This window comes from Zootoca vivipara, chromosome 6, assembly GCF_965207765.1.
Source record: "Zootoca vivipara chromosome 6, rZooViv2.hap1.1, whole genome shotgun sequence".
NCBI lineage: Eukaryota > Metazoa > Chordata > Lepidosauria > Squamata > Lacertidae > Zootoca > Zootoca vivipara.
The window spans coordinates 70207311-70350695 of record NC_142589.1 but is presented as its reverse complement, the minus strand read 5'-3'; the positions used below and the strand labels follow the sequence as shown (position 1 = coordinate 70350695).

Sequence of the window (143385 nt, the reverse complement as noted above, 5' to 3'; positions counted from 1 at the left end):
TATGAGGGTGTCGGGCGGAAGTGAAGTAAACTTCAACTTGCAGGAGTTCCATTAGCTTCCTCCAGAAACGGGATGTAAACTGGCTGCCTCAATCAATCAAGACCCTCGAAGGCATCCCATGCAGTCTGAAAATATGGTCTATAAACAGCCTGGCTGTTTCTTCTGCTGGTGGCACCTTGGCACACGCCACGAAGTGGGCCATTTAGGTCAGCAAGTCTACGATCACTAACACCACTGTCTTTCTGTTTGACACGGGTAGATCCGTGATGAAGTCTAGGGAGACGGCCTCCCATGGCTTGCTGGGGGTGGGCAAAGGCTCCAACAACCCAGCAGGTGCTGCTCTTTGCCATTTTGCCCTTTGGCACACTCCACACCCTTTCACATACTGTTCCACATCTTCTCTAATCTTGGGCCACCAAAACTCCTTGGTTACTAGGTACATGGTCTTATTCCTTCCAAAATGCCTGGCGGTGGGGTTGTCATGGTGCTGCTTAAGGATCTTGGCCTGCGATTCTTCCCCCGGCACATATAACGCCCCCTTATGGTACAGCAACCCTTCCTTATCTTCAACCCCCTTTTCCTTTTCCCCACCCCTGTGTATGCTCAGTTTCTTTCTGTCGAATTCATCTGCCCCTGGCAATGTTCACAGTTCCCGGTCTCTTACCAGAGTGGCAGCGCATCCCCATTGTTCTGTTATAAACACTTCCCTGGCAGCCGGTGGTCCCTGCTCACCCATGTACTCTGGTTTCCTAGACAGCACATCTGCCCTCACGTTTTGCACTCCAGGGATGTACTCTAGCTTGAAATTGAAATCCGCAAAGAACTCTGCCCACCTGATCTGCCTCTGGTTCAAATGCCTAGCTGTTCGCCAATATTCCAGATTCTTGTGGTCGGTACAAACCAAGATCTGCTTTTTGGCCCCTACTAAAAAGTGCTGCTGTTTTTTAAACACAGAAAAAAATGCCAAGAGTTTGCGATCCCATATCGTGTAGTTTTGCTCGGACTTATTGAGCTTCCTGGAAAAGAAAGTGCCAGGTCTCTAATTTCCCGCCTTATCCTGCTGCAATAAAACAGCTCGAATCGCCCTATCTGAAGCATCCCTCTCAATCCTCAGAGGCTTTCGTGGGTCTATGTGTATCAGCTGCTCTTCTGAGGCAAAGGCCCTCTTCAACCTTTCAAAAGCTACTTATGCCTCTGAGGTCCAACAAAAAAACCCCTTTCCCCTTAAACAATCTGTTATGGGTGCGGTTAATTGGGAATAATTCTTGATAAACTTCCTTTAAAAATTACTGAAACCAATGAATCTCTGAACATCCCTCTTGTTTTTCAGTTGCTGCCAATCCAGCACGCTTTGGACCTTCCCTTTGTCCATGGGAGATCCCTTGTCCGGAAAGGCAGTAACCCAAAAACTCCACCTCTCTGACATGAAACTGACATTTTTCTAACTTCACATACAATTGGTGCTCCCTCAGCCTCTCTAGCACCTCCTTGACGTGCCTAACATGTTCCGTTTCTGTCCCTGAAAAAATAAGGATATCATCAAGGAAACACACACAGTTCTTGTACAACAATCCCCACAGCACGTGATGCATAAAGGCTTATTGAGCACACCCCGCTTGTAAACCGAATGGCATCACCGGAAATTCAAAGGAACTCAAGAGGGTATACATGGTTGTCTTCCATTCATCCCCCTCCCTGATCCTGATCAAATTGTAAGCCCCCCCCCCCATAAATCCAGTTTGGTGAATATCTCCCCCACCCTCACCCTCTCCAACAAGTCATCAATTCTGGGTAAGGGGTATGCTACCGGTACAGTAAGGGAATTTAAGAACCTATAGTCCACCACCAGGCGGCGCTGGTCAGCTTGTTTCTTATCCCTGAAGCATTTCGGGGATTCCCCCCCCACACCTTGGATTCACGGATGAAGCCCCTTCGCAGGTTTCTCTCTATGAACTCCTTAGAGCCTGCATCTCCACCTCAGACATTGAGTACAGCTTTCCCGGGGGCAATTTAGCCCCAGGGAGTAGGTCTATCTTGCAGTCATAAGGCCGATGGGGGGTAACTTTTTGGCTTCCTTTTCACTGAACATGTCCCCGGTAGGCGGCATATTGGCGTGGGACCTCTGCCAGTCCCTGGGTCGCCTTTGTCTCTACTGCCTCTGCCCCCTAACCCCACCCCCTTGGCCCTCCCCCCCCCCCAGACAATGCTCCATGCAATGTGCTGAAGCGAAAGTGAGCGATCTTTGGTGCCAGTCTATGGATGGGTCATATTTGCCCAACCAGCTCATGCCAAGTACTACGGGGTGCCCTGCCAACTTAGTCACATGGAACGCCAGTGTCTTGACATGCCGTGATACTCTCATCCTCATAGGCGGGGTCTGGTGCGATACCTCCCCTCCCACTAGAGGCCAAGCTCTGTCGTTTTCCTGTGGCTGTCCTTCGCCTTCTCTGGGTTCCCTCACTGCAGCTCCAGCCAGAGACTCCAACTTTTTCCTCCGTGGGCATTCCTTCACGAAGTGGTCCAGATTATTGCAGAGGAAACACTTCCTGGCCTCCTTCCGGCCATTATCGCCTCCCTTCTTCTGCGCATCAACATTTGAAATCCTTTTCACACTCAGCCTGTTGATCTGCATTGGCTCCTCACCCTCCTCCCTGGGCATTCTGTCAAAACGGGTTTCTGGAATGTCAAGAATACAGCTTTCCTGCCCTCCTCTTCCCAGTGCTTCCTGGTCTACGATCGTTGTATTCGCCAAGCGCAACCCGATTTCAATCAGTGCGTCAAAAGAACTGGGTTCCGGTTCTCTAGCTAATTGATCCTGCACCCCAGCATTCAATCCTTGATGAAATAGGGCCTCCACAGGGGGTGAGTTCATCTCCCACCCAAGCTTGTGCACTAACATCGAAAATTGTGTCCAGAAATCTCTTACTGTCTTGCCCCCTTGCCTTAAGCTCAAAAGCTCTTGGGACGTCACCTTTTCATGCACTGAGCTCTGAAAGAAGCCATCCATAAGATCCAGGAATTGTTGCAAATGTCTCAAAGCAGTATGTTCCTTAGCCATCAGGGGAAGCACCAACTCTCTGCCCTCCCCCTCCAGATGTGCAATGATAAAAGACACTTTCTCTTCATCTGACTTAAATTCACTCTGCTGTACTCTCAAGGCCTGTTATCTCAGTCCGGAAACCATGGTATTCCTGGTTATTCCCGGAAAATTTTCTGAGGGGCATGGGCATCCTTGGTCCACCCCTCCTCCCATTGTCTGCTTCCATCTGAAGCCTCTGTTCTGCTAGTCGCCCCGTCAGCTCGCTCACCTGTCCTTGCAAAGCCATATTTTCCTGCCACAGCTGTTTCACGGACCATCCCCCAGCTGCTCCTGCTGGGGATTCCCCCATGGCTCCCTGCTGCTCCCCAGCCTTTGCTTTCATGGTGGCTCCTGCTTCTTGCATGACTGGATTTAATTCTCCGTCACGAAAAGTGTTTGGAGACTGCTGGAATGCTGTGAAGGTCTTTGGAAGCTTTCCGCAAAGAAATACCTCTGCTCACAGGGAGGTATCTTTCAAAGGTCTTTATTATATACATATGTACAGATTGCAGTCATTCATCATGTGTCTGATCCATCGCTCATGGATTCTGGCAGTGCTGGCTTCCTGCTCCTATGCCAGCAGAGTAGTTTGGGCAGCCCCACCCTCCTCCTTTGCTCACGCCTTTTCAGACCCCATCATTCCTGAGCAGAGGGAATGGGTGCCCCGCCCTTCAGCCCCAGAACTACTGACATTCTCTACTTGCATGAGAGACGCCTTCCACCTCCGAGCCTACTTCCTTTAACCATTGCTTCCTGACTCTCCCCTTTCTTCCTTGTCACTGACTGGGGCCTCATCCTCCCCTAGGTCTGACCCTTCCCTCTTCCCCAGACTGCTCTCTGGCAGCTCCTCTGGCAGCTCCATGACACCTAGTTAGCGAGTCCTGCGTCTAAAAAAGGTTGAAGATACCTGATGTAGGCTATGAATGCCAATGCAGCACTTTCTCTGTTATGGCCTTTCATGGCAAAAACTACACTAATACTTCCGAGAAAGAGATGTTTATGCCAGAAGTGTGCCTGATTTCTATATTCCCACAAAGGTATTATAGGGCATTAAGGGAAACATTGTTTTTAAAATATGTTGATTGTCTAAAAATTGATTTCCTCCTTTTTATTTCAGGGTGGTAGTTTACTAGACGTGAGTATAGCATATTACTTTTAAATGGAACATCATTAATTATCATTGTGGGTCAACAGGGGAGGAGAGGCATAGCCATTCTCTGCATACCATGATCAGACTTTTTGTTGTTTTTAAAGAGAGTCCGGTTTATACATCAAATGTAATCTGCCTGTATGGTCACAGATGGAAGTTTGACATTGGTTTCAAAGTTTTGCATGCAGTTACAGTGATGCCTAGGTTTACACCAGATGAAGTATAAAAAGGGCCACAAAGAATTGCATCATCCGTGGCTTCTGTAGTAGTCTCCCCAGCAACAGGCCACCATTTGAAGAGTTGGACGTCCAGGCAATGATGCTGTCTAAATAGTGAAGAGATTCAATGCAGCCGAGACATATGTAGAACAGACAGTAAAACCCTATTGCTTTGCATAAAAATAAAAAAGTATTATGTATGTATTTTTTGGTCACGTAGTTAAGAAGAGTCCCTCGGCTCCTAGATGCTTTTTAATGTGACTGAAGAGATATACCGAGGCATACTAGGGTTCAATTCAAGTAGAGGGTAATTAATTGCAGTGTGAATAGTAGAAATATAGCCTCTCCAGACAGACTTTGATGTGTTCAACTATTCATAAGTTGTGTCAGAGACCAGCACCTTAAACCTGACCCTGTACTCCAGTGCAGCTGGTAAAGCACTGGATGAATGTGATCTCGCAGTGAGGACCCCATAAGGAGTCTCACCGCAGCATTCTGCACCCACTGGAGTTTCTGGGTCAGTTTCAAGGGCAGCCCCGCATAGAGCGAGTTACAATAATCAAGCCTAGAGGTGACCATCACATGGATCACTGTGGCCAGGTCAGGCTGAGAAAGGTAGGGGACCAACTGCTTAATGCGGCAGAGATGGAAAAATGCCACCTTGGCTGTGGTTGCAACCTGCGCCTCCATGGAAAGGGAGGCATCCAAGGTTACACCCAAGCTCTTGACAGAAGGGGCTGACACTAATTGAGTTTTCTTTAAGAGCGGATGCACCACTGCTTCCTTCAGCTCCTCTGGGAAAGTAGCTGAACTGAGGGACAAGTTGATAATCTCAACCAGGGTGCCCCGTACCTCGTCTGGACACGCTCTAATCAGCCAGGACGGGCACGGGTCAAGGGAGCAAGTGGTGGGCCTCCCAGCCTGGAGGAATCTGTCTACATCAGCGGGGAGTATTCAGTCAAAGTGGTCGAAGACAGCCAAGGGGCCTCCAGTTCCGCTATTGTATCCAAATTGGCAGAAAGGTCACGGCGGAGTATCAAGACTTTCTCCGCAAAAAAGCTCGCAAATGCTTCACAGCTATGGGTGGAATTTGTACTTAAATTTGACTGATCCTGTAGGGTTGTTAGAGACCTGATTATTCTAAAAAGTTGTGCCGGGCGAGAGCTAGCGGATGCGATGGAAGCTGAGAAGTAAGACTTCTTTACGGCTTTCACCGCCATCTCGTAGGTTTTCATAAGTGACATATAAGATGTTCTTGAGGCTCCATTGCAAGTATGCCGCCATACTCGCTCGAGCCGTCTGAGGTCCCACTTCATTTTCCAAAGTTCCTCGGTGAACCACAGGGCCCGGTTTTGGCAGGGTTGCAGAGGGTGCTTAGGTACGATCTCAACAATGGCTGCCAAGCGCCGGTTATTCCAGTTCTCGACCAGCTCATTTAACGAGCCGCCGGGGGGAGCAGGGTCCCGTAAGGCTTGACGGAATCTATAAGGATCCATCAGCCTTCATGGGTGGGTCCAAATCGGCTCACCACCCAAGCACCCAAGCGGGACAGGGGCGGTAGGTGTAGTTTGTCCTGGAGCAGCAACATAACAGGTGAAGGGTGAGTAGCAATGGCTGCAAATTGCAAAGCAGTCCCAATGGCTGCAATCCTTAAAGGCAATTAAAACACACTCACCAAACACAAACACACAAAGATAGATGAAATGTGCCTGTTGATTTAACATAAGGAGTAGGTTGCCCTGGACTAGCATCCTCATGGGAAAGATCAATAGCAATCACTGCATCATCTGGGGCTTCTGTTGAAGAGTTTCACATCCAGGCAATGATGCTGTCTAAATAGTGAAGAGATTCAATGTAGGCGAGACATATGTAGAACAGGCAGAAAAGCCCTTTGCATAAAACAAAAACTTTGCATAAAGACAAGAAACTATTATGTATGTTATATTTGGTCACTTTCTTAAGAAGTGTCCTTCAGTTCCTAGATGATTTTTAATGTAACTGAAGTGATCCGCTGAGCCATACTAGGGTTCCATTCAGGTCGAGGGTAATTTATTGCAGTGTGAGTTGTAGAAATCTAGCCTCTCCAGACAGACTTTGATGTGTTCAACTATTCATAAGTTGCATCAGAGACCTTATTTAGGGCCTTCTTGGCGGAAATGTGAGTGGCTTTAACGTAAGGAGTAGGTTGATCTGGACTTGCATCTTAAGAGGGGAAAGATCAATTGCAATGGGTGCAAAATTCAAACCAGTCAAAACAGTAGAAGTTGCCAGGTCAGTAGGACATCCAGTCAATCATGCCTTCTAAACATTGAAGAAATTTGACATGAGCGAAACCTATATACAACAGGCAGCAAGTCCACATCTGCCAGTGTGAAATAATCAAAATGTTCACTATATTTTACATGTTCCTAAAACATGATGGGCTAACTTATTTCTTTATCTTCTTTAGCGCCTACTTGGTGGAAATGTGAGTATTGGAAATCCTCTATGTAATGCCTTAACGACCCACAACATCCTTCACTGGGGGAGTTGGCCTTGTCGTTCCTGCAAGATTTTGCCAGTCAGGTCACTGAAGTGTCCCTTAGTGGAAATATGGATTTCCTGCTTTCTATCTCATAGTAATGGTTTACTAAGTGAGAGTATTTTATATTACTTTAAATTAGAGAAAGGGAAATACCTTCAATCTTTGAAGGTATTTAACACACACGAACAGAGAAAGATTAAATATGACTGTGGCTTTAACATAAGGAGTAGTTTGTCCTGGAGCAGCAACATAACAGGTGAAGGGTGAGTAGCAATGGCTGCCAAATCCAAAGCAGTCCCAATGGTAGAAGTTGCGAAGTTGCTTTGAGAAATTCTGTTCTAATGAAACAGCAAGACTCCTTGGCTGCAAAGCTCTGTCATCAGGGCCAACAAGATTCAACAGCTCTAGGATATTAGGCTTCAACATTCTGCATGGTGTTACGGTGATGCCTAGGTTTACACTAGATAAAAGGACCTTGTATAGAGCCTATTTTCTCCCCTGCATACTCATAGCAGTACCATGGCTGCAATCCTTAAGGGCGGTTAAAACTTGCCTGCCCGCCCCCAAACACAGAGAGGTAGATGAAATGTACCTGTGGATTTAACATAAGGAGTAGGTTGGCCTGGGTTAGCATCCTAAGAGGGGGAAGATCAATAGCAATGGGTGCAAAATTCAAACCAGTCAAAACTGTAGAAGTTGCCAGGTCAGTAGGACATCCAGTGAATGATGCCTTCTAAACATTGAAGAAATTTGACATGGGCGAGACCTATATAGAACAGGCAGCAAGTCCACATCTGCCAGTGTGAAATAATCAAAATGTTCACTATATTTAACATGTTCCTAAAACATGATGGGCTAATTTATTTCTTTATCTTCTTTAGGGCCTTACTGGTGGAACTGTGAGTATCGGAAATCCTCTTAGTGGAAATATGGATTTCCTGCTTTCTATCTCATAGTAATGGTTTACCAAGGTTGGAGTATTTTATATTACTTTTAATTAGAGAGAGGGAAATACCTTTAATCTTTGAAGGTATTTAACACATATAAACAGAGAGAGTGAGAGAGATTAAATGTGCCTGTGGCTTTAGCATGAGGAGTAGGTTGCTCTGGACTAGCATCCTAGGAGGGGAAAGATCAATAGCAATGGCTGCAAAATTCAAACCAGTCAAAACTGTGGAAGTTGCTAGATCAGTAGGACGCCCAGTCAATGATGCCTTCTAAGCACTGAAGAAATCTGAAATAAGCGAGACCTATATAGAACAGGCAGCAAGTCCACATTTGCCAGTTAAAAAGAACCGAAATATTCACTATATTTATCATATTCATGTTCCTAAAACACGATTGATTGATGGACTAACTTGTTTCTTTATCTTCTTTAGGGCCTTCTTGGCGGAGATGTGAGTATTGGAAATCCTCTATGTCATGCCTTAATGATCCACAACATCCTTCACTGGGGGAGGGGCTTCTGTTTCCTGCAAGATTTTGCTGATTAGTTCATTGAAGTGTCCCTCAATATTGGCTGAGCTGGTCCCTGCCACAATACTGCTGTGTGATTTGAATGGCTAAGGCATCCTGGCTGCATGACATGGCCCTCATCCTTGTAAAAACAAATACATAAACAAAAGAATTGTGTGAAGGCATATTACATTATACAAAAAAACAAAAAAAACAAAAACAAAAACCTGTCAGGTATCTTACTTTTGATAACCTAGTTAGTGAGTCCTGGGTCTAAAAAAAAGGTTGAAGATACCCGATGTAGGTTATGAATGCCAATGCAGCACTTTAAAAGAGGTGTTGATTGTCTAAAAATTGATTTCCTCCTTTCTATTTCAGCGTGGTGCTTTAGCAGATGTGAGTATTGCATATTACTTTTAAATGGAACATTATTAATTATCATTGGGGGTCAACATATGTAGAACCTCCCCCCCTTCCCTGTCCTGACATGCACAATACTGCTGCCATTTGGAGGAAGCCTCTTCTCTGCCTTCCCCTCATTCACATCTGCTGGGTTTGGAGAAGGGACATGGGGAATGGGGACCACTTTCACTGGGCCTACAGTGTGTGGGGAAGAACAGCTCTTCTTCCCCGCAATCCCTGAATGTAGCTGAAACACATGCACACAGACATATAAACAGAGATATATTAAATGTTTCTTTGGCTTTAACAAAAGGAGAAATTTTGGCCTGCAGTTGCATCTGTTGGTCTCAGGAGCTTCGTTCCCCTAGATACAGTCGTGTTGGGAAGCTCTTCATTTTAGAAGCATGAAAATGCGGTTCAGGACTCTAATCTTTGCAACTACTCTAATAAAGGAAATATATAATATTTTATATATTAATTGTGGTTGTACAGTCATAAAGTATGCTTGTGGAGGTATGGAGATATGGAGGTCTCGTACACCCCAGGTAGTGTGGTTGCTGACCTTGAGCCAGACATCTTGGAGAGTGAAGTCAAATGGGCCTCAGAAAGCACTGCTAATAACAAGGCCAGTGGAAGTGATGATATTCCAGCTGAACTATTTAAAATTTTAAAAGATGATGCTGTTAAGGTGCTACACCCAATATGCCAGCAAGTTTGGAAAACTCAGCAATGGCCAGAGGATTGGAGAAGATCAGTCTACATCCCAATCCCAAAGAAGGGCAGCGCCAAAGAATGCTCCAACTACTGCACAATTGCCCTCATTTCACACGCTAGCAAGGTTATGCTTAAAATTCTACAAGGCAGGCTTAGGCAGTATGTGGACCGAGAACTCCCAGAAGTGCAAGCTGGATTTCGAAAGGGCAGAGGAACCAGAGACCAAATAGCAAACATGTGCTGGATTATGGAGAAAGCTAGAGAGTTCCAGAAAGACATATACTTCTGCTTCATCAACTATGCAAAAGCCTTTGACTGTGTCAACCACAGCAAACTATGGCAAGTTCTTAAAGAAATGGGAGTGCCTGATCACCTCATCTGTCTCCTGAGAAATCTCTATGTGGGACAAGAAGCTACAGTTAGAACTGGATATGGAACAACTGATTGGTTCAAAATTGGGAAAGGAGTACGACAAGGTTGTATATTGTCTCCCTGCTTATTTAACTTATATGCAGAATTCATCATACGAAAGGCTGGACTAGATGAATCCCAAGCCGGAATTAAGATTGCCGGAAGAAATATCAGCAACCTCAGATATGCAGATGACACAACCTTGATGGCAGAAAGTGAGGAGGAATGGTTTGAAGCTCAACATCAAAAAAACCAAGATCATGGCCACTGGTCCCATCACCTCCTGGCAAATAGAAGGGGAAGAAATGGAGGCAGTGAGAGATTTTACTTTCTTGGGCTCCTTGATCACTGCAGATGGTGACAGCAGTCACGAAATTAAAAGACGCCTGCTTTTTGCGGAAAAAGCAATGACAAACCTAGACAGCATCTTAAAAAGCAGAGACATCACCTTGCGGACAAAGGTCCGTATAGTTAACGCTATGGTTTTCCCAGTACTGTTGTATGGAAGTGAGAGCTGGACCATAAAGAAGGCTGATCGCCGAAGAATTGATGCTTTTGAATTATGGTGCTGGAGGAGACTCTTGAGAGTCCCATGGACTGCAAAATGATCAAACTTATCCATTCTTAAGGAAATCAGCCCTGAGTGCTCACTGGAAGGACAGATCGTGAAGCTGAGGCTCCAATACTTTGGCCACCTCATGAGAAGAGAAGACTCCCTGGAAAAGACCCTGATGTTGGGAAAGATTGAGGGCACTAGGAGAAGGGGACGACAGAGGACGAGACAGTGTTCTCGAAGCTACCAACATGAGTTTGACCAAACTGTGGAAGGCAGCGGAAGACAGGAGTGCCTGGCGTGCTATGGTCCATGGGTCACGAAGAGTTGGACATGACTAAATGACTAAACAACAACAATTTCCTAGAGGTGTCCCACACAAGTGGCTATTGTGCACAACTATTCACAAATGCTCCCAGGAGCTATGTTCCCCTTAATTCTGGCGAGCCATAGATTTGCGTGCGGAGACCTTTTAACAAGCCCCAGAAATAAATTCAGACAAGACTCAAATTTTTGGTTTGGTTTTTGGCAGAATTTAGGCCACAACTTTATTGATTACAAATCAAGTGAGTGGTTGCATAGGCTCTGGTTCGACTAGCTACCTGCAGCCCTGCAGGCAGAGCTGACTCTGGGCACCAACCATAAGTTAGCCTTGGGTGAACACCTAGGACCGTGGCAAGCAGGAGCCCTGCTCGACCTCCACCCAGATGAGCACTGGACTCAGGATCAGGGCACAGGGAGACCAACTATGAGTCCGTGGATTCCTTATTAAAGGAATACCACACATAGGAATGTCAAGGCATCCTGCCACCCCTATCAACCGGAACCAGAGCCTATCCTCCACATGAGCACACACGTTCTCTGCCAACAACTCACTCTTGTAACCAATCCCTTAACCCCACTGACATGGAAGTCATCCATAAATCATTCCCAGCTACAGACAGATGAACCCCATCATGCCTGTACAGGGATGCATTGTGTGCGGTACTGCCTGGATGACAGATAATCCTCCCGCCCAAGGACAAAACCTTCTTGGCCAGTGCGCTCTGGATGCGCCTTCTGGCCCGCTCAGTGGCAGCTGGGCAATGACTTCCTCTCCATTTGTGTTGTGGCAGAAGTTGCGGCCATAATAGTTTCAGTCCAGGAAAAGCTGCATGCAACTCATCCAAGTCCTCATGCACAAGCACAAGTCGGAAGCTTCCGGCAGGTTGTTCTCACCCAGCTGGAGCACCATTGCCATAGGCGTGCCCTTCTCGGACACCTTCACCCACAACGTTGGGATAAGCTCCTCCCAAACTATTCCTCGTCTGGATATCCAGGACAGCCACACATGACCAGGAAGCCCAAGCCTCCGTCTGAATCCAGACTCTGCCGTCCTCTTGCTGGCCCAGTGGACAATGCTGTGCCCAACAATCCAGATTTGCATGGGAGGCGGACCTAGGAATGAACAGAAAACAATTAGGAACCACACCTCAGCGCTGTTTCCGGACGTAACCCTTGTACGCTTCAGATTTCCAACGGCCCAAGTCCTTAATCCTGTCCAGAGACAGACCCAAATGTGCAGTGGTAGTAGCTGCCCCAATGCAAAAGGAATGACGGATTGAAATTGATTCCATGCAACTCAACCAGACAGAGCTCCAGGACTCTCATGCCCCAGCCCTGCTCCCACGGTGGTGTCGACCTCCTTCCGAATCTGAGCGACTTGCAAAAAACTTTGCAAAATTGTTGCCGGAGATCTTGGAGTCTTTACAAGGCTCCTATGGTAAAGGTGTTTCCGTTAAATTGCAAACCACCTGAAAGAGTCTCCTGCTACTATTTTCTGCAGATGCAATAGAGGCGGTGAAGAAAGTCTTCTTCGCCATCACCACTTGTAGGCTCGACACTGAGCTCTAGCCCGTTTCTGGTCCGATTCAGAGTGAGTTTTCCGCCACCGGCGCTCTAGCCATTTCAGCAATTGTTTCATCACCCTCAGCTCTGGGGGAAACCATGGGGCTGTCCAGGCTCCATGCAATTGGAGAGGGTGCTTTGGAGCCAGACAGTCAATAGCCCTGGTTAACTCCATATTTCAACAGGTCACCAGGGAATCAGCTGAAAGGCATCAACATGGGATGAAGCATCCCCTACTACTCTCTGGAAACCATTTGGATCCATTAAGTGGCAGGGGCGGACCATAATTGGTCCCAGCTCCATGCAGAGGGGAAGGGTCGCGGAGAGGTCCAGTTGCACCAGGAAGTGATCTGACCATGGCACTTCTTTTGTTTCACTTTTACTTAGTGTCAGATCACCCACGTCACTAGAGGTGAACACCAGGTCCAAGGCATGTCTGTGACTATGAGTTGGGCCAAACCTATTCAGGGACAGCCCCATGGAGACCATGCTTTCCACAAAGTCCTGAGCAGCCTCTTGTAAGGTCGTGTCAGCATGGATGTAGGACAACCAAACTAGGTGTCTCCAGGAGAACATCTGCCCCATCCTGAAGCAGCTCGGGCAGGGAATCCTTGGTGCACTGGGGAGGTCAGTACACCAAAAGGAATCCTGTACTGCCCCTATTGACCAACTTCCAGAACATGCACTCAGAGAACTGGGTCTTCCCAATAGGATGCCTGGTGCAAACAAATGACTTCCTAAAAATCACTGCAACCCCCCCTTGCCGCCCACGTGCCCTGGGTTGCTGTGCGTAAGAGAAACCTGGTGGACAAGCAGCGGCAAGGACAGGCCCATCTGCTTCATCCAACCAAATCTCTGTCACACATGCCAGGTCAAGTCCTCCATCCATGATCAAGTCATGGATAGCAGTGGTCTTATTGATCATTGACCTGGCATTGCACAGCAGCAGCTTCATGTCGTATGGGTATCCCTTGCTGATTCCAGTATCCATCCGGTCAAGACTAGACTCGGAGGCAGGGATAGTCCTCAAACAACAATTAAGCATGCCTCCTCGGTAATGCCTGTGTTACAGTCCTTGAGAATGCAAAATCTGAGTTTTCTTACCCTTTATCTTTGAATGGTGTTGACACAGTCCAGGCTTTGAGTTGTGTTTTTTTTAGAAAGCTATATAGCTTAATATGAACCCCCCCTTTTTTGCCCGCGTCTTAGGCTTTGAATATGCAAAATTGCTGTTTCCTTACTTTTTATTTTTGAATGATGTTTACTTAAAATACAGTTACTTTCAATTTCCTTCTGAGGAAACTGTTAATTGCAGTGAAACAAGGTTGTAGCCAGCATCCCATTAAGGCTTTGATTATTTTCGTTAATTAATTCTATATCAGTCGTTACTATTAGTTTTCTAATACCCTTAGCTCCTTAAATATTTTTATTTTATCCGATTACCTCTCGTTTCAGGGAATTTCACGGTATATTTGTTTCTGTTATATTTGGTTTCTATTGCAGCCATTTTGTTGTCTGGGACCCACTCCCAGGCAGCCCTGACCCCTCCCCTTAAAATCAAAATAAAACCTATACAAACAAACAAACAAACAAACAAAACAATAAAAACCGAAAACAGTAAAAATTACAAACACACCAAAAATAAACAACTTCTCACACCCAACTAAACATCCACCCCACATACCCCACACACCTGAGGCCTCCTTGAAGCCTTATAAGCTGTGGTGGTGAGTATGGGGCCCCAGGCCCAAGATGGAAAATGGGCTTCAGGGGGAGCGGTCCTCCCCAATACTCATAGGCAGAGCAGCAACAGCAATGTCCTGAGGCCTCCTTGGAGCCTTATAAGCTGTTGTGGAGTATGGGGCCCACCCCAGGGCCAAGATGGAAAATGGGCTTCAAAGGAGAGTGTACTTTCCTCTTGAATAGAATGCTTTTTTCAGGGCCACAAGGTTGTGTGTCACCTCCAAAATGTGTGGTTTGTTGGTGCCATACCAAAAGAAAGAATTTTGGGGTGGGGGTGGGGAACCAAGACCTCCAAAATGGCTGCCATACTCTCCCAATAAAAACAGGAAGATGGAGTCTTGAAATATAGTGTCCTGGATTTTGGCTCCAAGTTTGGAGGTTATGGGGTCTTGGCTGTCCCAGGGTGAGAGATGTGCTAGTTTATCTCCAGCTGAGCTGAGGCTGGGGAATTACGTTGGGCCATCAGTGCTCAGCCATGACCTTTCCAGCTCAGCTGGAGATCTCCTGGATCTTAACCTTTCTCATACCAGTGGATCTTTCCATAGGATTACTAATAATGGTTAATAGATATGGAGTATTCATTTTATACTCTGCACGTGTCTCAGAAAATCTGGGACATCTCGTTCTTTGGTGTGAGATAACTGCGGCCATATTGGGTGCTCTTCTCCTCTGAGAATTCACAACGTAAACTCCCCGTCCCTGACTATACACTCTATTCAGATCAGCGATCTTATGTGGTGCTCCTAAATATGTGTTTTGGGCACTGTGCCCCCCAAAAGACCTTTTAAGGGGCGAACCACAATGTGAAATAGCACCAACTCATAGAAACCAAAATGGCTGCCATGCTCTTGTTATAAAAAACAGGAAAATGGCACCCAGAAAGATAGCATCCCTGATTTTATCTTCAATGTGTTTGATGGTGTGCTGTTCTGGCTGGGCTGACCTGAGGAGATATGGAACAGATTTCCAGCTGACCTGAGGACTGGGAGTTATGTTGGCACTGCATTGCTCAGCCATGAACTTTCTGGCTCAGCGAGAAATCTGCTTGACCCTAAGCTTCCTCAAAACGGTGGATCTTACTGTAAGAATGGTCTCTTCGTCTTGCTACTAATGGCCAATAGATATAGATTGTTCATTTTATACTAATGAAGTAAGAAACCCAGAAATAATTGTATACTTTGACATATTAGGATGATCAACTCCTTGGTCGTGGTTTCCTGGTGAGTATTCACATGGTTTCATTTATATATTACCCAATATGTCTAACTGGTTATTTTGTAGTGGCTGGCAAAATGCATATTCTGCCTTGCTTTGTATTCAGCCAGTAGGGTCTTGTATGCTGCAATTATCCCACAAAAACAAGGACATCAAGATGTCTATTGTGAGAGAAAGATAGTGAAAGATAGTGTCCTGGATTTTGGCTCCAAGTTTGGAGGTTATGGGGTCTTGGCTGTCCCAGGATGAGGGAGGAATGAGCTGAGCTGAGGATGGGGAGTTACATTGGCACAGCAGCACTGCTCAGCCATGAACTTTCTGGCTCAACTGAAGATCTGCTGGAGTCTAACCATTCTCATACTGGTGGATCTTACTATAAGATTGCTCTCTGGGTCTGGCTAATAATGGCCAATAGATACTGAGCACCCATTTTTAGTAATGAAGTAAGACACCCAGAAATAATTGTGTACTTTGACATATTAGGGTGGAAGCATTGTGTTGGCCAGGCCATGACCTTTCTGGCTCAGTTGGAGATCTGCTGGATCCTAACCTTTCACATCCCAGTGGACCTTGCAATAAGAGTGCTTTGGTTGTCTTGCAAACAGTGGGCAAATTCTCCCTATTTTATTGAGAATCCATTTGATACTATACTTAGTAAAAACAACAACAAGCAAACAAGAAATAACTGTGCACTTTGACATTTGAGCCTGGAGGTGTTATTCCTCCTTTGCCGGTGAGTATTCTCATTGTGCTGTTTATTTCTTTCCCAAAGACTTTAAGTAATTATTTTGTATTGGCAAAATACATCTTCTGCCCTGCCATGTATTCAGCCAGCAGTGCCCTGGCTGAGCTGGGAGGAGGGAGATATGGCAGCATATCTTCAGCTGAACTGAGGAAGAAGTGTGCATGCACACGAAAGCTCATACCAAAATAAAAACTTAGTTGGTCTTTAAGGTGCTACTGAAGGAATTTTTTTATTTTACTTCGATCCAGACCAACACGGCTACCTACCTGTAATGAGGACAAGGAGTGACACTGAAATAGCCATGAACTTTTTGGCTCAGCTGGAGATTTTCTGAATCCACACTTTTCTCATACTGGTGGATCTTACTGTAAGATTGCTCTGTTTGTCTTGCTAATCATGGACAATTTCCCCCTTTTATATTGAGAATTCATTTTATACAACCTGAAATAAAAAACCAAGAAATTATTGTTCTGTTTGACATTTCAGGGTGCAAACGTTCTTCATTCTGTGCCAGTGAATATTCACATTTTTTTAAAATGATCTGTCTGTCCAAGTGTTTCAGTGTTCATAGTATCTTTGTCGACTGAAAAAACTAACCACGGTGGCCTTCTGCTTGCCATTGTATTAACTTGTCATGTTGCTTTGTTTTCCATCTGAAGGGAATTCTAAAAAAGAGATCTGTAAGTATATTATTTTTTCATTCATTTCTGCATTTTCTTTTTCTTTGCAATGTACACAGTGCCAGAGATGCTGTAGGACTCCAGATCCCATCAGCCCTGCCAGCATGGCCAGGGATGATGGGAGTTGTAATCCCACACCACCTGGAGAGCCGCTGATTCCCCATCCCTCCAGTAGTGGACCTTCACCCATCAGTCAAAGACAAAGTATTTAAGGTCGCAGGGACGTGGTCCACTAAATTTCATTCACGTACAACAGGCATAGGCAATCTTGGCTCTCCAGATGTTTTGGAACTACAACTCCCATGATCCCTAGCTAACAGGGGCAGTGGTCAGGGATAATGGGAGTTGTAGTTCCAAAACATCTGGAGAGCCAAGGTTGCCTATGCCTGACCTACAGAGCCCTTTTCACTTGGCAGTGTTCTGTCAGAAGCTGGGATAGAATCAATTCAGGAATCTAGCTTTGTGTCTTTTTATTTGTTATGAAGATGCTTTCCTTGGATCATTTGCAATGCCAGTGTATAGATTGGTTCATCTGCCACCATGGGCAGCATGTTCTGCAACAGCATCCTTAAATTAAGTAATTTTCACTCTTCAGTATTAGTTGACCTGGCTTATTTCTCATCCATGCCTCCTAGATGGTCCTTTGACCCTTACTATACTGTCAATTCACTCCTGCAGCATTCTGGGATGGGGGAACCTCTTGAAAATTCACCAGCATTTAAGCATGAATATCTTTTGAATTAACACATTTTTGTACACTTCTGACTAATGCAAACACTTTTGCAAAGAATTTCCACTAAAAGAATACATTTTTTGCATGTTGTTTTCCATAATATATGGTTCCCCCCCCCTTGCACACTTTTGTAGACATTTTTGGTTGGAGATTGGTATTACACAATTAAGGCCTCATGCAAAATTGAAAGGATAGCTGTGTAAACGATTTTGCATTGGTTCAAGAAGTGCAAATTAGGAACTTTCTTGTTGCAATGCAAACAATAGGGAAGTTCTCCTCCATGCCTGGTCCTGAATTACTTTGTATTCTTAACTACTGGTTTGCCCCACAGATCCTAATTCCATGTTCCTGGATCGCTTCAGTCTGATGCCCACAGTCCAGTCCTCATATTTTCCCACTTCATTATCCCCCACTTCCCTGATGTATGGCCTGTCTCCCTGGTGTTGCCTTCCTCTCCTATACATTCAAATTGCTCCTCAAAGTACACATTGTCTGTGGAGCCTTTGACACAGCCTCATGGCCTTAATCCTCCAATGAAACCGTCTTAAGAACATGCAGATGAACAGTATGCACCTATTTGCCCTACATCACCACTCCAATTACTAATCCCTCTATCTTCCTCTGTTGCCTCCCCTCTTGTGAAATTTCATACCTGTAAGCTCATTGGTTCAGAGACTTTCTTCTTCTTATGCGGAATTGTCCTGAGAACCATGATGATATGGATAATGACAGTTAATAGTAATGGTTGTTCAGTGTGTGCCCCTACTGGCGAATCTGAGCTCTTAATACAGGACGGCAAATTACTTAAACCTGGTGGGATGAGACTCATGAATAGACTTTAGAAATTGAGGGGTATAGCCTATTCAAGAATTTGTGTTATATACTTTAATACTAGCTGGCCCGGCCACACGTTGCTGTGGGTTATCCCTGTGATTCCCCCCACCCTGTCCCGATCCATGACATATCCCACCCCGCCTCCCTCCAACCCCCTGGCTCATGTGTTTCGGTAGGACACCCTTCCCTCTGTTTTCCCTGGGGAGTGTTGTCCCCTCACCCCTGCATTGCCATACTTTGGCCCCTGCGCACGCATCGTGAACATTTTTATATATTTAGATTAAAAATTTCTGAAATAAGAACATGAGAAGCAGAAGTTATTATTGTTTAATTTTATATTTGGGGTTGTCATTTATTTTGGTGGGTATTATATGATTTGGGCGTTGTTGTGTGTTTTGGTGTGTGTGTGTGTGTTTTGTTATTTGGATTTTCTAATTTTGGAGTAGGTGACCCAGAGAAGCTAGAGAACTACTCTAATAATCCCGAGCGGGGGGGGGGGGGTCAAATAACGAAGACCCACAGCCCGTAGCAACAGAAGGCGAGTTCTGAAGCACCTGAGCTGTTCGGTTGCAAAAAAAACCCAGGAAGTGGCAAGGGGAAGGTAGGAGATTGTAAATTGGGGGGGGGGGTTGGCCACTGCAAATATCTGAGGGCTTAAACTGGGGATAGAAAGAGCATGGTTGTTTTTTAAAGACGCAGAGGCTAGTAATCAGTCATAGTATAAAGCAGGCATTCCCAAACTGCGGCCCTCCAGATGTTTTGGCCTACAACTCCCATGATCCCTAGCTAACAGGCCCAGTGGTCAGGGATGATGGGAATTGTAGTCCAAAACATCTGGAGTAACAATAATACAAAAATATGTTTATTAGGGGTAATTCACTCTAAAATGCCAAAGGATTTTCATGGGCATATTTTTTTCTTTAAAAAATGCAGATTGCTGCAATAATGGGTGTTCTACCAAGAGCAATTGTTCTTTCAGATTCAGAGGTGGCACACTTTGGAGTAAAGATTATGAGCTTTGTTGTTTTTAGAACAAGCACTGGACACAAAAACACATACACACCCTACACATAGTTTTAGGGCAAATCACTAAGCATTTAAGTACAAAACTCTTCTCATGGTTATTTATCTTGCATCGCTTGGAAAACCCTTTAGAAAAGACAGCAGATGAAACCCATCTCTGCCCTTGGGTGGAGTTCTATGTGGAACACATTCCTGTCTCCTACTTGTATATTGTTTTACACTTGGGAATGTAGCAATCAGCCATGTTTCTGTCAGAGGTGGTTTTAGGGTGCAGTCGCACTGGGTGCTGAACATCAGGGGACACCAAAGCAAGGCTGCAGAATGGAGCAAGAGAGGCATGGGTGCTGCCAAATTTTAACATTGCATAGGATGCCGCTGAAATTTGAGTTCAGTTTCTGAGGTCCGCCAAGAGAAGTACCAATGGCATCATCCCAAACCATTTCAAGGTACACTAAAGGATTGGTAAGCTGCCCTTTTCCAGTAACAGTGTAGGACTTCCATCACAGCTTAGTCATTCTTATTTCCATGGCCCTGAAACTGCAAAACTATGAGCTAACCAAAGAGAAGTGGCAGTCATCCAAGAAAGCCCTGCTGACCTCATGGGCTTATGATGCAAGGCTGCTTTGTAGCCTTGACATAGAGCCTACATGCCATCTTATGACATGGAACATTCCCATATAAAATTAATTCCTTAAAGGATGTACTAAAAAGGGACCAAAATATTGCAATGGCTAACCAAGCAGATTCAGGCCCCTACACAGACACCCAATAAGCCATTAAATAGATAATTATTGGAGGTCACGTATTTCCTCATGATCACAATCACAAGAACTGAATTTAAGATTGGAAAGATGAAAATGCTGAATGATTTTCTTGAGGGTTTTTTTGGGGGGGGAGGGGGAGGTGGAAGGTGATGAGAAACCAAGACCAATTCATTCCTACCAAGTAGTAAGCCCCAATGAACTCATGTGGCCCCCATTCCTGGCCATTGCCCATGTAACATGAGGCTGATGACAGTTGGAATTTGACAACTTCTCCAGGGCCATAGAATCTTTATCCTTAATGTATAGGATTGTACTTATGGAATTTGAGGACTCGTAAAAGTTTTTAGCTTTAGATCAGAGAACATATGGCCCTTCAGGTGTTGTTAAACTCCAACTTCTATCAGCTCCACCCATCATAGCCAATGACCAGGGTTCCCTAGTCCTTATGCAGCCTTACCTCACTGGGGATGTTTATGTGACTAATTATTTACGTTCTTCTTTCCAGGCGCCTTAATAATATGGTACACTGAAGATCTCTGCCACATTGACAAAGGCTCCCTACTCTCCTGTATCCTACACTGCCTGTCCTAAGCCAATCAGACAAAAACAGAATCACAAAACCAGGCTAATTCAATCAGGATAATCATGATAACATGAATTGATTTTCTTGTCTTTGTAACAGACAATATGAACTGCCCTAATTAATACCCTGATGCATGGCAAAAACTTTTAAAAAATAAAAATAAATCTCAAATATGCAAAAGTTGTTTTTTTTTGTTTTTTTTTAATGACTAGTCTAAGCTAGTCATCACTACTGGTGCAAGGTCAGTAGCATCTGCAAATTTATTGCATCTGTTCAATTTAGAAAGATGTTGAACAACAATGGGCCCAGGACCGAACCCTGCAGCACCCCACTTATCACTTTTTTCCAGGTCAAATAAATGACAATTTCACCTAACAGTTACCTCGTCAAGCCCACATTTTACCAGCTTCTCTGCTAGAATATCATAGGGGATTTGTCAAAAGCCTTACTGAAATCAAGATACACTACTTTCACAGCATTCCCCTGATCCACCAAGCTTGTTATCCAGGTCCTCCACAAGCAATCTGCATCTCTGTTGCAGTGCCTGGGTTTGCTTGGCCTTCTCCATACCTCTTCTAGTTCTGGGAGAGAGCAGGAAGTCACAGCAGGAGGAGGAGACACCCTGGCTTATTCAGCAGCCTGTCTGATCTCTGCCACTTGGCCCTCTCTTCTTCAGCCTCTGCTTCTAACTCTGATTCTGTACTGCTCTCTGCCACAAACTCTTCTTGCTCACCAAACCTATTACCAGCTAAACCCTATGTACCAGCTTCTGATACATCCTCATTGCATTCTGCTTCCTCTCCTCCCTCTGACCACTCAGACCCCTGGCGCTAAACTGTTTTCCCCTAGGGCACGGGTGTCAAACACAAGGCCCGGGGGCCAAATCCGGCCCGCCAGACCTCGTCATGTGGCCCGCCGAGTGCCCCAGCCAGCGGGACCCAGCAGTGGGACCTTGCTGCTGAAGCGCCGCGCCAACAAAGCGCCAACAAACAGCTGGGGCCGGGGAAATGCTTTTTGCCCCTGGGTCCCTTCGCGCTCTTTTCTGGCGCTGAATCAAGGCGGCGACCCCCCCTTCCCTTTCTTTCTTCCCCTCTCTCGTTCTTATTCTTTCTTTCCCTCTCCTTCCTTCTTTATCTCTGTCTTCTCTCCCTCTTTCTTTTTCTTTCCTTCTTTATTCCTTCTTTTCTACTCTTCTTTCTCTCACCTCTTTCCTTCCTCTCTCCCTCCTGCTCCCTCTTTTCTTCCTTCCTTCCTTCCTTCCTTCCTTCCGTCCTTCCCAACTTTCTTCCTCTCCCTCATTCTTATTCTTTCTTTCCCTCTACTTCCTTCCTTCTTTCTCCCTTTCCGTCTTCTCTCCCTCTTTCTTTTTCTTTCCTTCTTTATTCCCTTCCTTATTTCCTACTCTTCTTTCTCTCCCCTCTTTCCTTCCTTCCTTCCTCTCTCCCTCCCACTCCCTCTTTTCTTCCTTCCTTCCTTCCTTCCTTCCTTCCTTCCTTCCTTCCTTCCTTCCTTCCTTCCTCCTCTCCCTCTCCCTCTCCCTCTCCCTCTCCCTCTCCTCAGAAACATAGGATGCTGCTTTATACTTCTGGCCCTTAAACCCTGGAACCAGGAGAGCAGCTTCAGTGAGTCAACCTCAGCCAGTCCCTTTGGTGAAGGGTGGTGGCTCACTGGCAGAACATCTGTCCTGCATGCAGAAGGGCCCCTAGCATCTCCAGGTACTAGTAGTTCTGCAAAGGTCCTGCATGAAACCCTAGCGAGCCTCCACCACCCAGTGCAGTTACCAAAAATCATTTTTCAATAAATTGTACAATAATTGTACATTTGAATATCTACTTGCCATTATTCTGACTATGTTTCTGCTTTCAGAGCTAGTTATTACTTACATTATTACAAAAAACAGTAATAATTGAATGCAGTGACAATAATTTATGAGAATAAAGAGTGGACACATAGTCCTACAGATACAACCGGCCCTTTGAGGGTGATCAAACTGCTGATGCGGCCCCCGATGAATTTGAGTTTGACACCCCTGCCCTAGGGCTTCCTCAGCTGATGCCTCCCAGCAGTCCTCTGCATCCAGCCTATTCATGACAATGAACTACTATGTGGGTTTTTTCACATATCAAGAAACATAACAGTTTTTATGAAATAAAATAAATATGAAGTATCAGGATTGGTGGTCTAAACTACGGATCACCAATCTCTTGCAGCACATTTGAAAACTAGAGAAACTGTTGTGAGCACCTCCCACACCACACTACCTATTATATTAGCTACAATAGAACGCTTCTTTCATGCCTAAGTTTTGTGCAGGAACTTACTTAATTCACATTTTCTGAAACAAGACATCCTTTGAAATACACACCTCTCAGAATTTTGCAACGCAGCTTTTCAGCCAAGCTGTGTGTACAAAAATGCATATAATGTGGGCAAAGTATGCATTAGACTGCAGATATTAGAAGAAGAAACCATGCCAAACTGCATTAGATTATGGGAAATTACTATGCAAAGAATGTATATATTAAACAACATTGCATACAGAGATGTGCATATTAGGAGAAATGTGCACTCAGATGCTGGTGGATTTTCATGAGGACTTAAAAAGAAAAAAGGAAAACTGAGAGAAAGAAACCACAATTGACAGATTCACCTAATAATTTGATTGCACTCACCAGGCCTGCCAAGACAACTCCATTGGTCACTTGTGTCACCTGACACTGTCTGTGCTGGGAATGTTATAATTTTCTTATAATTTTGTAAGTTTTGTATTTTTGTGCCTCAATTTGATCCTTGTACAGTGGTACCTCGAGTTACGAATGACTCTACTTACGAAATATTCTACTTACGAAGGAAAAAAAATGGCCGCGCTCTAACAATTTTTTTCGACATCCGAAGGGAGCAGGGAGCGCAGTGGCGGAGCTCTTCCGGCTTCGCCGAGGGAGACCGCTTTAAAGCTGCAGAACAGCTGATCAGCAGTCACATCTCAGCGCTCCGCTTTTCGCCCCCTGCCGCCGCCGCACCACCACATTTCCTGCTTCTTCGAGGGAGCCTTTCATCTGGCCCTCTTCACCACCGCTGCCCTGACGGCCTCCTGCCGGATCATTGCCCTCGCCGCCACTGCGCTCCCTGCGCCGTGTTGCGAGACCACTATGGCCGTTTTTTCCGTGGCTTTGGGGCTTTTTTCTAGGCTCCGGAATGAATTAATCCATTTCCAATGCCTTCCTATGAGAAAGCGCAATTCTACTTACAAATTTTTCTGCATACGAATGTGCATTCAGAATGGATAAAATTCGTAAGTCGAGGTACCACTGTACATGGTTTTGTGTGTAGTGCGATATTTTCTCCATCGTGACTTGCAGTTGCTTTTATTGATCATGGTTTATTAATTATTTGTTGTAATGGTTAAGAGTGGATTTATTCTTTTTTTTTAACATAATTTTTATTGATTTTACAAATTACAAAAAACGGTACATACATGAACACCTTTTCCACCTTCTTCCCACCCCCCTCCATGGGTCCTCCCCTGCCACAGAAGTATCCCACGCAGGTGAACAGTCAGAGATGGTCCATTTTATGGTTGGATTTTTATTGTGTACTATTGTATTCTGATACATCACTGGATATTACTTTATTTGATAAAAGTCATTCCATTTTAAAGTTATATTTTATTATGACTTTCTGTATCAGATCAGATTATTATAATGTGTGTGTTCTTTGTTGTTTATTTTGTTGCTGTAAACCGCCCTGGGCATAGTAATATAAAAAGGTGGTATACAAATTAAAAGTGAAAAGAAAAGAAAAGGTAAGTACAATACTGTCTCCTGCCTATTGGTGGCACTAAAGCTCAGCAGAAGAGGAGTGAGCAGCTCTCTTTTCTAGCAATGGTACAGCTGTAGCAGAGAGAATAAGACAACCTTCATGAACATCAAGATTTAGGAGTACAATCAAGGCTCATGTCAGCATCGTTTACTCAATAAAACAAATTAAGAACCATTTCTGTGCAATTGGGGTTTCAGCTTTATTTGCATGAAATGTTTTCCAGGGCCAAAGGACAGCGGAATAGTTGATTAAAGACACCAAAGTAAAATGACCCCTAGCCCAAGATTTGTTTAGGTCGAATGTTCTGTTTTCCTTGATGGAACAGACTGTTAATTTTGCAGACACGTACATAGGTTTCTTGTCTTTCTGAATGAAAGGAGAAAGTTGTGCCAGTTGGTATCCCAATTAGCTCCTTCAGTTTCTGATCTGTTAGTTCTTGCTCTGGGGAATTTCAGACATCCTGGAAAAAGAAGAGAGGGGAAGAAGTTATAAAAGAAAATGACTGCAAAATATGTAGACCTGGAGCAGGGGCACCAACTTGGGCCCTAGGTTATGGGTGCCCATTGGCACCCATGATGTAACATGATGAAGCATCACATTAATCAGCACACCACAGAGGTGCTTCTGAGGCCTGGCAGGGCCTCGGACGTGATCTCCGAGGCCTCACGTGGCCTTGGCGATCACGTCCGAGACCTCCAATGTGACTTTGGTTTGTACCGGAAATTGTGTCAGAAGCCTGGCAGACCCTCCAATGTTGCCTTGGAGGTCAGGTTGGCCTTCCAGCATGACTTTCAGTAGAAACCGGAAGTCTTGTCAGAACTTGCGCTGTCAGAACCCACACCGAAGTCCCCCCAATAGTTGGCACCTATGACCTGGAGTGAACAAATCATGAGGTCAAACCTCATCCTCCAAGAGGGAGCTTTTGGGGCCCTTCAGTTGCCATCTTACAGGCCAATGAATGCACAGAAACAGCACTGCATCTCCACTCCAGACTGTTCAGGGCTGTCAATGAAGAAGGGCCACAGCTCTGCAGAAGGTCCAAGCTGGGAGATAACCCCATCTGAAATCCTGGACAGCTGCTGTCAGTTGGCTAATAATAATAATAATAATAATAATAATAATAATAATACCTCGCCCATCTGGCTGGGTTTCCCCAGCCATTCTGGTTGTCTTCCAGCAAAATATAAAAAACATAATAAAATGTCAAAAAAACAAACAAACTTCTCGATACACGTCTTCTAAAAGTTGTGTAGTTCTTTATCTCCTCGACATCTGGTGGGAGGGCGTCCCACAGGGAAGGTGCCCCTGCCGAGAAGACCCTCTGCCTTCTTGAATGATACTGAGAGCTACATAGACCAATGACCTGACTCAGTATAAGGTAGCTTCTCACTCAATGGAGCTTACTCCTGAGTAGACATGCATGGGAGTGCAATGTTAGTTTGTTAAAACCTTGGCCGTAAAATAAAATTAAAAATTATAAACAAGTAGGCATGAAATGTATCAAAATATAGATAAAATCAGCAGTTTTCAAAGAACAAACCTAATTGAAACGAATAGTTGCCCACTTCTCACTGAGCAAATTTTCACTGGAAGTTCTTAAACAGAGGTTGGAGGGCTATCCATCTGGGCTTATGTAGCTGTACTTCCTGATTTGTAGGGCATTGGACTAGGTGGCCCCCTTTGAATTCTATGATACACCACAAGGAGAAAGGAAGAGGCAATGCCATTATAGGCATACTTGATACTCACATGACTTTACTGCTGCTGCTCCTGCGGCTGCGGCTTTTTCCACTTCTGGAATGCAAAGTCAGAAATTCAAACAACCGAAAGATACTATTACCCATCTGTTCAATGCAGGCATCTGCAAAGGGGTGACTCAGTATGAGCAGTCACACGTGTGCAGAATATGCCCCAGAATAGACATAGGGGTCCCAGCCACATAGATCAGCTTCATCTGAGCAGCTCTATGCATCAAAGGGGCGGGGCCAGTGGAAAGTGTGACATTGTGGGTGGGGCCTGTGACACAAGCTTTGCTCCCTGGCATTGTGCACGGAAATCCTGCACAAAGCATGTGAAAAGGCCTAAGCACGCTCCCAGGAGCACTTCTGGAAGAATTGGTGCTATTCGCCATGATATGTATTCACCTTTCTCCTTTGTTGTCTTTTCTCACCGGCACCCTAAGAAGAAGAAGAAAATAAGCCATTATTATTCCCAGCCCCCCCCCAGTGGAGGAAGAGGGGGGGTGGGGAGCGCACTGCCCCCCCCCACCACGATCCCGGTGGGGTGCCATCGTGGCTGCTCCCCCACGCTGGGCGCCACGCCCCTGTAGGTGGCATGCCACACCCCCAGGATGTGCCCCACGCCGCCTGGACGCGTGCCAGCCACACCCCCGCCTGCACTCCACCCTTGGTGCCGGAGCATGAACCTCCACCACTGCCCCCTCCACCTCTCTATCTGTCCTTCCGAATTCTCCCCAGGCCACACCCCTCACCGCCTCTAATTTCCACCTCAAATCTTTTTGCCTGGCTGCCATTTTGTCCTTTAACTCTGGTGATGCATTTTGTGTACCTGGATGAAGGACAGGGAGGAGTATATGCATGTAGAAACCAGCTTCCTACACAAAGGCAAAATTAAAACTGGTTGCTCTGCCCACCTTTATCTCTGGCACTGTGCACTACTGCATGTGGCCCCTGGAAAGTCGCCTAGGACTGAAAAGGTTTTCCCATCCTTGAACTAGGAAAAGTGAGGCTGCTCAACATCCTTTCTCCTTTCCTGTTCTCTTCTGCAAGCCAACATGATCTGCAATTTGGGATGGGCAACCCTGTCCATTTCAGTTCCTCATTTTTGCACAGGAAGTTCAATTTTCCACATGCCCACATTGGTTTGCAACTATTGAAAGTGCTCATGAAAATGCACCACCAGCAATTTACAGCTAATTCCTCCTAATATAGGCAGTTTCGTATGCAATTTTCCCTGTTCATATTTTTGGAAACCATTTTTCTCCAATTTTGTATGCTACTTTCAGTAGTAGGTACATTCTTAGGCACACTTCCACCTAGAATATGCATGCTGGAGAACTGCATTGCAAAATGTGACGTCCGAATTTTGGGGGATTGCTGTGTTTTGGTTTGCGTCTCACTTCAGAAAGTGTGAGCCGGGGAGGTTGAAAATGAGAATGGAATCAGATTTCTCACCTCCTCTATCCCTCTATTGTGGAGGGAGAGGTTCATTCGGTTCACATTTTCAGGCAAACGTATCTAATTCATATTTCATGGAGCAATAAACAACTACCCTTCAAAATCTGCACTTCTCTGAATTATGTAATGCAATTCTTCTACCAAGGGATGTGCTTGTTTGCTTTGTAAAAAGTGCAAATGAAATGAACGCACACATGTGCATATTAGAGCAACTAATGTACACAAAGGCATATGGGGGTAACTGCATGCAAAGGAAGTGTGTATATTTCATTAAAAAGTGAGTAGTTTCTTGGATAAATGCATATGGATGTGTGTATGAATCTCCACTCCATGTCAAGTCCATTACGATGGCCCTGAAAGTAAGGGAGATGACTTTTGAGAGTGTCTTACCTTTCCTCTTGCCTTTGGTTTCGGCTTTGGTTTCGGCTGCAATGAAAAGAGATAGGGAACATATTAGCCAAGACTGTTTTCTTCCTCTCGAGAACAATTATGCCAGTAGAATGGGGTCAGATGGGGCACAAAAAGAATATAAGGGATATAAAATATGGCCCTTTGCTTGTTCAGAAGGCACATCTGTTTCTTGAGCCATTTGGATAGGAAAGAAAGGGCCAACCCCAAAACTGGAATGGAGAGTCAGGAGAGACTAGAGCTAGGAATCCAATGAAATACATGAAATAACAATAAAGGATCAGAGCTGACCAGGCCACCAGGCTGAAGTACCTGCTTCAGCTGTCAAATTCTGGGTTCCTCTAGAGGCCAAACAATTATTGGAACCAGGGGTGGTGACTTCAGTCTTCCTATACCACTCAGCATGAGCAACTTGAGGAAAGGTAGGGTGTAAATGTTAGGCGTGTGCGCTACCTAGAAGAGGCAACTTGTATCTGTAGATTTTGGGAAGAAGCCTGATGTGTTTCAGAGCCATTCTGTGTCTTTCCTATATGATTAGGCTCTCAAGAATGAAATAAGGTTTGTTAAAAACAAGTCTGTTTTCTCCTCATTCACTATAATGGGGGATCTAACAATAGCTTATTTTTCTTTTTCACATAAGTGAATGAAATTTGCATCCAGTGGTTTTCCCTGCAGGGCATCTTTAAAGTTTGATTTAAAAACAAAGGCAAAACAAAACATTTTCATTTTCTGCCAAAACTGGATGCAATTTGCAAGTGTGGCCACTTCTTTTGCAGAATGATAGCTGCAGTGCTTCTCACAGAAGAAAAATCATTACTATTTTGGACTGGGTACAATAGGAACAATAGGGGAAGGGGTGGTTGTGGGAAAAGGAGCATGGTTACCCAAGAAATACCGAGGGTGGGGAGGAACAGCAGAGCCAAAAAGAGTATACTTAAGGTGCTACGTGCATGGACGTAAGTAGTTCGTAGGCTGCCAGGCCCCAAACTGTCATTACTGTCTGTAAGGATTCATAGAAACATGGATTCATAGAATTGTAGAATTGGAAGCCCAACCCTGTGCGATGCAGAAATCTCAACTGAAGGGCATGTTTTGCAGTGATGCAACATACCTCACCATACAGACTTCAGTTCCATTTTAGGATTAATTCTGACTGCTCCTCCTCCCACCACCCAAAAAATGGGGGGGGGAAATGGGAGAAGATAATGGAAAATGTCTTACCGCACTGCCGCCATTTCCAAACATTGACATTAGACTCTACGAAAGGAAGAAAAGGCATTAATCTTTCTCTGGCTGCTGGACATATAACACTCCACCCTGTAAATCAGGCACGTCCAACTCCCAAGAGACTGTGATCTACTCCAATTATATATATAAAACAACTGGCAGTGATCTATCCATTGGATTGACCAGAGGTGTTGAGCTTTTTGGGGGGAGGATGACAGGTAGATCTCAATTGACCGGTTGGACATGCCTGCTGTAAATGTGTCTATCTCCAGTTTGCTGAATTCTCAGGACTATACACATAGCTTGAAGGGGCATAAGCCAGCTTCCTACATAGGTGGCTCCCCATTTCTGTGGGGGTTATATTCTGGACCCCCCAACACATACGCAAAATAGAATAAAACGGGAAGTTGCTTAGCTGATGACCGGAGAAGAACCTTGCATTCTACTTTTCAGGATTTGTTGTTGTTGTTGTTTTGTTAATTTATTCAATTTGTTATTCATTGGATTTTTTCAATTTGTTAGTCACTTAATACATTTAGCAAAGACAACCTAAGTGCCTTCTGAAACTTACAGTGGTACCTCGGGTTACAGACACTTCATGTTACAGACTCCGCTAACCCAGACAACAGAAATTGTGCGGAGGCAGCGGGAGGCCCCATTAGCTAAAGTGGTACCTCAGGTTAAGAAGAAGACAGGAGTGCCTGGCGTGCTCTGGTCCATGGGGTCACAAAGAGTCGGACACGACTAAACAACTAAACAACAACAACAGGTTAAGAACTGTTTGAGGTTAAGAACGGACCTCCGGAATGAATTAAGTTCTTAACCCGAGGTACCACTGTACTTACAAATGTTACAATTGTCTTCATAGTCCATGTAATGGAAGGCATCTTACCGATAAGTCAGATCCTCCTCCTGCTCCTCCAAGCAAAGCCATTATGTTCTAAAGAAAAGGAAAACACAGAATTCTTCTCTAACACTGATTTTGGTGCCTCCATCTTGGGCATGCCCTATATGATTTTATATTTTCTCAGAGTTGATGACTTGTGCCCCAGATTGTGGGTGTCCATCGGCACACTACCCTGGGCTCCATGCTCACCATCCACCTGCCACCACCCGCTGCCTTGTCTCCACTGGCCCTCTGCTGCCACTGCAGTGACTGGACATCTGCCATGGGGGCCCCCATTGAGGCCTACTGTGGCTGCAGGTGTGCTTCCAGGGCTGTGTCTGTGGTGGGACTCAGTGGAGGCCTTGCGCTGGTGGCCTTGGCCTGGTTGCTGTGTCAGCGGGGATAGGGTGGGTGGCCAGCCCCCCTCACCATTGCAGGGGCTCGGTCCCCCTGCTACAAATATTGAGGGACCTGAGGCATTCATGGCTCCATAGAGATAGTGCCTATGTAGATTATTGGGGGTGCCGAAGACCCACCACAGCCACCTGGAGTTAGCACCAATGTATTTTGTTGTCAGGCAAAGAAATCTGCTCTCTGCACCCATGAAGGAGTTTCATTTGTATCAGTAACTGCAGCTGCGTTGTCAGACCTTGTAGGGTCAGATCCAGGTTTCCGTGACCCCTTAGGCAATAGGGTTTCAGTGGGTCCCTTGCTTCATCCCTTCCTATGCAAACCACACTCCTCATATATGGCTCTCTCTTTGCATCCATCCCATGCTAGCCTTTGTGTCTTCATTGCAGAAGGAGTTGGTGCCCCATAAGGACTTAGTAGGCTTTTTAATTTGCAGTGTCTTGGTTAAAAGGCATTCCTTCCTGGAATACGTTTGAGAAACTCAGTAGCACTGAACAAGTAAATGTCCACTCAGAAGTAAGCCCTATTGAATTCAGTGGAGCTTACTCCCAGGTGAGTGGGGTAAGGGTTACAGCCTTAGAATGTGCTTGGGGAGAAGCAACAAGTATCTGAATAATGATGTCCCAACAAATGTTTAATAAGAACTTCTGACTCCATAACAGTTAGTCCCTTACCGGGCCACCATTTTCCTCTTCATCACCACCGCCACCTGCAGGCAACATGCTCTACAACAGGGAGAAAAACATAATTTTCTGTAGTGCACATGTCCACATCTCCCTCTTGGATGTGCCCTGGTTCATTATTGGGTGAAGAAACCTGCCTTTTGCAGTTGACCCTAGCTGAGGGGCACAGTGTGCTGTCCCTTCTAGAGTGGATTGCTGCCAGTGGTGGCTCCTGAAAGGACTTACGGACGTATGACACCCTCCCTGTTTTCTCCTCGCACCATGTTTCTCGCACACATATCAACAAGGGGGGAGTAGGATCTGTGCTGCTGGCCCTGCCCCCAACAATGCAGACTGCATTGGCTCAACCAATTCATGTACAATGGGACCTTGGTTGTCGAATGGCTTGGCTCCCAAACAAATCAGCTCCTGAGTGCCGCAAAGTGAGTGTTCCGGTTTGTGAACTTTTTTTGGAAGCCAAATGTCTGATGCGGCTTCCGTGGCTTCCGATTCAGTTCAGGAAACTCCTGCAGCCAATTGGAAGCCACACCTTGGTTTTCGAACAGCTCCAGGAGTCAAATGGACTCCTGGAATGGATTAAGTTTGAAAACCAAGGTACCGCTGTACATGCCTTTAGTACAGATGTTTACCACCAGCTACCAACAAACGTACAAGAAATTTGCAATGTTAACAGCACAGAATACTTTCCCCTTTCTATGCAGTAGCCATACACGCAGCATGTGAATGGGGTTCTTAATAGTAACATATGCATAGCAGAAACACAAATAGGGCTAATGTAAGATAGTTTCATCATGATCTGCTGTCCTCATCCCCAAGTAAATCTCTTGAGACCCACAAGAACTTTGCAACAGTACAAGGACTAGAATGGATGGTTTCTTACCGCAAGACCTTTGAACTTCTCCATAAGTCCCTAGAAAAGAAGGAAAATAGGTTCAGCCTTCTTGTCCAACTTTTAGAATTTTGAGCCTTTTTCACGTTTTGTTAAAAATCTGCTTCGATGGGATACTTTAGGCTTTGCATCTTCTTCTTCTTCTTCCTACATTTAGATACCACTTTTTTCTTCCAAGGAACTCGAGATGGTATACATGGTTCTCCTCCTCCCTGGTTCATCCTCACAACAACCCTGTGAGGTAGGTTAGGCTCAGAGGCAGTGACTGGCCCAAAGTCACCCAGAGAGCTTCATGGCTGAGTGGGGATTTGAACTCTGGTCTCCCAGGTCCTAGTCCAACACTCTAACCATTGCACCATCACTGCATTGGGTATAACTTCTGCAGCAGAGAGCCTTTCTTTAGATAGAGGATCTTGCACAATTTAGAAGCTGGCATGACAATGGTTCTAAACCACATGGACATGATACATTTCTGAAGACATGGCTAATCATGCACTCTCTTACTTCTTTCACTGCATCGGCCCTACCTGTGAGTCATGTGCAACGAGACTTTCTAAAATCTTAGCACTTTTTTGAGAAAGGACATAGCTGCCAAGTCTCCTGTTTTTCATGGGAAACCCCCGTTTTCAAAGTCATTTCCCGCTGTTATCCCGAATGGCAAAATATCCCGTAATTCCCCTGGATTTTCAAAGCAGCTCCTGCCAGCCAGGGAGGCTCCTTCTGCGCATGTCTGGACAATGCACAGAACCAATTTCGGGTGCCGCTCTGCCCATGTCTGGGCACCGGAAATTGGGCAGCGCCAGCACCGGAAGTCGCTTCTACGCATGTCTGAACATGCGTAGAAGCGACTTCCGGTGCCGCGCTGCTGCTGATTCCGGATTTTTCAATCCGGGAGTTGACGGGTATGAAAGGATGTTGAAAACATTTCAGGATGACTCCTGGCTTAATGAACAAGAATTGCCCTGATATTAAAAGGGAGAATTTCTTACCATAACACCACCACCACCTTCCCCATCATCACCACCTCCGGAAAGCATAGACAATAAGGCCTACAAGGGGAATAGGAAAATTATCTCTGTTAATGCACATATTCATAGCTCCACCCCGTTAGTTTTGGTCTCTCGTTGCGTGAAGAAACCAGCATTCTCCACTTGGCAAAGTTTAATCTGATTTTTTTTGGGGGGGGGGGTTGCGCTGGTAGAGAGACAAAGGACAAACTGAGTTATCTGATTGCTGCTGCTCCCTGATATGTCTTATTCATTTTATTTATTTATTGAATTTATATACCGCCCTATACCTGAAGGTCTCAGGTCTTATTTATACCCCGTCCTCCCCAGTCAAGACCGGGCTCAGGGCGGCTGACACCAATAAAATTACTATAAAATGTAAAAGAAAGAAAAATAATTAATTAAAATACGAGTTAAAATACAGTTTAAAATTTAAAAAGCAGCATCGTTTTAAAATGGCCCACAAATTGAAACCATAAGGGGGGGGGGGAACATAGGGGTCAGACTGAGTCCAACCCAAAGGCCAGGCAGAACAGCTCCATCTTGCAGGCCCTGCGGAAAGATGTCAAATCCCGCAGGGCCCTGGTCTCCTGTGACAGAGCATTCCACCAAATCAGGGCTAGTACTGAAAAGGCCCTGGCCCTAGTTGAGACCAAACCAAGCATCTTATGGCTCGGGATCTCCAAAGTGTTATTATTTGTGGAACTTAAGGTCCTCCTTCATACCAGGAGAGGCGGTCCCGTAAGTACGTACGTTTGCATACGTAAGTTTCCCATAAGTTTGCAGAACAAAATCAAAATATAAAACCAAAAAAGACACAATCAAAATAAAACCAATAACCCTGTGCTCTGATTTGTCTGATCTTTCTCTCCCATCCCTCTCTCCATGGTTTCTGCCTGCAAATGCCTACCAACCAGCAAAGCAAAAACAAGTGGGCAAATTCTGGCTGTTCAGATATCTGAATCAGACAGCTAAGATAGCTGCGAGATTTCGGCATAATTCCTTGCGTTAGGATACATTATTTTTATTTATTTATTTATTGCATAAGAAGAGGGCCAATAGCAGAAACTCTGAGCATAGAAAACCCTCACTACTGTTCTGGGATGGACCACTGCCCATGACAGGAATTGCCCTGAAACAAAACAGGATTGTATCCCTTACCATAGGATTAGCACCATCGCCTTCATCACCACCAGCAGCTCCGCCAAGCATAGGTGCAAGTGCCTACAAAGGAGAGAAAAACATAATCCTCTATAACGTGCGTGTTCAAATCTTACACTCCTTACATGACTCTATTTGTTATCAGCTGAAGAAACCTGCTTCCTGCAGGACACAATCAGTATGTCTGGTGGTCATGCCCCCTGTGCTGAAAGTAGCAGACCCTCCAAGTGTCCCTATTTTCCAAGGGGGTCCCTGATTTAAATAAGCCACCCCGGTTTCTGATTTTATCCCAGAATGTCCCACTTTTTGTTAGGATGTCCCTCTATTTTCATTGAAGAAATGCTGGAGGATATGAAGGAGTGAGATCCCGCCAGCATATTACAGCTATCTTCAAAGAACTGCGCCAGGCTGCCAATTTGTTTTGGAGTCATGTTCAAGGTTTAGCCATTTTTAGAAGTGGCACATAAAGTTTACTTCACATTTTTATGGAGTCAGCCTTCAAAGTATTATTATTATTATTATTATTATTATTATTATTATTATTATTATTATACTGCCCTTCAGTCATCATGCCCAGGGTGGCTTGCAAAGCCATGAATTAATTAAATTGGGAAAGGTGAACAGAGACCTAAACAACAGCAGTTGAAAGAGCCTCAGTGGGATGGAAAATGTATGCTGAAAAGCACAGGGTGTCTCTCGTCATACTCTCTATGCCAGGGGTGCCCAAACTTTTTTCAAAGAGGGCCAGATTTGATGAAGCGAACATGCTTTTTAAGAATTTTACCCCAAAGTTTCAGAGCACAGTTCAAAGTGTTGGTGCTGACCTTTAAAGCCCTAAATGGCCTCAGTCTAGTATACCTGAAGGAGCGTCTCCACCCCCATTGTTCTGCCCGGACACTGGGGTCCAGTACTGAGGGCCTTCTGGCGGTTCCCTTGTTGCGAGAAGCCAAGTTGCAGGGAACCAGGCAGAGGGCCTTCTCGGTGGTGGCGCCCGCCCTGTGGAATGCCCTCCCAAGAGATGTCAAAGAGGAAAACAACTACCAGACTTTTAGAAGACATCTGAAGGCAGCCCTGTTCAGGGAGGCTTTTAATGTTTAATAGATTATTTTATTTCATTTTTCTGTTGGAAGCCGCCCAGAGTGGCTGGGGTATAAAATAATAATAATAATAATAATAATAATAATAATAATAATAATAATAATAAGTTGTTGAGCTTCTTTTGGGATTTAGGCCCCCAAAACGGACTTTGGACAGGCCTGCTCTGTGCAGCTGCACTGTGATAATATCAGATAAATAGCACCCATATAAGGTAGTTTCTTCTACTGTCCTGATTCCCAGGAAAACCAACTGCAGGAACTAACAGCACAGGGGCTACAATGTATGGTTTCTTACCGAAAGCTTCTCAAGCATTCCCTACAAAGGAAAGAAAACGTGTCAATCCTTCTGTACATGGAAGACAGGAAATGGCATTTAGCTCTTCTTTAACAACACATTGTAGAATTTGAATCAACTTATGAGCCTTCTTTAGATGTTTTTGTTTAAAATTCAGCCTTGATGGGATACTTTAGGCCTCCTCACAGCCTCACAGCCTACTTGTGTGTGTAGAGGAAATATGGTGATTGGGGCCACATGCTTAACCCTGCCCTCAGAATTGCTCTGAAATTAAAAGGGAGAGTTTCTTACCGCAGCACCACCACCACCTTCCCCATCATCACCACCTCCGGAAAGCATAGACAATAAGGCCTACAAGGGGAATAGGAAAATCATCTCTGTTAATGCACATATTCATAGCTCCACCCTGTTAGTTTTGGTCTCTCATTGTGCGAAGAAACCAGCATTCTCCACTTGGCAAAGTTTAAACTTTTTTGAGGGGGGGTTGTGGTGGTAGAGAGACAAAGGACAAACTGAGTTGTTTGATTGCTGCTGCTCCCTGATATGTCTTATTCATTTTATTTTATTTATTGAATTTATATACTGCCCTATACCCATAGACAACATGGCCTACAAGGGGAACAGGAAGATTATCTCTGTTAATGCACATGTTCAAAGGTACACCCCCAATTGTTTTGATTTCTCACTGCATGAAGAAACCATTATTCTCCAGTCGGCAAAGTTTTATCTTGCCCCTAGCAAGTGTGTGCCATAGTGGGACAGTAGCACTCACCTGACCTCTTGGCAGCTGAATGGCTGCTACTTAGCAGGAGTAATGAGGGGTGAGGTGATAGAGAGGCAGGTGCAGTGCAAACCTGTCAGCAGGAGCATGGGATCAGATCCTCCAGTGCAGTTGCACCATGCTGACCTCCTCACCAGCTCATCCCTCCCCATTTCTTCCCAGAGGGAGGGCTGATTCAGGTGCTGGAAGATCAGGTAAGCAGTCCTCCTGCGTGGTGATACATTCCATTGCTGTTTTAATTGCCAGGTGCCAAAGTTTCTAGTTAAGGCAACATTTCCATTTTCCATTGCTTTTGGAAAATAAAAGTCAATGGGCAGACCCTTTGCCCTACTTGAATTGCCTTTGGAATATTGGAAATTCTTGGATGTTCGTAAGAAAAGAACACCACTACCCTAGAATACTTCCCAGAATCATATATATGTTCAATGAGTCATGAGGTCCCACTTAAAGAACAAAATGAGTTCCCAATAAATTGTTGGTTAGGGGTGAGTGTTTTGCATAATGAGCTGGCAATCTCCAATATTTCCTATGGGAACTTGTCTAATCAGTGATCTCCCCTCCCTCTCTTGCCATGGTTCCTTCTTAAAATGGCTGCAGCCAGCCAGCAAAAGAGAGACAAGGGAGAAACAGATTTGTCTAAATGGTTTCTTCCTGCAAAAAGCTGCTACCAATTAGCAGAGCACAAACAACAAAGGAAATGGGCCAATTGTGGCTTGTAAGTGAAGTTTGGGAATATTTCTTTATGTTCAGATATGTAATATTGTTGCAGAACAATCAAGCTGATAGCAGGACCTGTCTGCATAAGAGACCCTTACTTGAATGTTCTGGGATGGGCCACTGCCCATGACAGGAATTGCCCTGAAAAAAACAGGATTGTATCCCTTACCATAGGATTAGCACCACCGTCTTCATCACCACCAGCAGCTCCAGCCAACATAGGTGCAAGTTCCTACAAAGGAGAGAAAAAACATCATCCTCTATAATGTGCATGTTCAAGGCTTACACTCCTTACATGACTCTACTTGTTATCAGGTGAAGAGAAATTCCTTGCCACCAATATTTCATACCAAAAGACCTTGGATGCTCAAAAATGACCTGGAGGAGGGAGATGAATGGAAGTCAGGTGCTTAAATACTTTGCAGGTAGCAAACCACTTTTAGTGCATGTAAGAATTTAGCTTGTATCGGAGAGACTCTCTTGGGGCGATGCTACTTGCCTCCCAATAAGGACATCTACCATGTTGTAGGATGAAATTCGGACTTCCCAAAATAATAGTACAGAAGAAAATGAGGGGAATGCTCTTACCATTAGTTTACTAGCTCCACCATTTCCAAGCATCTTCTGCAAAGGAAAGGAAAGGTTTTTGATCAGGGCTTCCTTTAGTTGCTGCTTTTCTGGTATTTCTTTGTAGAGTCACAGAATCATAGAATTGTTTAATTTCTACAATTGGTAAATGAAGTCCTTAATGTTGTGGAACAAGTTTGCTTAAACCCCCTGGTTGATGGGTTCAGAACTGTGAAACGAGCACTTTTACAAATTCCACATAATACTTGTTCCACATCTGTAAGGAGTCAACAGTTTAGAGTGGCAGCATTTTCAGTTAGGAACTTCTAGCCTGTTGACATTAGTCAGGCATCCTTGCTATGTTGTTGTAGGTGCCTGCTGAAAATGCTTTTAATTCATCAAGTCTGCCCAGACATATAACCTAGTTGCCTACATTCATTTCTCAAGGAGTTTACTGATTCTACATGCATTTTATTGATTATTTTATGTATATGTGCTTTTAAACAATTTGGGAAATTTATAGCTGTTTCTTATCTACAGTTTTATTATGCAGACAACTTATGAGAGAGAGAGAGAGAGAGAGAGAGAGAGAGAGAGAGAGAGAGAGAGAGAGAGAGAGAGAGAGAGAGAGAGAGAGTTATTGGCCTGCTTGGTAGCCCAGCAAATTTGTTTGTTTTGCAAACAACCATTTCATCCAATTGCTTTTTTTGTTCCTGTTTATTTTCTTATTTTTTAAAAAACAACTACCCTATTCTTTCTTTCTTCCTTCCTTCCTTCCTTCCTTCCTTCCTTCCTTCCTTCCTTCCTTCCTTCCTTCCTTCCTTCCTTCCTCCCTCCCTTCCTCCCTTCCTTCCTTCCCACCCACAATAACCTGGACACCAGGTAAATATCTCTGGGCAGACCGGTTTAGCTTCAACGAGGAAGCAGCCTCATGTGACTTTGGTTGATGCAATTAAAAAAAAAAATTATCCCAGCTGCCTCCCACCAACCAAAGGAAAGCACAGAAGAAAATGGGAGAAAGTGATGGAGAAATTCTTACCATTATGCCGCCAGCGCCACCACCACCACCTGCCAGCATGGACATCATATCCTACAAAGGAGGGGGAAAGCATTGACTGATGCACACATGGCATCCACCCCAACCTCACATGCTCCACTATTCTACTACTCCAACTTAGACATGCCATATATGCATTGCTCCATTCTCTAGAAATTCAGCCATAGTATCATTTAATGAACGTAAGAAGCTTCTTGTACCTCCATGAATTGTCCATTGTCCATTTCAACATTATTTTCCAAATCACTGCCTTCCCACACTTACCCCTTGCACAATATAATGTTTTTTTGTTTTTTCAGACCAAGGGTACTCCAAAAAGGAGAGATTATGGGAAAATCTGGACTGAGGGAGGAGGAAATGTGGGAAGGCAGTGATTTAGAGGAGAATGTGAGATACGTTAGGTTGAGAGACTGTTACTGGCACATTGTCATCGAGTGTGATCCCCACTACTCAATTTTAGACATACTGTGCAACAGTTGGTTTCTTCCCCAGAGTAGGAAATAGATATATCTTGCTGGGATATGGAGCTGTATCTCCATCACCTCTGGTAGCCAGCAGTTTTGTTTGTTTCACAAAGAACAGTTTCATCCCATTGCCTTTCTTTGTTCCTCTTCCCTTTCTTATTTCTTTAAAACAACTTCCCTTTTAATTTTCTTATTTTTAAAAAACAACTGCCCTGCCCCTCCTTCCTTCCTTCCTTCACTTTATTTATTTACTTTATTTATTTATTTAGTTATTTATTTAATAAATAAGGAGGGACGTGGAGATTCAGCTGTTGGGAGATCAGGTAAGCAGTCCTCCTGTGTGGCGATGCATTCCATCGCTGTTTTAATTGCCAGGTGCCAAAGTTTCTAGTCAAGGCAACATTTCCATTTTCCATTGCTTTTGGAAAATAAAAGTCAATGGGCAGACCCTTTGCCCTACTTGAATTGCCTTTGGAATATTGGAAATTCTTGGATGTTCGTAAGAAAAGAACACCACTACCCTAGAATACTTCCCAGAATCATATATATGTTCAATGAGTCATGAGGTCCCACTTAAAGAACAAAATGAGTTCCCAATAAATTGTTGGTTAGGGGTGAGTGTTTTGCATAATGAGCTGGCAATCTCCAATATTTCCTATGGGAACTTGTCTAATCAGTGATCTCCCTTCCCTCTCTTGTCATGGTTCCTTCTTAAAATGGCTGCAGCCAGCCAGCAAAAGAGAGACAAAGGAGAAACTGATTTGTCTAAATGGTTTCTTCCTGCAAAAAGCTGCTATCAATTAGCAGAGAACAAACAACAAAGGAAATGGGCCAATTGTGGCTTGTAAGTGAGGTTTGGGCATAATTCTTTATGTTCAGATATGTAATATTTTTGCAGAACAATCAAGCTGATAGCAGGACCTGTCTGCATAAGAGACCCTTACTTGAATGTTCTGGGATGGACCACTGCCCATGACAGGAATTGCCCTGGGGGGGGGGAACAGGATTGTATCCCTTACCATAGGATTAGCACCATCGTCTTCATCACCACCACCAGCTCCACTAAGCATAGGTGCAAGTGCCTACAAAGGAGAGAAAAACATCATCCTCCATAATGTGCACATTCAAGGCTTACACTCCTTACATGACTCTATTTGTTATCAGGTGAAGAAACCTTCCTTGCCACCAACATTTGTTACCAAAAGACCTTGGATGCTCAAAAGTGTCCTGGAGGGAGATTTAAGTCAGGTATTTAAATACTTTGCAGGTAGCAAACCACTTTTAGTGCTTGTAAGAATTTAGCTTGTGTCAGAGAGACTCTCTTGGGGCTATGCTATTTGCCTCCCAGGGCAGTCTCGAGCAGGTCGTGAGCCCTGGCGCTGAGGGACGGAGATCGCTCCGGCGCCCCCGCCCTCGCCGGGCGCAGCATGGTTTCCACGTGGCTTTGCCGCGTGGTGCCCAGCCTACCGGCCCGGCGCCCTAGCTCATCGCACCACCGGGGGTCTACCTAGAGCCGGCCCTGTTGCCTCTCAATAAAGACATCCACCATGTTGTAGGATGAAATTCTGACTTCCCAAAATAATAGTACAGAAGAAAATGAGAGAAGGTAATAGAAATGCTCTTACCATTAGTTTACTAGCTCCACCATTTCCAAGCATCTTCTGCAAAGGAAAGGAAAGGTTTTTGATCTTCTCTTGGGTGATAAACACTTGGCATCCCAACTACTCAATTTTAGACATACTGTGCAACAGTTGCTGTCTTCCCCAGGGTAGGAAATCGATATCTCTTGCTCTAATGTAGACCAGTCCAGCCAATCTGGGATTCCTTTAGTTTCTGCTTTTCTGGTATTTATTTGTAGAGTCACAGAATCATAGAATTGTTTAATTTCTACAATTGGTAAATGAAGTCCTTAATGTTCAGAACTGATGGGTTCAGAACTGTAAAACGAGCACTTTTACAAATTCCACATAATACTTGTTCCACATCTGTAAGGAGTCAACAGTTTAGAGTGGCAGCATTTTCAGTTAGGAAATCCCAGCCTGTTGGCATTAGTCAGGCATCCTTGCTATGTTGCTGTAGATGCCTGCTGAAAATTCTTTTAATTCATCAAGTCTGCCCAGACATATAACCTAGTTGCCTACATTCATTTCCCAAGGGGTTTATTGATTTTACATGCATTTTATTGAGAATACATATATATATATATTCTCAATAATATGCATGTAAAATCAGTAAACCCCTTGACACACACACACACAATTTTAAACAATTTGGGGAATTTTTAGCTGCTTTTTATCTACAGTTTTATTATGCAGACAACTAAGAGCACTCGGGGATGGGGGAGAGAGAGACAGACAGACAGACAGACAGACAGACTGCTATTGGCCTGCTTGGTAGCCTGCCGTTTTGTTTGTTCCACAAAGAACAGTTTCATCCCATTGCTTTCATATTTTTTTCAGGGAAGACCAGCTTAGCTTCAACAAGGGAGCAGCCTCATGCCCTTTGAGTTGAGGCAATTTTAAATAAATTTATCCCAGCTGCCTCCCACCAACCAAAGGAAAGCACAGAAGAAAATGGGAGAAAGTGATGGAGAAATTCTTACCATTATGCCGCCAGCGCCACCACCACCACCACCTGCCAGCATGGACATCATATCCTACAAAGGAGGGGGAAAGCATTGACTGATGCACACATGACATCCACCCCAACCTCCCATAATCCACTATTCTACTACTCCAACTTAGACATGCCGTATACGCATTGCTCCATTCTCTAGAAATTCAGCCATACTATCAGTTAATGTGCGTAGTAAGCTTCCTGTACCTCCATGAATTCTCCATTGTCCATATGAACATTCTTTTCCAAATCACTGCCTTCCCACACTTACCCCTTCCTCAATATAGTTGGGTTTTTTTTCCAGACCAAGGGTACTCCAAAAAGGAGAGAAAATGGGAAAATCTGGACTGAGGGAGGGGAAAATGTGGGAAGGCAGTGATTTAGAGGAGAATGTGAGATACGTTAGGCTGAGACAGTTACTGGCACATTGCCATCGAGTGTGATCCCCACTACTCAATTTTAGACATACTGTGCAACAGTTGGTTTCTTCCCCGGAGTAGGAAATAGATATCTCTTGCCGGGATATGGAGCTGTATCTCCATCACCTCTGGTAGCCAGCAGTTTTGTTTGTTTCACAAATAATAGTTTCATCCCATTGCCTTTCTGTGTTCCTCTTCCTTTTCTTATTTCTTTAAAACAACTGCCCTTTTTATTTTCTTATTTTTTAAAAAACAACTGCCCTACCCCTCCTTCCTTCCTTCCTTCCTTCCTTCCTTCCTTCCTTCCTTCCTTCCTTCCTGGGCCGGCCCTACCCTTTACGGTACTTGAATTGGAATACCAAGCTGATAGCAGGACTTGTCTGCATAAGAGACCCTTACTTGAATGTTCTGGGATGGACCCACTGCCCATGACAGGAATTGCCCTGAAAAAAACAGGATTGTATCCCTTACCATAGGATTAGCACCATCGTCTTCATCACCACCACCAGCTCCAGCCAACATAGGTGCAAGTTCCTACAAAGGAGAGAAAAACATCATCCTCTATAATGTGCACGTTCAAGGCTTACACTCCTTACATGACTCTATTTGTTATCAGGTGAAGAAACCTTCCTTGCCACCAACATTTCATACCAAAAGACCTTGGATGCTCAACAGTGTCCTGGAGGAGGGAGATGCATGGAAGTCAGGTGCTTAAATACTTTGCAGGTAGCAAACCACTTTTAGTGCTTGTAAGAATTTCGCTTGTGTTGGAGAGACTCCCTTGGGGCGATGCTACTTGCCTCCCAATAAGGACATCTACCATGTTGTAGAATGAAATTCGGACTTCCCAAAATAATAGTACAGAAGAAAATGAGAGAATACTCTTACCATTAGTTTACTAGCACCACCATTTCCAAGCATCTTCTGCAAAGGAAAGGAAAAGAAAGGTTTTTGATCTTCTCTTGGCTGATACACATTTGGCATCCCCACTACTCAATTTTAGACATACTGTGCAACAGTTCCTGTCTTCCCTGGGGTAGGAAATTGATGTCTCTTGCCGTCATATGGAGCAGTCCAGCCAATCTGGGCTTCCTTTAGTTGCTGCTTTTCTGGTATTTATTTGTAGAGTCACACAATCATAGAATTGCTTAATTTCTACAATTGGTAAATGAAGTCCTTAATGTTGTGGAACAAGTTTGCTTAAGGCCCCTAGTTGATGGTTCCACATTTGTAAGCAGTCAACAGTTTAGAATGGCAACATTTTCAGTTAGGAACTCCCAGCCTGTTGACATTAGTCAGGCATCCTTGCTATGTTGTTGTAGATGCCTGCTTAAAATTCTTTTAATTCATCAAATCTGCCCAGACATATAACCTAGTCACCTACATTCATTTCTCAAGGAGTTTACTGATTCTACATGCATTTTATTGATTATTTTATGTGTATATGCTTTTAAATATTTTGAGGAATTTATAGCTGTTTCTTATTATGCAGTTTTATTATGCAGACAACTTCAAGCACTCGGGGATATGAGAGACATAGAGAGAGAGAGTTATTGGCTTGCTTGGTAGTCCAGCAAATTTGTTTGTTTTGCAAATAACCATTTCATCCAATTGCTTTTTTTGTTCCTTTTTATTTTCTTATTATTTTTTTTAAAAAAAACAACTTCCGAACTCTTCCTTCCTTCCTTCCTAATTGCCTTCACAAAATATCTCTGGGCAGACCAGTTTAGCTTCAAGAAGGGAGCAGCCTCATGTGACTTTGGTTGATGCAATTTTTTTTTTAAAAAAAAATATCCCATCTGCCTCCCACCAATCAATGGAAAGCACAGAAGAAAATGTGAGAAGGTGATGGAGAAATTCTTACCATTAAGCCGCCAGCGCCACCACCTCCAAGCATGGACATTATATCCTACAAAGGAGGGGGAAAGCATTGACTGATGCACACATGACTTCCACCCCAACCTCCCATGCTCCACTATTCTACTACTCCAATTTAGACATGCCATAATCTGGGAAAATCTGGACTGAGGGAGGGGGAAATGTGGGAAGGCAGTGATTTAGAGGAGAATGTGAGATAGGTTAGGCTGAGAGACTGTTACTGGCACATTGTCATCCAGCGTGATTCATGAGAGAATGGGGATTTGAACTTTAAACTCCCAGGCCCTAGTTCATCACTCAAGCCACATCACCGCACTGCCTGTTAAACTGAAGGACTATATTAGATGGACAGGAGAGGGAAAGGGGAGGGGAGGAGAGATTAACCAGTAATATTTATTTCATAGAATAGTGGAGTTAGAATAGTGCTTCTGGTCAGATTGGACACCATAGGGCAAGATGGTGACAGCTTCCTAGGTTGCAAAAAAAAAAAAAATCCCCCACATGAAAATTGCTGCCTGTTGTAGTGACTGTAATGTGCTGGCCTCATTGGTACATGGATTCTTGTAATTTTATGGATATGCTGCCAGCCATCTGAATGTAGCTCACAGACCATGGCTCTGAGAACCCCTAGGATAGAGTATCAGAGATCAGATCTCAAATATCTTATCAGGCATGAAACTTCCTGGATGATGCTGGGGCATCCAAACTCTCTCTGCCCACCGACCATCTTTCTTGTAGGGTTGTTGTGAGGATAGAATGGGGGGGGCAGAAAAATCCTATATTGGATGACCAAGAGCCTTAGTTGAAGGATGGGATAGGTTTGTGAGAAATATTTCTGTGTGGAGTTAACCTTAATAATTTTAAAGGGGAGACACTGTAACTGAAATCCAGCTTTGCTCAACTTACCTGCATCCCCCCTCCATCTCCATCCCCATCTCCATCACCCTGCAAAACAAAACAAAACAAAACAAAAGGCATTATTTTCATTTCTAAGATGTTTTTCCAGTTACAGAGATTCACTCAGTCGCAGAATGTCAGTGTCACTGTGCTAAGCATTCTGGGAAACAGGTTGACCTCCAGAGTTTGGAGGACCCCTTGACAAGATAACCTCTGTGATTTCGCCTTCACAACCCTCAGGGAGCCCATCTTGTCACTGTCGTTACCACCAGCTTCTCCTCCGACTTTACCATTACTACCACCTACTGGCTTAACAGGCAGGCAGCCAATGAGAAGGCAGGCAGTGGCACAACTACCGCTGTTTGGACCGGAGTGAGAGGCAAGTGATCAAGCAAATCACAGCCATGAGAAGGAGAGGGATGGGTGTAATCTGTCAATTTTCCTTCTTCTCAGGTTTCTTATTTCTCTACTTTTAAAACGGATTTCCGTACATGTCCACATCACTTCATGATTACAATTATTATTATTTTAAAAGTGAAACAACTTTCTGACTTTTAGAAGACATCTGAAGGCAGCCCTGTTTAGGGAAGTTTTTAATGTTTGATGTTTTACCATGTTTTTAATATATTCTGTTGGGAGCCACCCAGAGTGGCTGGGGAAACCCAATCAGATGGGTGGGGTATAAATTGTTGTTGTTGTTGTTGTTGTTGTTGTTTTGTTGTTGTTGTTGTAAAAGGGCCTCCTGATAGTACAAATTTCTGTTTAGATACACATTTGTATGCATTGTTGCCTAGCATATACGGTATATGTATATGTATATGTATATGTATATGTATATGTATATGTATATGTATATGTATATGTATATGTATATGTATATATATATATATATATATATATATATATATATATATATATTAAAGGTAAAGGTACCCCTGACCATTAGGTCCAGTCGTGACCGACTCTGGGGTTGCACGCTCATCTCGCATTATTGGCCGAGGGAGCCGGCGTATAGCTTCCAGGTCATGTGGCCAGCATGACAAAGCTGCTTCTGGCAAACCAGAGCAGCGCATGGAAACGCCGTTTACCTTCCCGCTGTAGCGGTTCCTATTTATCTACTTGCATTTTGACGTGCTTTCGAACTGCTAGGTTGGCAGGAGCTGGGACCAAGCAACGGGAGCTCACCCCGTCACAGGGATTCGAACCGCCGACCTTCTGATCAGCAAGTCCTAGGCTCAGTGGTTTAACCACAGGGCCACCTGGGTCCCCGTATACACACACACACACACACACACACACACACACACACACACACACACAATTTCTTCCTCACACAATGCTGTTTGTATGTTATTTATCACCAGTATATGCATTATTATATACACTTTCCCCTGCAGCAGATGCATTTTTGTTCATGTTACCTGGCTGGAGAACTGCATTGCAAAATTCAGAGAGGAGCGAATTTTCAAGGATGGCTGTGTTTCAGTTCAAACATTGTTTTAGAAAGTGTGGATTAGGAAGCCTTGCCTTTAAATGCAAAGAATCAAATTTCTCCATCCCTGTTTCTCACTGAGCCCTTGGCAGATGCCTGACCATATCAATCTATGATACCGGTCCTGATTCCATGTATCTGATTCGTAATGCAGTCCATTGCCATCTGGGATACTTGCTGCAACAATGTTCCCCAAATCTCTGCATCCCACTTAGCAACATGTACCGGTACTTCCCTGTTAAGGCTACTCATGGATAGAAAAGGCATGCACATTTTGCATATTAATTACAAACATATGAAGTACAAATCAAAACAGAGGTCACGTCACCTGGAGGCGACATATATATGTATTTCTGACAACTTGAAAAACGTACCCTTTTCCTTACAACTCAAGCTTTGAGGCCAAAGCTTTAAACCTATGCTGATTAAAACTGAACAAGGCCAATAGGTGGCAGACTCAACTGTCTTGTGCTAGTGCCGAGTCCAAGTTTGTAAATGTGAGGAGTTTAGCAAACACTCCTCCCCAAATGGTGGCTAGACCCAGCTGCCTGACACTTCTCAGGGCACTGCTGTGGCCCACAAACACCACATCACTGAGGGCACCTTGAAATTTGGAACTGGTCTAGTTCCCAACCATTCTCTCAAGTTGAGTTTGCATGTTGTTGGGCCCACCCTGATCTGGTTTGAACCTTTATCCATCAACTGACTCAAAAACGTAAAGCCCATTCAGAGCTTCAGCACTACAAGCAACATCACAATAAATCCAGGACTTTAAGCACTCGAATGCAACATCTGGACCACACATCTAAAGCCCCAATATAGCACTTCAAACAGGTGATATATTACTCCAGTAAAACCGGAAAAATGTACAAAACAGAACAAAAGAGTTTCTGGAAGTGTAAAGTACATTTTACCATATGTGGTAGGACTGTAAAATTATATTTAAAAAACTTTTGGGAAATGATATATAATGAGCTAAAAAAAATGTTTAAAATAACATTTGTTTAAAAACCAGAAGCTTTCTTGTTAGGTCTTTTAGGATAAGATCTGCCGAAAGAAAAAAGGACATTATTCATGTATGCTACAACAGCTGCAAGAATTTTAATAGCTCAAAATTGGAAGACTGGAGAAGTCCCATCAAAAGCACAATGGCAAAAAAGTTGACAAACTATGCAGAGTTAGCAAAGTTAACGGACAATTTGAGTGAAAGGGACAATAGTGACTTTGAAAAAGAATGGGAAAGTTTTACAATCTACTTGCAGAAACAACAAAGAGAAATGGTCTCGTTGGCAGGATTTAAATAAACATTTACAACTTTAGTTACAGAGAACAAGAAGTATAGCAATGTGATAACATAGTATTGTATACAAACAGCAGAATGTATCATTGGATATTTGATATAATAATATAGAACTTCAAACAGCCATGGCTTCCCCCAAAGTGTTGTCTGTTAAGGCTGCTGGCAGGCCTGGCCCAATCACGAAGTAGGATGAAGCAATTGCCTCACAGTGCTACAACTCTCAGGGTAGCTTAACAATCAATCTCTCTTCCCAAGGAATTCAGGGTATTGTAGCTGTGTGAGGGGAATAGCCGTCTCATAGCACTCATAACAAACTACATTTCCCTGGATGGGCAGACTCTCCTCTTTCAAATTTCAGCAATGCCCCATGTGATGCCAAAGTTTAGTGCCCCCTGCCTCTCACGTCCTGCTCAATTCACAACATCATAGTTGTGATGCCCTGAGGCGCACTCTAGGCTTGGTGTCCAGTACGGTGGAACTGCTTGCCCTGCCTAAACCCACCTTAGCTTCCCAGAATACTTTGGGGGAACCCATGGCTGTTCACCATGGTATAATAGCACTTGAAATCTGTGGTACAATTGTGGTACAACCCATTGGATGCATTCTCTCTCTTACCCAAGCCTGTGTTGAGACTGCAAAAACCAAAGTAGTCCATACAAGGAACTGCATCATCATCTTCGCCTCTCTAAGATTCTTCCACACCTTGATATTCCTGCAGTAACAGTATTCAGTTCTGCAGCTACATTTAATACATCTGCCAGCAGGCCTGAGTGCCCAAACCCAATGCCTCTATTGTTATAGAATTTCTGCTCCCTTCCTCTCAAGGAAATGCAGCGGGGCGGGGGGAGGTTGCATTGTGCCACGTAAAATGATTTCATTTGCCACACTTGAGGAGAAGGAACTGTGTTGTGTTGGATTTGGGGAGGCCAAACCTCTGAAAAACAAACTAGTCACACCGCCATAACGAAGATCGAAGCAGAGCCATTTCTTTATAAGCATCCAGAAAACATTTTTATGGGTAATCATTAGGGATGCACGACTCTGGCAATTTCTGTTTCTCATTTTTTTCAGTCTTGGCCACTTCCACACCACCACACCTTTAACACAGTATCATACCTCTTTGAACAGTCAGGACTTCCCTCCTGAAAGAATCCCGGGAGCTGTGTTTGGATACGGGTGGTGATAATTGTTAGGAAGCCTCTGTTCCCACCTCAGAGCTACACTTCTCAGAATGGTTTAGCCATCAATCCCTCTTCACAGGGAACTCTGGGAATTGTAGCTCTTTGAGGGAAACATGGAGGGGGACTCCTAACAACTCTCAGCACCCTTAACAAACTACAGCTCCCAGAATTCCTTGATGGGAGCCATGGCTATTTAAAGTCATATCATAGTGCAGGGGTCAGCAAACTTTTTCAGCAGGGGGGCAGTCCACTGTCCCTCAGACCTTGTAGGGGGGTGGACTATATTTTGAAGAAGAAAAAATGATGCAATGGCACCACAAGTCTCGGTGGCTGCTTACCTGTGTCTTGCGAGCAGCAGGGGCTGGCAGTGGCGGCGGAGGGGTGAAGAGTGGCGCAAGAAAGGGCTCTGGAGAGGGGCTGCTTAAAATGGCGGTCACTCGAGCGCTGCTGCTGGCACCAACAAAGCCCAGTCCTCTTCCTCCTCTAGGCTGGGCGGGGAGAAGCCAGGAGGAGGGAGGGAAGAGGCGCCACCGTGTGAGGGAGAGGGAGGGAGAGGGATAGAATGTGCGCGCTGGCGATCCACGTGCCGATTCCCGGACCGTCCGTGAGCCAGATCCAGAAGGCAATTGGGCCTGATCCGACCCACGGGCCTTAGTTTACCTACCCATGTCATAGTCTTTAAATGTATGGTGTGAATGTGGTCTCAAATTCAGCAGCAATTTGCAAATTAAGAAGAAGAAAAACATCCCCATGAAAGTTCACCAGCATTTTAGTTTACTGTATATTATTTTTTATACACTAGGGCTGTGCATGCCCTCACAAACCGATCTGAGGCATGATCTGGAACATTGAATTTGCCGTGACCCAGATCAGGCCCTGAATGAATCCTGCAGGTAAAGCTTCTGTGAGGCAACACCTTGTGACCAGAAGGACTAAACTCTCCATTCATCAGCTGATGAACAGTTTCCATGATCCAACAGAGCTCTTCAGATATACTAGCACTGATTCTTTTAAAAGGGTGAGGGGCAGGGTAGGATTTGGTAATGTAAGTCCTGTAAGGCTTAGAAGTGGCATAAACTGATATATCATTATAGGACTCTACCAACTCATTCCCATCTCATTCTGTTGCTTGTGTGGATGAGACCTATTTTGAACTTCCTTTGGTGCCGCCGCCTTGAGTTCTATCAGGGGAAAAGATGGGGTATAAATAAATTAATATAAATTAATATATTATAATAATTATAATGGTGATCAATCTGGGATTGGGGGGCTCCCATTCTCATGCTTCTGCTTCCACTTTGCCCTTGCCAAGAACCTAATGATTTTGGCTGATCCATCTGGCCCAGAGAAGGTGTGCCAAGACTCTTTATCTATGCACAACACTTTTTGAATCTGATGTCCTTTTTGCTGATAAGATTCATTTACCTTGGTCTCGCTTATCAGTGCTCAGCTCCCTTTTGCAAACAACAAAGAAACCATTCTGAGGTTGGTCCAAGAGTACCAGAGTCCCTGTTGATTCAGAACAGCACTGTGGTTTCATTAGCTGGTTCAGTGGAGATATTGCAGCAAGCTCATTCAAAGGGGCATCTGATGATGACAAAGGATTGTGATAAGCCAAGGAACATGAACTTCAAATCATGATAAGACAAGGATATTGCTTTAATAAACCGTAATACATATGTGATTCAAGCACCAGGGGCTTTATTAGGGGTGGTCCAGGGGGTTACCATAGACCCCAGAACTCCTGCCTCCCCCCCTTTATTTTTATTTTTATTTAACATTGCTAATAGGGTAGTTGGCAAACTGCATCTTCATTTCCCACCGTCTTAATTCCCCAGGTGCGTATATTAACAGCAGGGATGGGAAGATAATCCAATTTTCATCGTATCAGTTTCTCATTTTCCCCTTACATTGTCACTTAGCAAATCTCACTGGCTCTGGGAGTGCATGAAGTTAATCCATTGTTGGAGCACTGAATAAGAAAAATATGAGAATGTGGATTGTAGCACTCCCAAGAAGGTGGTATGTACTCAGCCCTAGTTAACAACAAGGCAATCAATTTTCTCATAGTTATCTGTACAGGCCTGGGAAGTATGTCTGAGCTGCTGCTTCTGCTAAAAACTACAGGCGATTTATTCACAATTTTATCTATCAGGGTTAGAGAGAGCAAATGTTCCCATTAATATTTAAGATGAGCCTAACTGAGTCCCACCTCCCAAAGCAATACAAGAGTGGAAGACAGTAGTCCTTCAAGATTCGCTGTTCTCTGAATTTTTAAATGCAGTTCTCCAGCCAAGCACAGTGGTACCTCCGATTATGAACTTAATTCGTTCCGGAGGTCGATTCTCAACCCGAAACTGCTCGTAACAGGAGGTGCGCTTTCGCTAATGGCACCTCCCGCTGCTGCCGTGCGACTTCCGTTCGCAAAGGTCATAACCGGGAGCTCATAACCCGCAGCATTTGCAAGGGGAATGGCATGTAACATGAGGTTCCACTGGAATACATTTTTTCAAATGCCTATACAATGCGGATTGTGCATAAATATGCATCTAACAAGGGAAAATAGCATATGTTAGGGAAACCTGCTTTGCAAGAATGAGTTCATTTGGCTTTTTACATAAATATTTAATTTTAGGAGAAATTTGCACAAAAATACTAATGAATTTTCACAAGGACTTAAAATACATCGCTAAATGAGAAACCAATAAAGTTCAGAATTCACAGCTTGGCCCATCCCTAATCAAGGAAGGTTATTAGAAAGTTAGTTGAATGACCTCAGCAGTTATGTATTTTGCCTTCCAAGGCAAAAATCTGAAACAGACATGACTGTGTCCAGCATCCAGGCATTTTCCAGCACATCAAGGACGTGGCAGATAATATTTCTGTGCCAGCTGCAGAAGTGCCAACAGCCATGGGATGCCATGTCCAGTAGCCCTTTGCATCTTTCTTTTCCTTGGATGCAGCCATGTTGTTCCATACTGTGGTTAGGCTGATGCAATCTATGACCTTTCCTTATGGATAAACCTATTATCCACACGCCTTTTGACAATGGAAACATTGAGATTTGGACCCACTGAGCCTTCTCAAAGTGAAGTATAAATGCTGGGGTTTGGAAAGGATGGTTTGCACTTTGAGAAGTATCTCAAAGAGTGAAGAGAAGGAGACAGGCAAGATGAAGCTGCTGTACCTATTGGTTGTGTTCCTTTTTGTGGCAGTGGCTGCACAGGACTTGGTAAGAGGGGCGTATTTCAGTGTGCGGGGTTTCATGCTGAAAACAACATAGAAGCCTTCAGCTAAATAATAATAGTAATAATAATAATTTATTATTTATATCCCGCCCATCTGGCTGGGCTTCCCCAGCCACTCTGGGCGGCTTCCAACAGAAACATTAAAATATACTAATTTCTTAAACATTAAAAGCCTCCCTAAACAGGGCTGCCTTCAGATGTCTTCTAAAAATCTGGTAGCTGTTTTCCTTTTTGACATCTGGCTTGGTACAGATTAAACCAGTGTACGGATAGATGTCAGCTTTCTGCATCCCCTTTTCTGGCCGTGTTCAGCTCTTATATTGGCTGTTGAAATTTAGTTTTAAGCTTTTTGGGGGGTTTATTATTTATTGGCTTATTGGCTTCAGTTTGGCATTCAGCATTGAGCCCAAAACAACACAAGGCAACGTCCACGTTCTCAGCGTGCCTTTACAATGAAACGTATTGATCCATGTCACCCTCATCCTGCCACCTTCTTTCTTTGTTGATTTGTACTTTTGGCTCTAACCCCCTTTCCACCCCCCTTCCCCATTATATTTCACTTTCCAGATCTATGATTTGGGGGAAGAGACTTGCCCTTCCCTCCCCCCCCCCCGTCATCTTTGTCACAATCTTCCTCTCTGATATATACACTGTTAAATACTCTCTTGAGGGGCTATGAATTAAATAATAAATAATTGTAATAAATAAACAACAATACAGGTGACAAATCCCTTTAAAATATGATTTTATTTGACAACTCCTGTAAACTGCTAAGAGCTTTTTTTCTTTTTCCCTTCAGTGTATAATGCAAGTTTTTCTATGCCCCATTTACAATTTTTAAATTTTATAATTGTTGTTGTTGTTGTTTAGTCGTTTAGTCGTGTCCGACTCTTCGTGACCCCACGGACCATAGCACGCCAGGCACTCCTGTCTTGCACTGCCTCCCACAGTTTATAATTGTATCGAGTTCATTTACTCCTGATTTTTTTAATCCTTCTTTTGACTTTATCAAAAGGATCTACTGGTGGCAGAAGTGGACTTGTGGGGGGAGGGAGGGAAGGGGATGGATTATGTATGCTATGTTTTGTCTTGTTTTGCTTATATTAAAATTAATAAAAATTATCTTAAAAAATATATATCATCAAAAGCCCCTCATGCTACATTGATATTTATGTGTATGTTTTGTTTCTGTTTAGAAAAAAAGTGAAAAATAGATTAAAAAAAACAGAGAAAAATAAAGTATTCTGAACACTGATGGCGTTTTTCTTTTTCAGAGTTCTGTGGGCGGCGTAAGTATCTGTTTTCTCTGTTTATGATATGTATGAACTGCAACAGTGTCAGGAAACTGAACTTGCAGAAAGACTCTTTCGTTGGTTGTCTGCTCTAATTAAGCTTCCAATTAATTATTTAAAATTCCACAGTTGAAGGCAACAATGCTTCTGAATACCAGTAGAGGAGCACTGACCCTCCAAGTGTTCCCTATTTTCCAGGGACAGTCCCGGGTTTAAAGAAGCTGTCCCGGTTCCTGATTTGATCCCGGAATGTCCCACTTTTCCTTAGGACGTCCCTATTTTCATCAGAGAAATGCTGGAGGCTATGAAATTTGGCATCCCTAGGGCTTTTTTTTTATTCAGCCAGAACTCACTGGAACTCAGTTCTGGCACCTCTCAGATGGGCACCATTGCTATTCTAAGAGAACAAGGGATGTGTCCATGGTGAGTTCCTGCACCTCCATTTCTAGAAAAATAGTGCTGAACGTCCCTATTTTCATCAGAGAACAGTTGGAGGGTATGGAATAGGATGTCCCTATTTTCAACTGAAAAATGCTGGAGAGTATAGGAGAGTGCTTTCGCACTCAAACCCTGCTTGTGGATTTCCCACAGGCATCTAGTGTGAGAACAGTGTGAGAACAAAATACTGGGCTAGATGGGAGTGGCTTTTCTTATATTCTTACTATGTAAAAAGCCTCTCAGCATTACCAGGGGGATGAGCCACATGATAAAGGAATTAATTCACACTGAACTCTTACTGAGAGGAAGGGGAGGGGAATGACCCAGGGTGGATCTGTGCCCATATAAAGCTGGAACCCAGAGTAGACTGTGAAACATGCCCATCACTCTTAGGTGCACAAGGGCTCTGATACTGACCCTGCAATGACCATGTCTCACCTCCTTGGGTCTTGTGCTGCCTGGGGAAGGGACACCTGTCCACAGCAGTGTACCTCTCTCTTACACCCTCCATTTCCCAACGTGTGGGAACGTGCCACCACAAGATAAGATGTCAGTTATTTCCCTCCCAAACTGACCCATGGTTTCTCTGAAGCCTTCTTGGGTAGCACAGGCTAGGGTGTCTAGGCAAGAGACTAGTTACAGGTAGGTAGCCATGTTGGTCTGCCATAGTCGAAACAAAATAAAACAATTCCTTCCAGTAGCACCTTAGAGACCAACTAAGTTTGTCATTGGTGTGAGCTTTCATGTGCATTCTTCTCTGAAGAAGTGTGCATGCACATGAAAGCTCATACCAATGACAAACGTAGTTGGTCTCTAAGGTGCTACTGGAAGGAATTGTTTTATTTTGTTTCGACTAGGCAAGAGACTGTTTCCGTTAAGGTGAGTTCACAAAGCTTTACGGAGCACAAATCCATTGAGAAAAGGAGAGAATGGAGTTTTGTCCAGTGTCCAGTGACAGCTGATGGCCATTTTCTTTTTCAGGGTCTCAAAGAAATGGTGGTTTTCTTGCGTCAAAATGAGAGTACCCCTAAACATTTTTTAAGAAAAAAAGCACTGTCTATATGGACTAGAGAACACCCAAAACCAAAGGAGCAAAACAACACTGTTGTTCGTTCCCATCCCTTAATAGGGCTCCCACAGACTATTTAAAAGTCCCTGAGCATAGGCAGAAGGAAGAAGATCTAGCTGAGAAAGGAAGGCTTAATTCACACTAATGTGTTATCAGGAAACAAGAATCCAGAGTGGACCTGTGCCAGTCAGAAGAGCTGTGCGTTGGAACACAGGAAAGTCCCTGGGCAAGAGTCAGTTCTTGTCCCCAAGTGAGGCAGGGTTGCTCCATAAGCACAACTGGAAGACACTAGTCCACTCACACATCTGCTGATAAGGCACCGCTCACTGCTATAAAACATTACACTAGGGGATGGCATCACACACATCAACTCTAAGGGGTGGAGGTGTCTTCAGCCCCCTCAGTATTCCTTAGCAGGGGACTTAGCGCATGCCCCCAATATTGAGGGAGTGGAGGTCTAACCACCGAGCATCGAAGGAAGGCTCCTCCTGAGTGTGAGAGAGGTGGAGCAGCAGTCACTGAAGCTGTGCAGAGCCTGCTCTCGATGACTTGCCTCCTTCCTATGGTGTATACATGACACACATGTGTGGGACATGCTGCACTGCTGGGGCCCCCAATCTTTGGCCCAAGACGGCATCTCTGAATGATATCTTGCTGAGTGGACAACTCCTACCCACCAACCCTGGCCCTACCATTGCCTGGGTTATTTGTTTGTTTGTTTAAATGATTTTTATTCCACTCTTCAGCTAAAATTGGACGCAGGTCACCCAAAGAGGGGGGCGGGAATCCTTTCCCTCTGGCTTGCAATCAAAAACAAAACAAAGTGGATTGGCACAGAGGAGGAAATCCGTAAACTGAGCTGCAAGTTCTTCCAATGACTCACTAGAGAGGGAAAGGTCAAGGAGAGACAGAATCAGATGTGGCCTCCCAGCTGCAGCGATGGAGTATTCCTGCCTCTCTTCTGCTTTCCCTGCTACTGCAGCCTAAGACATATTCATCCTTGTTTGTTTGTTTATTGCATTTGTATTCTCTCTCTTTTTCTCCAAGCAGCTAAAGTTGGTATGCATAATTATCCCCTTCTCATTTAATCCCCAAAACAACTCAATGAATTAAATTACGTAGGTGGAGAGGCAGGGACTAGCCGAAGGTCACCCAGTTAGTTTCATGACTGAATGAGGATTGGTACTGTGGTCTACCAGGTCCTAGTCTAACAATCTAACAACTCTGACTCTCTCGTCATCTTACCGTATATAACTCTGTTGAGCACTATGCAGACTGATGGCAATTTTCTCTTTCAGAAAGGCAAAAAAGGGCTGAATGTAAGTAGCTGTGGTTCTGCTCTGTGGCTGCCAAATATGGACTATGCCAAACCCTTAATCTGCAGACGAATGCTTTTGTTACTTCACTTTTTTTTATTTATTCCACTCTTCAGCTAAAATTGGTCCCCAGGTCACCAAAAAAAAAGCAGGGGTGGGGGAATCCTTTCCCTCTGGCTTACAATTGAAAACAAACCAAAATGGATTGGCCCAGAGGAAGAAATCTGTAAACTGAGCTGAAAGTTCTTCCAATGACTCGCTAGACAGGGAAAGGTCAAGGAAAGACATAATCAGAGGTGGCCTCCCAGCTACAGTGATGGAGTGATCCTGCCTCCCTTCTGCTCTCTCTGCTACTGCAGCCTGAGACATATTCATCTTTGTTTGTTTATTTCTTGCAATTATATTCTCTTTTTTTCTCCAAGGAGCTCAAGTTGGTGTGCATAGTTCTCCCCTCCTCATTTAATCCCCACAACAACTCAATGAATTAAGTTAGGTGGAGAGGCAGGGACTGGCCCAAGGTCACCCAATGAGTTTCATGACTGAGAATTTGAACCGTGGTCTCCCAGGTCCTAGTCCAACAATCTAACCCAGGCATCCCCAAACTTCGGCCCTCCAGATGTTTTGGACTACAATCCCCATCATCCCTGACCACTGGTCCTCTTAGCTAGGGATCATGGGAGTTGTAGGCCAAAACATCTGGAGGGCCGCACTTTGGGGGTGCCTGATCTAACCACTCTGACTCTCTCATCATCTTATTGTATATACCGTAACTCTGTTGAGCACTATGCAGACTGATGGCAATTTTCTCTTTCAGAAAGTCGGTAAAGGGCTGAATGTAAGTAGCTGAATGTAATGGGCTGAATGTAAATAGCTGTGGTCCTTCTCTGTGGCTGCCAAATATGGATTATGCCAAACCCTTAATCTGCAGAAGAATGCTTTTGTTACTTCGCTTTTTTTAATTTATTCCACTCTTCAGCTAAAATTGGACCCCAGGTCAATAAAAGAAGTGGGGGGGGGAATCCTTTTGCTCTGACTTACAATCGAAAACAAAATGGATTGGCCCAGAGGAGGAAATCTGTAACCTGAGCTGCAGGTTCTACCAATGACTCGCTAGACAGGGAAAGGTCTGTGAGGCAGTGTGTGAGGGAGTGTCTGTATTCAGTTGTGGGGCATCAGAGTCTTAGGGGCAAATCAGGAGGGGTATTAGAGTTTTTAGGGGGTTAATTATGTATAGGCGGGATGGGTAGAGCGTCGAAAAGCATTTTTTGGATAGTAGGCTGAGGGTTGTTGTAAGTTTGATGTAGATTCTCAATTTCATTGTTCTGTGTTGGACAATGACAATAAGAATTATTGTATCATATCATGAAAAAGGTCAAGGAGAGACATAATCAGAGGTGGCCTCCCAGCTGCAGTGATGGAGTGGTCCTGTCTCTCTTCTGCTCTCTCTGCTACTGCAGCCTGAGATATATTCATCCTTGTTTGTTTATCGCATTTATATTCTCTTTTTTTCTCCAAGGAGCTCAAGTTGGTGTGCATAGTTCTCCCCTCCTCATTTTATCTCCACAACAACTCAATGAATAAAGTTAGGTGGAGAGGCAGGGACTGGCCCAAGGTCACCCAATGAGTTTCATGACAGAATGAGGACTTGAACGATGGTCTCCCAGGTCCTAGTCCAACAATCTAATCACTTTGACTCTCTCATCAGCTTCTTTTATATAACTCTGTTGTGCACTATGCAGACTGATGGCAATTTTCTCTTTCAGAAAGGCAAAAGTAAGGCGAATGTAAGTAGCCATGGTCCTTCTCTGTGCCTGTCAAATATGGACTTCGCCAAGCCCTTAATTTGTAGAAGAATGCTTTCGTTACTTCACTTTCTTTTAATTGTGCTTATGTGGATTTGTTTTTTAAAATCACCAAGATTAAGGAGGAGGGAGATCTATGTATAGTGAAAGAGTGAATTCACAGTGTTTTCTTAGTGAGATAAAAGCCCTTCAAATCTTGTTGAACTGCATCATGCATCAACCCCAGCCAACATGGATAACAGTGTAGGCTGATGGGAGTTGTAGTCCAACATAATCTGGAGGGTCAAGTGTTTCCCATTCCTCCTAATCTTTCCCACATGGGTTGAAAAGCTGCCATTCATTGCTATGTGGGAAAACAAAGGATAAACCTACCTACCAGGCCCGACACAGAATAATTGGGCCCTACCTTTGCCCAGTTTATTATTTACATTTTTTTAAAAAAAGTACTCTATTTTATCTCTAAAAGTGACTCCCAGAGAACTAATTTTAAGAAGAAAAAACAAAACAGAATCACTGCCTTCAGGCTTAAAATTCAAAAAGATGGGAAAACTCAAAGGGGAGCCAGCCCTGATCTGAGGTTTTGTCAGTGCACACTGGCACTGCCTTGGTGTCTAGATCTGCAAGCCACCACTTCGATTTCCCCAAATGATGGAGTGTCACTGCAAGGCATCATGGGGAAACTCCAATGCCTGCCTAAAACTCTTACGATAACTGCAGCTATGGGCAGGACTCTGCTGCTTTCCTAGAGGGCATCCGCCAGGAGAATCTTTCGTGTACCCAAGGTTGTAGATGGGAAAGGAGGATTGAGTCACCCTTGTTTTATTTTTCATTCCTCAGAAACATGTGCTGGGAAAAAGAGAACTTGTGAGTATATTGTAATGCATAATATTGGCAATTCACACACACACACCCCACTACTGGAACAGCCCCCTCCCCCTCCTCAAGTGCAGCCCATCTAATGACTACTATAGTCACTATGACAAGGACTGGCAGATCTTAGCAGTCCTTCTCTTACATAACCCTATTGTACATTATGCCATAATAATAATAATAATAATAATAATAATAATAATAATACTGCAGAAAAAAATAAATGACTCTCAAGATTGCTGGCATTTTTCTCTTCCAGGAGCCTTTGGATTACTATGTGGATGTAAGTATGTGCATTCTCTGTGACATGTAAGGAGGGCAGAATGTCTGGCATCCAAGGAATGACCGCTCCACACATCAATGGGGGGCAACTTTTGTGTGGACGTGCGCAGTCCCCTGATCCCAGAGGCGACTCCCTGGTAGTTCGGGGCTGGCATCGCCTTCCCAGGTAGGATGCCAGGGGTCTCCGCCTACCCAAGCCCAGCGTCCAATCTTGCCTGGGGAGGTGTTGCCAGGGGATGGCCAGGTAAGGGGAGGGACTGTCCGGCTCACACAGGAGAATTTGAATCTTACCTCCAAGCACCAGTTGGTTCCAGAGCTTCTCCCACCCTCCACACCCTTCATTCATGTTCTTTTGCAGGTTAACCTTTTCTCTACAGGTTCACTAGCGCTGCTACATCAAGGCCGCTGTTGAAGGGTCGGAAAGGAATTTCCCTGCATTAGCAGGTTTCGCCTTTCCCGTAGCAATATGTCACAACGTTGGTGGTGTCAGGCCTTGGGAGGAATTCTTTGGTGATATTCCTAGAGGGAGGGGCGTGAGGCGGAGACCTCACCCCCTTTGCGGCAACAAGAGCGGAGTTTGGGGGGAAGCCTTGACCATGCCAATAGGCGTCATCACTTCCCCCTTCCAGCGGCGGCAAACAGGGGGCGGTCTCTCTCTGCTTGAACATATGTTCTCCAGAGCCAGCTCCAACCCCCATACATGTGGATAACCCCGACGCCTCCCATAACCCTGGCTGGGGACTGGGAAGGATAACGCCCAATGCCTGAGCCAAGGTCTCCCTACATCAGAATCTTAATAAAATTGTGGCCAATTTGAATCCCATAGCACATTGTTATGCGTCTTTATTCCGCTTAGCGGGTTGCCTAGGGGTTTGGGGGACTCCGCCTGTCCATGCAGTGCAGTGTCTGCTGGTGACACTGAGAGCCCCACCCCCGCAATGGCCTCAGATTCCCACTTCAGTTGTCGGGTGTAGTTTATTTTATTCCTCCCCTTGCTCCCAATGTGGATCTTCACTTACCTCTCCTTCCCTGGTGGGAGGGGAGAATTTTGCAGTTTGCCCAGATACCAAAACGTCTTAGACCGGCCCTGCTTCTGCCCCCTTGTCACTGCCACCAGCTGTAGACCTGTGATTTGCAAGGTCCAGGGGGGCAGAGGCCAGCACCCCCTTTTCCTCTTGTCATTTTCATCATCACCTTCCTCTGTCATATAACTGCATTAAGCACTATATACATTGTTTGCCATTTTTTTCTTTCAGAACGGGGACAATCCAGGGGTAGGTATCTGTGAGCTTTCTCCGTCTGTATCATGAATGGACTGCAATGGTGTAAAAACAAAAATAACTGGCAGTGGTTCCCTTGAATTCTACCTCCATGGATTTTTTTTAAATCCAACAGATGTAAGGAGGAGGAAGAACATCCAGCCGTATAATGAAAGAGTAAATTCACACTGTTCTGTTAGTAAGACACAAAAGAACCCAGGGTGGATATGTGCCAATCTGCATGGCATCCTGAAAAAGGAGTGTAAGCCTGAACACAGCTGAGCAATGGGGAAAGAGGACCACTAGTCCAAAGTGCATATTGGCTCAATGTAGTACTATACAATTTATCCTATAATTGGTGGGGTAAAGGATCTAATTTCCACTCTATGATTCCAAAAGAGGCAATCCACAGGCATGAGTACAGCACCATCCTGTGGGAGCCAGCCCTGCTTTCAGGCTGTGTCACTGCACACCGGCACTGCCTTGATGTCTGGATCTGCAAGCCACCATTTTAATTCCCCACAATGTCCAGCATGCAGGATTTGACATAACAAAGGCCTTCCGACCTCAAGGATGGGATTTTCATGCCCAGTGACCCAGAACATCTGCCAAGAGAGTCTTCCCTGTCTGCAAGATTGTAGATGGAAAAGCAGGATTGTTTTATGTTTCATCCCTCAGAACCCCCTTTCGCTGGTAAAAAGAGATCTTGTGAGTATGTTGTAATGCATCACATTGGCAAATGACAGATACCCGCACAGGAACAGCCCAATCTTCCTCCTCAAGTGTAGCACCCCTAGTGACTGCTAAGGTCACTACCACAAGGGCCGGCAGATCTAAGCAGTCCTTCCTGTTATCCCTCTCATCATAGTCTTCTCTTGAATAACCCCATTGTGCATTATGTGAACTGAAACAATTTTCTCTTTCAAAATGTCAAATAATAATAATAATAATAATAATAATAATAATAATAATAATAATTTATTTATACCCTGCCCATCTGGCCGGGTTCCCCCAGCCACTCTGGGCGGCTTCCAACAAAACATTAAAATACAGAAATCCATCAAACATTAAAAGCTTCCCTAAACAGGGCTCCCTTAAGATGCCTTCTAAAGGTCTGGTAATTGTTATTCTCTTTGACCTCTGGTGGGAGGGCATTCCACAGGGTGGGTGCCACTACCGAGAATGACACTCAATGACAGTACATATCTGTGTGCTGTTTATTTTTCTTACTCTGTCCCATAGTGCCCACTATTCTGGGGCATTGTGGGAATGTCTAAAGACAGCTTCCAATGGAGATCTGGAGCATTCTAGGGAACATAAAGGTTTCTATATATATGCCACCCAACCTAGAAAATCCTTAGGCATCAGCATCACTAGGAAATGAGAATTGGGTGGTTCCACTGTAGCTTGATGTTCTCCAGGGCAGCATGTGGCATCTGTGGAAGACAAGCTAAGTCAGGTCAAAGCAGAAGGTAGGCAAAAGCAGGACCTTGGACAGTTCCAAATAACCCAATTGGTTGACACTACCTGGAATGGGAATAAAATGCTAAAATGGCCATTGGACCATGAGAGGCAGGGAGAGGTTTGTTAGGTTGTGGAGGGGTGCTGGGGTTTGGAGGTTTGGTTGACTGGGGAGGAGAGTGTCCTCTTTTCAGAGTCTTTCCCTTGATCGACAAAGGGAGGATCAGTTTGCTAGTGTGACATTTTTGTTTGGGCACAGCTGCTTTCATATTCAAAGATCCCCAAAACAGTGGAAATTCGAATTTTAATACAGTGGAACCTCGGTTTATGAACACCTCGGTTTACAAATTTTCGGTTTACGAACGCCGCGGACCCATCTGGAACGGATTAATTCACTTTCCATTACTTTCAATGGGAAAGTTTGCTTCAGTTTATGAATGCTTCAGTTTATGAACAGACTTCCGGAACCAATTGTGTTCATAAACCGAGGTACCACTGTATTCCCCTAGGCTAGGGATGGAGAACCTACAATGCTCCAAGTGTTGTTGGACTCCTACAACTCCCACCACCCCTAACTATTTGCCACTCTGGTGGGGGCTGAGGGAATTTGAAGTCCAACAACGTCTGAAGCACCACCGGTTCCAGTGCTGAAAATGTGTGCAGAAAATTATTGCTATAACATAAAAGAGGCATGCAAAAATATGTACCTTACTGTTGAATCATAGACTCATAGAATCATCCAGTTGGAAGGGAACCCAGGGGTCATCTAGTCCAACCTCCTGCTGTGCAGAAATCTAATCTACATCATACTGGACAGATGGCCATCCAACCTCTGCTTATATACCCTTGGAGGAGAGTCCACCACCTTCCGAGGGAGTCACTGTCAAACAGCTCTTACTCTCAGAAAGTTATTGAATGCACTGAATGTGTTGAAAGCAGGGTGTTTTTACGTTCTTAAGAAACTTCATATAAAATGTGTACTGTACAATTAAATGCAGACTTCTAATACGTTCCTTTGAAACATAGGATGGGAACAGATCTGTGAACGATGGACCAGGAACGATGGACCAAATCAGCTGCCCATTCCTTCCTTAATAGTAATTGTTCTTCTCTTCCTAGACTGGAGATGAGGAATCTCAGCCTGAAAGTGTTGAACCTGTTTTAAATGAGCCGGAGGTATTTATTTACCTGTTGTCTTTCTCTGTCATGCCATATATGAACAATGAGAAACCCTTAATCTGCAGAAGAACGCTTTTGTTACTTCATTGTATGGAAAGTAGTATTGATAATGGTAATAATAATGATAATGGTAATAATAAGGATAATGATGATATTTGTTTTTCCATGTACCACTCCCTTTGAAGGAAAAATCACAACCCCAGAATGACCCTTACTATACCTGGTAGATCCCTGACCCCCGCTGAAATCAGGGGCCCAACCCATCACAGGGGGCCCTGTTTCTCTTGTTTACTCCCTCCCCCTGAAGGTTCTCCTTGTCCCTTCAATGGTTGTGCAGGTTTGGGCTGCGTAACTTTTCCAGGCCTGTCGTCACCACCTCACTCTCCTCTCTCCTCCATCTCCTGTACTCTGCTGGCAGAGGTTGGCAGGCTACAGGCAGATCCACACCATTCCTTAGAAGCACATTCGATATATGCTTAAAGACTCCCTGCCAATGAATCCCAGGAACTGTAGTATGTTAACAATGCTTGGAATGGTATTTCTATGAGAGGAAACTTCAGTTCCCAGGATTCTTTGGGGGAAGTCATGTGCTAGGGTGTGAAACTGCCCTGGGTTATTAAGAGCTCCCTACAGCAATCCTTGTCTCAGGTGAGTTTCCACAGAGACCCAATAACAGTGATCAACTGTGGCGATCCATTGAGATTGATATATGTTTCTGCCAAGGGCCAGCCCAACCACTAGGCAAGGTGAGGTGACAGCCTTGGGCAGCAGGATCCACAGGGGCAGAAGGTCCGGCATCCAAGGAATGCATTGCCTGCTGGTGACACTGAGAGCCCCACCCCCGCAATGGCCTCAGATTCCCACTTCAGTTGTCGGGTGTAGTTTATTTTATTCCTCCCCTTGCTCCCAATGTGGATCTTCACTTATCCCTCCTTCCCTGGAGGGGAGGGGAGAATTTTGCAGTTTGCCCAGCTACCAAAACGTCTTAGACCGGCCCTGCTTCTGCCCCTTTGTCACTGCCACCAGGGCCGTCTCAAGCAGGTCGGGTGCCCTGGCGCTGAGGCGCGGAGATCGCTCTGGCGCCCCCACCCTCGCAGCGCACAGCACGGCTTTCGCATGGCTTTGCCACGCAGCGCCCCCCTGCCAGCCCGGAGCCCTGGCACCCCGCGCCACCGGGACTACGCCTAGAGCCGGGCCTGGTGGCCACCAGCTGTAGACCTATGATTTGCAAGGTCCTGGGGGGTAGAGGCCAGCACCCCCTTTTCCTCTTGTCATTTTCATCATCACCTTCCTCTGTCATATAACTGCATTAAGCACTATATACATTGTTTGCCATTTTTTTCTTTCAGAACGGGGACAATCCAGGGGTAAGTATCTGTGAGCTTTCTCCGTCTGTGTCATGAATGGACTGCAATGGTGTAAAAACAAAAATAACTGGCAGTGGTTCCCTTGAATTCTACCTCCATGGATTTTTTTTTAAAGCCAACAGATGTAAGGAGGAGGAAGAACATCCAGCCGTATAATGAAAGAGTAAAGTCACACTGTTCTGTTAGTAAGACACAAAAGAACCCAGGGTGGATATGTGCCAATCTGCATGGCATCCTGAAAAAGGAGTGTAAGCCTGAACACAGCTGAGCAATGGGGAAAGAGGACCATTAGTCCAAAGTGCATATTGGCTCAATGTAGTATTATACAATTTATCCTATAATTGGTGGAGTAAAGGATCTAATTTCCGCTCTATGATTCCAAAGGAGGCAATCCACAGGCATGAGTACAGCACCATCCTGTGGGAGCCAGCCCTGCTTTCAGGCTGTGTCACTGCACACCGGCACTGCCTTGATGTCTGGATCTGCAAGCCACCATTTTAATTCCCCACAATGTCCAGCATGCAGGATTTGACATAACAAAGGCCTTCCGACCTCAAGGATGGGATTTTCATGCCCAGTGACACAGAACATCTGCCAAGGGAGTCTTCCCTGTCTGCAAGATTGTAGATGGAAAAGCAGGATTGTTTTATGTTTCATCCCTCAGAACCCCCTTTCGCTGGTAAAAAGAGATCTTGTGAGTATGTTGTAATGCATCACATTGGCAAATGACAGATACCCGCACAGGAACAACCCAATCTTCCTCCTCAAGTGTAGCACCCCTAGTGACTGCTAAGGTCACTACCACAAGGGCCGGCAGATCTAAGCAGTCCTTCCTGTTATCCCTCTCATCATAGTCTTCTCTTGAATAACCCTATTGTGCATTATGTCAACTGAAACAATTTTCTCTTTCAAAATATCAAATATGTGGTTGACTCAATGACAGTACATATCTGTGGGCTGTTTATTTTTCTTACTCGGTCCCATAGTGCCCACTATTCTGGGGCATTGTGGGAATGTCTAAATACAGCTTCCAATGGAGATCTGGAGCATTCTAGGGAATGTAAGGGTTTCTATATATATGCCACCCAACCTACAAAATCCTTAGGCATCAGCAACACTAGGAAATGAGAATTGGGTGGTTCCACTGTAGTTTGATGTTCTGATGTTCTCCATGGCAGCATGTGGCATCTGTGGAAGACAAGCTAAGTCAGGTCAAAGCAGAAGGTAGGCAAAAGCAGGACCTTGGACAGTTCCAAATAACCCAATTGTTTGAAACTACCTGGAATGGGAATAAAATGCTAACATGGCCATTGGACTATGAGAGGCAGGGAGAGGTTTGTTAGGTTGTAGAGGGGTGCTGGGGTTTGGAGGTTTGGTTGACTGGGGAGGAGAGTGTCCTCTTTTCAGAGTCTTTGCCTTGATCGACAAAGGGAGGATCAGGTTGCTAATGTGACATTTTTGTTTGGGCACAGCTGCTTTTATATTCAAAGATCCCCAAAACAGTGGAAATTCAAATTTTAATATTCCCTGAGGCTAGGGATGGGGAACCTACAATGCTCCAAGTGTTGTTGGACTCCTACAACTCCCACCACCCCTGACTATTTGCCACTCTGGCAGGGGAATTTGAAGTCTAACAACATCTGAAGCACCACCGGTTCCAGTGCTGAAAATGTGTGCAGAAAATTATGGCTATAACATAAAAGAGGCATGCAAAAATATGTACCTTACTGTTGAATCATAGACTCATAGAATCATCCAGTTGGAAGGGAACCCATGGGTCATCTAGTCCAACCCCCTGCTGTGCAGGAATCTCAACTAGATCATATCAGACAGGTGGCCATCCAACTTCTGCTTATATACCCTTGGAGGAGAGTCCACCACCTTCCGAGGGAGTCTGTTCCACTTTTGAACAACTGTTACTCTCAGACAGTTATTGAATGCACTGAATGTGTTGAAAGCAGGGTGTTTTTAAACTTCATATAAAATGTGTACAATTAAATGCAAACTTCTAATATGTTCCTTTGAAACATCAAGACAGGATGGGAACAGACCTGTGATCCAGGAACAATGAACCAGGAACGATGAACCAAATCAGCTGCCCATTCCTTCCTTAATAGTAATTGTTCTTTGCTTCCTAGACTGCAGATGAGGAATCTCTGCCTGAAAGTTGGAATGGCCACGGCAGAGGCCATGGCAGAGGCAGAGGCAAAGGCCATCACCATGGCCATCACCATGGCCATCACCACGGCCACGGCAAAGGCAGAGGCGGAGGCAGAGGGAGAGGGAGAGGCAAGAAGAATGAGGTGAGAAATGAGGGCACATTTTTATGGATCGTTCTTTCCTACCTTTCCTTCCAATCCTTGGCTTTTGGGGCTCTCTTCTGGCTACTCAGGTGCAGTCATATGTCATTCACATGCTGCTGGCCTGGGAGGAAATGCAGTCCCACCAAATAGAACAAAAGAAATAACAAAATGGGCATTGAAATGTGTGCATTCAAAACGTAATGTGTGTCTTCAAACCACAGCCACCATTCTGCAAGCACATCTCATTGATTTTTTATCTTTAGAAGGGGCTTGGACCAGACAACCCTGAAAGCAGAGGACTGCTTTGAATCAGTGGCGTAGCATGGGGGGCCACAGGGGCGGTCACCCCAGATGCAAAATTGTTAAGGGTGCAAAATTTCACCACCCAGTGCTGCCTCAATACAGCTGCGCACTTCCATTGCTGGGCTCTGTTGAAAACAGCTTCTCCATGCAAAGCAGGAAGTGACCTCTCCAGGCAATGGAATGACTAATCTTTTCTTATCTCTGCAGCTTCAATTTCTTGGGTGACTAGGATGTTGTTAGGCAGTTGAATGCACATGTGCACTCCATCCATTTCCCTCCCACCCCAGGTCCACCTGGCCCCGGGAGCTGGCAACCCACGTCACGCCACTGCTTTGACTATACATTTCATAAGGGCTAACTTCTGTAAAGTCACACGGACACCTGACTGCTGGCTTGAGGTTCTCCTCTGATCTAGGGGGAGGTCATGCCAGAAAGTGGTGCTCCCACTCTATAAAGTTAAAAGCATTTCTTTTATCTTAACAAACATACACTTGCAGCTATGCCACAATCAGACTCTGGGGCTGCCATCAGGAAGGAGTTGTGGAAAAATGACTGACTCTTTTGCAGTGGTAATGGAGCAGCAGGTGCTTGAAACTGGTACAGCGGTAGCTCGGTTTAAGTACACAATTGGTTCCGGAAGTCTGTGCTTAACCTGAAGTGTACTTAACCTGAAGCGAACTTTGCCATTGAAAGTAATGGAAAGTGGATTAATCCATTCCAGACGGGTCCGCGGAGTACTCAACCTGAAGCGTACTTAACCTGAAGTATGAGTGTAATTGGTTCTGGAAGTCCATACTTAACCTGAAGCGTATTTAACCTGAAGCGAACTTTCCCATTGAAAGTAATGGAAAGTGGATTAATCCGTTCCAGATGGGTCCGCAGAGTACTGAAACTGAAAGTACTCAAACCGAAGCATACTTAAACCGAGGTATGACTGTAGATGGGTTTAGCACTGTTTAGGCTGAATTGTATTTGTTTTGAATGTGTTTTCATCTACCACTTTTAACATCTCCATTTGGAGAGGAGAATGGGAGTTAGTGAAATTTACTGAGAAGTAAATATATAATAGGGTTGCCATATTCCTAAAAGTGAAAATCTGGACAAAGTTGTTGAGCTCCCCCACCCCCCACCAATGTTGTTGAGGACGTATGGCAGCCCTATATAGAAACATCTATGGAGCAGCTAGCGGGGGGGGGATTGTTTAGCTGGCGACAACTAGCTGCTTTTTTAATTATTTTGAAATGAGAAATTGTATGTTAGAGACCAGTAGGCTCCTCAATGAACTCTTAATTTTTTAAATTAATTTTCAAGTCTGCTTGACCAGAGATAAGGATGAGGATGTACTAAAACTTGTGTTCTCTCTTTAGGTGGAACCAGTAAATGAGTACGAGGAATAAGCAGAAAGGACCCCACCATCCGTAAGTTCTCTAATACAGATGATCTGCTTAAAATAAAAATAAGTCCAGTAGCCTTCAATGTTAAACCTAGCTTAATTGTATTTTAGGGATGCAGGTAGCCTAGGGCTTGCCGATCAGAAGATCAGCGGTTCAAATCCCCGCGACGGGTGAGCTCCCGTTGCTCGTTCCCTGCTCCTGCCAACCTAGCAGTTCAAAAGCACGCAGTGCAAGTTGATAAATAGGTACTGCTCAGGTGGAAAGGTAAACAGCGTTTCTGTGCGCTGCTCTGGTTCGCCAGAAGCGGCTTAGTCATGCTGGCCACATGACCCGGAAGCTGTACGCCGGCTCCCTTGGTCAGTAAAGTGAGATGAGCGCCACAACCCCAGAGTCGTCCACGACTGGACCTAAAAGTCAGGGGTCCCTTTACTTTTTTAATTGTATTTTAACAAACTTCATTCATTCATTTGCTCTGCCTTCCCCAACCCCCAATGCGTGTTGACATTAAGATATAATGCTTTCTCCCTAGAGCATCAAAGGAGTGGCAGATCTGTGGGGCAGATGAGATCCCTTACAGAATTCTTAGCACTAAACTACAGTTCCCAGGATTTGAGCATTTATTTGTGAGACACTGGGAGCTATAACTGTTAAACGAGTATAGAGCCAGTGTGTACTACATATTTGTGTTTTGTGTGTCTTTCTTTCTTCTATCATTGGGGGGGGGAGAGGGGGGAGGGAGGGAGGGAGAGGGAGAGGGAATGGCAGCAGAGTTGGGGTTCCTATGGGAACAGCAAAATAATTATTCTTATCACCAGAAATGGCTTCTTTTGTAGATGAGGCAAACCTGAAAGGCTGCTTAAAATGCTCCTCTCCATGATTTGAATTACTACATTGTATTCTCTGTTCCTTGCCCCCTCTCCCCCCCCCCCGGGTTTTGCCCACAACAGTCACTCTGCATCATGTACCCCCTGAACATGAGCAGAGTTATTGGTCCATTTCCCCTTTAGGGTCTTTCTCCCCTATGGTTTTATGTGCTTTTGAAAGCACTCAGAGTTTCCCAGGGCTGCTGATTCCTTCTTCTAGCATGTGGGTTACATAAGCAACAGTGCTCAGAGCCTGAAAACTGGAAATGGACAGAAGGATGATGTGTGTATTCTAGCAAATGGCTCCTAAACATGATTCATGCTGTCAATCCCAGATCAGCCATGAATGAGAACCCCTTTGCCCACTTTTTGTGAAATTTATACACTGCTTGAGTGTAAACACACACACACACACACACACACACACACACACACACACCTCAAAGCAGTTTACAAAGAGAGAAAAACAGTAAAATTATTGGCAAAAGCAGTAGAAAGCAAGTATTTAAAACATTAATAATAAAATCAGCTATAAACTAAAAGGAAATTAAGACATACATCAATGTTGTACGTGTCTGGGTAGGCTTGTCTAAACAAAAATGTTTGTAGCAGACACTAAAAAGAGGACAGTAAATGGGTATCATGTGACACTCAAAACAGTGCTAGTCCCACAGATCAAAGTGGCTGAATGGGAATATATGGAGTACGGCAATCTCAAAGGTAAACCAGTCCCAAGTTGTTAAATGTTTTATACATTAATAGAAACAACTTGAACTTGGTCCAGTAGCAAACCACCAACAAGTGCAGATCTCTGAGAACAGAGATTTGTTTGCACAACTCTCAGCTTGCTTCTTCTTCTTTCTTTTCAGCACTCACTTAAATCCCACTGAAATCTAAAGCTAGAATTGGCCACTGGACCAGCTATCCTGCTCCCTGCTAATCAAACACAACAAATAGCAGCATGAAACAACCAGAGTTGCCGTGGTGATGGTGATCATCAGTTGCTAATGAATGGTTTTTGTTCTGTCTTGATCTGCTGGGTTGAGGAAAGCTTCAAAACAATAAAAAATAGCAAGCATCCAATTTGCAATGTGTGGCGTCTGTTTATTTGGCACAACTGTATGAATATGGCCAAAGAAGTCCTCAGCAACAGAAATGCTCATGTTCCCACTTTAGTCATTTGTGATACATGGAGCCTGGGGAGGGAAGGTGGGATGGAGAACCAAATCTCTTGAACCAAATCTCCTGGAGGCAACTGAGCAATGATAACCAGGAAATCATCCACTTACAGTCCTGGGTTTGGCATTTCTAAAGACCAAATGTTTGCTTTGATTTTATAACAAGGAGGCAGACGTCTGTAACACGTGGTTGTGGTGGTGCCCCTGTGTCCTCTTGGTGGTACCCTCTTAGTCACTTCCTTCCTCACTGTGTTTCTTGAAGTATTTGGAGAAGATATGAGTCTTCTCATCAAGCTTTCTTTGAGTGCTTCCCGCAGCAACAGAACTGTGCATCTCCACTTCCTAAAGTGCAATCAGGCCCTCCGTGGGGCAGAGAAAGCTATCTCTGAGGCACTTCTTATTATTCCTTCCTGCCATCCAGGACTGAAGTTTCGGTGAAGCACCAGTAAGGAGAAAGGGCTCAACAGCAGCAGCACCTCCTCCACTGGAATTCTGCCTCTTGCTAGATCTGTGAAGCCCATTCTCAGGTGCTGAAACTGCACTTACCCATTCAGAATCAAGCTCCTGGCCTATGTAACAACCTAATAGAACCTCCATGTTCAGTGATACTATATCTCCAAATAACTAATGCTGGGGGAGCAACGGTAAAAAAGAGCCCTTGGATAGCTCAGTTGGTTAGAGCATGGTGCTGATAACATCAAGGTTGCAGGTTCGATCCCTGAATGTGAAGCCTGCATTTTCCTGCACTGCAGGGGGGTTGGACTAGATGATCCTCAAGATCCCTTCCAACTTGACAATTCTATGAAATGGATCTAGATCTGTGGTACTTATATTGTTGAAGCTGTTGTCACTAACTGAGTTGCCACCAAAGCTCTGTGGCTCCCCACTTCTTTGAATGGGAAGGGAAATATTGTTTACAGAGCATCTGGCAAACTGACAGACTACAGGCCTTTTTGAAATATGTGTTGATTTGCTAAAGAGGAGTAGGCAAGCATTCAGGTGAATCCTGCAAGCAACCCAAACAGGGATCTTTGAATATGAAAGCTGCAGTGCCTAAGTCAAAATGTTACACCCAGCATACTGATCTGTCCTATGCAGATTCAGGCAAAGTGGAAACCTAATTGATTTCACTGGGTGAAAGCACATAGTATTCAGCACAGAACTGAGCTATCAAAGGGCTTCCTGTTTCCTGTGCACTAGGGGATGGACACCTCTCCCAACACCGTGGGAGAGACAGAGACAGAGATAATCAGATAATGATGGGGGAACAGAAACATCGACAATCCACCACACCCAACTCCCCATCCCACCCACCTCTTTCCCCCCCTTCCTCATAATGTCTCAACAAGTAAAATTGATGTGTAAAAATGATGCATGAAAAAAATGAGACATTGCACTACCTTTGTAACCCAAGAAAATCTTTAATAAAAATAATTATTTAAAAAAAAACCAGTGGTATCTTGGGTTACAAACACCTCGGGTTACAAACACTTTGGGTTACAGACTCCGCTAACCTAGAAGCAGGGGCGTAGCCAGGATCAAAATTAGGGGGGGCAAGGGGCGGGGGCAAGGGGCGGGAGGGGAGGGGCCACAGTGGAAATGTGGGTGGGGCCACATGGCCTGCGCCTCCCAGGTCTTCGGAGGAGGTGGCCCCAGGCTACCGCTCCCGGCGCGAAGCTCCAGAGTCGCGCAGGGAACGCGAGCCTGTGGCTGCCTCCTCCGCACCTCCCAGGCCGCCTCCTCTGAAGACCTGGGGGGGTGCGGAGGAGGCAGCCACAGGCTCGCGTTCCCTGCACGACTCTGGAGCTTCGCGCCGGGAGCGGTAGCCTGGGGCCGCCTCCTCCGAAGACCTGGGAGGCGCGGAGGAGGCAGCCACAGGCTTGCGTTCCCTGCATGACTCTGGAGCTTCGCGCCGGGAGTGGGAGCCTGGGGCTGCCACACTGCGCCCCTCAGCCTTTGCTTCTAGGGGGGGCAATTGCCCCCTCCTGCCCCCCTGCCTACGCCCATGCCTAGAAGTAGTACCTCGGGTTAAGAACTTTGCCCCAGGATGAGTACAGAATTCGTGGGGCAGCGGGGCAGCAGCAGGAGGAGGCCCCATTAGCTAAAGTGGTACCTCAGGTTAAGAACAGTTTCAGGTTAAGAACGGACCTCCGGAATGAATCAAGTTCATAACCAGAGGTACCACTGTATCTGCATTCCTCTTCGGTTGGAAGAGGAACCAGGCTCTCACCCGCTGTTTGCCTTGCAGTTTGGCACTTGCTTCCCCGTGGAATGTGAGGGCAGGAATGTGCATGGAGCACTCTGGCTGCCGTGACCCCCATCCCCATTCTGTTCCTGGAAGCACAGGTTATCCTGTTAATTGAATTTTAATTGGAGTAAACTAAAGGCCCATGCCAGAGATGATGAGGTAAGACACTGGGAAAACAACCCAGCTACAAGGATGTGAAAGGTTTGGATTGAGAGTGGATTTCATTTGGTGGAAGAGACAATGGGGGGAGAGGAGCCCACGGTATGCTTACTTAAGGTTGTTCTCTGCATTTATGATACAGCAACCCCACACCACCCCAGAATGCAAGTTTTATTTCAAAATATCTGCACAGTGAGGATGGAAGAAATAGTAATATAATATGGAATTTAACAAAACTGGAACTGCGTGTGTGAGAGAGAGGAACTGAGAGAAGGTGGGAAGAAATGCTATGCTTTGAAAATATAGAGCAAAATCTGCCCTAACCTCTATTATCCACAAAGGAATGTGCTTGAGATAAGGATAAATGGCCATAAATCAGTGTCAGGGAGGAAAGGAGTCTACCAGCTGTGAGAATAGAAGGTTTTTGTATTAACAATCTGAAGTCTGGATTCAGACTGTTCTTCCTAGGTTGGGAAAAATGGTGAAGACAGATTGTTTACTGGAAGCCGAATCACTGGAAGCGATGCAGGGACTTTTGGAAATTGTGGGATAACCACTTCTCCTGAGACATGACGGGAACCATCAACAGTTGCAGGAATAAAGGATACGACACCATATTGATGGGAAAACATCATGGGGGAAATTGCCACATGCAGGAAAGAATAATGATTACAGCTAAAGTTCCTCACTTGAAACTTCATAAATTACCTATTAGACCAACATGAATTGAAATCGCAAGATTGTAGCTGTTACCGGTATATAAGGGATTATTATATTCTCTCCCATCACTATTCAGTAGTCCCACTGAATTCAATGGGCCTTACACGCCAGTAAATGGGGTTAGGGTTGCCAACTTAATGTGACTTTCAAACCACTCCACCTCTCAGATTTCCATATTTGTTCAAGTCTCTCTTATTTGCTTAAGGTGGGTGGAAAGCTGGTTTGCGTAAGACCAAACTGAGTCTTTGTGAGGAACTTGATGTGGAGATTAAAGTCTGTGGAAGGCAGAGGTGAAAAAAGCTTGGGGGGAGGGTGTCAGCAAATTCACCTGTAAGGCTGGATTTGTTTGGACATTGATAAATATGTATTATTGTCTGATTAACTGGGAAGGTGCATAAGAAAAATGGGGGAAGGTTAGGGCCAGAGTTGTTGCCATATTCATCTCCTCCTCCTCCAGTCATTCAGTTATATTTACATAGAAGGAGAATGTCAGAAATATTTTTTTCACTCATAGAGAGGCATACAAGGCTGAACCTTGCATTAGGCAGAGTGAGGTCACCATCTCAGGCAGTTGGATGTAGATTTCATGAAAGGGCAGCAAATTGTTATGTCTCCATGGGAGTTTTAATAGAATACATTAGTATTAAATTAAGCAGCTAACAATTTACTGCCCTTTCATGAAATCTACATCCAACTGCCTGGATTGCAGGAATTTCTGTCTCGAGGGCTAAATTCACCTGACTCCAATTCACCCTGAGACATACTTTTCGATTAATCCAGGAAGGCTCAGTCTTCATGCAATGCATTGGGTTTGTTGCTATGGAATAACTGAATACTCAAACAGATTTATTGATCAACAAGTGACGCCAAGGTTCTTTATTTGCAAGAAAAGGTTTTGGTGGTTCAGCAGCAAGGAAAGATCCCACAAGAGAGAATCATTCATGAAACAAAAAGGGGCAGAAGGCACTTGTATCTGTGTTGCAGTGGTTTCCTGGGTGTCTAATACTGCAAAAGAAGAAAAATGACACCCATTAGAATTCTAACGCCAAGAGAGACCCAATAGGGCAGCTCTCCCCAATTTGTATGGCTCTCTAAATCTCCTCATCTCACATTGCAATGGGTGCTACGGCACATGACAGGTGTCTGTCACAGATACAAAAAGGTGTTTATTTCAGTAAAAACACCATATTATGAAATCAGGGTACTAATCTGTGGCCCATACATTTTCCTGAATATTTGGAGAAGATACGTGTCTTTCTAACTAGCTACTAGAATTTTACCTCACTCTCAAGCTGGGCTCAAAGTACTTAGACTGGTATATGTGGCTGTCTTCCCTCCAATTTTCCCCACAACAAACCTTCCAAGGAACAGCCATTGCTCAAGAGCAGAGCATCTGCTTTGCATGAAGATCTCATGTTCAAACCCTTGCATCTCCATATATGACTGGGAGAAACCCCCTTTTCTGAAATCCCAGACAGCCACTGCCAGTCAATGTAGACAATAGAGAGGTAGGTGGATCAATGTGTCTGGCTTTGTATAAGACAGCATCCACTGTTTATTCCCTTATTAGGCTGAAAATGCCAGAGTAGATGAGAGCTTGGCTTGACAAGAAGCCCTTAAACCCTATTTCACTGTTAACTCCCCAGTCACCACTGGAAACAAACTGCTAGGCTAGATGGATTCTTGGCCTATTTCACCAAGGCAACTCTTACATTCTTATAATACCTTCCAGTAGCACCTTAAATACCAACTAAGTTTGCTATTGGTATAAGCTTTCTTGTGCATGCACACTTCTTCAGATACACTGAAACAGAAGTCACCAGACCCTTATGTATAGTGAGAGGGTGAGGAGGGGTATTACTCAGAAGGGTGGTGGGAATGGGTGATTGGCTGATAGGAGTGGTAAACCTGTTGACGACTGTTAATGACTGTTATCGACTGCAATTGGTCTTGCAGGAAAAAGCAAGAGGTGAGATGGCTAAAGATAGCTTTATCATGTATAATGAGATAAGAATCCAATGTCTTTATTCAGACCAGGTCTCTCCATGGTTTTAAGCTTGGTAATGAGTTGCAATTCAGCAACTTCAGCCTGTTTGGACAAACAGGCCAAACCCTACGCCAAAGGATAAATGGACATAAATCTGACACCAGGAATCACAAGACAGAGAAACCACTAGGAGAACATTTCAATCTGGAAAGAGAAGTTTCAGACTGGAAAGAGAAGTTGGTCTTAGTTGGTCTTTAAGGTGCTACTGGAAGGAATTTTTTTTATTTTTTGTTTCGACTATGTCAGACCAACACGGTTACCTACCTGTAACTATTATATAATACATTATAATACATTAGTTCTGCCCCCATCCCACAACACTCTGCTGGGATGGCACGATGCATCCATTTCTCCTGTTTATGCAGAGGTAACCCTGTATGCTTCCAGTGATGCTGTGGCAACAAAATGACTGAGCCATGCCATCAACCCCTATTCCTAATGGAGAGATTCAGCTGCACTAATACTCACCCAAACAATGGGGTCATCATTATCATTCTGCAAGGCAAAACATTGACAAATCATTCACCTGCTAATCCAAATTTGTGGTTTTTCAAGCTGTAGTGCAGACCCTTAGGGGGCATGCTCAAGTATGCATTTGGAGTTAGGCAAGGGAGGAAATCACTTTGAGGGTTCTGTCAGGGGGTCTCTCTACAGAGAGCCCCCACCAATCATCCTCACCAGCTCCTTGCCCAGCGTCAGCACAAGCAGCGAGTCAGGAGAAAGGAATGAGGAAGTTAGAGAGGGCTATCTCATGTACCAGAGCCCCAGCACCGCTAGGAGAGAGGGATAGGGGGGGGGAGGAGCACGGAGGGCTTTCAGACACAGGGCAGCCAGGAAGGTGGCCCTTCCCTCGGACGCCCGAATTGAGGCGCACGCCCACCCGTAGGGCCAGGGGGACACGGACTGAGAAGTCATGTTTGCTGATGTTCTTGCACTGTAAATAGTATGCACAATAAAACTCTGAAAGACAAGACAGAGTGGAGCGTCTTTACTCAAGAGTAGCCGCAACCATCTCTGACAGGTTCTTTCCCAGATACCATCCATAAAAAAGATCTAGACCTGGGAGGAGAAACCTCTGGTCCTCCAGATGTTGGTGGACTTCAAATCCCATCATCCCTGGATATTGGCCATGCTGGCTGGGCCTGATGGGAGTTAGATTTTAACATCTCCACAGGTTCCTCACCTAGTTCCTCTCACTCGCAATATTTTTTTGGACTATGGCAGAAAGAGAAGCCATTAAGTGTTACCCTTTATGCCCAGCATGGAGAAAAAAAGTACAAAGAGTAGAAATGGAGTACTTGGGAAATGCTTGGGTAGAGAGGTAATACTTAGAAAGTACTCAGGGTAAAAAGATAGCTAGGCACCCACATCATACATGAGATCTTGCATTGGTGGTTATGCTACATGGCTGGGCTTTGGGACTTTGGGGGCTGCCTGCCAAAATTGCTTTTTTTGGTAAAAGAACAAACAGGCTTGACATTTGAACAGATGGTGATCTGATGTAACTGAGAGCATTTGAAAGGGAATATCAAATGAAGAGTGCTGCCAGGCTCCACAAGGGAGTGCTATGTTTTGAATTGTTATAGAAATTCATGTGTGGTAGAAGAATTCTGGAAGAGAGAGAATCCATGGGTGCATGGATCCATGTAACTAGACAGTGGGAGCTTCTGTTTGTTCCACCTCTACAAAACTGCGGCTTCACAACCATTCAGTCTCATTGCTCTCCTGGAAATGCCCAGGCTTGCTGTCAACGTTTTCGGGGGGGGGGGCTGTCAGAGCTCATCCAAGAGATTCTATGAAATATTTTGTTGCAGGTTGAGGTGTGTGTGTTTGATTATAGAGAAGGCAAATGACTCTATAAAGTATTCCCCGTGGGGATTTCAAATGCTAGGGCAGGATTGAGGCCCTTACGTTGTTGGATTCCAGCTCCCATCAGTCCCAGCCAACATGGATAATGATCAGGGATTATGGGAGTTGTTGTTCAGCAACATCAGGAAGGCAAGAGCGCCCCCCCCCCCTGTGAAAGATGACCCCAAAGCTTGGCTGTCTTAAGTAGCCAGTTGCCAACCCAAGAGGAGAACTGGTGTGACAAGCTAATGTACAAGCAAGACAGTGAAGTTTGCCTATCTCTGGTACTTACTCCATTGTTGTTGAAGCTGTTGTCACCAGCATTGTTGTTATCAAAACTTCCACTGTTCTATAAACAGAATGCAAGAGGATATATTAGTGATTTGCAGTTCCCTCGTGGCAGGGAGCTTTACGGGGTCAGTTTCCTTTGAGAGAGAATTATACCCTTATGGCATTTGGTAATACCTACAGATACATGTATACAAGTTCAGCAAGGAGGTGCAGGAATTCAGAACTGGTGCCTGTACCTGTCACCCTAAGGATGCACCAATCTGGACCCAGGCTTCCCACAGTGGATGGCTGTGTTTGGGAACTGCCCACTGTTTAAATTTGCTGCAAATTGCTGGCATAGCTTTGCTTTGGAACATTGTGTGAGGAATTTTAAAAGGGCAGCCAAGTTGTCTTCCACTGTAGGAGGGGGCCACCTTGCTCAGTAGGTAAAGCATGGGACTCTTAATCTCAGGTTCATGGGTTCAAGCCCCACGTTGGGCAAAAAAAAGTCCTGCATTGCAGGGGGTTGGGCTAGATGATCCTTGTGGTCCCATCCAACTCTATGATTCTGATTCTGAAAACCTCAACATGGAACCTGCCTGCAAGAATGAACAGAACACAGGCCAAAAATGGGGAAGAGTGCCAGGGCATATGTTTGTTGCTTCCTAGGCAGCTGCACAACTCAAGTTTTCTACCTGCTAAACTATTTGCTAAACTGTTTCTCTCCAGAGTCCATGCCCCACCAGACATGTGGAGGAGGTAGCAGCCCCCAGCCATCAATACTAATTTAAGCAAAAAATCTTCTTTGGATTCAGTTTCAATCAATTTGGGTGCACCCAGTACTTCACACTATTGACTCAAGCTATACAGCCCCCCCCCCAATTCCCCAGGGGTGGGGAAACCTGTGGCCCTTTAGATCCTGGGCAACTCCACCTCCCATCATTCCTGGGCCACCACAGTTAGTGGTCAGGAATGAGTGGAGTTACTGTCCAACAATTATCTAGATGCCCACAGGTTCTCCATCTCTGTTTTAGAGCAATGTTAGACTAGATGGATCATTTATACCCTTGCTGATACTTACTGCTTCATATGCCCAAAACTGGTTCTGCAACAGAAAAAGGGGGGGGGGACAGAAATTGAGAACACCCCTCAGATACCCAATCTATAATTAGCAGGGTACATATTCCACTAGATTAAAAGCAATAGGTCTATCACTGAGAATCTGCTATATGATCTATCCATTATACACAGGAAGCTGCCAGGCACACAGAACAGGCATTTAGTGACAGTGCTATCTGCCAGCCCTCCCTCCAACCTGGAGAATTGTGGTTGTCCTATCTAGGCTTCGTGTCTGTGGCTGATGCTGTTGAATGACAGGTCAGCTTTGAATCAGACCTCCCTCATACACAATCTGATTGTGGATGAAGACAATGACCTGGTCTATATCACTGAGACCTGGGTGGGTAAGTAGATGGAGTTGGTCTCACCCAGCTGTGCCCACCTAGGTACTTGGTGCCGCATCAGGGCAGACTTGAGGGTCAAGGAGGGGAAGTTGCTGTAGTCTATAGAGATTCCATCTCTCATTTTGTTTTATAATGCATTTTGTGCTCCCATTTTGTATTTTTATGTTGGGACTCATCCTATGATCTTCGGATGAAGGATGTTATGCAAATCTAATAAATTATTATTATTGTATCAGCTTAGACCATTGGTCGATCTCACTCAATATTGTCTATACTGGGCAGGGTACATTTTTCAACTGAGGAGACACATTCCTTTCTGGGCAACCTTCCAGGGGACAAAGTGGGCAGTGCAATAAGTGTGCAAATTACCTTATTACTGTAAAATAGTTTCTTCATATTCACACAATCTCCTCTACCTATCACCCAGGCAATGGATACTGTGCCCTGATTGGTTGTGGTTCTCCAAGGTTTCATACAGGACAGATTCCAAGCCCTCCCTGGAGATGCCAGCAATTGTCCCTGGCACCTTCTGCATGCAAGGCAGATGCACTAAGCATAAATCCATGGTCCCTCCCTGAGTTGATACAACGTGCTGCAACACTGTAGGACTAGCATGAATGGAGATCTAAGCTTGGGTAGAAATGCATCCTTTTATTAAGCCAATGCATTTTTATTTTTAATCAATGTATTTTTAAAAATAATCTGCATGTTACAATTAATGAGAATGTTTGGTACCATTTTTTTAAGAGGCCAATATTTGAGGAAAGGGGAATTTGGATCATCACAAAAGACAGAGGAATTCTAGGAGACTTACTCCATTGTTGTTGAAGCTGTCAGATCTTACATTGTTGCCATCAAAGCTGCCTGCATTCTGCAAGGGAACAGAACAAGTGTCCTGTTAGGTGGAGGACTGGAAAAAGGAGCCCCTTCTTAAAACAGCATTAACTGGATCATAGTTGGGGATGGAACTCTGGGCATGATTTGGATGTGGACGCAAAGGTAGAAAAGCTCTCCACCCATCGTGTGTGTGTGTGTGTGTGTGTGTGTGTGTGTGTGCGTCAAACAGTTAGCAAGGAAAGCAGATAAGAAGCTGAGAGCAAGGACCCATGGGTACCTGAAAACCTCAGGTTTTCCATCTACGTGTTTCTCATCAGAGTCCACACCCACCCCAACAAGTGGAATGGGTAGTAGCCACTGAACATCAATGGTAACTTAAGCAAATATCTTCTTTGGCTTCAGTTTCAATCACTTTGGGTGCACCCCAAAGTGGACAGGATTTGGATGTGGACCCAAAAGTAGAAAAGCCCCCCCTCTCTCTGTGTGTGTGAGAGAGAGAGAGAGAGAGAGAGAGAGAGAGAGAGAGAGAGACAGACAGACAGACAGACAGACAGACAGACAGACAGACAGACAGACAGACAGACAGACAGACAGACAGCAAGGGAAGCAGATAAGAAGCTGAGGACAAGGACCCATGGATACATGAAAACCTCAGGTTTTCTATCCATGTTCTGTTAAACTGTTTCTATCAGAGTCCAAACCCACCCAGCAAGTGGAATGGGTAGTAGCCACTGAACAGCAATGCTAATTTAAGCAAATACAGTATCTTCTTTGGGTTCAGTTTCAATCACTTTGGGTGCACCCAGCACTGAAAACCATTGAGTCAATACAGGGTTTTTCCATGTTCTAACCACCTGCTGATCTATACGATTAGGGTTGCTTTAACTCAGAGGTGGGGGACCTGTGGCCCTCCAGGTGCTGAAGGACTCCAGCTCCCATGATCCCTGGGTCTGCAATGATGGGAGCCACTGTCCAACGATATCTGGATGCCCACAGGTTTTCCATCTCTGTTTTAGGGCAATGCTGGACTAGATGGATCATGCACATGCTTGCTGATACTTACTCCTCCATTCACCCAAAACTGGTTCTGCAACACAAAACAGGGGAGAAAAATCATAAATGAAGAAGAATCCCAGATACTCAATTTACAACAAGCTACATTACTTTCTGGGCAACTTTCCAGGAGACAAAGGCCAGTTGTGGACAGAGCCAGAAACAAAAGTGGACAGAGCAATAAATGTGCCCTTTACCTTATTATAATCTATTCACATTCACCAACCCTTTATCCTCCATCCAGGCAGTGCATACTGGGCCCTGATTGTTTGTGGCCCTCCAAGGATTCATACAGAGCACATTCCAAGCCCTCCCTGGAGATCCAGGTGATTGTCCCTGGGAACTTCTGCATGCAAAGCGGAAGCAGTAAACATTAAGTCATGGTCCCTACCTGAGTTGGGCCAACATGCTGCAACACTATAGAAGGACTAGCATGAGTGGAGATCTAAGCTTGGGTGGAAAGGTATCTTTTTATTAAGCCAATATATCCTTTTATTTATTATTTTAAAAAGTCATCTGCAGGTTACGAAGAAAGCGCAATCAGTGGTGATGTTTGCTACTTCCCCCCCCTTTTCTTTCCCCCCCCATTATTTGGCTGAGGAAATATGGATCATCATAAAACACAGATGAATTCTAGGGACTTACTCCATTGTTGTTGAAGCTGTCAGATCCTGCTTGGTTGTCATCAAAGCTGCCTGCATTCTGCAAGAAGAGAACATCCTGTTAGGTGGAGGATTGGAAAGAGCAGCCCCTTTCCTAAAGCAGCAATGACTGGATCTGGGCCTGGGATGTCGGGGCAGCAAGTGGAATTCAGAAGCATAACCCTTTCACGACTATTAGCTCCAGATAGTCTTTTCCTCAATTAATTTGTTTAATTCCCCCTTTAGAGCCAGGCTCTGCCAAGTTTGGTTTCTCTTGGTTTCTTAAATTCAGTTCTCCATTGTTTCCAGATTAATTTGCATTTTTAAAACCAACAGCAACTCTCATGAGAATTTAGCAGCATTTTGGTGTTTTTTCTCTGAATCGTTGCACATAGTTTTGCCTTACAGATATTTCTGCAAAAAAAAAAAAAAAAAGTTCTGTAACAGAATGCTTTGTGTATGCTACCTTCACTAAAATATGCATTTATATGCACAGATCACCTTGGCATATGTTTTTTTTTGTACTAGAGTGTACTGCACTGCAAAATTTGGAGAAATGAAAGAAATAAAATTTGAAGAATTTTGAAGGATGGCTGTGTTTTGGACCAAATAGTGTTTAGGAAAAATGGATTAGGTAGGTTTACCTTTAAATGAGAATGGAATCATTTTTCTCTCCCATCCCTACATTCTCCTCAACTCTCCATATGGATCCCAACCCAGCACAGTGGGCACACACCAGCAGTTGCCCAAATTTTGAAGTATTTATGATTTCTAGAGGGCCTCAGTAATCCAAAGGAACAGCCAACATTTCTCTGTTGAGTTGCTACTTGGACTGTCATAAATAGTCCACTTTGGAATTTTGAATTTTTTAAAGAATTCAATGTGGCCCTCTAAATACTGGTAGACCCCAGCTCCCATCAGCCTGAGCTCAGCATGGCCAGGCTGATGGGAATTGTAGTCCAACAATACCTGGAGACCCACAGGTTCTCCAGCTCTGTTGTAGGGCAACGCTAGACGAGATGGATCATGTATATACCCTTGCTGATACTTACTCCTCCAAATCCCTCATAATCGTTCTGCAACATAAAAGAAAAACCAGAAATTAACAACATCTGCCAGATTTAAAACTGGGAGAGTGCACATTTCACCAGATTACAAGTTCCCTCTCTCAGACATCAAAGCTGCTATCTCATCTATCCATTTTACATAGATAGACAGCTGCCTTACACTGAGTCACAACATTGGTCTGTCTAGCTCAATACTGTCTAAACCAGGGCAGAAATACACTTTTAGCTCGAGGGCCACATTCCATTCTGAACAACCTTCCAGGGGCCAAGTGCAAGTGGTGGATGGAGCCAGAGACTAAAGTGAGCCTAGAAATAAATATGTGGGTTTTTGTTTTATTTTTTACTTTGGTACACAAACTTAGTTTCTTGACATGCGCACATCCTTCCTGATCATCCATCCGGGCAGTGAATTTTGTGCACTGACTGGTTGCGTCTCTCAAGGGCTTGAGGCTAGGAGGTTCCAAGTTCTACATGGAGATGCCAGGGATTGAATTTGGGACCTTCTGCATGCAAAGCACCAAACAGTGAATTAAAGTCCCTCCTTGAGTTGGAACAACATGCTATAGCACAATGGAAGGACTAGAATGAATGGAGATCTAAGCTTGAGTGGGAATGCATCCTTATATTAAGCAAATGCATCCTTTTATTTATTTATTTATTTTAAAATAGCCATTTGCAGGGTACCTAACAGAAGGAAACATTTCAGTGGAAATGTTTGCTAGCATTTTTAAAAAAGATTTTTCTACATATACAGTGGTACCTCGGTTTAAGTACACAATGGCTTCCGGAAGTCTACTTAACCTGAAGCAAACTTAACCTGAAGCAAACTTTCCCATTGAAAGTAATGGAAGGTGGATTAATCCATTCCAGACGGGTCCACGGAGTACTTAAATTGGAAGTACTCAAACAGAAGCGTACTTAAACCGAGGTATGACTGTAGTGGAAAGGAGAATACTGATAAACACAGAGGAGTTCTGGGGTACTTACTCCATTGTTGTTGAAGCTGCCAGATCCTACAGTGTTGCCATCAAAGCTGCCTCCATTCTGTAAGGGAACAGAATGAGTATTCTGTTAGGTGGAGGACTGTAGCATCTCCCTAAAGCAGTATTGACTGCAATGGGGTCTGGGATGAAACTTTGGTCAAGATTTGCACGTCGACTGTTTGTGGTTGTAGGGGTGTGAGGGAAGCAAACACCAAACAAGGGAAACAGAGAAGAAGCAAGGGCTCACAGAAGGCTAGGGTGATCCTGGTGGAGCTCCCATACCCTTTGAAGATAGTGGTCTGCCGGGCATGCGGAATTTCAACAAGTAAAAGTTTGCTCTGATTATTTTTACTCTCAAATCAAGGAAAGCTTTAGTTGCCAAATTTACACCCCCACAGACTGCTATGAACAGCGCACACACCCTGTCAGAGGGACAGAGGGCAGTTGGCAACTCCATAGGGCATGTGAGGGCTCAGCAGAGCAAAGGAGCAAACTAGACACAATAAAAACAAGCCGGTTCATGGCCACTTGCTCAAGAGAAAGATAAATAGTATCATGACCTGCCGTCAGTAGTGTAGGAAGATGGGGGCGGCGGTGAGGGCGCGCCGCCCCGGGCAGCACGATCCCAGGGGCATCATCCCGGCTGCCCCCCGCCCCCAAAATGCCCGCCCCGCCCCTGCGCATGGTGCATCCCGCCCCCAAAATGCGCGCCCCGTCCCAAAACGTGTGTTGCGCCCCGCCCCCAGAGCACATGCCACATCCCTTAGGGCAGTGCGCCTGCTCTGCCACTGCCTGCAGTTATAATATGCTGGCCAGCGACCTCATCCTGGCCTCCTTTTATACATGGGATGAGATGCTGCAGAAATGACCTCTTGAAGTGCTCGGCCCTCTTGGGGACGGTTGCATTAAATTTCTTCCAAGATAGGGAAAATTCTCCAATAGTTTCTCAAAAGTGAGGCAGCAGTGCCAATAACATAATGTACCGTTCCTCTCTCCCTCCCTCCCTCCCTCTCTCCCTCCCTCCCCCCTCCCTTCCTTCTGCAAGTGCCACTAACAGCAGCTGACTTTGCATCTTTCAAAGTATCCTTGACCAGGTAGCATTGCTAGCCAATGGAGGCAGGGGGAGAATGGTGTGTGCCACCAAAAAAAATGGCATTTGGATGGATTCTGCAAAATGGCATTCCAAATGCAGTGAGAAAATGAAAAATCTCAGAAGTGCTCTCAGAAAAATGCACTGTGATCTATTGATTTATCTGTAAGTGGGAAATGAGGTTTCTGTGTCTTAGGAGGCCATAAAAACCTCGCAGTATCTCAGGAGGAGAAACCTACAAGACAAATTTTGAGAGGGGTCGGGAGGGCACACAAAACTCTTTGCCATCACAGTGGAGAACCCAAGAGCAACCAGCAATTAACTTGGTGCTTCCAGGGCTATGTAGAAGAGTTTCAGGTTCTTCTTTTTAGAATATGATAAATATGAAGATTAGGTGGAGTGTTGCACTGTAACCCTTGAAAGGAGGAGGAAGAAGAGTGAATTCACAAGTACAGAAATAGCAAATTGGGGTGGTCCTTCCTGGAATGTACTACTGCACTTCAGTAATTGCATTTTAGAGTTGCCAAAAATAAAATAAAAAATTACTGGCTCCTGCATCCCAAAGCAGAACATTAGGAAATGCTGACACAGATTTCTTCGCTGTGAAACACACCCCTGATTTCTACAGATTCATCAGAAAGTTTGAGCAATCTGTGTATACACACTGACACCCCCCCCCCTCCATGGGCACCACCTGGGCTCTTGGGATTTTGCGTTATTCGTCCTTACCGCAGGTGCAGCCTGGGTGCTGCGCAGAGACAGCAGGCAGAGGACGAAGGAAGCAGCTGCAACCTGGAACTTCATTTTGGATTTCTCTTGCTTTGTTCTCCCTTCTCAGCTGGGCTTGGGAATAATAGTGTGTTGCAGGGCTCTATTTATGCTGGACCCTATCATGGGCAGTGCCACACTTGTGGGGCCAAGCCCAGTGACTCATGCCTGCAGCTCCCTCTCCCAAGGGTGGGGAACTTCGGGCTCAGCAATATTTATTTTATTCAGTTAGAATAAAATATTTACACTATTTAGTTGTTTTTTTAAATCAAAATCAAAATCTGAGCCATTTACAACAGTTATACATAAATCCACACAAGAAAAAGCAAACAAAATGTTAAAATGAGAAATCCACAAACTGTTATGGAAAGAGGAATTATTAATTGCCTGCATAAACATGATGGAATAGAAAACAGGCCTTTAAAGGTTGAAACAGAAGGCACCTGCTGAGTATTCAGAATGTTCCACAATAGGGGACAAACTTCGGCCCTCCAGATGTTTTGGACTACAATTCCCATAATCCCTGACCACTGGTCCTCTTAGCTAGGGATCATGTGAGTTGTAGGCCAAAACATCTGGAGGGCCGCAGTTTGGGGGTGCCTGGGTTAAGGTGATCCCTGAGGTACCCTGGACCTAATTTGTTCAGGGCTTTGCAAGTTAATGCAAGGATCTTGAACCTGCCTTGGTAGTAGGTTGGAAGCCAGTGCAGATGTTTTATCAATGGTGTCACCTGTTCCCAGCCAGGTACCCCCATCAGCAATCTGGCCACTGCATTCTACACCAGCAGAACCAAGTCCAAGGGCAGCCCCACAAAGAACTTGCTGCAGTAATCACGCCTCGAGATGGCCAATGAATGGACTACGGTGGTCAGTCTACTTTCGTACAGGAACGACTGTAGCTGGTGAACCAGACAAAGCTGGCAAAAGGCACCCCTGGTCAGAGAGGACGCTCTAGTGACAAAGATGTATTCAGTAGTACCCCCAATCTCTGCACTTGCTCCTTCGGGGGGGGGGTTGTAATCCCAGCCAGAACAGGTAATTTGTCAATTTCCCAAACATGCGAAGAACTGGGCTTAAGACTGGAAATATGAGGGACTGATAGAAACTAAAACTGATTTTCCACCGTTAGTTAGAGGCACTTGCCACAGGGTTGAGCTGTCTCTGATGCACACCAAGGCATAAATATCAAGCAAGTGGCAGGTTGAACAAGGTATGTTCATTTGGCTGGGATTCTTGTTTGCTGAAGGTGGATGGGATTCTTGTTTGCACGCTGTGGGCAAGTGCTAGGAGATTGATTTGAACACTGAGGCCTGAGTAGGGGGCGGGGGGGGGGGGGACACACGACTCACTGATAACATGGGATATTCTGTTAGGCTTTTGAAACAATATGGTCCACAAGATTACAAATGAAAACCTGCTGTGTTGCAATGACCAGCATGGATTGCCACATGCCCTTTTTTGCACCTGGATTGACATGTACATGGGCAAATGACTAGGAGTGCTCCAATATCTTCTTCTTGGAGTGATTTAAGCCGTGTTTTTCTTGAAGCTCCGTTGTACATAACAGAACTTGCTCACTCTCTTCTTGAAACTGAAGCACCTTGTGCTGAAATCAGGGATGGGCAAAAAAAAAATGACAATTTGAGTTTCATAGAATCATAGAAACGTAGTGTTGGAAGGGCCCCCAAGGGTCAGGGCTATATTTAGGGTTGATGAGGTCCTAAGCTACTGAAGGTAATGGGGCCCTTTATATGTCCAGCTGTCCTTTGTCAATAACAAATTGTCACAGATTTTTGTGTTAAATATATGCTATATGGTAATTTATGGACCTAACGGGTGACTAAAGCCATTTGCTGTATGTAGGTTTTATTTTATTTCTTTTTTATCTTATATTTGGAAATGTACATCCAGTTTTATTTCCCTAAACTAAAGCAGTTCCTCCTTTTCCCAGTCTTAAAATCAAGTTCATTTTTGAAAAAGTCCTCATGAAAACCCACTAGCAACTTAGGGTTGCTCTTGCCCCATGCCTAAAAAAAGCATGGTTCTGAGCAGCTGTCCCCTTGATCCACGCTTTCTAGAGACAGGTCCAAGCAGTTCTCCCCTTGCCCCACTCCTTTCCCAGGGGAAATCCACTCCTTAGCTTTAAATTGGAGGAAACATCCACCTGGGTAAAAAACCAGTGAGCACTAAAGAGCAGTTTTCCTTGGGGGAAGGCAGAGGGGAAAGAGAAAGCATGGATAAGCCCTTACTGAGCATTTTTTCCTATGATGCACAACTTTGCAAAGCAATTTCCCTACAATACTGCATTTTTTGCATGTTATCTCTACCAATATATGCATTTTTACACACACTTTACCATAATATACACTTTTTTGCCCACATCACTTTGCTGGAGAACTGCACTGCAAAATTTGGAGAAGTGTGCAGTTCAAAGGATTGTTGTGTTTTGGTTCTCATATTTGAAAAAGTGTGGATTTCGTAGGTTCACCTTTAAATCCACATTGAATCGAATTTCTCCCCTATCCTTAATTTAACCTGTGTGAGAAGCTATGTGTGTTGAAATCCACACACCCCACCAACACAGGATGTTGGAGTTCTGCTGTCCTTTGCATCTGGCTGCCCTAGTTGTCCCTACACTGCATATTTCCGTAGAGCTAGAGAGCTTGAGACAGCGATCTCTCTGGTGATTACATCTCAGACCACATCTAGGCCATCAGAGTAGTTGTGGCTTAGGCTGGGGCCTGGGTTGTATAAAGAGGCTTGCTTCGCTAACCAGAAAAAGTTCTGGGTTACGCCAGTGGACTGGCAGCCACACAGCAAACCCTCTGCATGACAATCAATAGATGCTGAGGCTGTTGCATCTGTGTCACAGCCCTAGCCAATGGAAACACACACACACACACACACACACACACACACACACTGTGTCCTAGATAGCATGTCACAGAGCAAAATGGGTTAATAGGACATTATTCTGAAGACTGAATACCGGCGACAATCAGCCACACACATGATGTGCAACCTGCAGCTTTCCAGAGACATTACAATTCTGAATTGCAGGAGCTCATCCTGACAGCCCCTATAACCACACCCCCAGGCAGAGTCCAGAAATGCAGGTACTTGTATTGACCCATTATATATAGGCAAACAGATTGTGTCCTCCCTCAAAGAGGGCACATGTTGCGGTAAGACCTAGCAACCAAACCCTGTGTTGTGGGTGGGTGGGATTGGATAGCCGCAACACCCAACTGGTACGTCCCTCAATGCAGGGTTCAATCAGGTCAATGGGACACAGGCTAAATGGATCAAGGGACATATGTTGTTGTTGTTTAGTCGTTTAGTCGTGCCCGACTCTTCATGACCCCATGGACCATAGCACGCCAGGCACTCCTGGAGGGACATATATATATCCGTTTAGCCTGCGTCCCATTGGCCTGATTAAACCCGGCATTGTGCACGTGACCCAGAGCTTCCTCTTTCGATGCGTGCATCGGAACACCAGCAACTTGTCCGCTGCGAGCCGAGAGAGAGAGAGAGCAATCAATCTGTTCGGCAGTGGAATTTGCTACCAAGGAGTGTGGTGGAGTCTCCTTCTTTGGGGGTCTTTAAGCAGAGGCTTGACAGGCATATGTCAAGAATGCTTTGATGGTGTTTCCTGCTTGGCAGGGGGTTGGACTGGATGGCCCTTGTGGTCTCTTCCAACTGTATGATTCTATGATTCCAATCGTTGATGGATTCGTCTTGGTGATCTTTTTCCTTATTTCCTTAATTCATAATTTATCTTACCCTCAGGGTTCATCAGTAAATGATGCTATCCCTCCTGAGCTGTGATCTGTTAAGTATACCACCTTTGACCAAGCGGTCAAGTTATTCAGGAGTTTTGGGAAAGGTGCACTTTTGGCAAAGTGTGATGTGGAAGCTGCCTTCCGCTTACTTCCTGTCCATCCACATGAACTTAAGTTGTGTGGGTTCCAGTTGGATGGGGCTTATTATATGGATAAGGCTATGCCTATGGGCTGCTCTATATCCTGTGCAGCTTTTGAAGCCTTCAGTACATTTTTGACCTGGGCCTTGCATATCAAGACAGGTTTTAGGGGCGTGACCCATTACCTCGATGACTTTTATAAAGTTCTGCAGCCGATGTGGATGAATGCTTGCTATTATTGCAGGCCTTTAACGAGGTAAGATAACCATGTGACTGGGCCTTCTGTCTTATCAGGCGCCAAGCGAACACCTAACTCCTCAGACGAGGAATGCCTTGGGAGGGGCTTCTCCCAATCGGTGCAGACGAAGGTGTCTGCGGAAGCATGCCTGCGGTGGTGGTGGTGCAGCTGGGCACAATTGCCGGAAGTGCCTGGCTGAGCTTGCGGTCCCACATGCAGGAGGACTTTGAAGAGTTGAAGGTGGCTCTTCCTGGACTCAAAATTAGGCCACTGATGGCACTGATGTGTGACGTGGTAGCCAATGCCCAGCTGCCACCGAGAGGGCCCAGATGATGACCCAGAGCGCGGTGGCCAAAAGGGTTCTGACCTTGGGCAGGGACAGTGAGCCGTCACCCGGGCATTACCTTCCATGATACGTCCCTTTACAGGCTTGATGGGGTTCATCTGTCTGTGACTGGGAATGATTTATGGCTGACCTCCATGCAGTGGCGTAGTAATGGGGGGCGGGGGGCACGCCACCCCAGGCAGCAGGCTGGGCAGAGGGCAGCAGGCTGGATGGGGCTGACCACCTCCGATGGCCGGCGTCGCGCGACGTGGCCACCGCCATCAAGAAGAAGCCCCGATGCAAGCGAGACTGCCTCACTCCGCTGCTTGCTTGCGGGGTTTGCCGCGTCGCTGCGTCGTATGCCTCCTGTGCGCACATGCGCCGTGCATCGTAACGCATGTGCCATGACGCGCAATGCATGTGTGCGACGGACACCCCACCTTCCACGTCAGTGGGGTTAAGGGATTGGTTACAGGCGTGAGTGCTTGGCGGGGAGCACGGGTGCTCGTGTGGCGGATAGGCTCTGGTTCAGGTGATAGGGATGGGGGAACTCTCTCACCATCCCTATGTGAAGGGTATTCCGTTAAAGGAATCCAGGGACTCAATGGTTTGGTCAACCCTGTGAGGGGTTGTGCCCCTGTCAGAGTCCAAGGGGACATCTGGGTGGTGGGCATAGCCTGTCCCCTGCTTTCTGCCTATCCAGGTGTTCACCCTTGGCTGACCTATGCTGATGCCCTGGGTCAGCGCTACCTGCAATGGTGTAGGGAGCTAGTCGAACCAGAGCCTATGCAACCACTCACTGTAATCAATAAAGTTGGGGCCTAAATTCTGCCAAAAACCAAACCGAAATTTGAGCCTTGTGTGAATTTATTTAAGAGGGAGGTTTAAAGGTCTCAACAACCAAATAGAGATATAAGAATTGTGTGTGCATGTGTGCGCGCACACACAAAACACAGCATATAGTATAATACCCAGTTGTTTAGAATCAGCATTCCTGCAATCCCTTGCATAGTTTCCTGGGAGGAAGCTCCATTGAACTCCGTGGTGCTTTCTTCTGACTCCATAGGTGCAACATTGAGCTTTAACCAAAGATCTTCAGTCCGCTAGAAGGCAACCTGTGCCTTTTAATTGGAAGTGCGAACAACTTTGCAAAGAAGCATTGCTATCTAAGTTACTAGCATGAAGAGCAAAAGCTACTCCATCAAAGGAAAGGAAAGATGTCTCCATCCTTGCTTGATTAGCTTCCCTGAACTGTCAGGCTGAAATCCTTCCTATACTAAGCTGGGAGTATTGCTCATTTAATAGTTTTGGATAACTTGAAGCAATAGTTAAGCAACACACTTGCAGGTGCCCTCTGGGCAACCTCACTCACAATGCCTTGTTTGAGGAAAGAATCCTTCATCAGAGCAAGGCATGGAGCAACCATGTCATGTTTGTCAGCAGCAAGCAGCTGATCTGGTGGTGGGTGGGTGGGTGGGAGAGAGGGAGGGAGGGAGGCACAGTTGTCTCAAGCAGGAGACATGTCTTTCGCTGGCCCTGCAGAATGGAAACCCAGCGGTCTGTTGACAGCAAGAGGGTGACTGATCAAACCATAGTTGTGTAATTGTCTTCCAGGAAAAGAAAATCGGTTATTTCAGCTGTTGCTTCTAAAAAATCAATTTGAAAGAACAATTCTATGAAATGCTGAAGGCTGGAAGGTATATGGGTCCCTGCTTTCACGCAAGCGTAACTTCATTTAGCTAAATGGTTAATCCATCAAATACAATCATTGTAGCTCAAGACAAACAACCCTGGAGGGAAGCAAGTGGGTAAGAATAGGCTCATTTGCTCAGTTGGGCAATTGTGATTCCAATCTCGTTGAATTCGGAAGGATAGTTGCAATAAAGAAATAAATGGCAAGTGATCAGGAGATATAATTAAGCAAATATTGTTGCTGTGGATCATCAGGGTGCTTCCTCTATGGCAGGCATCCCCAAACTGTGGCCCTCCAGATGTTTTGGCCTACAACTCCCATGATCCCTAGCTAACAGGACCAGTGGTCAGGGAAGATGGGAATTGTAGTCCAAAACATCTGGAGGGCCGAAGTTTGGGGATGCCTGCTCTATGGCAACTGACTGGAAGATGATTTGGTCCAATTCCACATGACTTTTGTCCCCCTCTCTCTGGAACACGACCAAAGCAAAAAATCCATGGAAGAAGCAGGAGATGCCATCTGTAAAAATAATGATTAAAAAGCAGAAAATATTCATCAGCAGGAGGTCCCAATAGACAAATTTTTGGACCACCCATTTTTGCCTTATCCTCTGCAATATATACTCAGTAGGTTCCCTTGGGATAGAACTGCCCTGCATATATTTGCCTGCTGATGAAAGGCAAGCAGAGAGGAGGCCAGCCTACCCTCCCATGAAAGGCAGTTCCAATAAGGTCCTCTCTAGTGTCCTCACCAATCATGCCTGTGAAGGTAGTGGGGCAGGGAGAAAGGCCTGCCCTAGAAGATCTCAAAGCCTGAGCAGGCTCATATAGAAAAATACAGTCCTTCAGATAGCTGGAACCCAAGCCTTCCAGGGTGTTACAGACCATAATCAACCCTTGGAATGATGCCCAGCGATGGGTCGATAGCCAATGGAGCTGTTTTGACATAGGAATCTGCCTTGTATGAATTCTGACCCTTGGTTCATCTAGATCTGTATTGTTTATATGTGCTGGCAATGACTCTCTGGGGCATCAGACAGGAAGCCTACCTGGAGAGGCTGGAGATTGAACTGGGGACCTTCTGTATGCAAAGCAGTTGCCCTACTACTGAGCAACAGCCTTCCCCAGGTAGGGAGCCAGCAATGGCAGTTGCTGTTCTTTCTAATCACCCACCCCTATTGTTAACTGAGTCTGAGGGAACAAGCTGATGGCAATAGCCAGGGGGGCAGAAACAGTGTCACAGGGTCCCCATGGTCAGCAGCAGGCCCCTCGCTGAGGCATGGGCCCTTTCACCCTCTTGCCTAACCCTAGAACCCATGGATACCCAATGAAGTTAAATGTTGGACGATTCAAGACACATAAATCAAAGACGTTCTCCATGCAGCTCCTATAAAACTCACCCTCATCAGGAGGCAGTGATAGGCCACCAACCTGGGTCGCTTTAAAATTGGGATGGGCAAATTCCTAGAGGAGATGGCTACCAATTGCTACTAGCCACAATGGCTATGCTCTACCTTCATGGTTGAAAGCAGTAATGTTTCTGAATACCAGTTGCTGGAAACTGCAGAAGGGGAGAGGGCTCTTGTGCTGAGATTCTGCTTTGGGGCTTCTGGTTGGTCACAGTGAGAACAGGATGCTGGACTAGATGGGCCATTGGCCTGATCCACTACATTCTTCTTATTTTCTTACAAACTTGAAGCCAGTCCTGCTCTGAAAATGGTGTGCTCTGTGGAGCAACTGATGTGTACGGGAGAAAATATAAATTTGTTTTCAAGCTCCCGATAACCAGCAGATACGTAAGAATCGATAAGGAGCAGCATTGGCCTATTGTCTTATTTTAGGCATGGCTCATTTTTGGCCAGATATTTAGCATTCCCGCCCAGTTAGAATTTTTCAAGGGAGGAGGCTCCAGAGGGCACAGAGATATGGTCTGTTTGGCCTTCCAACGCCACCCAAGATAACATTCTGTGCTGAGGATTCTGAGGACTTTGGATCCAGGATAAGATGTGGAGAACTATGGAGGGAGTGTAAAGGAAAGTGTTATGCACTGAAGGGCAAGTTTCTGTACGGAGGGGTCTGTAGAAAAGAGGCTCCACCCATTGTGGTATAGTAGAAAAAAACACCTGGTATGCAGAACTAAACGGAACTAAAAGAGGATCCTACCCTGTCCCTAGCCACAAATATGGCTTCATCTCGTAGCTTTTAGAAATCAGAGAGTGTGATCATAGAGCAGGGCCGGCACATCCATGAGGTGGACGGAGGTACCTGCCTCAGGCAGCAGAATCTCATGAGTGGCCACCATGGATGTTTCCTTTGCCACTGGGGAAACAAGGAGAACCGGTGGTGCTGGCAGCTTCTCGGTTCTTGTGAGATATCATGAGAGCACTGTGAAATCTCATGAGATCTCACTGGAACCTGGAAGCTGTAGTACAACCCTGAGAAGCGAAGCTTTGATGATGGCGACACTTTCCTGTTTCACCTCAGGTGGCAAAGCAAGATGACTCACCCCTGCCCACCAGGGTTTAGTCCAGGCATAGGCAAACTTGGCCCTCCAGATGTTTTCAGACTACAATTCCCATCATCCCTGACCACTGGTCCTGCTAGCTAGGGATCATGGGAGTTGCAGGCCAAAAACATCTGGAGGGGTGAGTTTGCCTATGCCTGGTTTAGTGTCTTAAATCTGATTTAAAATAAAAATGTAAATAGTGAAAATAGCCTCCACAAATGCATTATATTAGAGGAAATGGCTTGCAGAAAATGTGTACACTGGTCAAAATTTCACATAAAATGTGTTTATTGGGAGAAAGTCTTGCTAAAATGCTAATGAATTTCCACAAAGGTTTTCTTTATTTGCAAATTGCTGCCAACTGGAGAACTGAAAAATATATATCTAACCTTAGGAAGAATTGAATTTTCACAATGATTAAATATATATATATATTTAAAACTGATGCAAACTGTAGAGAACTGAATTTTAATTGGGAGGAAAATGAGAAACTGGGAGAATCAAAATTCATAGATCCTTCCATCCCTACTTCCAAGGATGGTTTCTGAAGTTGATTTGTATAGAGGAAGTTTTGGGATGAGCTTCTGGTGGGCCAGCCCTGATTCTAAGCAAGCCCTTTTTATAAGAATCCCATAGGGGTTCTCAACCTTAAGAGAACAGTACAGGCGGTCCAAGAATGAGAAGCTTATTTTGCTCAACAGCTTTGACCTGAAAAGGAACTGTTGCGCTTTGTATCATGTGATTCTGCAATCTCTCTTTTCTTCTCTGCAGGGGGAACCTCTGTCTTTTCTGAACTGCAAAGCTGAGCAGTCACAAAACAATGAAGCTGAAACAGGTGTATCACCTGCTGGGAATTTCCTTCCTGCTCTGCTCGTCAAGCCTTCCCACAGGTGAGTCTGAGGGATGATGGGAAAATCCTATGCCTGCTTTTATGTGGGGTATCCCTAAATACAGATCCTATAAACTTAGTATTGGCATGAAAGGAGCCCAAGTCTTTTGAATTCAGTATGCAAAATGAACAAAACTAAGATTCCTCAAAAATACATTTTTCTTCTTTTGTTGACAACCATAGCTTAGGAATTCTGTACTATCAAATGAATTTCAATCCAGATTTTGCATTTGCAAGATGAGTTCCACAGGCTTCCCCATGTGCAACCTTTTAGGAAGAATTGTTTCCTATGAATATGGTTCTCCAGTTCTGCAGACATGTGTATATGTTGTCATTTGGGGCCTCTAGCTGTCAACTCCAAGGCTTACTGTAGTTTCCATTGCCTTCTTTCTTTCTTTTTCTTTCCTTCTATATAATTTTTATTAATTTTTTTGTTTTACAATTTTAAATACTCATTTTACATCCTTAAGATATCAACAACTTCCCTTCTTCTCTTTCCATGGTTCATTTTGCATATCACAAACCCCTGCATATTTTACAAAAACTATACCATTCGGTATTATTGCATTCATCAAAACTTATTTACACTGTTGAATTTATCTTAATGCTGCCAGAGTTTTCAGCTGCGCACAGTTATTTCACCTATATTCAATAAATGTTTCCCAATCTTCTCTGAATGTATGTAAGTCTGTGAGTTGTGCGTATTCTGTCAACTTAAGTTGCCATTCGTCTTTAGTTGGGACCTTGCTTGTTTTCCATTTTTGGTCTAACAAAACACAGACTGCAGTAGTAGCAAACATGAATAAACTTTTTTGACACCTGGGAATTTCAGTTTATATTATCCCCAACAGAAAGGACTCTGGGGTTTTTTTCGGGGGGGGGGGAGTACTTTTAAACATTTTTTTCAATTCCTTACGGATCATTTCCCAGTACTCTTTTGCCCTTTCCATTGGCTCCTTTCAGCCTTCGGCGTCCATTACTCAGTGGTCCAGTTTCCAACAGAGGTCACTGCCATCGTGGGAGACAATGTTACCCTGAAATGTGCCTTCTCCATCCAGACTGGGAAGCCAACTTCAGCCAAGGGGGGCATGTCCTGGTTGAAAGGCCCAAGGACGGCAGAATCTGTGGTGGTCCCTGGACCCCGCTTCAGCCTGTCTTATCCAGACACCTTCCTCAGCCCAGGAGAGGGACTTCTGGTCATCACCAATGTCTCCTTGGAGGATGCTGGGAGCTACACTTGCCAAGTGATGGTGTTGGGTGAAGAGGAGACATGCGGCAATGGGGTCAAGCTCCATGTTTATGGTAAGATAGGCCAGCAACAAGTAAGGTAGGTCTGTTGGGCATTGAGCCTTTCTCCTTCAGAAAATGCTCATGGAATCATAGAATTGTAAGGGGCGAACCCCCTGCAATGCATGAATCTCTGTGTTCCTCTGCATGTCTATACTTCAACCAAGGTTCTTTGGGCAGGGTGTCCAGATCATAGCTGCCAAGTTTTCCCTTTTCTCGCGAGGAAGCCTATTCAGCATAAGGGAAAATCCCTTAAAAAAAGGGATAACTTGGCAGCTATGGTCCAGATGGCAGGAATAGCCAATGCTGCGACCTCTGGATGTTGTTGAACTACAACTTTCATAACCCCTAGCTGTTATGCATGTTCGCTGGTGGAGACTGGTGGGTCTCATAGCGAACGATTGTGCTTGCCAAGCTAAATTACACTCATCAAGAAGACATGGGCTTCCATGGGGGTATGGAAGCAGTCCCCCTTCCTGTTGAATCATTGTTCCCAATTTCCCATATTTCATTGGGGGGGGGAGAGAGAGCATGAGAAGGGGGGAGGTTTTTTGCATTTGCAGAACCTGAGATATGAGGTCAAATGTGCAGGCACAATTCTTCTCACTTCTTTGTGAGTAACCAGCCCTCTCCACTCTGTTTACTATTTTACTTTGCTTCTATTCCCCACCCCTGGGGGGGGGGAACCCTCCAGATGCTCTTGAAAGAACTTCCTGTCTTAATTATATATGCAGATATGACAATCTTTTTAAATAAAAAGAATTTATAGACTGTTATTTTTGTTCACAACAAAAATGCATAAAAACACACAGTAAAAGCATATCAAAAAGTTAAAACCACACCTCAATTAACCCTTGTAGAAGGATATTGCCTGCATAGGCCTGGCAGAACAGACAAATTTTTAGCAGACGTTTAAAATGCCTGCTGAACCCCGTCGGCAAAGTATCACACTGTACACAGGACTGGGTCTATGTCTTGGCATTATCAAGAGAGCCTCACCAACATGGAAATCAACCAGTGATGCTCCTGCTGATGATCTCAGGGACTGAGCTGGGCTATAAAAGTTCAGGAGATCCTGAGGTAAGGTAAAGGGTAAAGGGACCCCTGACCATTTGGTCCAGTCGCGGAGAACTCTGGGGTTGTGCGCTCATCTTGCTCTATAGGCCGAGGGAGCCGGCATTTGTCCGCAGACAGCTTCCGGGTCATGTGGCCAGCATGACTAAGCCACTTCTGGCGAACCGGAGCAGCACACAGAAATGTCGTTTACCTTCCTGCCAGAGCTGTATCTACTTGCACTTTGATGTGCTTTCGAACAAGGAGCAGGGACCGAACAACGGGAGCTCACCCCGTCGTGGGGATTCAAACTGCTAACCTTCTGATCAGCAAGCCCTAGGCTCTGTGATTTAGACCACAGCGCCACCCGCATTCTATCCCTGAGGTACCCTGGACCTAATTTGTGCAGGGCTCTGCAAAATAATAACTTCAGCCTGGCTCAATAGTAGATGGGCAGCCAGTGAAGCTGTTTTAACAGTGGTGTCCTGTCTACTTGGCCAGGCACCTCCTTCAGCAATCTGGCGACCACATTATAAACAAGGGCTGTGATGAAACAATCATTGTCCTCTTAAAGTTCTCTCTCTCTTCCAGCCTTGATGCCACGTAATGCCTTTTGCTAGGGTTCACTATCCATTCCAAAAAATCCTCTTTTTGCAGCTCATTGTTCCTGGGCACAGAGAGGAAAAGTCATCCACTCTCCGTGCTGCTTGTGAATACTTGTTGCTAGAAACTGCGGGAGGTGAGAGTGTTCTTGTGCCCTCGGCAACTGCTTTCTTTCTCGCTTTGCCTCCCGCAGCTCGCCCCACCCACCCGGTCGTTTTCCTGCAGCTCCAGACTGAGCCTGAATCCAAATGGAGCCTCGTTTGCAGAACCGGAGGCTTCTACCCTGCGCCGGTGCGGCTCACGTGGTATCATTCTGGACTCCCGCTGAATTCTTCCCAGCAGGATTGTACAGATCCCAACGGGTTCTCCCAGGCTTCTAGCTTCTTAGGTTTGCCTGATCCTGACCAGAGGGCGAGCTACACTTGCAGCGTGGAGCACCCATCGGTGTCCGAGCCAATAAACGTTCAGTACTTTTATGGTGAGTGGGTAAGGAGCAGCCAGAATTGCTCAGAGCACTTCTGCCCCCTTGTGGTCGTTTGAGGATGTACGGAAGACCCAGAGCTCACTCGCAGAATAGCCTTGGAGAACAAGATACAGTATTTGGGACGGTGGTTCTTCTCAAGCAGTTACACCCAGTACTATTTTTCTAGAAAAAGAGGTGCCACAGCTCACCATGAACTTCTCCCTCGTTCTCTTAGAATGGCAAAGGTGCCCACCTGAGAAGTGCCGCAGCTGAGCTCCTGTGAGCTGTGACTGAAAAAAAAAAAAAGCCCTGGTTACACCCCATTCAAATAAGCTTGCAAAAGCTCTAACTCATGTTCCTCACAAACAAGTTTTTTTTTTAACAGTTCCAGTTCTGAAAACTGTTTTTATTAGCAAACTGTATTCGGTGCAATAGCCTTAAAATCCATCACCACAGCACTTTTTAAAGATCAAATTAATAAATAAAATGTTTAAAAGAAAGAATACACGCGGCGACGAAAACAGGAGGAATAATGACACATGTGCCAGCTCATCTGGCAAACTGACTTGTCCAGAAGTTAAAACAAGCATAAAAGTGCCAAGAATCAGAATCCTTGACTTTATCGTCAAGGATAAGTTGGCAACCTCAAACCCAAGGGCCAAATTCAGCCCTTCAGCCATATCTGGAACTCAGGGCACACTCCTTTTCACTAGCCCTGCTTTCTGAATTGCCTGAAGTGATTTTGCCAGGCTTGAACTGGCATAATGCTGCTTGCTGGCATGGGTGGCATGTGGTGGTATGTGTGTAAACATGGTATAAAAGAAAGTGTCCCACCATGTTTGCCCCTGGCTCCACCCACCGCTAGCATGTGGCCCTGGGAAGGTTCCCTATCAGGCAATGTGGCCCTTGAGAGGTTCCCCAACTCTGTTATGGACTAGTACAGGGATTTTCATTGTACCATTACAGTGGTACCTCGGACTAATTGCAGCCATCAGCAACCATTAACACCCATCTACAGGTTTACCACTCCCATCAGCCCATCTCCCATTCCCACCCACCCCCACCACCCTCTGTATATATATAGGGTCTGACACTTCTGTTTCTAGTGTATCTGAAGAAGTGTGCATGCACACGAAAGCTCATACCAAAATATAAACTTAGTTGGTCTTTAAGGTGCTACTGAAGGAATTTTTTTATTTTGCTTCGACTCAGACCAACACGGCTACCTACCTGTAACTAGTGGTACCTCGGTTTAAGTACACAATTGGTTCCGGAAGTCTGTACTTAACCTGAAGCGAACTTTCCCATTGAAAGTAATGGAAAGTGGATTAATCCGTTCCAGACGGGTCCACGGAGTACTTAAACTGAAAGTACTCAAACCAAGGCATACTTAAACCAAGGTATGATTGTATTTGGTAGCTGCTTCCCCCTGTGATGCATTGCTTTATCATTAATTTGCCTTCCCTTGGGGAAAGAGGCATTTAAAGTTCCAACTCCAAATTGCTTTCCATTATTTAGAGGCAAATCCTACATCCAGAACCCATAAATAGTTCTACTCTAACCAATCATACTCTCCTCCTTCCAGAACCACAGAGCCAGTTCTCTTCCCCTCCCTTGGTGATTGAAGTTCTGAACCTGCTGAAGATTGGGATAATCTTTGGCATCACCATCGCCTTTCTTGCACCAGGTACGTGACAATCCTCTCTCTTTCCTTGCCTCATATCTCCCAGCATGCACTCAGCTTAGGTCTATCTGGTGATCTGGTTTTCCTTTGATAGCCTGACTGCTCTCCTTGTTGGGTTTCCTTCTTTATTTCCCCGAGTACTGCTTTGACACAATTTTCTCCAGCTGTGATTCCTTTGACCTTCTTGAATAGTTCATGTGGGCAGTCCTGCTCCATCAGGGATCACACACAATAAATGGAATGAGGCAGGTGTATCAACTCTAGGGGGCCGGACGTCCTTTGGCATCCTTAATATTTGTTGGAATGGGGCCAGGCCCTCTCAATGAGGTCACAAATACATAGCTAGACTTGAGGACGTCACTAGGGCAAGTGAAGGCAACTGAGAAGTGAGGGGTCATAATTAACTAGCAAACCTTTTACAGCACATGCATGGAAGGAAATTGGCAAGGAAGGGAGGTGGATTTCAGGAATGCCCACATTGTTTGCAGAAAGCTTTTTTTCTTGGTGCTTTTGGCTCAGTTCTAAGGCGCATATGGGTACCGGTACTTGCTCCCCTGACCATATATTGTCTTTGTTTCTCTTCCACAGTGTGCATAGATTGTTGCAAAAAGCATTCGAGAAGATCTCCGGTAGGTCAGGCTACAGAACTCCAACATCAGGTCCTAGGATCTGACATCAAGGGGTACTTCTAAGGGCAAAGGCAGATATAGTTTTTATAGAAGAATCAGGCCAGTTTGGAAGGACCTCCTTGGCATTCCAGATAAGCATACCTATTCATTTCTAGGGCTGAAGTCAGGTGTGGATGAGAGATTTATAGCTCTGCATATTTGTAGCAAAATCCAGCTGTGGACAACATCTATTGGCTAGTGCCATTCATGTTGCCAAGGCACAGTGCCAAGAGCCAGTGTGGTGTAGTGGTTAAGAGCGGTAGACTCATAATCTGGGGAACCAAGTTCGTGTCTCCGCTCCTCCACATGCAGCTGCTGGGTGACCTTGGGCTAGTCACACTTCTCTGAAGTCTCTCAGCCCCACCCACCTCACAGAGTGTTTGTTGTGGGAGAGGAAGGGAAAGGAGAATGATAGCCGCTTTGAGTCTCCTTCGGGTAGTGATAAAGCGGAATATCAAATCCAAACTCTTCTTCTTCTTCTTTGTGTACCTGCTGGAGAAGATTTGCAACTGTGTTTACAATGTTTTCATTTAAATATATAGGGACTGGTGAATATATAGGTGGTGATTTTTTTTAAAAAAAAAAAAGTAGAATTGCAGCAAGGGTGGAAGGCATGGGTGGAAGAATTCAACTCACCAGAATGTAAATTGTGAAACTGCAAATTAGCTATGTGTCTTCACATGCAGATGAATAAATCTCTGTGGCTTCTCTTTCAAATATGACTTCTGGTTTCATCCAGTTTTATGCTGCCTTCGCCCAATTTTGTTCTCATGAGGACTTTAAGAAAACAAATTCCCAAGCTGATGTGGAAAGGTGTAGAACTGACTTTAAGACTAGGAAAATAACAACTTGAGGGAGCTGAAATTGCCAGATCAGTCCATCTCTATCTAAAGGAGCCTTTCCCTATCTAAGAGACAGGAGAAATTAATAAAGGATATTCAAAACAATACAGAGCAGAATAATATGGATCCAGCTATTTCAAAACACATAAACTTTATTAGGAAGAGTGCTATTGACGTGGTTGTTTGTCTTTCCTGGGAACCAGATTATATTTACACAATCCATTTTGGACACTTGGTTTGGAGGGACACTTGGTTTGGTGGGAAAGCACATTCAGAGATGCAGTACTGAATCGCTCAACCTGACATTGAATCCAAAACAAGCATTTTCCAGAGAAGTCGCTGTTTAGCTCTGGTTTCATTAAGGAGCTGCTAGAGAAACAAATAGTATGCTTAACAAGAAACCTTCAGGAATTGCAAATGCTTTAGAGCTGGTGCAAAGAACCTGTGACCCAAGTTTAATTGCGCATGGTGCCCGTGCTCTGCATCTTCCAGCAGTCCTTCTCTGGGAACCGCTTTCTCTTCTACTGTCATACACATGTCCGCCCCCCCCCCCCCATATAGTTCTCCAGAGTGATGGGACACCATCCATTGCTCCCAGGGGATTAGTTAAATTGCCATCAAAGTGTGCAATAGCAAGCAGCCCTGTCCATTAGTTGCTCCGGGCTGTGAGTGACTAATGGACCATTTTAAAAAACAAAAATCTGAAAGAACAGAAATCTCTTTTAGGGGAAGAATGGAGCAGAGGAAAAGATGCAGTCCTGAAACTACTTTGTAGACTCTAAAAATAATAATAACATAAGCCCCATTTGCACTATTAAAGGTAAAGGTACCCCTGACCATTAGGTCCAGTCACGGACGACTCTGGGGTTGGCGCTCATCTCGCTCTATAGGCTGAGGGAGCCGATGTTTGTCTGCAGACAGCTTCCAGGTCATGTAGTTAGCATGACTAAGCCGCTTCTGCCGAACCAGAGTAGCGCACAGAAACACCGTTTACCTTCCCGCCGGAGCGGTACCTATTTATCTACTTGCACTTTGACGTGCTTTCGAACTGCTAGGTGGGCAGGAGCTGGGACAGAGTAAAGGGAGCTCACCCCATCGCGGGGATTGGAAACACCTACCTTCTGATCGGCAAGCCCTAGGCTCTGTGGTTTAGACCACACCGCCACCCGCATCCCATTTGCACTATTACACCTCTTTAAACAGTCATGGCTTCTGCCCGAAAATCCTGTGAACTGTAGTTTAAGACTGAGAGAGAGACATCTGTTCCCCTCACTTAGCTACAATTCCCAGGGTTCTCTGGGAAGAGAGATTGATAAACCACTCTGGAAAACTAGCTCTGTAAGGGGAAGAGAGGTCTCATTACAACTCTCAGCAGCTTTAAGTTCCTAGGATTCTTTGGGGAAGGGGAGCTATGACTGTTTAAAATGATATCACAGTGCTGCAAATGTATTGTGTGGATCTGGTGTTGCACATGGCTTTTAAAGGCTGATAGAAATGAGATGCACTTAGTCCTTTTGCCATGTAGAACAGGAGCAGAGCAGACTTGAATGGGTCTGTCCGTCCCTCATGCCATCATCCGCCAGCAATGCCCTTTGCCATTCTTCGCTGAACAAGCAGAATAAACGGGCACATGTCAGATTTGGCAATGTCTGCTGCAGAATTTTAACAGTGGATCTTCCAAGGAAAACTGCAGTGTGTGAAACTTCTAAGTTCCAAACGATCAGGAAATTAAATTAATCACATGTGGCTTGAATTGAGATTGCGAGTTTATCTCTTATGTTAGATAATCAGCTGGCCAGTGCCAGGATGTTTGTGTTACCATCCACGCTGCCTAGTATTTGACAAAGTGGGCTTGACTCCACAAACGTTTGTGCCATAATAAATAAGTCAGTGAATAAATAATGTGCTGCAAGTCTCTCTGGGCGGAATCCAAACATTAGTCATCTGCAGAATAATTTATGGACATGACTAGGTTCAGTCATTTCAGTGGGTTTGCTCTTAGTGAAACAGAGTTGGATGCAACCTTTTGCTATTGTGATTCCCTTGCTAAGGTTCACTGCAACATTTTCCCTTTTACATAATTATCCCAGTCTTTGATGTATTTCATTATCCTCTGGCTTCACTCTTCTCTATCCCCACCCCAAAACATGATTATGTCTTCTAATTTAGGATTGTTATTCATGCATCTGATGATATTGAACCTTATGCCATAATACAGTTGTCACAGCTCAAGCCTAACCATGCCTACTCAGAAGTAAGTCCTGTTGAATGCAATGGTGCTTACTCCCAGGTCACTGGGGTTAGGGCTGCTGTCTTCATCATTAAGATGCCTTTTTTTAAGACTCCCTTATTTTGCTGCAGACCAAAAAGGGCCACCACTTTGAAAAGTAATGTTGTGTTTTCATTCTTTCCCCAGTATTTAAAGTAATGCTGCTTGACTCCAACTTCTATTGGCTAGCTCTAGTTGTAGTCCAACTACATCCAGAGAGCCACAGGTCTTCAATTCCTGTTTAAAACATCCGTCTTGTCATTTCCTTCCAGGATGATTTGCCCATCCCTCATCTTATTAGTAGTAGAAGGAAAGGACATTCCTGGAAGTTTTCACATTCCCATATTTTTCCCACCCACGCTGCTTTGCCTCCTCTCATCAGGGTTCTTCTTCAATCAGCAATTGCTGCTCTGACCACCAGAGCTAAAAACATTCTTATCCAGCCCAGGGTCCTGCTTAACATCTGGCAGCTGTTGGGAATGTGGCAGAGCATATAAACTTGCCGGCCTAAGTGGATTTCCTCTTTCATGTTTATTCTTAAGAGTTGGTGCCATGGCTGGGGAACCAGAATTGCTGTCCAGATGTTACAACATCTGGTGGACCACAGGTTCACCAGAGCTGGTTTTTGCCAGACTCTTCTGCACATTACGCAAGCAACCCTACAATGAAGGTCTTGTTGAGACTCGGTGTTACCATGAATGAAATTAGGCTCCAGGTGTGAGGTTCCTCAAGGTGTTTCCTGGCTTGGAAACATGAATCTTGACAGTTTATGGTGGTTGCCTAATCCCAGAGTCAAACATTATGGTTCCAAAAAGGTGAACAAACCAATGATATTTTAATCAACTCTAATATGATGCAACCAACTTTACTAGGCAATTTTTGGAGTCTCAAGGAGAGGGGATGGTGGCTTTTGTATAAAGCAAAGGAATGGGGGGGGACCCTTTTCAGCCCGGAGGCCACATTCCCTCTTGGGGGTTGCATCCCAGCCGTAGGTGTGGCCAGAGGCAAAAGTGGCTAGATATGACTCTGCATTTCCAACCATGCAAAAGCCACAAGTTACTGTGCGCACACACAAATTCCATCCAGGAAAGTGAGGGGCATTATCACAGTTCAGTGACATATTGTAGTCCGACAAAAAACACGGTGTGAAGCAGAGCTAGTGAATGGTTTGACCTAGAGAGGAGGCATGGCCTAGGGAGAGTTCTGAGGGCCAGAAAGAGAGGTGTGGAGGGCCACAGCCTCCAGGCCTCCACCTGTTTCAAAGTGCAAACTGTAGCACCAAGAATCCCTAGCTGTGGTCCCTCTTCATGTCTATCTGTCTTGCAGATTTGGGCAGCTTGCTCCCTCTCCATCCCTGGGGTGCTAATGCCTTCTTCTAGAGAACAGTGCAGCCTTTATCACATTACAATCTCATCTAAGAGCATCAAGTGCTTTGCAAACAGTGGCTAATTACATTTTCTTAATCTCCCCTGGAGGTTGCAACAGCTGAATTGTGTGTGTACAATGGGAGAGAGGCTCAGGAAGGGAAGAGAGATAAAGGGAATCAATGAACCTGGAAATCATCCCTGTTCTCTCTTTTGCCATCCTTCACCTTTGGTCACTTCAATCGGTTTCCAGGTGTAAAGGAAGAAAGCCAGGAGGATCAGGCCACAAGCTCCCCCCACCCCCTTGCCCTGGTCCCAGCCAGTTCCATCCATACAGACTGCCTTAAAGAAACAAATTTAAAGAGAGAAAATACTGCCACCCCCCCCATATTCACCCTCTGGTGTGCTTATGCATCACTCCCTGAGCCACTCTGCATCACCATGAAAGGGTTATGATCTCTAGGATAATAAACATTTGGCTTCCAAAGGCTGTTTTCCAAAGGTCTCTCTGTGTGTCAACCTCTTTAGTATGTCACCCCTCTCCTGGCTCAGCGGTGCCTGTCAAATCACTACAGTGGTACCTTGGTCCTCAAACTCCTTGGTACTCAAACAACTTGGAACCCAAACACTGCAAACCGGGGAGTAAGTGTTCCGGTTTGCAAACTTTTTTTGGAAGCTGGACATGCTCCATTTTGAGTGTTATACTTCCGATTTGAGTACCACACTTCCGTTTTGAGTGTTACGCTGAGGTCTGTCTGTTTTTGCTATTTATTTTGCGTTTTTGTTTTTGCGGCCCTTTTTGTTTTGTTTTTGTGACTGTGTGGAACCCAGTTCAGCTACTGATTGATTGATTGTGTGACTGCAGTGCATTGTTTATTGCTTTCATTTTATGGATCAATGGTCTCATTAGATAGTAAAATTCATGTTAAATTGCTGTTTTAGGGGTTGTTTTTAAAGGTCTGGAACGGATTAATCCATTTTGCATTATTTTCAATGCGAAAGTGCACCTTGGTTTTGGAACGCTTTGGTTTTGGAACGGACTTCCGGAACAGATTAAGTTTGAGAACCAAGGTACCACTATAATTAGGTACTTTGAACTTCAGGGGAAGCAGAGATATATCTGCCGCAAGATCAGATTCAGATTGATGAGCTGAAGCAGGGCTTTCTTGGTGGTGTCTGTGGAACTCCTTCCTGAAGGATATAGTTAACCCCATCAGTTCTGGCTTTTAAGGAGGCTTTGGGGGGGGGACACATTTGGCTTTGAGCTGGGATGTTTTTGGGGTCATTATTTATTTATTTTATAAAGGAGACCCACATTATTACAATAAAAAGTAACCCTCTTAAGCACAAACACCGAAAATACAGGTTCCCTTATGGGACAATGGTTGGTGGACCTGCAGCATTTGCCACCTGAGGCAACTGCCTCATTCTGCCTAATGGTGAGGCAGCTCTGTTCTTTATCCATGTTTTACCCCTGGTTCTCACTTAGCAATGGTTGAGTAACTATTAACCAAGGGTTGTATTTGGTTCATAAAGTTCATTTTACATGTAAACCTGGGCTTTTCACTGAACAATGGTTGAGGAGCTATCACTGCCCCCAAAACAACAGAGCCATGAGTGAGAAGCAGCAAAAATTTCAAAAAGCTCTCAATGCTTGCTGGTCGTGGGTTTTTTTTTAATGATAATCCATGTCTGCTTTAGTTATGGTTTATTAATGATGGTTAACATCAACCATCAATCCTTGTGGGATTGGAGCAGCCAAATACAACATTCTTTGTTTTCCTAGAGAAGACATGCAGGGGGATGTTTGGTCCAGCCAGTCTAAAACTTCCTATTTCCTCCTGGCTGGAGCATCCTTCCTTTGCATGTGACTAGATGTGGGTGTGACCTTACCTGTCCAGGTAACAAAAGGACATGGCATGCTGCCACTCTCTCACTTTTCCATCTTCCTTTCGTCATGTGAACTGCAGTGACTGCCAGTCTACAGTGTCTGGAGTTACCCCCCCCCAAAAAAAAACAACAACAACCATGGGGTAGATCCACATGTACATATTTGTAACTAAGTCTGCCTTCAGGGATCCAACTGTGAACTGAATGTGAGTAAACTTCTTTTATTGACTTTAAATAAGATTGCAGTTTCTTTATTCTTTTAAGAGGGATAAAAGGGAACTTACCAGGAACATACAATTCAATACTGAATTGTATGATAGTGTGAGTCTTACACGAGCCTGCAACCAGCTATCTGCTGCGCGTTAGAAGGGGAATGTAAACTCTGCTAAGTAGAGGGACTTGCTAGCATAAGTTAGGAAGGATATTAATAAACAATATATCCTCTCCTGCCACCCTGAACATTCCCACACTCCTTAGCAACTCCTGCTTGTGTTACACGGGTTCACTGCACATTGCCACTTCAAATTACTTGCATTCTGTAAAAAGGAAGGGCTTCCTCACATGTCCTCTGGGAGGCGTTAACATTGGGACCATCATGGCTACCCAGAGAGCCTCTTAGATTTCTCACACATCTTGGGAGCAGCTTCAAACATGACCAAAAAAAAAAGGAAAAAAGAAAGTGCCAAGGCAAGAACTGTAGAGTCATATTTCCTCTTTTGGCACTGCTGGGTTAACATGCAAAGTACAGCATGTTAACTTTGCACTCAGGTTCCCCCCACCTCCCTTGGGGAGATGTGCACCCTTCTTCTTTTGTGAAGTCACTTTCGATGGGATCTGGCCCCCCACCCTTCCAACAGTACCACACACAAACATGGAACATGATACCACACACAAACATGGAACAAGTTTTAACATTTGGCGTTATTTGTGGCAGCGAACAGAGTCCTTGTTTCTTCAGAAAATCCTTTCCCAGCAATGAGTCTGAGTGCTGAAAAGCACATGTATGCCTCTTGTCCAGCAGAGCAAGGAAAATGGAAGAAGCTCAGTGTCCCATCATCCCTTTTCTGGAAACAGTTGGAGAGTACGAGTCTCCGCCAGGCACCACCAAGCGCCTCGCCCAGCTGCGAGCCATCTCCACAATGCGGCTAGGAACACATGTAGCAGCATCCAGGATATCAGGAGCCATGGGAACGACATTTCCCATGGCTCCTGGTTTATTTGTCTCCTCCATAACTATCAGAGCGGTGCCTAGGGCAGGCATAGGCGAACTCGGGCCTCCAGATGTTTTGGGACTACAACTCCCATCATCCCTAGCTAACAGGACCAGTGGTCAGGGATGAAGGGAGTTGTAGTCACAAAACATCTGGAGGGCCAAGTTTGCCCATGCCTGGCCTAGGACCTAGTGGAGGCCTTGTAAGCCACATTCACCACTGGCTATCATTTGGGGGAACAGACAAGAAGAAAGACATGGGGAAGCTCATGGGTAGCATGGGGGCTCAATGGATGGAGAAGGGAGAGCCCCATGCCTTGTGGAGCTCATGACAGTGGTGCCTAGAGTCGGAATGAGCTTGCATCCCACATGCACTCACCAAATAAACTTATTTTCTTCAAAACATATTCGAAATAAAACTGGAGGGAAGTGGCTCTCACCCATCACTACTTCTAGGCTTCAAGAAGCAAGAGGGGAGAGGCTTAATTGTTAGAACATGAGACCCTTAATCTCAGGGTTGTGGGTTTGAGCCCCATGTTGGGCAAAAGATTCCTGCGTTGCAAGGGGTTAGATTAGATGTCCAACTCTACAGTTCTATGATTCCTCAACCCAGTGTGGAAAAGGACTTATGGAGCTTCTCTAGGCACAGTCCAGCTAGCCTCAGAGGTGCGGAAACTTCAGAGGTGCACGGTACTGAGATTTCAGTTTCAGGGACCTGCAGCCATTTCTGTCAGACTTAAATCAAATGTTGTACTCTCTGCTTGGCCCACAAAGAAAGTCTCAGTCTCTGGGCATTTCCACAGATGTAGATGGTCATAACCTGGAACAGCAAACTGGCTCCTGGGGATTTGCTCTCCCCAGTTTTTCACTCCCTCTATAGAACATCTTGCGGATCACTGAAGGCAAGGCACAGGCCCGCTCTACCCGGGTCAGGAAGCCCCAGCATGAACGTTGCACTGCAGAGGAAGAAAAGTAGAAGATGACCGGATCCAAGCTGGCATTGAAGGTGCTGAAGAGCAGGGCCTCATCCCTCCACCGTGGATCTTCCCACTGGATGAAGCCCACCACGTGGGAGATGTTGTAAGGCGAGAAGCAGATGATGAAGACGGCTAACGTGGCCGACACCAGCCCCACGGCTCGCTGCTTTTTGCTCCTGTGGATGTGTGGCGAGGAGATCACGATCCTCATGAAGCCGAAGTAGCAGAAGCAAGTGAGCAAGGACGGGACCAGGAAAAGGACGATGCCAAGCTCCAGGCGGACGGGGAGCAGGATGGCGAGCTGGACATCTGTGAAGTTCTTGTAGCAGTTCTTATGGGAGACGTTGTCTGGCTCTGTAATGTTGTCTGGCTGAAACTCGGTGATGAACACAATGCTGCAGTGGGCAAAGGAGCAGGCCCAGAGGCCTAGGCTGGCCACAGCCGCGTAAGCCGAATGGCGCCTCAGCTTGTAGTGGATGGGGTAGGCCACGCCCAGGTAGCGTTCCACGCTCACCGCCGTGAGGAAGAGGGTGCTGGAGTAGATGGTGCTGAAGTAGAAGAGGCCGCTGAGGGGGCACAGGGGAGCAGGGAGAGGCCACTGCCCGGCAACCGCCTCTGCCACCTTGAAGGGCAGGAAAGCCAGGAAGCAGAGGTCGGAAACAGTGAGGTTGAGGAGGAGGACACAGTTGGGCGTGGCCTTGGTCTTCAGCTTCTTGATGAGGGCATACAGGGCCAGAAGGTTGGTGGGGAAACCCGTCAGGATGGTGAGCAGGTAGATGGAGAGGTAAACACCAGAAGGCATGCCAGATGCTTTTTCACCTGTGTGGGGAGATAAGGTGTGTGAGAGAAGCCGTTTGTGAGGAGGAGGAAAGAGGAGGGGAAATAAATCTGATGCCGAGCAGTTGCTCTCAGACATTTCCTTTTTTAAAATGTTGTTGTGGAAGTTCATCAGCATTTTAGTGCAAATTCCTAATATCACAGCTGTCATGTTTTCCCTTTTCTCGCGAGGAAGCCTATTCAGTATAAGGGAATTTCCCTTTAAAAAAGGGAGAACTTGACAGCTATGCCTAATATGCACATATATAGATAACAATGGCACATTTTTGCAAAGCAGCTTTCCTTTCCATAATGGGTTTTTGTCTGCTGTTTTCACTAATGGGTGCATTCTTATGCACACCTCACTTGCAGGGCTGGCTCTAGGCCCGCCCCCGGTGGCGTGGGGCGCCGCAGCGCCTGCTGAGAGGCACGCCTGAGGCTGCCCCAGGCGCGCCTCTGCTATTCAGCGGCTTCAGGCCGCTCTCCGGAGGCGCGCGAGCCTGGGGCCGCCTCTGCCGTGCGCAGGGGGGCGTCGCAACAGGGGGCGTATAACCAAGTGGCATATAAATTCTGTGAAAGAAGTGAAATGAAATGAAGTCTCTTTCCTGCCCTGGGGCTGGTGCCTCTGCCTCCTTCTTTACATTTTTCTCCTCCCAAAGTCTGGAAGCCCAGCAGTTTAGGGGTATTAAAACTGGATGTCTACACGCCATGGTCGCTGAAGGTTATCCAAGGTTATCTGAGGAAACCTTGCTCTGAGAGGAGATGCCAGAGCATCTATAAAACTCCCAGGCTTCACTCCTTGCCATATTCATCCCTGTTTTCTCAGTTCTGCACTGGGGCCTGAACTGGCTCCTTCGAGGGATGCACACAAGGACATTCTTCATTCCTAGGGCCTCATAAAAACTAGCACCATAAAAAGCAGGAGGAGCGAGTGAAGCTCTACATTGGAAACAAGGGTGGGAAGAGACCAGCAGCGCCTCACGACCACCGTGGCAAAAGCAGGCAATACATGAAGGCTAGATCTGCTGCCCCTGTGGATCCTGCACTCGCCTCACCTTGCCCTGCAGGTGTGGCAGCCCGGTGTGTAAGAAGGGATAGCTTCTTACATCTTAGCATGGAGCCACAAGATGCCATTGATCTTGACTGTGTATCAGTCAGCTTCAGTGCCGGATTTGCATGTAAGCTAAACAAGCTATAGCTTCGGGCCCCACTCTCTCTTGCCCCCCCCAAAAAAATTTAAAGGTAAAATAAAACTGGATGTACATTGCCAAAATATAAGATTAAAAATCAAACAAAATAAAATCTACATACAGCAACAGTGTTTTGTGTTGTGTTGGCTCCTATGATGTAAGTAATGGGCCCCCAATCATTTTAAGTTAGAGCTTAATAATTATTTCACTATTAATATACTTCTTCTTAATTGTATTAATATACTTCTTAATTGTATTTCAGTTCGACAATTACTTTGATAAAATACATATTTTGTGATGTGCAAATGGCTTTAGATACCTATTAGGTCCATAAATTACCATATAGCATATATTCAACACAAAAAACAGTTACAGGTAGGTAGCCGTGTTGGTCTGAGTCGAAGCAAAATAAAAAAATTCCTTCAGTAGCACCTTAAAGACCAACTAAGTTTTTATTTTGGTATGAGCTTTCGTGTGCATGCACACTTCTTCAGATACACTTGAAACAGAAGTGTCAGACCCTTATATATATACAGAGGGTGGTGGGGGTGGGAGGGAATGGGTGATGGGCTGATGGGAGTGGTAAACCTGTAGATGGCTGTTAACGACTGCTGATGACTGCAATTAGTCCTGGGGGGGGGGGAAGCAAGGGCTAAAAACTTAGTTGGTCTTTAAGGTGCTACTGAAGGAATTTTTTTATTTTTTTATTTTACAAAAAACAGTGACAATGTTGTCAAAGGACAGCTGGATATATAAAGGGCTCCATTACCTTCAGTAGCTTAGGGCCTCATCAAACTGAAAACTGGCCCTGGTCAGCTTCCTGTGTTCGTAAACGGTAATTCGGGGTAAGTGTCACAGGAGAAGACGATACATGACTGCTAGGAATTTTTTAGCATCACACCCAATTCCCCATCTCTATTAATAGCGTGTTACTTCTCTCTTTCTCTCTCTCTCTCTCTCTCTGCCAACTGCAAGAACCAGCTCATTCCAGAGTTGGCTTTGATCCATAACAATCTCTTCCAGCCTGGCAGCATCCCCAGAAAAGGTCAACAGGCACTTTTGGTTTACAAAGCCTGCAGCCATGTGTTTGGACAGAGTGATATGGGCACTGGTTCAGCAGCAGCCTGTTGGCATAAACCATCCTGGCACACTTGGCACGATGCCCTGGGCAATTATTGGCTTTTTTTCTTCCCATCTTCTTTTTGCCCCTCCTGGCCATCTGTGCTGGCGAAAGATCCATTCCCAAGAAGGATCATGGCCATGAGGTAAAGGGAAGAACAGGAGGAGGAGCAGCAAAATAACAATTTTATTATTTATACCCCGCCCATCTGGGTAGGCCTCAGCCTGGCAAATACTAGTCCCCATGGACAGGGGTGCTGACTTGGGCCCCACACTATGGGTTCCCAGTGCCCACTGTGGGTGTCATGATGGCACAGTGAGCGACCTCCAGTGCCGCGGTGATGACAACAGGATGGTGACCGCCCTTCCGTGGAGGTGGCAGACATTGTTTTCAGAGGCGGCGTCCGTGGTGGGCATGCAAAGGCAGTTGGGAGGGCATGTGCTGGTGGCTGCAGCATGTGGAGTGAAGGCGGCGCTTGGCCGCAGGGGGCATGTGGAAGCTGAAGTTGTCTCATGACAGGGCCGGCCCTACAGGCCAAAGATTCCAGGAAACCCCACAAGTGGAACATGAGCACAGCTGCCCTTCACACCTGTTGGCTCTCTTCAGCTGAGGCTCGGTGGCACAATGCCCATGTGAGCATGGGCAACACAGGGTGGAATGAAAGATCCCTACACTTTTGTTCTCACAACAACAACCCTGTGAGGTAGGTGAGGCTGAGAGCCGGTGACTGGTCCAGAGACACACAGCAAGATTTGTGGCTGAGCAGGAAGTGTTCTTGTCGCTGCGCTAACCCGCTTGACTCTAGAAAGAGAGATGAATTCCTCAGCACCTTCATTGGTCGCTTGGCAGAAGTGCTTAGTCCGTATGACTCTCTGGACAGACTGGCATATTTTGCCTGCTGTTCCCCCTACCATTCCACTGTGCTGGACAGCAGCAGATGGCTAGACTCACTGCATTCCTTGTCCCAGGCTAGCGAATGGGATCAGAACAGCAACTTTAAAACGAAAATGAGAGATAGGGGAAATATTTGGATCTGTCTGTAAACAAGGTCAATAAACCCTTTGAGCAAGCACAAGGATGGATGGGGGTCATTGTGGTGGCAGGGGAGGACACACAAAACCATTTTCCATAACAAATGCTGGCCCCCAAACAGTGGCAGGGGGCCTGCTTGGACTCCAGAGGAAACTCTTTTCCATCTCAGAACTGCTGTTTGCTTTGGAAATAGGAGCTCTGAATCTTGCAGATTTACGCACGGGTTATTTCTCCCTGTTCTTTCACTTGTTTACAGAGTGGACGCTTGCGAAAACCCGCTTTGAGAGACACGAAGGAGCTGCCACTTCTACGAAAGTGGCCTGCCTGAGACTCGGTGATGCATGGCAGACTCTTGATTTGCTTCTTCTAGGAGCAATGTATAGGGTAGCTCAAACAAACCTCATGCCAAGAGATACAAGAGGAGCAGGCCTATCTTTTCCCTCTCACTCTCACTGTGGACAGATCCGCAGTATGAATCTGTAGTTTCCTCCTCCCATGGATGCAGTTCTCAGCACCCTTGACAAACTACATTTCCCAGGATTCTTTGGGGGGGAGTTGTGTGCTTTAAACCTGTACTGGGTGTGCTTTAAAGGCATGGTGTGGATCTGCCCTTTCTCTCACACACTCACTCTCTTTCCCTCTCTGCAGCCATCTCTTAATATCTGAGCATTGGGTGTTTGGATTCAGAGCAGAACCACAGTGCTGGGATATGGTGGTTGACCTCCACCTAGGGATGAGGGAGAAATTTGATTCTGATTGCATAAAGGGCAAATCTATGTAATGTAATTGGCACTTTCCAAGCAGCATGCAAACCAAAACACAGCCATCCTTCAAAAGTCACACTCCTCCGAAGTTTGCAATGCAGTTCCCGAGCCAAGTAATGTGCATTTTATAAACAATTGTATATATATATATTCCACCATTCTGGTGAACCACATCAAAAGGGGTGCAAGGAAGCACAGGATTCCAGCTGCAAAGAATACTGGCTTGCTTTTAAAGGTAGGTTTCTAGTCCTTGTGGACAAAGATATACTGAAAAACATGTGCAAAATGCCTGCTGAAATCTTAGAAGACAGAAGGGGTGAAATCAATAAGATTTATTTCCAGTGATTGGGTTACTGTCTCTGTGCTCTACTTTGTGTGACTGTGCCCTAATTTGCCCAATTAATTTCTATACCAACCTTCATTAAAAATCACAGTTCAAAGCAAAAAGCAATAAAATAACAATGTTATCAGACAGTAAGGCACGTGGTCAAATACAATAAAACTTCAATACAACAGCCTCTTCATAAAGCAGCAGGGAGATAAACTATTCCGCAAACATCCTACCACATGAAAATATTAATACAAAATGGTTCTGGAGATATCAGGAGGTCCCCTCCCCAAGCCCAAGTGAACAGGTGAGTGAATTCCTTGTCATGACAAGCTTGAGAGGCAGAGAGGGCCTGGGCTATAGTCCAGAGAAAGATGGACCTATAAGAAAACACCTTGAATCCCTGCTCAGCCAGAAAGCTCAAGGGCTGGCCCATCCTTCCCCAACCTGGTGCCCTCCAGAGGTTGCTGAACATCCAACTCCCATCAGGCCCAGCCATCACAGCCAACGTTCATTAATGATGGAAGCTGTAGTCCAAACCTGCATGCAGATTTCTGTTTCACCATTGGCCCCAATTCAGATAGACCATTGGCCCAATTCAGCAAGCTCCTCTCATGCTCTTAGGAAAGCTGTTAGAGGAGAAAGAAGTAATGTGAAAGAACGAGGGAGGAGGAACGGAATAACTTGGCAGTTGGGTGAGTGGGGGAGAAGTAACAATTTGAATGTGCAAGGAGAATGGGAGAAGAAATTACACGGCAGGGGTAAAAATACTTTTAAGGACACGTGGGGATGGGATAGGGGGAAATGTAAAAGCAAAAAAGCCTTATTCACTTAGAGTCTCTGGACTTGCCTGGCATGAAAAGACCAAGTCAAAATACCTCCAGAGAAAATGAGTGCACTTAACTTGAGGAAAACGGAACTCTGGAACTCCTTTGCAAGGAAATCACTGCGGCAAAGAATGTAGCAATGTTTTCAAAAGTGGGTCAAGTTGTCAGCAGAAAAGGATGCCAAGCTCTGTTTATGCCAAGCTCTTCCTCCACCTGCCACCATTTTGTGACTGTCTCTGCCCCTGCTCCCCCATTTTGTGACTGGTGGGCCTTGGTAACCTTCAGCTATCTCAAGAGGACCCTGAGGATAGAAAGACTGAGAACCCCTGCTCTGCCTGTTAGCCTTCCAGGCATTTAAAGACTGCTACCGTATAATGCCTTCTCATTTCCCAGCACATCATCAATGACTTTTCCTGTTTTCATTGCATTTGTTTAAAAATTGTACTGTTTTTCGGGCATCTGTTAATCCCGCTTTTGTGTTTTAGTTCTCATCTTATTTAATATTGCGATTCGGCCAAAATGACATCAGCTCATTTCCTAATGCTACAGTTTAGCAATACTGTGTAAAGTTCATTCAAATAAAGCCCAAGTAATGGGTAATGACTTGTGAGTTGGCACCCAATTTATTACCCATAAATTGAAACAATCCAGCTGTTGACATAAGCTATCAGACATTGTTAATGGTTGTCCTGCTAAGAGATGCATCAGCCAATGGCAATAATAACATGCTATCGGGATAATAAGCTAATGAAATGCCCCCTGGCATAGATGTTGATTGGAGGTAAGAGCTGCTGGGGTGTGTGTGTCTGATTCTTACGCACACAGCTTGCCACAGTGCCAAGCTGATCTTGGTTTAAGCCCAGGCACGGGGCTGTGGCTTCATTGGGTGTGGAGCAAGGTTGGTACCAGGAAGGAAGGAAGGAAGAAATGATGGGGAAGCACCGAAGGGCCAAAGTGCATTGGGTGGGGATGGAGAGCCTCCCTCACACACATTAGAAAGAAAGTGGGGGAGACCCCTATATTTCACATTAGAGCTGAGCCAAAATTTATCAGTAGACATTTCTGCCAGCAAGTTGTAGTGCAGCATACCTGCCAAGTGCGCCAGAAAAAAGAGAGGCAGAGATCACGTTGAAAAAAGGCACACATTGTCATGTGACTTGCCCAGGAGCATGTCGCAGAAGACACATGTCCCAGTTTTTCTGAAGAAGTTGGATGGTATAGTGCAGGGATGGGAAACCTCCACCCCACAGGGCCATTTCCCATCAAACTACACCCGTCTGTTAGCTGATGTCTCTTGTGACATCATCTGATGTGTAGGAGGGCAAGGTAAAAGTCTACATTGGCTGCCTGTGCCTGTTCCCATTAATCAGCGATGGATAGCTCAGCTGGTAAAGCATGGGGCTCTTAATCTCAGGGCCGTGGGTTCAAGCCCCACATGGGGCAGAAAAAAGAAAAAAAGATTCCTGTATTGCATGTGGTTGGACTAGATGATCCTTATAGTCCCTTCTATGAAATGAGCATGGCAAAAATATGTACATCAGGAGAAAATAGCACTTAAATACTGATGAATTTCCATGGGGAATTTAGGGGAAATTGCAAATCCATTTTGAGAACCAAATTTAAGATTGTAAAAAATGAGAAACTAAGAGAAACCGAAATTGGGAGATTTGTTCATCTCCAGTACTGCCACCTGGTATGAGGAATTCCTTCTTCCCAGGGTTTGGGGAACGGCTGTAGCTCAGTGGCAGAGCATCTGCTTTACATGCAGAAGATCCCAAGTTCAACCTCCAAGTAGGGTTGTCCTCTATCTGAAACCCTGGAGAGCAGCTGCCAGTCAGAGAAGATAGTACTAAGCCAGATGAGCCAATGGTGTGACTCAGTAGAAGGCAGCCTCCTGTGTTCTATGACCTATGTTCTTCAGTGCCCTGGGAGCAACCATGGGGGTGGCAGGAGGCAGCTGGCACATGGCATCACTTACAGGGGAACATCACTTTGTTCCCCAGCCTAATTGCCACTTTCCTGGATACATCACCAAACCACCCTGTGCAAAAGGTCGTGAACAGCCAGCCCTGTTCCTTGAAATGATCCATCTGAGACAGCAAAGCTGTTGATGGAAGGAGATTAGCTCAAGAGGTGACGGAGATGAGATTATGCCAGATCAGATGGCAAATGGTTGCTGGCTGCGGCGGTTGTTCTGTGTTCTCATATCACTGGGGAGGAAATGGCTGCAGATCTAACTCTATTGCTCTTGTCCCTGTTAAGATGAATAATAATAATAATAATAATAATAATAATAATAATAATAATACATTTCCGGACAGCTCAGTTGCATGGTTGAGTTGAATCACTCCTGTGACATATGCTGGTTTTGATGAAGGAACTGTGGGAAAAGTTGGAAATTCACTTCCAAGCCTAAGGGCCTCACTCTTTCTTCTGGATCCCAGGACATGGTTTGAGGGAGGACACAACATCAACTCACTAAGGTCAATACCTAGAAGATAAACTTGCTTGGGAAGACCACTCTACACTGTCTTGAATAGAAGGAAGGATTTGTTAAATGTGTGGCTCACCGGGAGTTAATGCTAGAATTTGATCTCACAGTAGGGGCTGGTTTTAATTATAAAAAGCAGAAATTGTGCAACAGAGGAGGGAAAACTTTTTCTGCCAGAGGGCCACGTTCCATTCTGGGTTTCCTTGCAGGGGCCGCATGCTGATGGTGGGCGGGAACAAACACAGGTGGGTGGAGCAAGGAATGTGAATCTTAGTGCCGTAGGCTCACTCTGTCTGCACACCAATTCCTCCCTGTCCTCCATTGAGCTAAGCAAGGAGTTATGTGTCAAGAGTTCAAGGAGACATTATAACTAGGCAAAAGCACCCAAGACTGAAGATGGGATGTTTTCCTGGGGAGAGGGGAGTAGATTGTGCAATGAGAGGGTACCCATTTGAATTCTCATTCTAGTTTGCTTCCTTCCACCCCACCCCACCGTTCCTTGCTTTCAGCAAGTTTGTCATAATCGGCCTCCTTCCTGATTCCAGTAAATTAAGGCACAACTTCTTAAGAATACGTGAGCCAGGAAATCAGATGGCCCCCCTCGCCATTAGCTGTAATGATTCTCACCGATGTCTGGGGACCAACAAAAGGCAGGTAATTAAAGGCCAATTTACTGCAGGGCCTGATGGTGGCCCAACACTATTAAGCGACGTCTGAGAAACAGAAGTATTGGGAGCCAACTGGGCAGGACAATGCACAGGGCTGGCCCAAGACATTTTGGCACCTGAGGCGAACCACAAAATGCCACACTCCCAGCCAGGGAAAAACAGGGTGAGTGAAGAACAAGGGGAGAATAAATATCTCCATCAGGGACAAGCATAGAATACATATCTACGTCTGGGACAAGGGGCAAGGAATCGAATCAACCTTACCTGAATCAAAGTGGGAATCGAAGGCTGTTATGGGAGAGAAAGGAGCCCACTCTGATTCACTGAGCAGGGCAGAGCCCAGGAGACCAGTCCCTGCCATTTTCTCCCCAGGGATGGGAGGAGATCAGCAGTTCCTACCATTCACCAAGAGGCTGCTGTAGAGGTGGCATGGGGGCTGCTGCTGATTCGGCCTCCAAGGAGCATGCCACAGCCATCACTGCCACCACACCACCACCTTGAAGGCCGGATCTGCTGCCCCTATGGATCCTGGTGGCTGAAGCGGTCACCTGGCCTTGACAATGCACCATCATTTTGACAGTCAACTCTTGAAAGCTTCACCTGGGCCTATGGGAGAATAGGGCTACTGATGGACAGAGCCTCATAATCAAAGTGTGGAGACCCTGTGACCCACAAACACACACAAATGGAGAGGGGAGCAGAATGGGAGAAAAAGGTGTGGAATTTGCTTTCTCTAACCAACCCAAAGTTTCATATCAAAAATGGAATGCTCAACACCTGCCAACTGCACAAGAATAGTTGGCAATGTTCAATCCAGTTTTTGTGGGCACCTTTGACAAGATGCCTGCTGAGCATCTGCTCTCTTGAGTGAGCCTACACTTTTCTGCCTCTTCCACTGCTGCCCTATCTCATTTGCCCTATCCCTCCAGAGCAAGCGGAAGTGTCTTCTCCACATTCTCACTCTGGTTGTAGGCAATGCTAGTCCTATCACAGAGGAGACCCATTGAAACTAACGAACATGACTAACTTGGGCCTGTTCAGAAAAAAGGCTATGTTTTTTTTAATAGAGAGCACATTAAAAAACAAAAAACAAACCTCACTGGTTCATAGGGCTGGAGCGCTTTGTCAATGAACATGTTATTTGACTTTAAGCCTAGATCATATTGGCATTCGACAACTGCAATACGTTTCCTGAGAAGTTCTCTTGCTGATTAATATCCCACCGGGGTGAGGCAACCCATGGGAAACATATGACACTCAGGATATTGGGGGCAGGGGGAGACGTATTGGGGGAGCCAGTCTGGTCTGTGATTAATTTCCTGTCCCAACTAAGACCGACACAGAATCTAGGGCAGAAGAAACTTTTAAATTTTCCAGCCACTGATTGGGCCTCGATGGGGAGCCCTTTCCCCCACTAAGCTTCCAGAATCCTAATCTGTAAACAACAATAGTTCTTCAGCAAGATGCCTAAACTACAGAAGCCTCATATGACACTATGAGATGCCAAGCCATTTTGTTCCACCCACCCCAGATCTTCTAACCTCCTTGCTTTTGACCCAGAAGTGCTGGCTACTTTTGCTCTGAGAAAATGACGAAGACGCCAGGAAGATTTACGTTCTGTTGGCAGCGCCTCTTCCAGGGTCATTCATGTGACAGAACCAGGCTGTCAAATCAAGAGTGTTGCACCTTGTTTTTGATGATATCATAGGAAGCCCTGGCTGGCTGGCCCCAAAGAGGTGAATGTGTCTCAGAACATTATTGCCCCCCAGAGTTTGAATAGACATTCTCTCATATCCCCCTTCACTGAAATCTGATTGGCTGAGAAGTGCCTGCAGTTGCCAGGGCATGCTTGTTGTCTTTTGAGCTTCATAAGTGGGATCTGCAGCAAAATGTTGCCACGTTTAGGGTTCCTGCCAGCCATAAGAACCTTAAATCTGGCATAAGAAGAGCCATCTGGATGAGGCCAATGGTCTATCTAGCCCAGCATCCTGTTCTTACAGTGGACAACCAGCTCACAAGCAGGACCTGAGCACAACAGCACTCTCCCTCCTTGCGATTCCCAGCACCTGATATTCAGACACATCATTCCTGTGACAGTGGAGGTAGATCACAGCCATCATAACCGGTAGCCACTGATAGCTTTACCATCCATGAATTTGCCTAATCCTCTTTTAAAGCCATCCAAGTTGGTGGCCATTCCATAGTTTAACTATGTGGGAAGGAGTGTTTTCATTTGCCTGCCCTGGATCTTCCAGCAATTGGCTTCATAGGATGCCCACAATTTCAGGTGATAGGAGAGAGGGAGAAAAAACTTTTCTCTAGCCCCTTTCCATGCATCATTTTATACACTTGTATCACGTTGCCACTTACTTGCCTCTTCTCTAAACTAAAACATCCTAAAGAGCTGCCACCGTTGCTCCACCTCCCAGCATCCCCTTCCCCTCACCTGTCAGTTTCCCCATAGTTCTCAACTGACGTCCAAGAGTCCATGGCTACAGAGCATGCTCAATCCATATTAGAGTGGGTCTTTTTTTTGCAGGGGAGGAGGGTTCGTCAGGGTTTCAGACATTTGCCTTTCCCAACTCTGCACGTAGGTTGTGGGAACTGAACCTGGGACTTTGTCCCTGCGAGTATGCACTCTTACTGCTGAGAAACAGCCTCTGTTTCATTGATGGCTGCATGAACCCAAATACCCCACATTCTAATCCAAGGCCACATTCACACCATATATTCAAATTTTAGAGCATTGTGCTACAGTCATGGCTTCCCTGAAAGGATTCTGGGAGCTGAAGTTTTAGCTGAGAGCTGTAGTTAGGCAAAAACCCCAGAGCTACAATTCCCAGTGTTTCCTGGGAAGAGCCAACTGTTAGATAAACTACTCTGGGAATGGTAGTTTAGGGAAGGATACTGGCCTGCTAACATCTCTCAGCAATCTACTGCTCCCAGAATCCTTTAGGTGAAGCCATGACTGTTTAAAGTGGTATCATTGTGCTTTTAATATATTGTGTGAATGTGGCCCAACAGTCCAACAGACAGTTCCCTGTCTGGGGAAGCCTACCTGGGGAAACCGTTTTTTACCTGTGAAAATTCTACAGAGCACAGAAGGCATACAGCTCTCAATGGGATAAAGTTGCCCAATTATGCTTCCTAAGGCATGATGGGATTTGAGAATTGTAGAGGCTCTTCTGCTACACGCCAGCAAAAACAATGAGCTTGTCAGCTCTCTTAACAAGAAGGTCATTAACCGCTGTCACTGGGAGATGGCAGACAGCCCTCCAAGCTAGGAAGTCTATTGCACAGTGCAGTTGTTCAGCTTCAAACATTGCACACCACCTTTCTCCTCTGTACTGGTAAGATCACACACACCTGAAAGCAGACAGCTGAGTCCTGGCAATCTGGAGATCAGGGCTTGCTGCTTAGTCTACAGCAGGCATGGCCAAACTTGGCACTCCAGATGTTTTGGGACTACAATTCCCATCACCCCTGACCACTGGTCCTGTTAGCCAGGGGTGATGGGAATTGCAGTCCCCAAACATCTGGAGGGCCAAGTTTGGCCATGCCTGCTCTAGAGGTTGGCTACAAAGGCTGAGAGAGCATAACACCTGTAGAATGTCCCAGTCACCCCAAAGGTGCCTGAGAGCCACTGCCTGAGAGCCACTGCCACTCACTGCAGACCAAGACGCCCCTTCCCCTGGATGCTCAACGCAAGGTTTTCAAAAAGCTAAGCCACTTTGGCAGGGGATAAGCAGAAAACGAGTGAGCCAGCTTTGAGTCCTTTCTCCCTTGAGTAGTAAATGAAGCCTCTGCAGCCCACCATCTTATTTAGGGGAAACAAATGTAGACCCCATGGGCTAAACTCATCACTTGCCGTGCTCACAGCAGACCCACTGAAATTGCTCAGGATGGCTAACTTAGGCCCATTAATGGGAGTATTCTGAGTAGAACTTAGGTGGATACAATGCACAGTGCTGAAAGGGACCTTCACACTAATCTAGTCCCTGCCAATGTATGAGGACATCTGCTATTGGAGAATCTCTGATCAGTGGCAGTGGGTGAGGTGGGGCACAGCTGCCCCCCATCACCAGTATCAGTGCAGTTTACCTGGATGGATTGGGTAGAGCAGCAAGGAAGGTTTGACTGCACAGAATCACCTGCAGACAGTCCACCCATGTATCCACACAGCCTAACCTTGCCGCTGCCCTAGTCCCATCCAGGCAAGCTGCCATGGCACCCATGCCCGGAGGGTGACCAAAAAACTCTTCTGTACCACCCCCAGCTGCTACTGTCTCTGATAGGTAGCTATCCAGCCTCTGCTTGAAAACTTCTAACAAAAAGAGGGCCCACCACCTTGCAAGGCAGCCTGCTCCATTCTCAAACAACTCGTACCATTCAAGATCACCCCAGGAGCATGTGCAGAGTCACTTCCAAGCGTCACTCACGATGCAAGACCCTACGACTTAGGACAGAGGAGAACACCTTCCAGTTCAAAGGCTATGGCTTTCCCACAAGCCTGAGTCACGCCACTTCTCTTTGCAAGAAATAAAGTGCCAAATCCTTATATATAACCCCAGCTAAGATAAAAAAAGAATTAGCAGCCTGATCCTATATGCACAGCATGGCGTGGCATCGTGTCACTAGCTCTGACGTCCTTTGAAGGGAAATAGGCCAATGCACAGAGAATCTGCCTGTCAACCCTGATTGCCAAAGAGGTCTGCCATACTCAGTGGCAGCTGGAACGGAAGCTAGGTGCCTGGCACCACCCTTTAACTGAGCTCAGGCGTGGTTTGCCCTGGATGGAAACCTGGCTCCCGTGCACTTGCAGTGCTGAGATTACTCTGGTGTGTGACTTTTGCTGGGAAATAGACAACTGGAGTGTATTCCTGTTGATTCTGGTGGACCTCTTGGTGACGCTACAGTACTATTATCAGCCACACTATCCTTCTGAACACGTGACTGGGATGGAACTGCTTTGAAGCTGCTTTGGTCCCTCCTGGAGGGTGTGAATGTGAATGTGTGTATGTGCGTGTGCGTGTGCGTGTGCGTGTGCGTGAGAGAGAGAGAGAGAGAGAGAGAGAGAGAGAGAGAGAGAGAGAGAGATCGCCTTCCCAGAGTAAGTCAACTGGCACAGGGCAGTCATTTATTTATTAATTTTTAATGCTATTATTATCACTGTGAGGGCTGCATTGAGCTTGACACTGTTGTTGAGAAAGCTAAGTGCACATGTTAAACCAACCAACCAACCAATCACTGGAAATTATTAAAACAAAATAAAAAAATCCTTCCAGTAGCACCTTAGAGACCAACTAAGTTTGTCATAGGTATGTCATAGGTAATACCTATGACAAACTTAGTTGGTCTCTAAGGTGCTACTGGAAGGATTTTTTATATTTTGTTTTGACTGTGTCAGACCAACACGGCTACCTACCTGTAACTGGAAATTATTAGTTACATCACATTTTTTTCACATGAGAGCATAGCAGCAATTTTTGGCATCACAGTCTTGCATGACTTTGCACCACAATCTCACTTCAAAAAGCTCTTTTTTTTCCTCCAGGGCTGTGAACTTGCGTGGTGCTCCAAAACATGTGTTTTGAGGCGTTATGCTCTCATGCAAGCACACGGGCCTGAGAAAGTGCTTTTTAGGAGGCCGCAATCTCACACAGGTTATGTGAGTCACCTGGGAGCATGGCCCAAAAGCTCAACAACTTTCGGGGTGTCCTGGATTCTGCTTTTTGCAATATGGCAACCCTAGGATTGAGGAATATGGCAGAGCTGGTGCAATTAGTACCAAAACTGGGCCTCAACAACCGGTGACCCACCAAGCTGAACACAGTCCACTCCTGTAATGTGTTGTGGTCTGCCTTGTACTCAACAACCCCATCTTTCAGCTCTCCCAAGAAAACAAGCAAAACATTCATTTGAATGACTTTCTAGCAGGCTATGGTTTGTGGCTGATGAGCTGAGGCCAGTTTGGTGGTTCGTGTTGCACAGGGAGAGGCAACCACCCTCCTTGTATATGGCCTTTAATTTCGAGAAGAAAGGAGGCATCAGATGTCAATACCTGTCTCTAATCTTCCTTTCACAGCTAAGTCTTACAGCATGGGGATACTCCTTAGTGGTTTGGCAATTTCATCTGTTCTTACTTCATCTGTTCCAGGCTTCAGAGAGGCATAGCACTGAAAAACAGATGCCCAGGAAGAATCCTGGCATCAATTAAACCTCAGCCTTCCCTAAATCAGCTCGAGTTTAAGTACTGTATTTGGACTTCTCTGGATTATAAATGGAGACATTAAGAGTGCCTGGAATTCAGCAACCTGGGGGGGGGGAGGATGCAACCTGGTTGCCATGTAAGGGGAATGGTGGAAACTGGGATTTCACTTGCCCACAAAATGGGAAAAGAAGACAGGAAGTTCATTTGCAGCTCCCTTGGGTGGCTAGAGACATGAACCACGTGCTCTGCAGACACCTGAGGGCTGTTTCACCTGCTGCATTAAGAGCTTGAGCTCATCACATCTGATCATGGCAAACCCCATTTGCTGGGAATAAAAAGTGGGGAGAGTTGTTCTTGCATTCAGTTCCGGCTTGTAGGCTTCACATAGGCATCTGGTTGGTCAGTGTGAGATCAAGGTGCTGGAAAAGATGTACCTTTGGCCTAAACCAGAATGGCTCTTCTTATATTCTTATGTTAACTAGTTGTCATCGCTTCTTTAAAGTTCCATAGAGGCCGGGCTCCAACAGGTGTTATCCTGGGGCAGATGCCATGGGAGTCTGCATGTATTTTAGGGATGGGGGCACGAGTTAAATACAGTCATACGTCGGTTTAAGTATGCTTCGGTTTGAGTACTTTCAGGTTAAGTACTCCGCGGACCATCTGGAACAGATTAATCCACTTTCCATTACTTTCAATGGGAAAGTTCGCTTCAGGTTAAGTATGCTTCAGGTTGAGTACAGACTTCCAGAACCAATTGTGTACTTAAACCGAGGTACCACTGTACTGAAAAAGGGGATCAGGGTCATCTCTCCTAGCAAAAATGAGAAGATAGTCCCTGTACATGGTGTCTCAGGTTCTACAAATCCTTGAAACTTACTCTCTCTTTTTTTAAAGGAAGGTGGGGAATCTGGGGATAATTGATCGAGAGGGAACAAGCACACTTCCTTGCCACCACCATGTGAGTGCCAATGCCCTAGGCCCTACGACCAGCAAGGATGCAAGCCACTAAGTCACCCATTTTGATTTCCTTCAATGAAGCATTGCTGCAGGGCATTGTGGGAAATTTAAATGACCTCCTTTCACTTGGCTCTGACGTCACTGCCATTTCTACCACAGCCAGGTAAGTCCACCAGGGTGCTCACTGACTCCTGCGTGAGCCCACCCGGACACTTTGCCAAGGATCCCATCAAACTTGGAGCTTCCATTGGAGGTTGAGAGTTTCAGCGGGATGTCATTCTGGAGGGGAAACCATGTTTGTGGGTTACAGGAAACATAGAGTCTTACTGCATCTTAAAGGCTAACAAGTTTATCGCGGCATATGTTTTTATAGGCCAGAGCATGCATAAAGTGATAACTTATAGGGTACAGTGGTACCTCGGGTTACAAACGCTTCAGGTTACAAACGCTTCAGGTTACAGACTCCGCTAACCCAGAAATAGTACCTCGAGTTAAGAACTTTGCTTCAGGATGAGAACAGAAATTGTGCTATGGCGGCACGGCAGCAGCAGGAGGCCCCATTAGCTAAAGTGGTGTTTCATGTTAAGAACAGTTTCAGGTTCAGAACAGACCTCCGGAACGAATTAAGTTCTTCTTCAGAGGTACCACTGTATAAATAACCTGGCTACACGCACAATAAGAAAACTATTGCCCCCCCCCCACACACACCAGCAGTGTAAGGGTTAGAAGGATGGAGGAATGCCAAAGTACTATGCAGAGCCTGAATGAAAACAGAATCCAATCAAATGAATCTAAGACTTAACTGGCATAGGCACGAGACACCTAGCTGCTAGTGACTAATGAGGTGTTCAGCAGTGAAAGCAAGCATGTCCAGAAAGGGAATTGCTCTCTGCTGTGAGCTAGCCACTTTCAGGAATGGTTGAGAACAAGATCCAAGGATATGAATTCCTATATGCTGGGATTCACTTAGACACATGGGTTTGGTGTGCCTCCTGGCACCAGAGGCTAAACCCAGCCTTCTCCAAGTTCTTGGGTGTTTACAGCATGTTGGAAGGGGCTCTATGCATGCTCCTATGTGCTTGCAGAGAGCTCATGCACTGTGGGAACTAGAATCCCCATTTTTGAAAGTCAATTTCACAGAAGGTATGTCATCCTTGGAGATGGAACTCCAGTAGTTGCTTCCTTCCCCCACTCCTGATATCACTTCTGGAGGTGTAGAATAGGCAACAGCTCTAGAGTTTCTGGCCAAGATCCCAAACCAGCATCCAACAAATTGTGCAAACTCAGCAGAGCTTTAGATGTGTGGCTTTTTGCATAGCAGGAAGCCCTGGGTTCAAATCCTCACTCAGCAGCAAAGCTTACTGCCTTGAGTAAGCTTCTTCCACCTTTTTTCTCCCAGGAGCTAGCCTCAAGGTGGCTACATGGTTCTTCCCCCTGCCATCTGCCCTTTAATCTGCACAACAACCCTGTGAGGTAGGTTAGGCTGAGAGGCAGTGACTGGTCCAAGGTCACTCAGTGGGCTTCGTGGCTGAGTGGGGATTTGAACCTTAATCTCCCAGGTCCTAGTACGACGCTCTAACCACTACACCACACTACCTCCAATAATTCTCATTTATCTATATATAACTAAACCTCACAAGGTTGTTGTGCAGATAATCTCCGCTCCTGATACACCATCTCTGAGCTTCTTGGGCTGAAAGGGACAGTTACAAAATGATAAATAAATGCCATGCGTATCTCTTGCTTTCACAGGCATAATCAGGACCCTTTTTCTTTTGCTCTCTTCCCAGCTGGCTCTGCAGCAGATTACAAAGATTTCTCTTTTTTGTGGGGTGTGGGGTGGGAAATGCATATATAATGAGGAGCTTCAAGTTTTGGAGGACCTGAGTCAACAAGTGTGGTTTACTCAGTTCCTGGTTTGTTAAGAGAATGGGGATTGGAAATGCAGGAGAATCTTAGATATTAGAAATCAATCACTCAGCACCTCCCGAACATATATTTGACACCCACCTAAGCACTTACCTCCCTAGGTTGGGGAAACAGGACTCCTGGGTCCCTTAAGGAAAGGAGGAAGAAAAACCTCTATTGCATCACAACTGCCCAGTCTTGTCCTCGGGATTTCTTTTGCAAGATCTCAGATCTTCTCTGCTCTGTAAGTTTGGAAGTAGCTGATCCCTTGCTAGCTTCTCTTCGCTCTAGTCCTGGATCTCGCCCGCCGCTCCACTTGGATCCTTTGCATCCAACCGAAAAGTGTCCTAGAGGACCGCTTGGCAGACGTCCGACTCGCGAAGAGCCCGGGGGCGGGGCTGCCAAGAGAGTGGGCGGGACTTCGAGGAGAGCGGTGGCGCGGGAGATGCTGAATGGGGCTTGCAAGAAGAGCGCCAGTGAGTGAGCGCGCCTCCCGATCCTCTTCGTGCTTACTCGTAAGTAACTCCCGGCATGTTCAGCGTGCGAGGCCATCTTCGCAGATAAGCGTATCCTGGAACCTTCCCGAGCCACGTCTGGAAAATGGGGCTGGGGAGGTAATCCTACCCGCGCACATCCTTGCTGCGAGTAAGCCTCCTGGAACTCAGCGGGAGTTACTTCCGAGTAAACACGCAGAAGATCGGGCTGCAGGCCGCTGGGTTGCAAACAGAAGGAGGAGGGAGAGGTCAACAGGTAATGGGAAGGAAGCGATGTTCATCTTAAAACAAAGAGGAACAAGATTAACACGATAACAACTAGCAGGGGAACTCTGACCAGGTGCAGTTTTCTCTGGCGCGGGCTGATCATCATCAGTTGATCGTAGATGGATCATTACATTCACAGAAGTGGCTCTCCAAGGTTCTAGACAGCAGTTTTTCCAAATCCTACCTGGGTTGAACAAGGGACCTTGAAGCATTTTGTCACTGAGCTATAGGACTCCTCCTTTTGCCCAGAACCAGCAATAACGGAAGATGACGGCCCCATCTGCACTATACGTTTAAAGCGGGATCTTCCCGTGTCATTTCTGCCCCTGAGACAGCCAGGTTGAAAGAGGTGTGCTGTACAGCGCCCTGTGCAAGGCGTGGTTTTACTGTCCAGACCAGAAAAACACCAGCTGGCTGGCAACCACTACATCCTTCATGCATTTAAAAAGCATTGGTGCTTTCTCTGGGCGAGAACCGCCTAGTGGTTGGGGCAGCCCTGCATAGCCAAATGAGCTCGGAATGGAACGAGAGCTGCTTCTGGTTGCTTTAAGCAGCCCCTTGGCAACTCGGTCGAGCCGTGTTGAGTCTTTTAACCCAATGCACCTGCTCCTGTACCAATATTTGTGTACCTTTCCACCCCGCTTTTACACTCTTCCTATTATGTTAAATGACTTCCCCAATAAAAGAGTATTCGTTCCTCCAGCAACCTTTGTGACTCAATATCACTAGTTATCTGTGTTCTTCACCGTTTTGCAGCTTGTTCCTTATAGGATTAATAATGCCTCTCAAGCAAACAGGAAAAAGGGAAGGGAGGTTTATGAGTGCACCAATGTTGTCCTGCCTTTCTTACCCGCGATGCATCTGGTGCCAGATTCAGAAAGTGGTTTGAGCAGAAACAGGGTTGTCAACCATTTCATTTTTTATTGGTTCAGTGTCTCCAGAAAAAGCCAGTCAACATCAGAACAACACAACAAAGCTTTTTCTTTCTTTTTTTTTAAAAAATGCCATATAGTCCAGGCACTACTTATGATGCATCTAAATTCTTCTCTAGCTCCAGAGCGTGTCCTGCATTGCAGAGGACAGTTCTCTGTTTGAACCGTCTTCCATCAGGCTGCAAGAGAGGAGGGGAGAGGAGGGGTGCAGCAGAGTTGCACCATCAGCGCAGCTGAAAGTTCAGCAACTCTTGGCACTTCCTCTCCTTGAATTTGTCCACCCCAGCTAGTCATTAGATGAACTTACATAACTAAGAACTTTAACCTGAGTTTGCTTCTCTCCTCCCCCTCCTTCTCAGTCCATTTTCCTTTTGTGTTTCATGTCTTCTTAGATTGTAAGCCTGAATCCAGGGACTGTTTATATTTTCATTTTATACTGTAGTAAGTTGCTCAGGGGGCCTTTTTTTTGGTTGAAGAGAAGGATAGAAAAAATAAAATGAATACATACCTTTATTGAAAGCATCTTCTGTTTGAAGGGCTGTTCTTTCAAAGACCAGTTATGGGAAGGTGACTACCTGGGGTTTAGCAGGTTTTAAAGGGCCAAAGAAGCCAATAGGATAAGGTGTTCCATTACCAACCCTTAAGTTTGTCTCTTGGAAATTCTTCCATATGCCATTCTGAAATTATCTGTTGGGAGAAGATTGCATGCTCAGGTGCTCCACATAGAGGTCTGGTGAAGCAATGCTTCATTACCAAGCTTGGCACAGTAATATTCCTGGGATCGGACTTGTATATTTGGTGTTGGGTAAATTTTTGACCTTGTATGTAGAATTCCATGCTGCACCATGTGCCCATTATGTCTTGCCTGATTAATCTGGAGCCATCTAGCCTATCCCTGTGCTTCTTGCCCACACAGTAGACTAGTCAATTGGGTTGGCTTGGAGTGCCAGGCAGAATTGAGTCTCTAGATGTGACATGCCAGTGCCCTCTTGTGTTTGTGATGTACATCACAGTCCAGCAAATTCTCCAGGTCTATTGATTATGCTCAACGAACAAGGTTCAACCGTGACCTTTAGCACAGGAAGGAGAATTTTTAGTATGTGTTGCTTCTCCTGCCATGGCACTTTCATAGTGGGGGAGAGAAGATGGCCCTGCTCCCAAATAATCATGTTATGCAATTCTTCAAAGCTGTTTCCAGCGCTGTATCTGGCACCCTTACAATGTTTAACAGGGGCTGAACCTCTGCTCACTTTGTGCATCAACCACAACTATAGAGAGGACGGGAGGGCCGCATTCAGCCCTGCCCCCTACCTGTGGTTACCTATCCCTTGTTCTACACTAGCAGAGATGGCAAAACTGACCGAACTGATTAAAGATACAGATTTAGAATCTTTCAAAGAAGACTGGAAGTCTTTTCTGGTCCATATAAAAAGTTATTTCCCTTACATGAAGACCACAGCAGGGTCATATTAAGAAACATGCTAGAGAGGATTGAATTAGATAAGGCGGAACCTTAAAACGCAATTGTCTGTAGTATGGATTATAAACATCAGTGTTGGGTGAGTGGGAAGTCACTTGTCTTGTTGAATTGGAATATAATTGCTGAGTAACAATAACATTCTTTTTTTAGAGCATCTTTTTCTTTTTATATATATATAATTTTTATTAAATTTTCTGTTTTACAATTTAAAATACTCATTTAAACCTCCTTAAGATATCAATGACTTCCCTTCTTCTCTTTCCATGGTTCATTTTGCATTTCATAAATGCCTACATATTTTACATAAACTAAATCATTCAGTATTCTGTTATTGCACCCATCAAAACTAACAAATGTAACATTTTATATGGGGGGAAATAAAATGGTTTTTTTATAAATAAAATAAACTCATTTCCCCTCACCTTTCAAAATATATTCAAGAAGTGCTAAGCAACTTCTAGCAGGGATTTGGAGTGACCCAGATTTTTTATGTCAGGTTCTACTACTCTAGTTTCTGCCCCACCATGAACCTCCAGTCAACCAGCTCCAGATTTTGCATGTTAAGTTTCTGATTAATTCCTTTGGGTATACCCTGCAGCTCTTTATTGTTATGACAGTACAGCATGGGGTTGTGAGCTCTTCTCTTAAGCTTTTTTTCACATGCATCTAGCTCAGGGGCAGGAGGGGTAGGTGGCTAGAAGATGCTTGCTTGAAGGAGCTTTTATGGCTGGTGACTACCAGGTAGTGGAAGCACTCCACTTCTTAGGACCAGGGATAGAAGGAAACACTTTGGTGATCAGAATGTAGCCCAGCAAAGGAGACAGTCATTTCGAACTGTGTATCTGCTGGGTGAGTGTGAGGACAGCAGAGAGGAGCACGGGGGAACATAGAAGTCAGACTCACTGGTTTGCCTCATCCAGTGTTTCTCAAACGTGGGTTCCCAGCTGTTGTTGGACTACAACTCCCATAATCCCTAGCTAGCAGGACCAGTGATTAAGGATGGTGGGAGTTGTAGTCCAAAAACAGCTGGGGGCCCACGTTTGAGAAACACTGGTCTGGTTCAATGTTATCTATAGTGTCCAGCATATCCACTTAGCATCTAGTGCTTTGTTTTACCTAAAACAAAGGTAAGCAGAAAGACCATTTGCCTTCCCATCTCACGCCTTACAAAAGGAACTGGATGCAGTGAAAAATAAGCTTAAACATATCTGCCCCTGGGAATTCCTAGTGCATGAGCTAACCAAGGAGTACAGAGTGCTGTCATCAAGCTTGTTGATTCTCTCCCAGTACAAGGCAGACCCTGAGGTTTTCTCTGCAGAGTACGTTGCTCCAGCTGTCCAGACGGCAAGAGTGTCTGGGGTTGCACTGAGAGAATGTCGCTGTTTGGACAAGCTGCATTCGGAGGTGTCAGGTACAGAGCAAAAATGCATACAAAGCCTATGTTGTCACCCTGGGCCAAAGCTCAGTTAATTCAGTTTTCCCCACTCCGGCCTGTGGCTACATTTGCCCATTTCTGCTTAGCCAATGCCAGGACCAGAGGGTGTGTGAGGGTGGAAGTGATATCACTGGAGGCATCACTGTCTCCCTGCCTAAATTAAAAAATTCCTTCAGTAGCACCTTAAAGACCAACTAAGTTTATATTTTGGTATGAGCTTTCGTGTGCATGCACACTTCTTCAGATACATGTGTATCTGAAGAAGTGTGCATGCACACGAAAGCTCATACCAAAATATAAACTTAGTTGGTCTTTAAGGTGCTACTGAAGGAATTTTTTAATTTTGCTTCGACTCAGACCAACACGGCTACCTACCTGTAACTACCTGCCTAAAGTTACTGTTGTATGTGATAAGATTTAGATTACCACAATGTGTTATACATAGGGCTGCCTCTGAAGACGGTTCGGAAACTTCAGCTGGTGCAGAATTCAGCGGCCAGGTTGCTCACTGGAGCAAGACGGTTTGCACATATTACACCGATACTCCACCAGCTACCAATTAGTTTCCGGGCCCAATTCAAAATGCTGGTTTTGACCTATAAAGCCTTAAACCACAATACCTCAAGGACTGCCTCTTTCCATATGAACCTACCCAGACCCTGAGATCATCTTCTGAGGCCCTCCTTTGTGTGCCACCTCCTTGAGAGGTCCAGAGGGTGGCAACACGAGAACGGGCCTTCTCTGCAGTGGCTCCCCATCTGTGGAATGCTCTCCCCAGGGAAGTTTGCCTGGTGCCTTCATTATACACCTTTAGGCGCCAGACAAAAAAGTTTCTTTTTAACCAGGCCTTTGGTTGATCTGATTGACATCCTATGCCATTTTAAAATGTGGGGTTTTGGTGGGGGGGGGTAATTGGGTTATTGTTTTATTTTGATTATATATTTTGTAGTTTTATACTTTGATTTTGTTCTGTGAACCGCCCTGAGACCTCTGGGTAGGGCAGTATATAAATTCGATGATGATGATGATGGAGGAGGAGGAGGAGGAGGAGGAGGAGGCAGCGACCCAGGAATAGTGTTATTTAAGTACAGGAAGAGCTGGGTTTTTGCTTTTGCTTGCAATATTAGCTTTATTTACAAATATCCCAGCAGATAGTGGGAAACCCCCAGTCTGGAAAAGGGCTGTGTGTGTGTGTGTGTGTGTGTGTGTGTGTGTGTGTGTGAGAGAGAGAGAGAGAGAGAGAGAGAGAGAGAGAGAGAGAGAGAATTCAACCCTCCAGGCCTTTCGATCTGGTCCACAGTCAGGATTTTCTTGGTTTGACAACCAATCCTTCTTCTCAAGGACCTCTTGGAACTGTAGCTAAGTGAAAGGGAATAGGGGCTCTCCTGGTTCTTCTCAGGAAACTCCTAACAAACCACAGCTCCCATAATCCTTTGGGGGAAGCCATGACTGTTTATAGTGGCATCATTCTTCAAACGTAAATGTTGCCTAAGTTACAGTACATCCAGCCCAGGAGGTGGCACTGCCAGTCAGCTTCTTCTTCTGTAGTCTCAATGTTTCCCTAGAAGATCTCAGCAGGGAGGAGATGGTGGCAAAGTTAGAGTTAGTTGGTTCTGCCTGTCATTGGCTCTGGCCCCACCTTCAGCTGGCCTCTCTGTCTTCTTCCCCACAAGTCTCAAAGGACAGCGGCCACCATGAGTCCCAGCCCAGCTCAAATATTTAGAGATGACAGTCGAGTTGGTTTCCCCCTTGAACTTCCCACAACACGGGTAGCAGATATTGTCTAGCACCTGTTATTCATTAACTTGTGGTTAATATTGTTTTCTCAGTTAAATATATATCTACTACTGTCTTACTATCCCTTTCTTGCTCTGATGTTAATTAGAAGGAGCTGTTGGCTTTTCAGCATTTTCTCAGAATGAAAGCCAATGGGATGCGCGGCCATTGGCGAATCTGTCCATTAAAGTTTCTCTCGGTTTCTAATTTTTCCACATTTCCGTGTCAATTTGTGGTTTTTGTTTTGAAAGCCTTCGCCAGCATCTAGGTGTGACTTTCTCCAAATTGTCTTATTTTCTTTCTTTCTTTTTGCAAAGCGATTTTCCTCACCTCAGAAAGAATATTGTAGAGTTGGAATAACTTTAGGAGAGAGCAACCAAAATGATGAAGGGGATGACTCTCCTATGAGGAAATATCGAAGCGTTTGGGATTTTTTAGTTTTGAGAAAGGCACGTAAGAGGTGACATGATCGAACCTTATACAACTATGCATGACATGGAGACAGTGGATAAAGAAAAGTGTTTTATTCCTCCCTCCATAACACTAGCAGTACTGCCTAGCAGTAGGATCAACACTGAACCTTGAGACATGAAGACTCCATAAAAGTTGTTGTTTGTACATTGCAACCTTTGCTCTCTCCTGCAGGAAATAAGCAATTCATTAAAACGTGGGAAGAGAAGAGTTAAAATGCTGTATGCAGCTTTCCTTGCTTTGAATGAACAACCCCTCGTCATAAAGCCGAGATTAATCAAAAGTTTCTTTGTCAATGTATTAAATTCTCACCAATAAAATGCCTTCTGTGTTAATACCACAGACAAAATTATCTTCCTGATATGCTTTAATACCAATGGCCAATGTTTTGCTTTGCTTTTAAAATCTATGATTGTATTAATGGGCGAGAGCGCACCTTTTTCTGCCATCTGTCTGGAAGATAACAACCTTGGCTCTTGATAAACAACAAATGCCAGACTCTTAGTGGCACAGAAAGTGTGAGACCTGCTTTTCCCTGTCTGCACCCAAAAGAGAATAGCCTACTTTTGTTGCTAGCAAATCAGCAAAGAAATAAGCCTTGATGCCAGTTGACTAGGGTTCAAATTCTGAGACGGCCTGCATAAGGTGTTAGTTTCATTGGCATGACAATAATAACAGACGAAGAACAAAGTGCAATATATTTACTGTGAAGTAAGGGTGAATACTAGACTTGTAACAAACGGGCTGGTGGAAGGTTGAAAGATAAAGATTTGGGGGGGCCTGTCACCCTCCAGATGTTACGCTAAATGACACAATTTCCATCATCCATGCCAATGAGCTATGCTGGCTGGGCCTGATGGCAGCTATAGTCCAACATCTGGAAAGCTATATCTCATTGAAAGGTGACTCTATCTAATTTACATTTTCTAAAAAGACCAGGGGTCAGAAAACTTTTTCAGCAGGGGGCTGGTCCACTGTCCCTCAGACCTTGTGGGGGGCCAGACTATATTTTGAAAAAATATATGAATGAATTCCTATGCCCCACAAATAACCCAGAGATGCATTTTAAATAAAAGGACACATTCTACTCATGTAAAAACATGGGTCAGATTTAGAAGGCGATTGGGCCGCATTCGGCCCCCGGGCCTTAGTTTGCCTACCCATGACATAGACAAAACACCAGCCATCCTTGAAAATTTGCATTTCTCTGAATTTTGCAATATAGTTCTCCAGGCAAAGAATAGGTACAACAATGTATAGATTAGGGCACAGTATGCATATAAATGCATATAGTGGTTATTGGGCAAAATTACAGACATATGCGTTTGTTTGGAGAAATATGCCCTAAAATCCTGGTGAATTTTAATGAAGACTTTAATAAAAAAAAGCAAACTGATTTGGAATGAGAACTGAACCTCTGCAGTTCCGTTCTCCCCAGCTGGTCCCATCCCCGACACTTATTTTCCTTCCTTTTGGAAATTTGACAATATAAAACAACCTGGCTGCAGATGTATAATTAAGCAAAGACTATCCCCATCATAGCTGCCAAGTTATCCCTTTTTTAAAGGGATTTTCCCTTATGCTGAATAGGCTTCCTCGCGAGAAAAGGGAAAACTTGGCAGCTATGACCCCCATAGGTGCATAAAGGAGAAGCAAAATAAACAAGCACATACCCTTAGTCTTCAGGTGTTAAAGGAGGAGTCATTGCCATTTTGCTCTCCCCAAAGCAGCTCCCCCAAAGGGACATTATCCTTTCCTCTCATTCATTGGGGTCACCGCCAGCAGGTTGCCACTGCCTGGAAGTAATGTAGCCCCAGAATCCCTGGGAGTTGAGCACAGGCGGGCTCTCGGCCAGTCAATCAGGAGGGATGAGGCAGGCTAGCCTCGGCTGACCAGAGATGGGGAAAGGTCAGCTTCATTGGGAGCAGGGAATGAAGGTAACTGTGGAGAGGGCTAGGTGAGCAGCTCAGCTCCTCTACCAATGGTCTCCAGCTGCTGCTGCTGCTGCTGCTGCTTCTAAGGGAAGAAATACCAGGCTTCCCTGATATCTAATATTATGTATTACTGCACCTTGGTTCTCAAACTTAATCCATTCTGGGAGTCCATTTGACTCCCCAAACCATTTGAAAACCAAGGCGCAGCTTCCAGTTGGCTGCAGGAGCTTCCTGCACTCAAGCAGAAGCCGCGTCGGATGTTCAGCATCCTAAAAATGTTTGCAAACTGAAACACTTACTTCCGGGTTTGTGGCGTTCAGGAGCTAATTTGTTCAGGAGCCAAGCCCTTCAAGTACCAAGGTACCACTGTACTAAGAGTATATTTGCATCAGGAAATGAATAGAAAAGCAACTTGCTCATAAGTTAGCAAAAGAATTCCATTAGTCCCCCAGATGGAAAATGTTTGCATAACCCTGATGAGGAAATAGCAGAACAATGGGACTTTGCATTTTACAAGATTTGTATGCACATATAAGCACGTTCTTCTTTAATTTAACAATGTTCTAAGTACAGGGATGAGAATAAGCAAGTAAGGCTTCAAAGTTTCATTTGAAGAACTGCATCAGGTGATATGAAGCATTCAGAACCAGCAAAAATTCAAACAGAAAGCACCCTCTTTCATACTTGTCTCTCTTAAGCAAATGATAATTAGAGAAAATGTGGCCTATAAGTCAACTAGAATTTAGGTTGAATAAAGTTGGGGGGGAGGGTATACTGAGGCATGAGCAAATCTGTCAATTTTGGTTTCTCTCCGTTTTTTATTTTTCCAGTCTTCAGTTCTCTACATTTCCATATCACACTGATGATGATGATAATGATGATTAGCAATTTTTGGTGAGAATTTTGCAAAGCAGTCTTAAGAAATATAATGCTAATCTGTATGTCATTTTCACTAATGTATGCATATACTTTTGTTTGCACACTTTACCTTTCAGCCCCAGCCAGTGTTGTAAATAACGGGAGTTGCATGTCAAGGCCCCGCAACCACCCCCTCAAGGAGGAATAAAAACACTAGGACACAGGATATAAGGTTAATGTTATTGGGGAAATTTAGGCCACAACTTTATTAATTACAGAATGTGAGTGGTATTGGCTTAGGCATTGAGTAGACCAGGCTATATCTGACTCCTGCCCATTGTGCAGGTAGTCTGGTAGGGTAAACCACTGGTAGGGGGAGCCCCGTTGATGCAAACCAACTCAAGCTCACCCCTGGGTTCCCAGAAGGGTCGTGGCATGGCTCTAGCCCCACCCCGGGCTCGCACGGCAGTTTAAACGGGGCCCGGCCACACACCCCAGCCAGCTGATTGGCTGGAAGATGGATGACATGGCCGGGATCGCCCTGGGCGGCGCGGAACAACATCCCCGCCCCCCGGAGAGGAGGGGGAGGTCACGTGATCCACCGCAACTCCTCCCCACCGTGCAGTGGAGCAGATTTGTCGTCTAGAAATAGCTGAGCAGGCCACCCGTTTCCCACAGCAGCCCAATAAAATGTAAAGTATTATCACAGGTAGCAAGTTTGTATGTCAATCTATACTGCATTGTATGAGGTAGATTAGTTTTGGTTCAAGGGAAGCCATTATCTTCCCTACCTTCTTTATCTGAGCAGGAAAAGGAGGGACTTCATGGAAGATGTGAGAAATGTTTTACATGGTATTGCTACAACAGAGCTGCTGTTTGTGGTTTAGTACTCTTGGTCCTGATTTGCATATAGCCAGGTATTCTGCTCTACAAACACTTCTCAAGAACTGCATTTCCTAGGCATCAGTGCTGCAGCTGTGTTTCTGAACTGCACAAAGCCAAATGAGAATAATTCTGTTTTTCAATGACTCTGTTTTAGTTTTGTTTGGGGGGGGGGGAATCTAAAACAAAACCCAATCTCAAGTTCATTTCTCTATTGTAGCTTGTGATTTTTTGTATATATTTAAAAAGTCCACATTGAAATTCATCAGTGTTTTAATTCGAATGTTTTCAGGCATATACATCTTTCTACTTCATTTTGCCTAATACCCACATTTCTGGAAAGGAATTCCCCCCGATATGATGTATAGCTATGTGATATTTTCACCAATGCACTCATCTTCATGGACACTTTCCACTACCGGTAGAATTTCTTATTTGTAGACATTCCTGCGCGGGGGCACTGCATAGCAAAAAATCAGAGAAGATGTGGATTTTGAAGGGTGGCTGCTTCAGGTTACATATTGCTTTGGGAATCAAGCATGTCTGTCGGGGACTGGGCAGAGGAGGTATGGTGGAGAACGCCTCCCCATCCTGACCCTTCCAGGAAGGAGAAAAAGGAAGACAATCTAGATTTACAACAGGGGTTTGAGGGAGGTCGCAGCTCAGAGGCAGATGAGGGGAAAAGCTGGGAAATCATGGGAGAGCAAGAACAACGCCCAGCTGACACATTGTCACTAAAAAGCATCCCAGACCCTCCATCTCCCAGACCCCGGCAAGCCTTAAAAGTAGGAGAGCAAAGAGCTCAAAGACAGAGGGCATGTAGCAGCACCCACAGAAGTGATGAACGAGGAAGTGGGAGAGACGGAGGGGGTGGAGATTCACTCGGGACGCCATTATCCAAGAGGCTGGGTTCTATAGCCTCTCTGTAAAGATTGAAATAAAAAAGGATGGTAAGAAACCTTGCCTTGCCTTTATACTTCCCTGGGCAACCAGCCAAGAGCCGCTGACAGCATCCTGACACTGTTCCTCTGTGCAGACCATTGCTTGGCTTGTGTATAGCCATAGGAACATATGAAGAGCCCTGCTGGATCCGGCCAAAGGCTCACCAAGCCTGCCATCTTGTTCTCACAGTGGCCAACCAGATGTCTGTGGGAAACATGGTTGCAGGACCCTCCTGTGGTGTCCAGCAACTGGTATTCAGAGACATTCCTGCCTCCAACTGAGGAGGGAGAGTATAGTCATCATGCATGGTAGCTACTGATGGCCTCCTCCTCTCCTTTGGAGCCTTCCAAGTTGGTGGCCATCACTGCCTCTTTTGGGTGTGAGTTGTGCTAGCAATCCCAGCTGGGCCACATTATTAGGGGACTATAATGTTTGCTCTGCAGTCTCTGCAGTAGGTACCTTGTCCGCTCCTAAACATGACTCGTGCTCTGAGCAATGTGCTAGAGCACCAAAACAGGACCTTGGGGATCTCCCCCTTTAATCTCCATAGCTACTATGGAGTGCCAGGGTAGCAAGGGACTTTCCCTGCTTACAAAGACAGGCTCCGGTGGATTGAGTGGATGAGAGCAATAGTGGGTCCAATGATCAAGAAAGCAGTTTCTGCACGTGCTGCAGAGAGAAGTGAGGGGCAGATGGGGCTCGTCAACCTGGGAAGGTAGTCTGTCTAGGAGAAGGAAAACTCTGATCCTAAACCTCTGCTGGCTTGTTGGTCATCTTCAGGAGAAGAAAAGACCAAGGAGTAAACCCTACACAAATTAGGAGTGGAGTCCCAAAGATGGTTGAATGGTCCATTCTATGTCTCCTTTTGGCAACTCCTGCAGCCAAGCTGATGCCAAACATATTGCTCTGCTTTCCTTTGGTCTACATCTGTGAGGTCAAAAGGGAGGGGGGGTCTTGTCATTTGGGCGGCCCAGGACCTCCATACACACTGCCCAGGCTTGTGCTCCAGGGAGGTCACTTCAGTGCTGCTGATGCAGCTGTTTGAATTCACCCCCCAGAAGACCAGGACCACTCCAGGAAGATGCAAGCAAGGTTCTCAACTTCAACAATAAGTCCTGACCAGGAGGATAAAATGGCCAACCAAGGTGGGTGGAGTCAGTCTAGGGCCTGAGGGTCCTTCACGGGGAAAATGCCAGCTGCAATTCAGTGGCTGACCACATGGGACAACTTTCCACAGTTCCCTTCTGCTCTTGATAAATTCTCACAGTTGATAAACATCTATCTGGAGCGGGTTACTTCATATAAAATAAGCCTGTAAGCAACAAGGATCACTTGTCTCTGGCAAACTACCTTTCTGTATTCAAGATTTACATATTCCCATTTTAATGTGGAGCAGCACTCAATTGTGTGAGCCTCCAGCTCAGTCCAGAGACAGATTGACTGCCTCATCTTCTCTTTGCAAGGACTATGGCTTCTGTCCATCAGCATTAAGTTCCTAAGTTGTTGTGTTTAGCTGACCTGTATATTGATATATCTGTATTTATTTAGCTCCACATCCTGCTCAGATACAGCAAGGCTGAAGAGGCAGCAGGAAGGGATGCAGGAAATAGACTCAAAATGCAGGTTGAAAAACTGCAGTAATAAATAAGGGGCTTTATTCATAGACCCATAAAACATGTTGCAACCCACGGATAGAGAAACACTGCACATCTCCCCCAAGGCTTGCCACTAATTAACCTGTCAAATTGTGTAGGGGATATGGTGTAGATTGATCATGCCCATGCTTAATTCACAGCAAATCTCACCAGTGTATCTCATGGAGCATGAACCCCTGTCAGTGTATATGGGATTGAAGCCTAGAGACTATGGTCACTACATCATGGGTATAGCTAATAACATCTTTTTAACCACTGTTTTAATAAATGTAAAGAGTTTAATGTAAAGAAGATGAAATACAAAGTTGAGGAAGACAACAACTGGAGACTTCCTGGCATTGTGGATAGCATTCTCTGCCCAAACAATCACTTATGCTTCTTGAGAAATGAAGACTCCCTAAAAGTCATGAAGACCAGGTGGCTGTCTTCTCCTGTAATTTATAAGCAATTTATTAAAATGTGAGGAGAGAGGGGTTAAAATCCCATGTGAAGCTTTCCTTGTTTTGAATGAACAACCCCCAGACATAAAGCCAGGCCTAATCAAAAGTTTCTCTGTCAATGTATTGAATTCTCTCTAATAAAAGAATAAAATGCCTTCTGTGTTAATATCACAGGCGAAATTCTCTTCCTGATACACCTAATAACAATGGGCAGTGTTTTGCCATGCTTTTAGAATCTGTGATTGCATTAATAGGCCAGAGGGCACCCGTTTGTGCAATCTGTTGGGAAAATAACAACCCAGGTTGTTGATAAACAACTGCCAAACTCTTAGTTGGCACAGGAAGTCAGAGACCCACATTTCCCTGTCTGCACCCGAAGGAGAACAGCTTACTTCTGTTGCTAGCAAAACATCACTCATACCTTACCATTAAGCACTGAGCATCCCAGGAAGACAGATCCAAAACAACACAAGGATGGTAATAGACATTATATGATATCTTGAAATGAGGCTGGACAAAAAGACAGCCCTAGTGTTGGTAGATGCTGAGAAGGCATTTGATAATGTATCCTGGAAGTTTATGCGTAAACTATTGAGACAATGAAATTAGGTGAAAAAATTGTAGTGGGATCCAAGCAATATATAAAACTCAAAAGGCTCAATTGATCATAAATGGTGAATTATCAGAACCTTTTAATATTTCCAAAGGAACAAAACAAGGTTGCCCTTTGTCACCCCTTCTCTTTAAAATGAAAAGTCTTAGAAACATATTTAACAGTAATAGGAAATGATCCAGAGATAGAAGGAATAACATTGGGGGAAAGAGCCTACAAAGTGAAGGCATTTGCAGGTGATTTGATAATAACAACCGAAAACCCACTAAAGTGCATTTTAGAAACAGTGGTGAAAATGAAGGAATTCGGCCCTCTATGTGGTTTTAAAATTAATAAAGAGAAAACAAAACTTATGGTTAATTTGGACATACAAGAAAAAACAGAGTTAGAAAATGAGACAGGGCAGGACCAAGTGACAAATAAAGCCAAGTATCTAAGAATCTGGATCACTATGAAAAACATTAATCTCTATAAGGATAACTATGTAAGGGTCTGGGGCGAAATAAAAAAAGAGTTGGAACTCTGGAGTAGACTTAAATTATCATTATGGGGAAGAATTTCAATAATTAAAATGGCCATCCTCCCAAAAATGCTGTTTCTCTTTCAATCTGTCCCGGTTATCAATGGGCTCAAATGTTTGAAAGAATGGCATAGGTACCTAGCAAGGTATATTTGGCAAGGCAACAAACCCAGAATTAAATTTAAATTACCAACAGATTCAAAAGATAGAGGAGGTTTCACACTCCCCAATCTAAAGTTGTATTATGAAGCTGCATGCTTCGTTTGGTTGAAGGAGTGGATGAGCCTAAAAATGCTAAGTTACTCAATATGGAGGGGTGGGATAATAGAGTAGGAAGGCATGGCTATTTGGGGTACAATAAAATCAAAATACATAAAGGATTTCTTATCCATATTATTAGGAAAGCATTATACGAGATCTGGGACAAAAATAAAAGGTTGTTGGAGCTGAAAACCCTTCACAGTATTAGTTATCACAAATAGAGGCGGTTGCTATGAAAAGGAAGAATAT

The 143385-nt window shown here is 45.1% G+C and overlaps 4 protein-coding genes and 1 long non-coding RNA gene across 6 annotated transcripts; 2 read left to right on the top strand and 3 right to left on the bottom strand.

Moving 5' to 3' along the window:
* Positions 1 to 24706: 24706 nt before the first annotated feature.
* Positions 24707 to 48751, bottom strand: LOC148685404 (uncharacterized). Its single transcript, XM_088671294.1, has 23 exons — positions 48597 to 48751; positions 45199 to 45237; positions 44279 to 44323; positions 43303 to 43338; positions 42886 to 42948; positions 41982 to 42035; positions 41005 to 41040; positions 40399 to 40461; positions 38898 to 38948; positions 37880 to 37915; positions 37461 to 37523; positions 36085 to 36144; positions 35794 to 35814; positions 34402 to 34464; positions 33223 to 33282; positions 32225 to 32254; positions 31336 to 31386; positions 30257 to 30304; positions 29359 to 29394; positions 28120 to 28155; positions 26677 to 26709; positions 26282 to 26326; positions 24707 to 24992 (listed from the first exon to the last, which is right to left on the bottom strand). Exons 1-22 carry the CDS (start codon positions 48654 to 48656, stop codon positions 26288 to 26290), a joined length of 1023 nt encoding a protein of 340 aa, XP_088527420.1. The 5' UTR covers positions 48657 to 48751; the 3' UTR covers positions 24707 to 24992; positions 26282 to 26287.
* Positions 48752 to 58297: 9546 nt separating this feature from the next.
* LOC148685403 (uncharacterized) lies at positions 58298 to 70691 on the top strand. Its single transcript, XR_015950386.1, has 7 exons — positions 58298 to 58309; positions 59165 to 59191; positions 59457 to 59480; positions 64728 to 64745; positions 66884 to 67048; positions 68719 to 68769; positions 70478 to 70691. It is a non-coding gene; the product is annotated as an uncharacterized LOC148685403 (long non-coding RNA).
* A 4067-nt stretch (positions 70692 to 74758) lies between these two features.
* On the bottom strand, positions 74759 to 86058 carry LOC118087993 (uncharacterized). Of its 2 annotated transcripts, XM_035121133.2 has the most exons (10): positions 85942 to 86058; positions 84127 to 84183; positions 83125 to 83148; positions 82077 to 82133; positions 81442 to 81465; positions 80356 to 80412; positions 79160 to 79183; positions 78101 to 78157; positions 76429 to 76455; positions 74759 to 74918 (listed from the first exon to the last, which is right to left on the bottom strand). In XM_035121133.2, the coding sequence occupies exons 1-10, from the start codon at positions 86014 to 86016 to the stop codon at positions 74913 to 74915; spliced, it is 408 nt and encodes a 135-aa protein (XP_034977024.1). In that variant the 5' UTR covers positions 86017 to 86058; the 3' UTR covers positions 74759 to 74912. The 2 variants fall into 2 exon arrangements, with proteins under 2 accessions (XP_034977024.1, XP_088528659.1); XM_088672533.1 differs by lacking the exons at positions 80356 to 80412; positions 81442 to 81465 and having other exon boundaries at positions 74780 to 74918; positions 85942 to 86057.
* A 9379-nt stretch (positions 86059 to 95437) lies between these two features.
* LOC118086725 (immunoglobulin kappa light chain-like) lies at positions 95438 to 101496 on the top strand. The gene is made up of 5 exons (XM_035118717.3): positions 95438 to 95555; positions 96518 to 96856; positions 98691 to 98975; positions 100546 to 100647; positions 101233 to 101496. Exons 1-5 carry the CDS (start codon positions 95486 to 95488, stop codon positions 101334 to 101336), a joined length of 900 nt encoding a protein of 299 aa, XP_034974608.3. The 5' UTR covers positions 95438 to 95485; the 3' UTR covers positions 101337 to 101496.
* A 396-nt stretch (positions 101497 to 101892) lies between these two features.
* On the bottom strand, positions 101893 to 129616 carry LOC118087803 (free fatty acid receptor 2-like). The gene is made up of 2 exons (XM_035120808.3): positions 128291 to 129616; positions 101893 to 110683 (listed from the first exon to the last, which is right to left on the bottom strand). The coding sequence occupies exon 2, from the start codon at positions 110664 to 110666 to the stop codon at positions 109701 to 109703; it is 966 nt and encodes a 321-aa protein (XP_034976699.2). The 5' UTR covers positions 110667 to 110683; positions 128291 to 129616; the 3' UTR covers positions 101893 to 109700.
* Between the last annotated feature and the right edge of the window lie 13769 nt (positions 129617 to 143385).

Coding starts and splice junctions, on each gene's coding strand:
- LOC148685404 (XM_088671294.1), bottom strand. CDS start 48,656: ATGATGATGCAGTTCCTTGTATGGACTACTTTGGTTTTTGCAGTCTCA. Junction 43,339..44,278: donor GTGGCGCTGGCGGCTTAATG/GTAAGAATTTCT, acceptor TTTCCTTTGCAG/AAGATGCTTGGAAATGGTGG. Junction 42,036..42,885: donor ACGATGGTGCTAATCCTATG/GTAAGGGATACA, acceptor CCTCCTTTGTAG/GATATGATGTCCATGCTGGC.
- LOC118087993 (XM_035121133.2), bottom strand. CDS start 86,016: ATGAAGTTCCAGGTTGCAGCTGCTTCCTTCGTCCTCTGCCTGCTGTCT. Junction 79,184..80,355: donor ACAGCTTCAACAACAATGGA/GTAAGTCTCCTA, acceptor TTTCTGTTGCAG/AACCAGTTTTGGGCATATGA. Junction 76,456..78,100: donor ACAGCTTCAACAACAATGGA/GTAAGTACCAGA, acceptor TTTGCCTTGCAG/AATGATAATGATGACCCCAT.
- LOC118086725 (XM_035118717.3), top strand. CDS start 95,486: ATGAAGCTGAAACAGGTGTATCACCTGCTGGGAATTTCCTTCCTGCTC. Junction 95,556..96,517: donor CTCGTCAAGCCTTCCCACAG/GTGAGTCTGAGG, acceptor GGCTCCTTTCAG/CCTTCGGCGTCCATTACTCA. Junction 96,857..98,690: donor GGTCAAGCTCCATGTTTATG/GTAAGATAGGCC, acceptor TGCCTCCCGCAG/CTCGCCCCACCCACCCGGTC.
- LOC118087803 (XM_035120808.3), bottom strand. CDS start 110,666: ATGCCTTCTGGTGTTTACCTCTCCATCTACCTGCTCACCATCCTGACG.